This window comes from Camelina sativa, chromosome 2 (genome assembly GCF_000633955.1).
Source record: "Camelina sativa cultivar DH55 chromosome 2, Cs, whole genome shotgun sequence".
Classification (NCBI taxonomy): Eukaryota; Viridiplantae; Streptophyta; class Magnoliopsida; order Brassicales; family Brassicaceae; genus Camelina; species Camelina sativa.
In genome coordinates, this window is record NC_025686.1 from 2571846 (window position 1) to 2716024 (window position 144179).

A 144179-nucleotide genomic window follows, 5' to 3' on the forward strand; every position below is an offset into this window, starting at 1 on the left:
AAGATTGTCGTTAAGATTTTATTTTCAATTTCTCGGAGATGTGATCATCTTTCGCAGATTTTATTCATTTTTTATGCTTCACAGTATATTTTTATTTTCTCTAATAAGTTGGTTAACAATTTGGTCTAGCAATAAAATCTGCCGGAAATAAATTTGTAATATTGTGTTTATAGATCTTTGAAAACAATGTGCTGTAGCAATAAAAATTTTCGAAAATAAATATTTTCGGAAACAATTAAGGTTGTATCTCGTGCTTTGATCTTCTAATCATTAACTTGTAACCAATTAATATATCAATTATCAATTTGGAATATGTTATTTAAGATTCTCAGAAACAATCAAAATTGCACCCACTATTTAATTTGTAACCAACTTATTAAAATTAGTCTTCCCAATTAATTTATAACCTATTTGTAACCAACTTATTAAAATTATAAAATCTACAAAACAATGCTGTGTACTTCCGTTTTATTATAAAGCGATGGCTAGTCATTTTTGTTTTAATTTTTGGTTAAGAGTTGTTAAAAGTAAAAACGTTTTTATAAACAGATGGTTAAAATTGATAATGGTTTTAGTTCAGGATTCTATTTATTAAAAAATAATTGAAGGTTCTAAAATTGGATCAGACCGATGTTGATGGTTTCTTTTAAATTCCCAAATTAATCATAGGGATTAGATCATGTGAAATTACTTATTTAGAAATAAAAAAATGTGTAAATCTTAATTAAGGAAGAAAAATAAATGTACAACTAACATTATTTTAAATTTGGAAAATTAACATTATTTGGGATTAAAAATTAATGTTCCTATTTTGTTAAGGAAAACTATAATATAAATGCCCAAATTTTTGGGAATTGTTTTTTGTTTTCCTGAAACAAGATTTTGGGAATTTCACATTCGCAATTGGCTCGGAGGGATCTAGGGATTTACTCGATCAACATGCTTCTCAATCAATGCGGAGCGGAGACGACGATAGAAGATTCCATGGAAGGATCTTATTCAGTGTTTGTATATTCTTACCTGACAAAGCGTAAGGCCGAGTTCGACGCGGAGGAGTTAGAAGAAAGCGATGAAGGACTCGGAGATGAGAAAGTCAAAATTGACGAGCGTGAGGCTGATAAAGCGCTCTTAGAGGAGCATGAGTGGGATATGGACGGCTCCGACGGTTTAGAGTATCATTCCTCCACGAATTCGGACCACTCATCGGTGGATTTGAAAAGTAACGCGAGAAAGCGTAAGGCCGAGTTCGAGTTCGAGGAGGAGGAGGAGGAAGAGAGCGATGATGAAGAAGAAGGCGTTGATGATGGGAGAGGCAAGATAGAGGAGGAGCCTGAGGCTAGAATAGATTACTTGAAGGCGCCTGAATGGGATGTGGACAGCTTTGATGGTTTAGAGTATTATTCCTCTCCTGAGCCAATACTTTCCTCCGACGAGGAACTTTTCACCGAAGAAGAGATGGAACACTATCGCATCTTTAAACGCCAGATGATCGAGAGCAAGGTAAGTCTTGGTAAGAATTTGAGCCTAAATTTTTATGAAACTTTGTAAGAATTTAATAGATGATGATGATGATGATGATTTCTACTAATAACTGAACTGTTTGTGTGTGGTTTATTTTAGGGATTTTACGGGGATCGTGAGCTTAGGCCAAGTTTTCATTTCAAAGGAATAAGTCCAATGAAGTTGGAGCAGAGAGCCCTTCCCAATCAAAACTACCGCCAGTTCTGGCAAGAGATGGTTTATGTTTGTCTCCAAAAACTCAACCAAGACAAGGTCAATCATTATGGTTTATGCTTTGAGGATTCAGTCTCTTTTTTGGTTAGCAATTGTTAGGTTGACAGGATTTACAAGCTTCTTACATGTTGGGTGGATTTTTGGGAATTTTAAAGTGTTCTGCCCCCAAGCTTGGCATTAACATTTTTGTTTTTTTTTTGTTTATTGTGGTTCTCTAGCATTCGAATGTGGAGTTCGTTGAAGTTGTGAGAGGTTATTATCGCCCAGGACCTAGATCAAAGTCCTACATTACCTTTATGGCCAGGGAGAAGCCTGATGGACCTCTTGTGGAGTATCAAGCCAAGTGTATGGTTACTTTGGACAGAAAGAGGCATCCCATCCTTTGTAGACCGGCTCCTACGCCAATGCCTTGATACCAAAAGTTGTTCAATCAATCAAGGTATGGGCTTCTCTTAGCCAACTTTTGTTTTGCTCTGTCTAGACTCAAATCATGTTTAGAGAAGTATGTCATTCATAGATGCTTTTTTCCTTGGAAGCTATGCAATATCACACGGTGCTTGTCATGCATATATAGATGTATTACGATATGAAGAAGAAGGAAAAACAAAACAATATGTCTTGGCCAAGCATTCAGGTCATGCATGATTTCAGAATCATGAATTGGTTTTCTTTTTTTTTGTGCGTGACCTAGGATAGGATTGGGGGGGACTCAAAAGGATGGACTTGGCAAAGGGCGCTGTTATAACAAGTCAGATTATCTCGTTTCTAATGATCTAGTGGATGCAACATTTTAACTTGTGGTCTTAATAGTTTCGTCTGTTTTTGTTTTTCTTATGGTTAATAACAAGTGTAAATAAGATCATTATGCTTCCAGCTACTCATGTTTTATTCGGTTTGATCTGTTTTTTATTTGATCAAATTAAAACTTTAAAAAGTTTCAAAAAATATATTATAATATTTAAAATTGTTAAAAGTTTAAAATATTATAAATATTGAAACTTTTAAAAGTTCTTAGCATTAGAAAAGTTTCTAAATATTATAATTTTAAATTTTAAAATTTTAAAAGATTATAAATATTAAAACTTTTTAAAAGGTTCAAATATTAGATTTCAATACCTTTTGAAAGTTTAAAATATTATAACTATTGAAACTTCTAAAAGTATTAGCATTTAAAAGATTTCAAAATATTATAATTTTTGAATTTTAATAGTTTCTTAGCTTTTAAAAAGTTTTTAAAAATTATGATTTATAAATTTAAAGTGTAAATTTTAGAAATATTTAAACTTTAAAAAGGTTCCAATATTATAAATATTTAAACTTCATAGAATGTTTTAAAATATTACAATTACTTAACCTCCATAAAAATTTTAAAATATTATACTATACTAATAAAAAGTTGAAGCTATAAACTCCTAATGGTGTCCATATAGGATTTAAAACAACCAATAAGAATTAGTTATTTCACTAATTAATATTTTTGAATCTATAGTAGTAATCTATATTATGAAGATTTTTTAGAAAAAAGAAAAAGTTTAATCTATGGAAGTAACGTCCCACATCGGCTATAAATGTTTTAGGCAATGGGTTCAGAACTATTATAAATATGACTAATATGCTTCTAACTACTAATGAGCAGGAAAGTTTGATTTATTAAGCATCCAAATAAAAAAGTTTTATTCGGTTTAATCATATATTTTATTTAAAGTTAAAAATACTATAAATATTTGATTTAGAACAGCCAATAGTGATTAGAAATCTCACTAATTTACATTTTTAAAATTTCTAGAATCTTCTATATTAAGATTTTTAAAATGAGCAATCAAGATCATTATATATCTTATGAGTGGTAAAACATGTTTTTGTGTATGACTTTACATATGATTTGATATTCTTTCAGTAAATTTTTTATTTTTTAGTCTAAAAAAGAAGTATTGACGTCACAAGACCTTGATTTGATGTTATTTGAGTTTAAAGAAGAAGGATCGACGAAAAGCAAAAGTATTGTTTTAACTATACATGTGTTCATATTACATTTTTTTGCAAGGATTTTGGTTTGAGAAGTTTCAATATGTATGGATCTAAAACCGAATAAGTATATGGATGAAATTATTAATAATTAGGTGCATGTGTTGACTATGCTGGTCTTCATGAATTGCACAAATTTTATGAGAAAATAAATGATTGGAGTTTGATGGGTTAACAAGTTGTGTGGTAGTCTAAAAAAAAGTTTTTCAGTGAAAGAATGTGAAGAAGTTGACAAGGAAGAGGAAGAAGAAAAGTATAACAAAGAACTTGACGGTAAAAGTAACGATGACAATCACCATAAAATTTGACAATGAAAATGACAAGAAAAAATATAAAAAATAATAAAACATTGAAAAAAAACACAAAGACATAGGTGGTAATGATCAATTAAATATTAGAAAATAAGATAAATTTATTATTCTAAACATGTTTCGTTTTCTGGTGGTTAAAGAAATGGTTTAGAATATGCGAGGTAACCAGTTTGATCTGTCTGGCTTGGAGATAAGGTTAAATTCATGATTTTTTTGATCAGATTTGATTTTCTAACACAAATAATTTTTATATTTTAAAAAATTATATATCTGAAATTTAACTTTTGCCTTAATAGTAATTGAAATTTTTTGATAAGATAATATTTCATAACTAACATCAATCATATATAATTTTCATCAAAATATATTAAATAAACTCACGCGTAGCGTGATTCAAAACCTAGTAAATAAATAGAAGAATCCTGAACTAAAACCCGTTATCAGTTTTAAGTTAAAATTTATTAAAACATTTAGAGTCAAAAAAATAATTAATAAAAACTACGACCCGTGATGGGAATGGCGACAGTAAAGGCGATTTTACAGTTATTTTATCAGTTTTATTTTGCGACGGTTCTCGTCGATTTTGCCGGCGGAGTGGCAGCAGTTTTCTCCATTTCTCAGGCAGTTATCTCCACTTTGATTTCCCGCAATCATCGTGATGCCACTACGGCAGTTATTGAGTGGATTCCTCTATTTAATCGCAGACATGGAATTAGAAATTTTTCACTTACTGTCATCAAATTTGCATCCCAAACACTCTTTCCTTTTCGATACTACGAAGTTCTCGCAAAGATGGGTGACAACTTGAGAAGAGCAGTCCAGGATCTCAATCTCGGTGCAGACGACGCCCCAATTCCAATCCCAGAAGAGATAGTGGCCCAGGCAGCTGCGGAGAATCGCTTTATCATCATGGGTAGGCCAGTAATGCCACGACGTCAGAATCTTCGATCCATCATCGCTGCGATGCCTCGGGCTTGGGGTCAAGCGGGCCTTGTTCATGGAAGGATTGTTCCAGGGAACCAATTTCAATTCATTTTCCCTTCGGAAGAATCAATGGAGACGGTTATGAGACGCGGACCTTGGGCGTTTAATGACCGTATGCTGGTGTTACAACGGTGGAATGCTCTTGAAAATCCTCCGTTGCTCAATTTCATTTCGTTCTGGATTCAGATAAGAGGAATTCCACTCCAGTTCCTGAACCGTGAAGTCATTGCTCATGTTGGACGAAATTTGGGGAATCTAATGGAGGTGGACTATGACGCTGAAGCCGCTGCACGGATTGAATTTGTTCGTGTGCAAGTCAATTGGAATGTGGAGGATCCCTTAAGGTTTCAACGAAACTTTCAGTTTCAGAGGGGTGTTAACACGCTTCTACGTTTTCGTTTTGAGCGCCTGAGAGGGTTTTGTGAAGTGTGTGGAATGCTGACCCACGATACTGGTGCCTGTCTGGTTCAAAATGGTGGAGAAGAACAAGATCCTGATGAGGATGCGGATGATGAACCTCCCCAGAATCCTAATCCAGGAGTGATAATCCGTGAGATAGGTGACGACGAACCGAATGGAGTAGCAGACGCTGACATCCCTATGGTTGAAGAACCGGAACCCAATGAAGAGCTCGATGATATTGATCCGGAACACAATGCATTGGCAGATCAAGAAGTTTCAGAAGATGATAATGATCTCGAAGAATCAGGTGGTGAGTACAATATGTACCGGAGTGAGATGGATATGAATGAGCTCTACAACCCCATTCCGGTTTTCGACAATGCAATTGGTGACATACCAGGGAGTGTTCTATACCAAAGGTACTCTCCAAATTTTCAGCCAAACCCAATGGTCATGGAAGCTAATGCCAGGAGGATGGCAACTGAAGCAAATGAGAGGGGAAAACGTAAGAGAGAGGAAACAGAGCCGCAAGAATGTGAAGCAATACCGGTCAGTCCTTCAAAGGTAGTGATTCGAGAGAGTGGGGAGAGCAGCAGTTCCTCAAGGAACAACCAGTGTAGAGGCGCGGTGGGCCCTAAACCACCACAGCCACCATGAATACAGCCTGCTGGAACTGTCAAGGTCTTGGCATAGACCTTACAGTTCGACGCCTTAAGGAGATACAACGGATGTATCTCCCGGACATGTTATGCCTAATGGAAACAAAACAGCAGGATGCAAAGATCAATGAAGTCGCTTATGATTTGGGGTATTCTCAGTTTGTAACAGTTCCACCACAAGGTATAAGTGGTGGAATGGCTGTGCTTTGGAAAAATTCAGTTTCTGTTTCAGTTATTTCCCTTTCAGCTCATCTTGTAGATATGCAAATCAACTTCAATGGAATTTCATTTTATTTGTCGGTTGTTTACGGTTACCCAGATCAAAGTCGTCGACACATTCTCTGGAATCTACTAGAAACAATATCAGAAATGAGACAAGGACCATGGTTGATAATGGGAGATTTCAATGAGATAAAAGGAAATGGAGAGAAGAGAGGAGGTCCACGAAGATCAGAAACATCTTTTACTGATTTCAGAAACATGATCACCATATGCGGCTTCCATGATCTCAAGTCAATAGGAGATCATTTCTCTTGGACAGGGAAACGACATACTCACGATGTGTGGTGTTGTTTGGATAGAACAATGGCCAATTCTGAGTGGCTAGCCCTCTTTCCATCAGCTCAAACAGAATTTCTACCTTTTGAAGGATCAGATCATAAACCCCTTGTTACAAACTTCTGCTATACACCGGGACAGCGTAAAAATCACTTTCGTTATGACAGTCGTTTGATCAAGCGAGATGGATTCAAAGAAATGGTGATTACTGATTGGAAAAACCAAGACAATACTTATTCTCTCAATGACAGATTAAGAGGTATTCGGAGCTCGATTGCTAACTGGAAAAGAGATAATAGACTGAATGCAACTGTCAGGATCAGTATGTTGAAAAAAGAGTTAGACCGGGCTATGACCACTGGCACATATTCGACACAAGAAATCAGCAGAGTAAGACATCAGTTGGCTCAAGCCTATCGAGATGAAGAACAACATTGGAAACTAAAAAGCAGGAATACTTGGCTTACCCTAGGGGATCGAAACACAAAATATTTTCACGCTACAGCTAAAGAACGGGTTGCAAGAAACAGAATTTTGGCAATAGAGGATTCAGGGAGAGTTTACAGAGGTGATGATGAGATAGGAGATATCGCAGAAAGCTTTTTCACAAACCTCTACCAATCGACAAGAAATCAGAATCAAGATTACACAGAGGTGTTTCAGGGTATGGAGCCAAAGGTGACTACTGCAATGAATAATGATCTACAGCGCATGGTAACAGAGGAGGAGATAACAAAAGCTGTTTTCAGTATTGGAGCTGATAGAGCACCAGGCCCTGATGGAATCACGGCTGCTTTCTATCAACAACTTTGGCCAGAAATAAACGAAGAAGTCATTGCCGAAATCACGTATTTCTTCAGAGAAGGCAGAATGAAAGAAAACTTGAACCACACGAATATATGCCTCATCCCAAAAGTGGAAGTCTCAACAGCCATGAATGAGTTCCGGCCAATTGCCCTCTGCAATGTAAGCTACAAAATCATCTCAAAAATCTTAGTGGAACGACTGCAAGGCCATTTATCAGCTATAGTGTCAGAGAACCAAGCCGCGTTTATTAAAGGACGAAACATAATGGACAATGTTATCATAGCTCATGAGATGATCCACTCTCTGAAAAGAAGAAAACGTTGGGCAAACAGTTATATGACAGTGAAGACAGATATATCCAAAGCCTATGACAGATTAGAGTGGCAATTCCTAAGGGAGACAATGCAGCACATGGGTTTTGATACAGTTTGGATCAATTGGATAATGAATTGTGTTGAAACAGTTAGCTATTCAGTCCTGATAAATGGAACCCCACGAGGATATATCACACCTGAAAGAGGCATCAGACAAGGGGATCCTTTATCCCCTTATCTATTTATCTTATGTGCTGATGTTCTAAGTCATCTACTATCAAAAGCTGCAAGAGACGGTAAGCTAAAGGGTATGAAGATCAGCAATACAGGACCATCGATCAATCATTTATTGTTTGCAGATGATGCACTCTTCTTTTGTCACGCGCATCCAAAATCATGCAACACAGTTATGAAAATTTTGTCAACATATGAGAGGGTTTCTGGGCAGGCAGTCAATCCCAATAAATCAGCAATCACCTTTGGCTCAAGAGTGAGACCTCAGACTAAAACGAAGCTACGAAGGATACTTAATATCCATAATGACGGAGGCTGTGAAAAATATTTGGGTTTACCGGAGCAGGTTGGTCAAAAGAAAAAAGAAATCTTTAAATTTGTGGTGGATAAAGTACAGCAACGAACTAAGAGTTGGAAGAATCGATATCTGTCAGAGGCTGGTAAAGAAGTGCTAATAAAGACGGTGGCCTTGGCTACACCGATATACACAATGAACTGCTTTAAACTACCCAAAGGAACCTGTGATGAGATCAATAAAATGATGGCTAAATATTGGTGGGAGAAAGATCCACGGAAAAAACCAATGCATTGGGTATCTTGGAGGAGAATGAGCACACCAAAGAAAGAAGGAGGATTAGGTTTCAGAGATATAGAACAGTTTAACCTCAGTCTTCTTGGCAAACAAGTATGGCGTATCCTGCAAAACCCTGAAAGCTTGGTAGCTCGACTGTTGAAAGGCAGATATTTTCCGGATTCGAATATCTTTAACGCCGGAAATGGTTATAAGTCGTCTTTTATTTGGAAGTCCCTGCTGGAAGGACGAGATCTGTTGAGAAAAGGAATGAGACTTTTGATTGGCAATGGTCGGAATACACATGTTTGGGCTGATCCTTGGCTATTAACCCATCCACCAAGAGCTCCAAGGATAATTGAGGGTATTGAGGAGAACTTCAGAACAGTCAGTGAATTAATGAATGACACACAAACTGGCTGGAATTTAGAAACCCTACAAAGATATGTGATCCCAGAGGATATACATCTCATACAACAAATCAAGGTAATACCAACGGAACAACCAGATCTTTTGGGTTGGCATTACAATGATTCTGGGATTTATACGGTCAAATCGGGTTACTGGTTAGCAACTCACCTGGCAGACTATAGAAACCAAGATGATGTGCCTTTATTTCATCATGATTTGAAGACTACAATGTGGAAAACCAAGACTGCTCCGAAATTAAAACATTTTCTTTGGAGAATTCTAACAAATGCTTTGGCAGTGAGAGTTGAACTTAATCGTCGCAGGATAACAACTAACCCCATTTGTCCAAGATGTTTACAGGCTGAAGAAACTATCTCGCATCTTCTTTTTGAATGCCAACATGCACGAGACCTCTGGCAGACACAACAAGGCCTTTATACTGAGTTGTATGCACAAGATTACTCTTTGGCTGAGAGGATAAAGATTATTATCGACCGTCACAATAAGGAAGAGTATACAAAAGTGGAACGACAACTTCCACTTTGGTTGCTATGGAGATTATGGAAAAGTAGAAATATGTGGCTGTATCAACAAACAGCCTACAGTTGGCAGGAGGATTTTCAGTTTGCACTAAAAGAAGCAATGGATTGGGTGGACATATGGTCTCTAGAACAGACAACTCAAAGTTCAAGAGGACAGAATGCAAGATCACATTCCTCACAATGGCGAAAACCACAAGAAGGATTCATTAAATGCAATGTGGACTGCAAATTTGGTCAGAATGAAACTGCTTCACAAGCAGGCTGGATACTTCGTGATTCAGAAGGCTTTNGTTAGCAACTCACCTGGCAGACTATAGAAACCAAGATGATGTGCCTTTATTTCATCATGATTTGAAGACTANCCTGGCAGACTATAGAAACCAAGATGATGTGCCTTTACTTCATCATGATTTGAAGACTGCAATGTGGAAAACCAAGACTGCTCCGAAATTAAAACATTTTCTTTGGAGAATTCTAACAAATGCTTTGGCAGTGAGAGTTGAACTTAATCGTCGCAGGATAACAACTAACCCCATTTGTCCAAGATGTTTACAGGCTGAAGAAACTATCTCGCATCTTCTTTTTGAATGCCAACATGCACGAGACCTCTGGCAGACACAACAAGGCCTTTATACTGAGTTGTATGCACAAGATTACTCTTTGGCTGAGAGGATAAAGATTATTATCGACCGTCACAATAAGGAAGAGTATACAAAAGTGGAACGACAACTTCCACTTTGGTTGCTATGGAGATTATGGAAAAGTAGAAATATGTGGCTGTATCAACAAACAGCCTACAGTTGGCAGGAGGATTTTCAGTTTGCACTAAAAGAAGCAATGGATTGGGTGGACATATGGTCTCTAGAACAGACAACTCAAAGTTCAAGAGGACAGAATGCAAGATCACATTCCTCACAATGGCGAAAACCACAAGAAGGATTCATTAAATGCAATGTGGACTGCAAATTTGGTCAGAATGAAACTGCTTCACAAGCAGGCTGGATACTTCGTGATTCAGAAGGCTTTTATATTAATGCAGGATGCAGCATAGGATCGAGATGCCATGCACCAATAGAAGCAGAACTTCAAGCGCTTGTTATAGCAATAAAGGAGACATTGAGACAAGGATTCACACGGATAATTTTCGAAGGTGATAATCTCAAAGTTATGAGATTAATCAACGGCGAACAACACAGTTTTAGATGGCACACATGGATCAGAGAAATTAACCATCTCAAGCAGAATTTTGAAGAAGTCAAGTTTCAATGGACAAGGCGTAACAACAACAAAGCAGCAGATCTATTAGCCAAATCAATTTTTCAAAATCACTTGACTCATATTTCTCATTCCTATGTTCCAAGTTTTCTTGTAAACATCCTCCATGAGGATCACTGTCCAAATTAATCAATGCATGCAAGCAGCTGTTTAAAAAAAAAAAAAATTATTAAAACATTTATACTTTTAATAACTCTAGCCGAAACTAAAACAAAAATGATTAGGCATTTGTTTTTAAAATTTAAACACACGATCACAACATAATTCTTTTCGATTCTGGTCGTATTCTATTCCTAAAAGAATTCGAGTTACCTCAATACCAAAACCAAACCAATTGAAGTGCACATCTGCACTCTCGATCCGTCACTCGATTATGGTGACTCGATAAGTAAATGTCACCCTCGTTTCACCATGTCTTTTATCGCCTATTCGTTCAACATCTTGAGATTTATGAGGTTTTAGGTAATCATTATTTGAGAATTTTTTGTTTTCTACTCGACGTGGTTTATGGGAAACACGATTCTTAAACAAAAAAGTTTATTGTTTTCGTATTTAAAACTAACGCATAGTCGTTTTTTGTTTCAATTAAAACAAACAAAGTCAAAAAGGGCAGATTGAATATGCAAATTCCAAAATAATGTAGCTCGTTGTTTGGTTCAGTAAATAGGCAGATGGAAAGCTTCCAACGTATCATATGGTTTGCATTCGGTTAAGTCGAACAAAAACTGCCGGAAATTGAACACATCGCCCACAGATTCAAACACTACAGTTTATATTGAACAATTTCCTATAGAATCATCTCTTGTCTAAAGATGAGAATATAAAATCTTCAGATTCAAACACATTATGACATACATATATCTAATCACGTTTGAGCATGGACACAGCAAATCTGAACTGGCTAAGAGCAACCCCTACCTTAAACAAGTTTGGTGTCAAGGCTTTGGTGTAGGAGCCGGTCTACAGAGGATGGGATGCCTCTTTCTGTCCAAAGTAACCATACACTTGGCGTGATACTCCACAAGAGGTCCATCAGGCTTCTCCCTGGCCATAAATGTAATGTATGACTTCGATCTCGGTCCTGCGCGATAATAACCTCTCACAACTTCAACGAACTCCACATTCGAATCCTAGAACAACAATGGAAAAAACAAAAATGTTAGTGCTAAGAGAGTCAGACGTCTGAGAGAATGGAGATTTTCGTTTTCTTGATTCAGACTAAGCTATACCCCATCTAAACTAGTATGAAGGCTGAGTGAGAGAGAGAAGTAAGGTAACCTGGTCTTGGTTGAAGTTTAGGAGACAAAAATAGACCAACTCTTCAAAGAAGCCGCGAAAGTCTTTATCCGTAAGCGCTTCCCACTCCAAGCCCATTGGTTTAATTCCTCTGTAGTGATCAAAGGGCCTAAGCTGAGGATCCCCGTAAATTCCTAAACCACACACACACACACACGTTGTATTAGATATATTTTTTTTTTTTCTTTGTCAAACCGTTGTATTAGATATTTAATCCACAAAGTTTCAAGAATTTTAATTACCTCAAAAAAAGAAAAACGCAAAGCACTATATAGGAAGACGTACCTTGCTCTCAATCATCTGGCGTTTAAAGATGCGGTAGTGTTCTTTCGATTCTTCGGAGAAAGGTTCATCCTCGGAGGAAAATAACACCTCCGGCGACGAATAATACTCCAAACCATCGAAGCTGTCCACATCCCATTCCGGTGCCTCTAAGCAATCTATTATAGCCTTAGGCTCCTCCTCTGTTTTGCCTCTCCCATCATCAACGCCTTCTTCTTCTTCATCGCTCTCTTCCTCTTCCTCTTCCTCCTCCTCTCCCGGCTCGAAATCGGCCTTACGCTTTCTCGCGTTACTTTTGAAATCCACCGATGAGCGGTCCGAATTCGTCGCTTCCATGGAATCTTCTATCGTCGTCTCGGCTCCGCATTGATTGAGAAGCATGCTTGATCGAGTAAATCCCCAGATCCCTCTCTGCTCCGAGCCAATTGCGAATGTGAAATTCCCAAAATCTTAGGCACATTTATTTTTAACCTCAAATAATGTTAATTTTCCCAATTTATTAAACATTTTTTTATTCTAAATAAGTAATTTCATATGATGTACACGTGTCATTTTTTAAATTTCGGAATTTAATAGAAACCGTCAACTTGAAAGCTTCAGTTTGTATGATACATGAATACTTTATGAATAATAATAATAGCTTAGTGTTAAATATTATAATATTAGTAGTGTTGATAAATAATTAAATGATAATTTAACCCATGTTAATACAAATTTAATAATATTTTATTAATTTTAATATGTCCTTTTTATAATTCATCTATTATATAACCATATTATACAGTATTTTAAACTTTTTTAATTTTACATATTCGTAATAATTAAAAATTTTATTAAGTTTATATATGTTGATTATAATATTTAAATAAATGTCAATCGAAGTTTTCTTACGTTAAGAATCAAAACTCACAAAATTTGGAAAATAAAATGGGAATCAAATTGTTGTTTTTGTTTGTTTGTGAAGGATTCATATATAGAATATCTTCCAAACACAACAGAATGTGTGGTTAAATATATGATAGTTTATATTTTCATATTGATTGTTGTTATTTTTTTAGTTGGGATGAAAAGTAAAATATTTAGGAAACAAAATTTGGAGTAATGTTAGTTTTAGAAATTTTTTAGGGATTAATGTTGTAAATAACTTTTTAAATAAACAAAACTAAAAGAGCATAACACAAAATATACTTCAAAAATGTTAATATAGATTGAATTAAAAATGTTACTGAGTAACGGATCAAAATTTGAATATTTAAATTCAAATTTACAAAATTATGTCTTATAATGACATTCAAGTCATGATGTAGAATATATATTGTTAAAATAACTTCACATATATAACCTAATACAACATATTAAAATTTTATTTTAAAATATAAAATATACAAAATTTTGTATAAAATAAAATTTAACGGTAATTATTTAGAATCATTAACAATATAAAATTTACAAAATATGTGTCTTTTTCAAGCAATCATATTTAGCATATAATTTTATTGCATAATATTTTATCCAAAAAAACTTTTAAAAACAATCACATAAATTATATTTTATATAAAAATTACAATATAAATAAAATGAATTTTAACACGTGCTCTAGCACGGATATTAATCTAATCTAGTACCATATATAAAACGTGTTTACAGTGGTCGTAACAAGTGATAACGATGCGCTTCAACTTACAAAAGAGGGAATAAAAATATCCAATTATACTAGTCAGTGGCGGATCCAGAAAATAATTTTATCCGGGGCAATAATATTAAATTATTTTTTATTATTTTTTTAATAAAATTATATCAGTTAAAATATTTGATTAGTTTTGTCAAGTTAAAATAAGTAATAAAATTTTGTTTTATTAATAGAATATAGGCTTGTTAACATAGGAAATATAAACAAAATTAAGTTTTTGTATTGTATTTATATGATATTTTAATAGTATACACAACAGAAAGTATCTGTAACATCCGCGAACCAATTTTTAAGTTGGTGAAAAACGTAATTAAGTTAACATATATGAATGCTCCTCTGACTTTTTTGTTTGTTTTGGTTTCTTTTTTACTGTTCTTTTTCCCTAAATGATTCTTTGGTAATGCTTTATTTTGATTATTAAGGATAAGATTTAATCTTTCTAAGTCAAAACAAAGTTTTACTACATATTTAATGCGAAATCGTGATATAAAGCATGGATGTAATTTTCTAATTCAATGTGGGGGAATTCTGTTAGATTGTGGGCTTATGTAACATCCGCGAACTAATTTTTAAGGTTTTGGTGTGGGTGTCGATTGACACCCATGGTGTATCGATCGACACCATGTTTTCTGGTTTGGTCCGGTTCGTTTTAATTGCTGTTTGGTTCGGTTTGGTTCAAGGAAAATCCCTAAATCGTGTTATAAGTGGAGAAGCAACAAATTAAGGTTTTAGGGTGTCTTGTCGCCGTTTTCAGAGATAGAGAGAGAGGAGAGAGCCTATTGTGGTGTGAAGGAGATTAAAGGAGAAAGATCAGAATCGTTAGGGTTTGGGAGGAAACAGTTTCGGCATATCAAATCGTTCTCAAAGATAATGAAATTTGGTAGGTTTATTCCCAAGTCTTTCATCGTCATTCGCCTTTTTACAGAAGTAGATTTGGATTTAAACTCGATGAGTTATTGGCAGTTTCGTGAGACACGTTTTCTCAGACGCGAGTTGGGACCATCGGAGATTGTAACTGAGATCGTGGTCTCGTGTGGTGCCTGATCGTGCTGAAATTTTGTGGGAAGCTTCGTGACGTCTAGGGGTAGCTTTTCACCGGAGCGATTTGATAGTTAACGGTTGGTTTTTATTTTAGGGTTTCGTCTTTGAGACTGTTCTTTTCTGATGTTTCTGTCCAGTTTTGCTATAAGTCGTTTTTGGTTGTGTGGCTTGTTGTAGGGCGTTTCTGGGCTGTTTCAGACGTTAGGAGGGTCTCAACTGGTTGTATTGGTTGTTATAATCAGTTGATAAGGTGAGTGCATGACCATGGCTTATCTAAGCCTGAGAATCCTTTGTTGTTTTTGCTTGATTGGTGGTGCTTAGTGGTGTTGTTCTTGCTTGATTGGTTGTGTTAGTGGTGTTGTTCTTGCTTGTGGTGGTTGTGTTATGGTTCTTATAGGTTCCTGAAGGTTTTGGGTGAGGTTGGAACGGATTGGAGATGATTGGAAACGGAGGTTCGTCGTTCGGATTCGTGCAGTTCGCGTCTGCGAAGGGAGTGTCGATCGACACCAGTTAGGTGTCGGTCGACACCATGTTTGGTCAGTGTCGATCGACACCTCTCTGGTGTCGGTCGACACCAAGTTGCTTGTTTCGTGATTTTTCCTGGTTTGTTTGTGTTTGGTTGTCATTTGTTAAGCATTGGAATCTCAGTTGCTTGTGTGTATAGCCCAGTAGATGGGAGGATTGCCTCACTAAGTATTTGTGATAATACTTACGCATCTCAATTGTTGTTTGTGGTGTGCAGGTTTGTGACGTGGAATCATGGCAATGAGGAGGAGGATGATCTAGGGTCTCGTTTGTGTGTTATTGGATTGTTGGATATGTTGTTGGAACCTTGGATAGAGATATGCTAGGTTGATGGATAGAATACTTAGGATTGTTATTGTATTGATGTTGTAATGGTTTTGTATGGTTGGTATGTTTCCGCTGTGTGTAATGGTTGTTATTGGTTTAATGAGGAGTTGTGGTTTGGGTTGGTTTAATTTAGTAGTATAGGCTGCATAATTGTTTACATTGTTAAAAAAAAAAAAGGTCGGGTTGTTTCAGTATCTAAGAAGTAAATAAAGTAATGGGGCAATAAAAGATATTTTAACAGGGGCATACTTAAAAAATCATGTAAAATAACATTAATCTAAAAAAGTTTATATGTGGCAAGTGCCCCGGTTAACCGTAACGTACGTCCGCCCTTGATACTAGTGATTAGGCCTGGGCAAAAAAACCGGACCCGAAAACCCGAACCGGAACCGACCCGAAAATATGGACCCGAATCCGAACCCGGAACCGGTAGAATACCCTATTGGGTCCTAATCTCCTAAACCCGAAGAACCGGAACTGAACCCGGAACCGAACCGAAAACCGAATGGGTACCCGACATACCCGAAATAAAATCATATATAGAAAATATTAGTTATATATATATTTTTTATAACATAGTTATTCAAAGTTACAATTTAAAATTCAAAAATATTATTTTTTCCTAGAGCAAAATAATGAAAATACTCAAAATAACCAAAATTATATTGAAATTTTTAGCTATAATTTTTTAAAAATTAACCAATTTTAAAAAAAAAATTATTTTTAAAAATTTGTTTTAATATTTAACATTAAAATTTCCGGGTAATCAGGTAAAATTCAGGTTTTTTGGGTTAAATTTCGGGTAATCGGGTACAAAATACCCGAACCCGAATGATATCCGATTTTTTCGGGTATTTATAGGTTCTGAAATTTTAGACCCGAACCGACCCGAACCCGGTAAGACCCGAACCGAACCCGAACCAATATTTTCTGTTTACCCTAATGGGTCCTAAACTCCTCTACCCGAAAAACCCGAACCCGATCGGTTCCTACCCGAGTACCCGAATGCCCAGGGCTACTAGTGATGATCACTCGTTTCACAATCCACAAAACCGTAACACGTATATCGATCGTTCTATTATGAACCTTTCATAATATCTTTAAGACTTAAAACAACACATACACATTATATTGATTGTTCTTTTTTTAAAATTCTTCAAGTTGCCAATTACAGGATTTAGTATTTAGAAATAGATAAGTGTTGGTTATAGTTATAATGTACTAAGTAACATATGGTATTAAACATATTCACGCATTGTCTTTGTTTTGACATATGTACATACATAGTAGACTCTTCATGTCTGAAGAAGCATGGCTAGTTGGCTACCAGATTGTTATGTAAAGGATCAGAGACATGGTCAACAAGATTTTGTACAGAACCTTTTCCAGTAAAAGCAGCCTGTGAATAGAATCCAAGCCATGCGAACATAGCTAGTCTCCCGTTTTTAATCTCTTTAACCTTAAGATCTTCAAAAGCTACCGGGTCCTCAGAGAGGTTCAAGGGATCAAAAAGCGTCCCTCCGGGATAGTTTATGTCCCCTGGCAAGTATATTCCCAGTGGCTCTAACGCCTCGATGCCACAGTATCTTGCATATTCCGGACCTACCTGTATGCATAAAGGCTTTTTTGTTAAAGGAATGTATGAGATGGAGCAAATGTGTATTTGATGTCTCTCAAATGTATTACCATCAAGACTACTTGACAAATGGCGATTACAATGACACCTTGGCTTCCAGCTAAGTGCAGCCCTAGTCCAACGTTTCTCCCTGGTTAAAATCAAAGGCGTCCTCTTCTTGGTCATGCTACTGACTAGAAATTTGATACTAGATGACTAGATGGTGAAAGATGTTTGGAAAAAAGAGAGCTAAATTACGGAAAGAAACCTGAAGCTTCGAGTAACCGACTCGCCACCATACAGGTTCAGCAAAATGGAAAGTTCCCGTGAGATCAAATATTTCAGGGATTAGAGCACCCAACGCTGCAAGCATGGCCCAACGAGCATGAAGTATTTCAAAGCTGCAAAACAAGCGGTAGGATCACTTAACTACTATTTACCAAAAAACAATGGTCAACTTCAGTGAATTTTCAGAATGTTTCTGACATGATTTGTTGGGGACAGTCATAGTCGGCTAGAGTAATCATGATCTAGATGGCTAGCTTTTCTATAACTATAACAGAACCAGGTTAAAAATTATAAAAGAGAAGACTCACTTAAAGAACTTATCAAAAGTCAAACGATCCTTGCCAAGTCCAGCAATGTCAAATCCATAATCCCCTGGAAGTTCTCCTGTAAGGTATGGAGGGTAATCATATGGGATTGGACCAAACCAACGGGGACGTTCTTCTCCATACCACTTGCTGCACACTTACAAAGAACAAACCAATAAATTTTTAAGATGATGAGAATTAATATTGATCAGTCAAAATAATGGTTAGATAATCTATCCACACAAAATATTAATATATACCTGTCGGTTCTAGCCTTCTGAGCTTTAGCTTTGAATCTTGAAGAATTCTCAACGGCTTCTTTCTTTTTCTCTTCCAATCTCCGCCGAAGAGATTCTCCCAATGAGTTATTCGCGATTGCTTTAACCGCCGTGAAAGGTATCGCCGAGAAAACCAACACTCCGGCGAGCTAAAAAAGGCAGGAAAAGTTAAACTAAAAAAACAGAGGATGATAATAACAAATAAGAAGATAAAATTGAACCAGAAACCTCTTGCCACGAAGCTCTGCATATCGAACGGGACCTTGTCACGGAGACTCTGCTACTAAGATGCTTGGGAACGAGTATTTTCGGAAGAGAATGAAACGACGAATAACTTGAGGATTGTGACAGCTTTTCTTGAAACAGAGCCATGGGGTTCTTGAATCAACCAAACGAACCAACCAACACTAGTGATAAAGCGGTCTCACAATTTCCACGGTCAGTCCACGTGTCTTGATATTAGCCAGTTCTTTTACAAACCCGGTCTTGGTCGAATCCATATATAGGCCCAAGTATTTCAATTAAATAACAGGCCAAGTCGATAGATCCATGAACAAAAGTTTCAATGGAAGGAAGATTAATTGAGAATTTACTAATCAGAAACACCAAATACAGTAGTATATACCAAAGGTTAAGCTAAACCGGAAATCTATTCAAACGAGTTTCTCTTTCGTCGTAAAATCTATAAATATTTGTTGAATTTTTTAGTCAACATATCAATGATTTGTAATTTTGACACTGCCTTTGAACTGTAAAAAATAGAGTATTATGTTCAGTTTGGGGTTGTTATATTGTCTGCTGCATTTGATTGCTACCAGTTGAGAGAGATTAAAAATCAACAATGCTACAACGATGAACTCTGAGGCAAAAAATAACAACAGATTGCCACTCGCAAGCCCTCCTATTGAAGTTCTGAAACCTGTTTGTAAATTCTTCATAGTCTGTCTGCCTCCTCTGTTTGTTTTTAAAGAAGGATCTCACACATAAGCTGTAGAAAGACACAAACGGATAGGGGCAGCTACTACAGAAGACACATTCTCTTCTCTTAATATCAAGTACAAGGTAAGGGATACGAAACGAGTATCGTCTATATCTCAATATACATGTTTACTAGACTTCTGAAAGGCAGGACTATTGTTACCCAACGATCTACACGCAGGAATCTAAAACTGCGACTACAAGGAAGGAAAGCTGATCACATATCCCTTAAATATAGCGGTGACCAAAACAGAAGAAGTGAAGAAAAAAAAAACCACATCTATAAATACTAACTCAATCTTCGATGCCAAAAAATCAAAAAGGGAGTCTGGCTCCTTCACATACTCAACATACCTATTATGATGGGAAGCAATACATAAATAGATTAGCTACCATCACAAGCATGTAATTGAGATTAAAAAAAAAAACTAGTAATATATGTAGCACACCAAAATGGTTAAACAAGGAAGAAACCATGTAGTAACCTGAAATATCTATGAAAACGACTTAACAAAAGAATCAGGCATAAGCAGAAATGCGAATTGAACGAGGTAGATGAGGAACATTACACTTCAAAATGCAGGCAATATATATAAATCAACAGATAGAAGAAGGAATGAAAACCTGAAAACCTGAAAAACTTGAAGATGTTCATCCCTGTTGAGACAACTTGTAGATTTGAAAGGAATCTAGGCAAACAAGTCCAAATAGAAGTTCTACTTGCATCATATAAATTCATGTACGAAGATAATGAATTCACAAAGAAAGAGAAAACACCATCCCAAACAGAAGTGATTAGCATCTAAACCACCAACAAAAGCATATGAGAGTAGGATTAAACACTTCACATTAAAAAAATAAATAACCACAATCATAAGCATATAACATGACAAAATAATGTTGAAGACTTCCCAATGGCACTGTCCAAATCTTACTGTTAACCTGTGTAACAAGAATATGTCTAGCTTTTTGCATAAGATGAGCTCATACTAGAACAATCCTAAAAGACTCCAATATATTTAATACAAAAACCACGTTAGTAGACATACAAAAATCCAGCTGGAAGACACACAGAAGAGAAATAATAACAAAAATGAAACATACCAATTATAATCATTCCTTGCGGAAACCAATGAGGAAATCAAAGCTTAAAAATACCCTATAAACATATAACAATCAGAAGAAAATTACAGATGGACCCTAATAAGGAATCAGAGAGAAATAAGACACCGGCAAAGAGGTAACATGGAATGTCGAGAGATCAAAGATCAACTTAGACCGAATAAAACAGAGGTAATTGTTGATATAACAGGCAGTTGTGTTATTCGGGGAAAAAAACAAAAAAAGATGCAGCACAGAGAAATCAGAAGAAACCAAAAGATGATAGGCGAGAAGATACATTCAACTCAACATAGAAATCCCATTGCCTCCACGATATGTATCAACATACAAAAAAAAAAACAATCTACTTAGGAACTGAATTTGGGAGAAAGGACACCGGCAAAAGAGAAAACGTGTGACACAATCTCAATCAATCAAAGCCATCACCGATCAATATTTATAGCATCCTCCACAATCTTAATCAACACGAAAACAGACAAGTAAATAAGAAAAGACCACCCAAGCAATTTAGAAAAGTGAAAGTTCATTGTGGCAGACTGGCCGTTTTATGACTACAAGGTACAACAAGTAATCTACACACACCACAACATAAAAGCCACCTAACTGGTTGTTAACAACGGTCATGAGTCATGACTCATGAATCAACATGTCTAGCTTTCTGCACAAGATCTCAGACTAGAACAATCGTAAAAGACTCCAAGATATTCAATACAAAAACTACGTTAGTAGACATATTTATCTTAAAAAGGTAAAAAAAACAAGTACAAACCCATATAACAAAAGAACTTATGGTCATCTTTCATCTGACTGCTAGTAGAATGCAAAAGATTAGAGTCAAGTGATAGATGAAATAAATCAAGCTGGAAGACACACACATGGCAAATAATAACCAAAAAAAAAATGAAACATACCAATTGAGATCAGCAACTAATGAGGAAATCAAAGCTTAAAAATACACAGTAAGCATATAACAATCAGAAGAAAATAACAGACAGACAAAGGCGTCAAGACAAATAAACCCAAAAAGATGGAATCCCCAAGTTCAGTCAGCCCTGTTGAGACAACTTGTAGACTTGAAAGGAATCTAGGCAAACAAGTCTAAACAGAACATCTACTTGCCTGACTCAAATTCACATAGAAAGAGATACACCATCCCAAACAGAAGTGATTAGCATTTAAACGGTAGAAAAATGCAAATCATGAAATCAGTAAGAAAAAAAGAGAAAAGGGGAAGAAAAAATGACCATACCTCTAAAGAAAAGAGAAACACCACCAACGAGGTAACAGAGAATACTGTAGATGGAAAGTTAACAAAATGGAACTACCTCCACATTCTCGACATTCCACGACCTAACACAAGCAAAGAAAAACATTAGCTTATCACACTGTGAACAGTAAAAATATAGTCAATATTGAATAAAACAACTGATAGGCAAAAAGGTGTAAAGATGCGAGGCAACATGAAAGTTAAACTCAAAAATCAAACGCTCCCACACTGTAATCCAAGTTCCTCATGATCTGCATCAAAGAGAGACAAAGATGTTTTTTTCACTTTATATAGAAAGAAACAGAAAAAATCGGTTAAGTGGAAGAAGACTACCTGAAGATGTAGCGTAGAGAGGACAAATACAAGCCGTCAAAACTGTCACCAACCGATCAAAGCCTCCTCCTCCACAATCTAAAATTAACAGAGCCAAGTAGAGTTAAAAATCGCATGAACATAATAAAAAAGCCTTGAATGATCAATTTAGAAACCAAACTCTAGAAGAGCAACATAGTAAGAGAGTGACAACGATCAGTCAAAGCCATCACCGATCAATCGCAGGATCAACCTCCACAAACGTTAGGCCACGGGTGGTTCTTGACAAAACTCGCCACGGTCTGTAAACCTGTACTTGGTCAAACACCATCAATCCAATAGACTCAGTTTTAATCTGCTCAGACGTCCGCATCCCGGAGATAAGTCAGCATATTAGCTAATCTGCTCAGACGTCCGCATCCCGAAGATTATTGTTGAATGAACAAGAAGAAGATAAAAAAGAATTAGAATAGCCTCTCATGACCTCACTTAACAATCTCACAAAGAAAGATATAGAACCTGGCCTTGTTGTTGACCTCTGTGCTTTGGTAGGTAGGAGTAAATTGTTATTTCCTGAGCTTGCTTTGTTTGGTGTAGCTACTTGGTTCTAGCACGGATCTTTTATCCTGAAATAACATATAAGAATGGCTAAAAAAAGCAGTTGAACTTAACCATGATTGAAACAAAACGTGGAGTGGTTCTTCTTGGATGTTGCTCATGGTCTTGGTAGAGTTAGCTAGCAGCTAAGTTTGTGACACTCCTTTCCCTGCAATTAGTGAGACACTCGTCAATCAACACATGAATTTTTTTAGAAAAAAAACCATCTAGAATCAGTCAAATAAATAATAAGATGAGAGTAGTTAAAGAGAAATACGCTATGGAAAAACAAGGTCCTCCCATCCTCACTTGCACCATATCTGATTTCATCAAAAAGAAAGAATATAGAATTCAGTTGCATAACCTGGATTAAGCTCAATCAAACGTCAAAGTAACAACCATTAAAAAGCATAACCTGTGATCCCGACGCTTTGGCCAAAGATGCCGTAAACCCCCACACCAAGAACCGGATATCCTGAAACACCAGATAAAAAAGGAAGTTAGACCAAACCAACAAGCAACAACAACGATGGTGAAGAGAGGAAAGAGACCAAATTATATGCGAAGATGAATAAAAAAGCAAACCTCTGGTTTATAGAGGAGCTTAAGTAAGAGCCCGATTGAAGAATGCTAACAAGGGCCATCTCCTTGGACATTACTTGACTACAGTGTTCGGCTCGGAACCTGAGAGAGAGAGAAAGGACAAAATCATCAGATGATAGTCAATGGAGAGGAGAAGAAGATTTTGGCCATAAAATAGAAATAGAGGTCTGGGAACAAACCTCTTATCAATACCGAAAGCTCAGATCAGTCCTCACTCCTCCCTCTTCACTCCTCAGTCGTCACTCCTCAAGTCCTCCGCTCCGTTTTGTTTTCAGACAAGGGGATGGAATGGAAGGAGACGATACTCCAAAACGACAACGTCTCATCAACTAATGGACCCTAAAAGAAGAAATAAAGAATTATGATGGGCCAAATTAACCCCAGAGCCCAATTCCCAGAATTCTTAAACAGAGCCCTGTGTTAAGACTTATGAGTAAGAACAAAACCGCTGAAGACATCACGGAGAAGAAGCGTTTCCATCAAAGTCAATCACTGATGATCCCATAATAGCATCCTCCTAAATCCAAAACCTGAAATAAGTACAAAACAACAATGAAAAATCACATGAACATATTTATAAAGCAAGCAACCTATGCAATATTTACAAAAACAAAACCCCTAGAAAAACATTAGTAAAGATGAACATATATACCTCACCAACAATATCCATTACCCATTAGTATAAATGTGAAGTAACCAGAAAACTTGAAGTTATATACTCTCAAACCATCCTTCCCTCCGTAACCTCCACGATCTAACACAAGCAAAGAAAAACATTAGCTGAGCTTTGTGAAAAGTAAGAATATAACAAAGGGAAAGAGGAGACTGTCAAAGAGCCAACAGGGGGGAGCAACGACAGATCAAAGGCATCCTCCTTCAACATAAACTGAGACATAACAGAACAAAGGTTAGCTTGTGGTTGTAAAGAAGATGGATGATAATTAAAAGATGTAGCACAGAAGAAACCTTAAAGAGATGACAGACCAGAGGCTTAGATTTACCATATCAGTCCTCCCAGTTAAAAACATTCTCGTTAAAAACACATATTGAATACCAAAAAATAGTTAAAAAGGACAAAGTTTAAGAATAATTAAAAGAATCTGTGGATTATCGATCTCTCATCTGAATGCTGGTTCTCTGTTTAGGAATCTTGGATCCTCGTTATCTGCATCAAAGAGAGACATTAGCTGATCTAAAAACAACACTAAAATAAGATAAAAGGGAAAAAGGAGAGTGTCAAAGAGGTAACAGGAGCCGACGACGACGACAGATCAAAGGCATCCTAAGTTTTAAGATAAACTGAGACATAAAACAGAACAATGGTGGAATACTGAGAGATCAAAGATTATTTCTAGATTATATACTTAATATCCGAAGCGTTTCCGTTCAATCACGCATCCTCCTTCCTCCACAATCTAAAATATTAACAGACCCAAGAGGAGTTAACTAAAAGAGTATTGAACGATTCAATTTAGAAAATTAACAAACCCTAGAAGCCATCACCGATCAAAGCCTCACATGAACATATATATAACAACAATGAAAATCACATGAACATATATATAACAATAGTATAGATGTGAGGTAACCTGAAAGTTAAACTCAGAAATCAAACACACTTCCACTATGTTTTTTCTTTCTCTTCGAACCACCCACACAGTAATCCTGGTTCCTCATGATCTGTATCAAAGAGAGACATTAGCTGATCTAAGAACACTAAAATAAAATAAAAAGGAAAGAGGCTGCCGTCAAAGAGGCAACAAGAACCGACGACGACGACGACAGATCAAAAGGCATCATTCATGTTCAAAATAAACTGAGACATAACAGAACAAAGGTTAAGTTATGGTTGTTATAGTGAAGATTTATCAAATCAGAGTGTACCTTTGGGAAGACCTTCAAGGCAAACGTAAAGTTCCAACCAGCATAACCACGAGCACTGATGTCAGCCTGTGGATATGAAATCAAAACACACACATAAAGGTACGAAGTTTATCATATTAGTCCCGCTGTACCTCCATGATCTGCATCAAAGAGAGAGATATGTTCGTTAAAAAGACATTAAACAATAATAAAAAAGGGAAAAAGTTTAGGAGGAACAAACACATGTATGAAAGAATTTGTGAATCCATCTCTCATCTGAATGTGTGTACACAACAATAACATCATCTGGGGAACACAAGAAACAGAGGACCAAACAAGAGTAAATATTAAATAAAAACAACTGATAGGCAAAAACGTGTTATAGATAGGCCTGGGCATTCGGTTTCGGTTCGGTTGTATTCGGTTTCGGTTATTTTGGATATAGTAATATAGTAACCATTTGGATATTTTTGAAATTTCGGTTCGGTTCGGTTTCTTTCGGTTCGGTTTCGGTTTGGTTATTTAAATAAATAACCATAACTAACATAAATTATATTAACATTAACCAAATAAACCAAATATAACCAAAACTAACCGAATATAACCAAAATTAACCAAATATACAATAACAAAAATACAAAAAAGGGAAAAATATGGATTCAATTTTACAAAATAGTATTTAACTTTGTAAATTCAAAATAATAACATTTACATATATTGATTATTTAAAATATTTAATTGTTTTGAATCTAGAAATAATTTATATTTTAAGTTTATTTTATAGTTTTGCATAATATGCGACAATTAAATGGTTAACCGAAATATCCGAAGCGTTTCCGTTCAATCACGCATCATCCAAAACCTGATAAGGAAACAGAGAGAAATAAGAAACCGGCAAAGAGGTAACATGGAATACTGAGAGATCAAAGATTAACTGAGACCGAATATAACAGAGGTAAGTGTTGATATAACAGGCAGTTGTGTTATTCGGGGGAAAAACAAAAAAAAAAGATGCAGCACAGAGAAATCAGAAGAAACCAAAAGATAATAGGCGAGAAGATACAATCAACTCAAGATACTCAACATAGAAATCCCATTGCGTCCACGATCTGTATCAACTTACAGAAAAAAACAATCTACTTAGGAACTAAATTTGGGAGAAAGGACACCAGCAAAAGAGAAAACGTGTGACACAATCTCAATCAATCAAAGCTATCACCGATCAATATTTATAACATCTTCCAAAATCTTAATTAACAAGAAAACAGACAAGTAAATAAGAAAAGACCACCCAAGCAATTTAGAAAAGTGAAAGTTCATTGTGGCAGACTGGCCGTTTTATGACTACAAGGCGCAACAAGTAATCTACACCACAACATAAAAGTCACCTCACTGGTTATTAACAACGGTCATGAGTCATGACTCATGAATCAACATGTCTAGCTTTCTGCACTAGATGAGCTCAGACTAGAAAAGTCGTAAAAGACTCCAAGATATTCAATACAAAAAACTAGGCTAGTAGACATTTATCTTATAAAGGTAAAAAAAACAAGTACAAACCCATATAACAAAAGAACTTATGGTCAACTTTCATCTGACTGCTAGTAGACTGCAAAAGATTAGAGTCAAGTGATGGATGAAAGAAATCAAGCTGAAGAACACACACAAGACAATTAATAACCAAAAAAATGAAACATACCAATTGAAATCAGCAACTAAAGAGGAAATTAAAGCTTAAAAATACACAGTAAACATATAACAATCAGAAGAAAATAACAGACAGACAAAGGCGTCAAGACAAATAAACCGAAAAAGATGGAATCCCCAAGTTCAGTCATCCCTGTTGAGACAACTTGTAGACTTGAAAGGAATCTAGGCAAACAAGTCTAAACAGAACATCTACTTGCACCATTCAAATTCACATAAAAAGAGAAACACCATCCCAAACAGAAGTGATTAGCATTTAAACGGTAGAAAAATGCAAATCATGAAATCAGAAAGAGAAAAAGAGAAAAGGGGAAGAAAAAATGACCATACCTCCAAAGAATAGAGAAAAACCACCAATGGGGTAACAGAGAATACTGTAGATGGAAAGTTAACAAAATGGAACTACGTACCTCCTTCACATTCTCGACATTCCACGACCTAACACAAGCAAAGAAAAACATTAGCTTATCACACTGTGAACAGTAAAAATATAGCCAATATTGAATAAAACAACTGATAGGCAAAAAGGTGTAAAGATGCGAGGCAACCTGAAAGTTAAACTCATAAATCAAACGCTCCCACAATGTTTGTTTTTTCACTTTGAACCTCCCACACAGTAATCCAAATCCTCATGATCTGCATCAAAGAGAGACAGAGATGTTTTTTTCACTTAATATAGAAAGAAACAGAAAAAATCGGTTAAGTGGAAGAAGACTACCTGAAGATGTAGCGTAGAGTGGACAAATACAAGCCATCAAAACTGTCGCCAACCGATCAAAGCATCCTCCTCCACAATAAAAAAGCCTTGAATGATCAATTTAGACAAAGCCATCACCGATCAATCACAGGATCATCCTCCACAAATCTAAACCAGCAAAACAAAAACGACATTATGTAACTAGAAGATAAGACAAAACCACCGAACCAAAGTGACAATAAAGAAGCAAATAGAGATAAGTTTAGAGCAAGGAACCCATGAGAGCGGGTGAAGACAATAACATGGATTAGAAACGTGATAATTGGATCACGGCTTGCTTCCAAAAGACCTGCAAAACGAAGAAAGAAACGTAAGGAACAAACAAAACAAAAAAGAGAAGAAGTAAAAGACGTATTAAGAGGAAGAACAAAACCCTTTGAAGAAGTAACACAGAGAAGAAGCGTGTCCATCAAAGCCATCACTCTCATCGATAAAAGCATCATCCGAAACCTGAAACAACATAACAACAAGTAAATAACATGGACAAATATAAAGCTACCTATGCAATTTAGAAACCAAACACTAGAAAAAATCAGTTAAGAGGAAGAAGACTACCTGAAGATGTAGCGCAGAGAAGAAAAAAACGATCCATCAAAACCATCACCAGCCGATCAAAGCATCCTCCTCCACAAAAATAAAGGGTCTTGGGCTTAAAAGTAAAACATACATGCCAACTTCACTAGGAAGATAGGAAGATCAGCGACATTTCAATTACATAGCAAAATAATGTTGAAGACTCCCCATTGGACAGGAACCCGAAATAAGTAATACTAAAACAAATTGATTGCAACAAATTTGGGAGGGAAAACGGAATGAATACCTGAATTTGTCGAGCCTTTTGCATGGGAGGATAAGATAGAAGAACAAACTCGTTAGCAAGACATATCTTACATCTGCGAAGTGAAGTGATTTCTGGAAAACAAACACAAAGGTCAAGAAACAATAGCCATTAGTTAATTAAAAAAAAAGCAAGATATTGTGAAGTAACCAGAAACTCGAAGTTATACGCAAACCATCCTTCCCTCCAATAAGGCCTTGAACCTCCACGATCTAACACAAGCAAAGAAAAACATTAGCTTGTATGTGAACAGTATAATATAACAAAAGGGAAAGAAGAGACCGTGAAAGAGGTAACATGGAGCAACGACAGATAAAGTGAGACATAACAGAACAACGGTCAACTTGTGGTTGTAATGACGACAATGGTTATAAAAAGATGTAGCACCAAGAAACATAAAAATATAACAGACCAGAAGAAAGATTTGTCATATCAGTCCCCCCTGGTGCCTCCATGATCTGCAACAGAGAAGAGATGTTTTCGTTAAAAAGACATTAAATACAAAAAACAGTTACAAAAGACAAAGTCTAAGAACAAAATCGTGTAGGAAAGAATCTGTGGATCATCGATCTCTCATCTGAATGTGTGTACACAGCACGAACATCATCTGGGAAACACAAGAAAAAAAGGACCAACACTAGCCAATATTAAATAAAACAACTGATATGCTATAAAACAAAATGTGCATAGATGTGAGGTAACCTGAAAGTTAAACTCAGAACCGTAAGGAACAAAACAATACAAAAAACAAAGAAGTAAAAGACGTGTGAAGAGGAAGAAGAAAACCCATAAAGACGTAGCACATAGAAGAAGCGTGTCCATCAAAGCCATCACTCTCATTGATAAAAGTATCATCCAAAACCTGAACCAACATAACAACATGAACATATATAAAGCAACTGATGCAATGTAGAAACCAAACCCTAGGAAAATAAGTTAAGAGGAAGAAGAATACCTGAAGATGTAGCGCAGAGAAGACAAAAACGATCCGATCAAAGCATCCTCCTCATGATCTGAACAGGAACAACCAGCATCATTATCAATTCCATTTCGTCTCAGGTCCCTAAAACAATAAAACTCCCATTTAATCAAATTGCAAACTGTTTTCAAATTTAATATGAAGAAGCACTGATCATTAACAAATCTCAAAGCAACACAAGAAACAGATAACTAACCCGAGATACGTATGGAGTTAAATTTAACGACGACAGGCTCAGAATAAATCGCAATGGAGAAAGCCACCTTCATAGCACAAACACGAAGCAGCAAGTCAGTGAGCATTATTGAGCTATAAGGCAACACAAAAAGAAAACCAATTCGCCAAAATAACATGAAAATCAAGTGAATCCCCTGTATAAACTTAAAAGAAAAGCTGAAGCTCCATGCCTCTCCTCTCCAGATCAAAGCGCATCAGCAATCTGAACTTGTAAGATCTTGGGATCGAATGAATTCATTACCTGCATATGGAATCAATGCACTCCACAAGTCACCAAATCTCGACTTTAACAAGAATACAAGTAAGACCAATAGATAGTGAGACAAACAGACAGACCATCATAAATAAGGCTAAATCAGACATACCTATAGCAGTGTGGTGACACTAGGAGAACAGGAACAACCAGCACCATTATCAATTCCACTACGTATCATGCCCTACAACAATAAAATTCCCAATTAAGCAGATTGCAAATTGTTTTCAAAAGTTAATATGAAGAGAAACACTGATCATTAACAAATCTCAAAGCAACCCAATGAACAGATAATAACACAAAATCAGACATAAGTGATGGATAATTTGAAACAAAACCTGGAGGTGTTCTTCTTCTTCATCATCATGTTGGACGTTGGCTCATGGAATTAGTTGTACATGGTCTCTACCTTCCTTGAATGATGATCTCCTTGATCTGATTCACAAAATAGTTAGACCCTAAATTGTAATAGTAACCAAAAAAAAAGTAAACCAACAACAACAACAACTTTTAAAAAGAAAAGCAAATTCATCGAACAAATCAGTAGAACCAGTTTCTGTTGTTACCTTAAGCATGTTTGGTGACGATTGTGTTCTGAATCAACTCAATCATGTAAATCACCGGCACCTGTTTCATAGAATCAAAAAGAAACAAACCCATCAAAGACACAAAACTATATTCATACACACTGACTTAGTCAAAATCATAGAATTTATAAGAACACAAAAAGATACATACCTCTCAGAGACTTGTTTGCTCTCTCTTCGCCATTATAATGCTTCAAAGTATCTATGAAATATCAGCAATCTGATGCAAAAAAAAAAATCTCGCAGCAAAAAAATTCAGAACCTCTCACAGTAAAATCCTAGTGTGTCCACAATCTGCATCAAAGAGAGACAGAGATGTTTTTTTCTTTTTAGATAGGCAGAAAAAGAAAATAAATCGGTTAAGAGGAAGAAGACTATCTGAAGATGTAGCGCAGAGAGAACAAAAACAAGCCATCAAAACCATCACCAACCGATAAAAGCATCCTCCTTCACGATCTAAAATTAACAGAGCCAAGTAGAGTTAAAAATCGAAAGAACATAATAAAAAAAGCCTTGAATGATTCAATTTAGAAACCAAACTCTAGAAGAGCAACATGAGTAAGAGAGTGATGATTGGAGCAAGGAACCCATGAGGACAATAACATGGATTTATGATGACTGATCATGGTTTGCTTCCAAAAGACCTGCAAAACGAAGAAAGAACCGTAAGGAACAAAACAAAACAAAAGTAAAAGACGTGTGAAGAGGAATAAGAAAACCCTTAAGATGTAGCGCAGAGAAGACAAAAACGATCCATCACCAACCGGTCAAGGCATCCTCATGAGAGGAAAAGATAGAAGAGCAAACTCGTTTTGTAATGGTAAAACAAATCATAGAACTTTCATGTCAGACAAGAATATAAATCCAACTTAACCTGAACTCCATGAAAGATAATTTCCCAAAATTCCTGGTCCAAGAGAAGAAACAAACAAACCTTGGATCATGGCAGAATCTCCTTCAAGATAGGGGCCATTGCTTGGCTGCACTATCGGCTGGCTCGGAACCTGAGAGAGCGAACAAAATCATAACACACATTAAAAAAAAGTAGCTTATTGATTAAGATTTTGAGACATGTAGAGACAGAGAGAGCCAGAAAAAACCTGTGGACGCTGAGATAAAGCCTCATGAGGTTTTTCATCTGAGGACTACCATATCCCAGCATGTGTGAAAAATTTGAAGCATAACCCAAAGAATCATCTAATGGAATGATGCTACCATCCTTGTACATCCTGCAATGTTAATTCATGAAACTAGAGGTCACAAAAAACACAAAGCAGAGACATGAACTACAAACCTGGCACAGCCGCACGATGAGACAACTCTTTTTGACAGCGCTCAACGAGAGAGAGAGAGAGAGAGAGAATCAAATAAATCAATCAACGCCCACCTATTTCACAGAACAAAAACTTTAACTAAAGCGAAACATAGATAATTAAAAGAAGAAGAAGGAAAAAGGAAGAGGTACTACCTCTAATCAATACCAAAAAGCTCAGATCAGTCCCTCACTCCTCAGTCGTCACTCCTCCGTTCCGTTTTGTTTTCAGACAAGGAGGGGATGGAAGGAGACGATTCTGCAAAACGACAACGTCTCATCAACTAATGGACCCTAAAAGAAGAAAGAAATAAAGAATTATGGTGGGCCAATTAATAAACCAGAGCCCAATTCCCAGAATTCTTAAACAGAGCAAAACAGTGTTAAGACTTATGAGTAAGAGAACAAAACCGCTGAAGACGTCACAAAGAAGAAGCGTTTCCATCGAAGCCAAATCCCATAAAAGCATCCTCCTAAATCCAAAACCTGAAATAAGTACATAACGACAATGAAAGTCACATGAACATTTATATAAAGCAAGCAACTGATGGCAATGTATAAAAACCAAAGGCATCCTCCTTGATTATCGATCTCTGAGACATAAAACAGAACAAAGGTTAGCTTGTGGTTGTAAAGAAGACGGATGGATAATTAAAAGATGTAGCACAGAAGAAACCTTAAAGAGATGACAGACCAGAGGCTTAGATTTACCATATCTGTCTTCCCAGTGCCTTCACGATCTGCATCAAAGAGAAAGAAATACATTCTCGTTAAAAACACATATTGAATACCAAAAAATAGTTAAAAAGGACAAAGTTTAAGAATAATTAAAAGAATCTGTGGATTATCGATCTCTCATCTGAATGCTGGTTCTCTGTTTAGGAATCTTGGATCCTCGTTATCTGCATCAAAGAGAGACATTAGCTGATCTAAAAACAACACTAAAATAAGATAAAAGGGAAAAAGGAGAGCGTCAAAGAGGTAATAGGAGCCGACGACGACGACAGATCAAAGGCATCCTTCAAGTGTCAAGATAAACTGAGACATAAAACAGAACAATGGTGGAGTTATGGTTGTAATAAACCGAACCAAAAAGACAATACTGAATCAAATAGAGATGGATTTAGATCAAGGAACCTGCGAGAAAGTCATGGTCATATCATAACTGGCTTCCAAAATACCTGCAAAAAACGTAAGGAACATGAACAAAAAGAATAAGTAAAAGACGTGTGTGAAGAGGAAGAACTAAACTCTTTGAAGAAGTAGCACAGAGACGCAGCGTGTCCATCAAAGCCATCACTTTCATCATCCAAAACCTGGAACAACATAACAACATGTAAATAGCATGAACATATATAAAGCAAACCTATGCAATTTAGAAACCAAACCCTAGAAAATCCAATGTTCGATCGGTTCAAAACACAATAAACAGAGACTGAGTTTTATTAGAAGAAGAAGAAGAACAAAAACCCTGAAGACGGAGAAGAAGCGTTTCCCTTCAATCACGCATCATCCAAAACCTGAAACAACGACAACCGATGCGCAAAGCAACCGATATCAAATCATACTCCTTCCCCCACAATCTAAAATATTAACAGAGACAACAAGAAGAGTTAATTAAAAGAGCATTGAACGATTCAATTTAAAAAAATTAACAAACTCTAGAAGAATATCATGAATTAGAGTGACAACGATCAATCAAAGCATCACCGACATCAAATCTAAACCAACAAAACAAAAAAACGAAAACGCCATGATCATATCATAACTGGCTTCCAAAACACCTGCAAAAACCGTAAGGAACATGAACAAAAAGAAGAAGTAAATTAAAGACGTGTGTGAAGAGGAAGAAGAAACCCTTTGAAGAAGTAGCACAGAGAAGAAGCGTGTCCATCAACGCCATGATCACTCTCATCATCCAAAACCTGAAACAAGATGTAAATAGCATGAACATATATGTAAAGCAACCTATGCAATTTAGAAACCAGACCNACTGAATCAAATAGAGATGGATTTAGATCAAGGAACCTGCGAGAAAGTCATGGTCATATCATAACTGGCTTCCAAAATACCTGCAAAAAACGTAAGGAACATGAACAAAAAGAATAAGTAAAAGACGTGTGTGAAGAGGAAGAACTAAACTCTTTGAAGAAGTAGCACAGAGACGCAGCGTGTCCATCAAAGCCATCACTTTCATCATCCAAAACCTGGAACAACATAACAACATGTAAATAGCATGAACATATATAAAGCAAACCTATGCAATTTAGAAACCAAACCCTAGAAAATCCAATGTTCGATCGGTTCAAAACACAATAAACAGAGACTGAGTTTTATTAGAAGAAGAAGAAGAACAAAAACCCTGAAGACGGAGAAGAAGCGTTTCCCTTCAATCACGCATCATCCAAAACCTGAAACAACGACAACCGATGCGCAAAGCAACCGATATCAAATCATACTCCTTCCCCCACAATCTAAAATATTAACAGAGACAACAAGAAGAGTTAATTAAAAGAGCATTGAACGATTCAATTTAAAAAAATTAACAAACTCTAGAAGAATATCATGAATTAGAGTGACAACGATCAATCAAAGCATCACCGACATCAAATCTAAACCAACAAAACAAAAAAACGAAAACGCCATGATCATATCATAACTGGCTTCCAAAACACCTGCAAAAACCGTAAGGAACATGAACAAAAAGAAGAAGTAAATTAAAGACGTGTGTGAAGAGGAAGAAGAAACCCTTTGAAGAAGTAGCACAGAGAAGAAGCGTGTCCATCAACGCCATGATCACTCTCATCATCCAAAACCTGAAACAAGATGTAAATAGCATGAACATATATGTAAAGCAACCTATGCAATTTAGAAACCAGACCCTAGAAAATCCAATGATCGATCGGTTCAGAACAAAAAAGAAAAAATAGCGACTTGAGTTTTAGAAAGAAGAAGAACAAAACCCCTAAGACGTCGTTAAGAACGGAGAAGAAGCGTTTCCCTTCAATCACGCATCATCCAAAACCTGACATAACGACAAGTAATTAAATCACATGAACATCTATAAAGCAAAGCAACCCGATGCGCAATATTAAAAAACCAAACCCTAGAAAAGAATCAAGCGATTGAAATCCAATGATTGCGGTTGAGGAAAAAACAGAGTTTTAGAATCAGCACCACCACCGTAACGCTCGATCGGAGAGACAGTACAAGCTATATATGCTAGAAACCATCACCGTACGCTCGGAGACAGTACAAAGGTGAAAATCCAATGATCGATTAGAAAGAAAAAGAAACAGAGACCGAGTTTAGAGGAAGAACGTGACCGACCATCACCGTACGCTCGGAGTCGGAGTGACCGTTGTAGAGAAAGAGAGGAACTTTATGAAGAAAAATAAAAATAAGGAAAAATATGTGATGATGTGAGAAAAAAAGTGAGAGAGCCGTTTTATCAAAAAAAAAAAAGTGAGAGAGCCTTCTTTTCGGTTTAGCTATTTTTTTTTCTTAATCTCTCCATTTTTTTTTTTAATATGCTTATTAATATTTTTTCAAGTAGGCTCCGCTTCAATGTGTTGTAAATTGTAATATACTATAATTTTCTTTTTTTTCATATTTCCCTGTTTTCTTCTATTTTCCTTTTCCATTTTTTTTTTGTTTTTGCTAACGGCTATACTCGATTCTTCCCTTTGTTTTCGTTTCTTCCTTTCAATTGGTCAAACTAAACCAGAAACAAATTATATGTTAGCTAAAAAAAATCAACGCAAACCAAATTAAATCAAATCATCTTGAAACTATATTTTCTAAACCCTGCATCGATATTTATATATACCCTTACATACACTAAAGAATAAAGATTAAAGATAATAATATTAAATCTACCATCTTACCATTACTATGATTGAATCAATGAACAGTTTTCTTATTTCTTAATAGTAACAAATATTACAAAGTAAATTTATATCTCTTAATCTTAGTAGACTCGACACTCGTCCGTCTTGGATTCTCTTGGCAGAAACTCTCGAGAGGATCCTGGTTGAGTAGCTCCAGTTTGATGATCACATCTCGCGTCAAGCGTCAACGTCGAGTTTTAACTTTTAAAAAAATGCTGAACTAAAAACCGTTATCAATTTTAACCATCTGTTTATAAAAACGTTTATACTTTTAACAACTCTAGCCGAAAATTAAAACAAAAATGATTAGGCATTTGTTTTTAAAATTTAAACACGCGATCACAACACAGTTCTTTTCGATTCTGGTCTTTTATTCCTGAAAGAAAATATATTTTCTGCAAAACCCCTTATTCTAAAATCTAAACTATATTTACAACACCAAAACGAAAGAATTCGACTAACCTCAACATCTTACAAAAATCAAACCAATTGAAGTGCACATCTGCACTCTCGATCCGTCACTCGATTATGGCGACTTGACAAGTAAATGTCATTTGTCTTCGAATATAGTTCCGCCCCTCACCCTCGTTTCACCACGTCTTTATCGCCTATCAAGCCACTTCAGTTTCTGTTTCACTATTCGTTCTACATCTTGAGATTTATGAGGTCTTAGGGTTTCATGATTTGAGAAACACGATTTTTAAACAAAAAACTTTGTTGATTTTGTGTTTAAAACTAACGCCTAGTCGTTTTTTGTTTCAATTAAAACAAACTAAGTAAAAAAAGACAGATTGAATATGCAAATTCCAAAATAGCTCGTTGTTTGGTTCAGTAAATATAACACTACAAGAAAATCGTGTATTCTTAGCATAAAAACGCTATCGAACAATATCATAGCGTTTTAGTAAACACTCTATCATCGCCCGCGATAATAGGTCCGGGATATTAGATAGCGTTTTACGGTATGATATTGTGTCTTCATCAAATATAGCGTTTTTTTTTTCTATGCAGTAGTATATTCAATAATAGCAACTGCAATTTGCTGTTAATTGTTACACTAAATTTTTATTAAAATTACAATTGGGATTTTTTTTTGGTTTTTGGATAATTTGACAAATTAAATGAGAAACATACCATAATTTTTATTAATTTTATATGAAACAGGAATACAAAATATCTATATTACAAAGTAAAACTACATAATTAAAAATAAGTTCAAAGAACTCTTGTATTTTAAACTTGTGAAATTTCCACTCTTGAAACTTCTTTGATATTATCACTTAATCAGCTTCAACCTGCAAAAAAATAACACAACACATGAAGAACAAAGAAGCATTAATAATCTAAGTTTACAGAAAATGATATAGCAAAGTGATATGCTTTTAGAGAGCATGTTTTGAGTACCGCCGGTTAGTTGAGCCTTGAGTTCTTTAAGCCGCCTACTGCCCCAATAACCTTATGAACACATCAAAAATTAAAGAGTCTGAAGATACAAGAGACTAAGGCAAATATACACTAACACGTACCATTAACCAGCCTTACAATTCTCAACCACAATAGCTGACACTTCATCTAAGAAACCCACCAAAGAAAAAAAAACAATATTGCACATAAGAACTCAAGAATTCTCAAACGATGAAACAAAAAAAGAAACATAAAACATGGGAACCAAACACGGAATCGACAAAACTTAGATAATACTCTAATTCACGGATTTCATAAAAACATTAAACAAACACATGACATGAATAAAACCTATCAAAAACTGCAACAAATAAGAGAACACAATTCAATCACTACTCAACACGTCGTCTTAGTCCAAATCATCTTATGAGTTCTGAGAAGATGCAAACAAAAAATTCCAACATTCAGAAACTCTTAATTAAAGATTATAAGAGACTAGTAGTCAATGAGACGAAAGACTATTACTTCAAGACAAAGAATTATTGAACCCACTTAATTATACAACTCCACCATTGCAATTTCTGATGACTTTTAAGTGTCTCTAAGTCTTTAAAGGTCATCTCGAAATCAAGCTACCATATTGCTATTAAGAAACATAAAACACACAACAAATCCCCTTAATTATCGAATTACTGAGAGCTAATAAACAAGATTAGGGTTGAAATTAAACTTGCCTAGCTTCTCATCTGAAGATCAACTTTAGCCCCTTTTTATTCAGATCAGAATCTCCATCTTGAAATGTTCTACTCCTGTTTTCAAATCGAATTCAATAAACATTCATATTCATAGAAGCTACACTGGTTCAAGACTTCAAGTCCAGTTTACTTTTATCTGCAATTTGATAAACAAAAAAGGGAGAGTATAATTAGAAGTTCTGAATCAAAGAATCAATGGAGAAGCAAGCAGATAACATCCTTTTGCAACAAACAAATCAGATCTACAAGTCAAAACCTTTAATCACAACAGGAGCTGCAAAGACGACAACATAATCTCACTGAACCTAACCACAGAAAAACCCCTTTCTCAATGTACTTCTTGAAATCAATCCCACACTCGGAAGAAACAAGAGACTTGTACGGGGATCTCTAAATCTGCAAGCGAGACCTTCCGATATAATTTCAAAAGACCAAACTCATAGCTAAGAGATTAAAGTGAAACGAAGACATGCAAGTATGTAATTACCTCAGATTTAACCATACATAACGAACAGATCTAGCAGAGGCGAAGAGAGATCTATGCGATGGTGGCTAGGGTTTCGAATTCCAATCTCTCTTACTTCGACGGTGGCTTGGGATCAATTTCAAAAGGAAGAGTGAGAGGGAGAGAAACAACATGATAAAAATATGGATTTACTAAAGAAGGCGTAACTAGGGTTTTGTTATATGGAGAAGAAGAAGATGATTCATCTCGTAAGGATTTCATCGGATGAGAAGCCTGGTTCTAAATCTGGGGAATTGATAAGGAAAAAGTAAACGAGTGTGAGAAAAAGCTTGAGAATCTGGACAGAGATCTAAGAAAAAAGCTTGAGAAGTGAAACAATGGAGTGAGAGGGAGAATGAAAATTTGTTAGCCGTTCTATTTTTTCACCAAGTCCTTAGCGAAAAATTAGATTTATTTTTCCGCCTCTACTATGCATAGCGTTTTCAAAATACCAATGCTATGTATACTACAATTAAAAAAAAATATATATTCTTAAAACTAAAATATGACCAGTAAAACATAGCGTTTAGATTTTAGCAACCGCTATCTAAAACTAAGGGGTATATATCAAATATAGCAAAAAAGACATAAAACACTATATTGTAATGCTATCAAATTATCAATACTCTAATTTCTTGTAGTGATAGGCAGATGGAAAGCTTGCAACGTATAATACGGTTTGCATTTGGTTAAGTCGAACAAAAAATGCCGGAAATTGAACCCATCATCCACATATTCAAACAATATAGTTTACGTTGTACATTTTCCTATAGAATCATCTCTTGTCTGAAGATCAGAATATAAAATCTTCAGATTCAACCACATTATGACATACATATATCTAATCACGTTTGAGCATGGACACAGAAAATCTGAACTGGCTAAGACCTAAGAGCAACCCCTACTTTAAACAAGTTTGGTTTCAAGGCTTTGGTGTAGGAGCCGGTCTACATAGGATGGGATGCCTCTTTCTGTTCAAAGTAACCATACACTTAGCTTGATACTCCACAAGAGGTCCATCCGGCTTCTCCCTAGCCATAAACGTAATGTATGACTTTGATCTCGGTCCTCCGCGATAATTACCTCTCACAACTTCAACGAACTCCACATTACACACCTAGAACCACATACAAAAAAAAAAAACAATCATAAGGCTTAGCTACCCATCTAAAGCATTATAAACGGTGAATGACAAACATATTAAAACAAACCCAAAAGAAGAAGAGAGAAAAGGAACTAGCCTTGTCTTGGTTGTGTTTCTGGAGACAGACATGTACCATCTCTTCCCAGTAGTCACGAAAGGTTTTGCCCCAAAGTGCAATCCGGTCCAAACTTGTAGTACAGATGCTTTTGTACAGATGCCTACGGTCTGGATCCAAGTAAAATCCCTACATTGTACTAGAAATCAAAAATCACACCATCTCAATTTTCATATATAACTCATAATTCAAAAGAAAGATGAAGGGTACCTTGCTGTCGATCAGCTGGCGTTTGACGATGTTGTAGTTTTTCAAAGCCTCCAACTCGTCAGATGAAAGCTGCTCATTGGAGGCGGGATCCGAAGACGAATAATACTCTAAACCGTCGAAGCTGTCCACATCCCATTCAGGCGCCTTTAGGATGTCATTATCAGCTTTAGTATCGCGACGCTCCTCAATTTTGACTTTGCCATCACTGCCTTCTTCAATCCTCGAGTCTCCTTCTGTCTTCGTCGTCTCGAGTACGCATGGTTTGAGAACCATGGTGATGGTGATCGATAGCGTAAACCCTAGAAAACTCACAAGTTGAATTTGGGGAAGTGAAAACTAAAAATATCTTCGAGCAGGACTAATCGAGTCGATGATATTAGGCCGTCCTTCAATTTACCTTCAGGCCAGAAAATGTGTTATATTTACCCAAATGCCATTCCATTTTTTTTTTATTATGAACGATTTGAATTCCTCTTTTAATAAATTTTTGAATATTATATAATTCAAATTCACATTCACATTAACATTCCCTTACAAAAATTACTTTTAATGTATATAATGAGTTGGTGGTGGGATTTTTGAAGACAGGGATTGCTGACGCTCATCCTCTATCTTTCCTGGTACGTTTATGCCATGACTTCTTAACAAGAAACTGAATAGTCCATATCTCGCATATGTATAAAGAAGCGAACCATCTCGCGGATGGTTTAACTCGATATGCTTTTACTTTACCTGTAGGTTTTCAATTCTTGGAGTCGTATCCGCCAAGTTTAGAGTCTGTTGTAAACGATGATGGCCAAGGAACTATGGTTCCGAGGCTTATTCGTGTTTGAGTTTTTATTTTATTTAATAAATTACACCACTACCAAAAAAAAAATTGAATTTTACATTTGATTTTAAAATAAAATTAGTGAATTAAATATATATATTTTATGTTAAATATTAATAATTAATATTAACCTACAATAAAACTGTAAGACTAATTTTAAATATTTTTTTAGTTTTTATTTAAAATATAAACATCTCTTAAATTTATTTTACTATTCATACGATTTTCTAATAAAACATTAAGATTAATTTAACATGAATTATCAGAAAAATAAAAATTCTGTCAATACATTGTGAAAATATAAAAACTGTTATATTATAATATTTAAATATTATCAGCAAAATATTATTTTTTATTTATTTAAAATTTTTTTCTAAATATTTGTTCTTTTTTTCTTTGTTCCATTTTGTTCCTCGTTAGACAATGTAACAAAAATGGTTGAATGGAACAACTATTGTTTAACTAGATTTCTCAACAAGTATACCATCGTTGTCTATTGTATACTCAAATGGGTTAGTGTGATCATACATTTTTTTTTTTTGGTAAAGTGATCGTAGATTTATAACTCTACAAAGGTTGCCATTATAACTCTATAACTTTCATTCCAAAATTCCCGAGAAAAGGACATTTTTGCCAAGGTCATTCTTTTTTGTTTTTTCCTCACATCGTAATACATCTATATATTCTACATGACAAGCACCGTGCAATATTGCAAAGCTTCGACGGCAAAAAGAATCTATGAAGTTTCTCTAAACATGTTTGAGCCTAGACAGAGCAAAACAAAAGTTGGCTAAGAGAAACCTATAACCCATACCTTGAACAAGTTTGGTATCAAGGCAATGGAGTAGGAGTGGGTCTACAGAGGATGGGATGTCTCTTTCTGTCCAAAGTAACCATGCACTTGGCTTGATACTCCACAAGAGGTCCATCAGGCTTCTCCCTGGCCATAAATGTAATGTATGACTTTGATCTCGGTCCTGCGCGATAATAACCTCTCACAACTTCAACGAACTCCACATTCGAATCCTAGAACAACAATGAAAAATAAAAATGTTAGTGCCAAGCTTGGGCTTAACACTTTTCAGGGTTGAAAATTCCAAAACAGAACACTATTACTTCTAAGAAGCTTGTAACCATTGCCATTGTCAACACACCAAAAAGATAACCTAAAAGACTGAATCCTCAAGCTCAGAAAAAAATACCAATCTGAGATCTCTAAGAGAGTCAGACCTTTAGTTCGATCGTCTAAGAGAATGGAGATTTGTTTTCTTGATTCAGACTAAGCTATACCCCATCTAAACAAGTATGAAGGGTGAGTGAGAGAGAGAGAGAGAGATTAGTAACCTGGTCTTGGTTGAGTTTTAGGAGACAAAAATAGACCAACTCTTCAAAGAAGCCGCGAAAGTCTTTATCCGTAAGCGCTTCCCACTCCAAGCCCATTGGTTTTATTCCTCTGTAGTGATCAAAGGGCCTAAGCTTAGGATCCCCGTAAAATCCCTAAACCACCACACACACACGTTATCACCATCTATTTAATCCACAAAGTTTCAAGAATTTTAATTAGCTCAAAAAACAAAAACGCAAAGCACTATATAGGAAGACGTACTCTCAATCATCTGGCGTTTAAAGATGCGATAGTGTTCCATCTCTTTTTCGGTGAAAAGTTCCTCATCGGAGGAGGAAAGTATCGGCTCCGGAGAGGAATAATACTCTAAACCATCGAAGCTGTCCACATCCCATTCCTGTGCCTTCAAGTAATCTATTCTCGCCTTAGGCTCCTCTGTTTTGGCTTTCCCTTCTTCTTTCTCACCATCGCTCTCTTCATCCTCCTCTTCCGGGTCGAACTCAGCCTTAGGCTTTGTTAGGAAAGAAGTGACAACCATTGAAGTAGATGATGCGTCCATTGTATCTTCTATCGTCGTCTCGTCTGCGCATTGATAAAGAACCATGATGATCGAGTAAACAACCCTAATTCGTTCCCTCTCTGCTCCGAGCCAAAATATATTGTATCTTCTATCGTCGTCTCGTCTGCGTATTTATATTAGATTTTTATATCCGGCAATTACTTTCTGCCCTTTAGAAATTGTTATTTTCACGCAACTGCCATTCCAATCTGGTCAACGAAGGCTGTCTTTTTGTATTATGTTCGATTTTATTCCGGGGGTATTGAACAGTCGAATGTGACAGATTCTTAGATTTATTCAATACACCGTTTTACAGTTTCTTTAAAATTATGGTGTTACTGAATGATATATTTTTGGTAGGTCTGAATGATATATTTTTAAATCTTTCTTTTAGAATATTTTGAATCCTAGTGTTATTGTAATTATCAATTTCTTAATGCTATTAAAATCAAGAGTTTATTTATTTTACAAATCGAATTATGCATATAAATCCAGTTTGCAATACTACTTTTTTTTTAGTTTTAACTTTTAAATGTTTCTCGCATTATAATTCTCTAGAGCTCGTTCATGTTTATTTTTTTTCATTATGTTTTAATTGGTGTAATTGTGTTTCATGGTGTTGTAATTTACATAATCATTTAATAATCTATATTAACATTTTTTAAGTACATTTTGTTTTATGCCCTTTAAGTTTTACTTATTTAATTTTTTTTACAACATTAATCCCTAAAACAATTTCATAAATAACATTGCAGAGAAACTCAAATACTAAATTTTCTTAAATTGACCAACATTTGTTACATTTATTGCCATAAAATCTTAACAACATCTATACATTTCGATTTTTTTCCAAAAACAACTCTACCCATTAAAGTTCTAACCCATTAAATCTCCAAAACTATTTTTATGGATGCTAAAATCTCTCAAATTTTAATAATACACAACAGATTTTTTTTAAACACTTTTAGATGTGTAGCAGGGGATAAATATATTACTAGACTATACATATACCACACAGGTTAAAACCTTGAAAACACTACAAAAATCATATTATTTGAATACTTATATCAAATACTTGTAAAATTTTATATATTTAAAATTAATAAAACAATAATAAATACTCCCTCTATTTCATATTAAGTGTCATTTTAGGATTTCTCACACATATTAAGAAAATCATTGAATTTTCTATTTGACCCCTTATTAATATATTATACAATTTTTTCTGTTGGCCAATACATTGAATTATTAGAGATAAAATTGGAAAATTTACCAAACATCTACATTGGAAATACAAAGTGACACTTATTCTGAAACAAAATTTCCAGGCTAAAATGACACTTAATATGAAACAGAGGGAGTAACAAATAAATACAATATAAATTTTAAATTTTTTAAATTAAAAATATATTTAAAATTAATAAAACAATAATAAATACTCCCTCTATTTCGTATTAAGTGTCATTTTAGGATTTCTCACACATATTAAGAAAATCATTAAATTTTCTATTTGACCCCTTATTAATATATTATACAATTTTTCTGTTGGCCGGGTTAAATACTAGTAGAAATACAAATTATAAGCTTTTAAAATTGCTGGCAAAAAGAAAAAAAAGCTTTTAAAATTTGTAGATAATGGATTAATGGAAGCTTGATAAATTTATGGTATATATAAAAATGTTTGTTTGTCGATATTTAGATCAGATGCATTTGGTTATTAAATCCATAAGTAGAAATGTATTGGATTCAGACAATATACTATTTATTCTGCATGGTTCCAAATGAGTTAGTGAGCTTTTGTTGTGTGTGTAATGTTGAATTGTCAATCTCCTAGTCACAAGTGACAATATTAAAAATACGTTAAGATTGTTCTTTGATCAGCAAAGCTTCTGCTTTGGTTTTTAGCACAGATAACAACTCAAAGCAGACTCCAAGAAACTTGAACAATGGAGCCAAAGCTTACACCAAGTACTTCGACTCACTTTTGGAGTTTTGACCATCCATCAAAGGTGCAAGATTCTGAATCTCATTGCTTTCGTGGTGTTGCAGGTTCTGAATCTTTTCTAGCCCTTTCTCATCTTCAATCAGCACAGAGTGATAGTTCACGTCTCCTATGTTCCTCTCTGCCTCTCCGTCCTTCAAAATGATTTCCAGTTCATCCAGACATACTGAGATGATTACTGGATCTGGACATATTAGGAGATCACATAAAGGTCTTATGCAACCCTGCTCCACCAAGTATCTGAATCACACCACAGGATCGGACACTGTGACTTGATGATCAATAAGCATGTTACAAAGTGAAAAAAAAAGAGAGAAGATAAGAGATACGTACTTTATTTGATCATGAGAACAACCTGAGGTTGCATTCGAAATTGCACATACGACTTCTTCCTTTATGTCAATATTCAGCATTTTGAGCTATAATGACCAATGTTTGGATCAAATTTTCATCAATAAGTGACTGTTAATATATACATTAGGGGTAAAGGAAGACAGAGATAGAAAACAATTAGTTATAGCTACAGAAGGGGTAAATTTGCTTTTTTATGTTATCTGCAACATTCTTAAATAAACAAATTGTCACCTGAATATGTTCTTCGGTGCCTGCAGTGATGTTTGAAATCGTCCTGCAAGCGTCCTTCTTTATTTCTTTCCATATTAGAACATAGTTTAGAGTAAGCAGGTTGGTAAAAACACCACTCTCTCTATCACAACCTGAGAAAAATAAGTTCAAAGAGGTTTATCCAGAGCCTAGGCATTTTGTTCTTTGGTTACAAAATCTAATCATAACATTGTACACAAGCCATATATAACAATGCAAGCACTGCATCCTCTAAATTTATCAGTATATATAGTGATATATTTAATCATTCAATAGACATTATGATAACTCAACGGAAAGATGTGTTTTAAAAGGAAACATATATAGAGTATAAAAGTACATACTTCGGTCAGCTGATTGTCTCCGTCAGTTAGCTTCATAATGGTACCTAATGCCGGATCAATCATACATGGAGCACCGTATCTGCAAACGAAACAAAATGGTCAGCCTTCTTTATCAAAACATGTAGCGAAGGCTTTAAATTTTTTCTTCAGTACCCGAGAAGTTGAACTAGTCTTGGGACAAGACGAGCGTCGATAAAACACCTGGCAAAAGGGAGGCCGAGGCTGGCCAGAGCAGTAGTTTGACAAAGTGGGAGTGGCGATTTGAGAAAACACCATAGCAAAAAAAAACAAAAAAATTGGTTCGGAATTAAACCCTATAGGATAATGCCAAATAAAGGTACCGTATAAAGTAACAATGGAGCCAAAGATTAGTCTCCACCAAAGAACTTGACTCACTCTTTTAGTATGGTTCCATTCCAAGATTGTGTGGGGATCTCATATGTAGATAAATATTTTTCAACAGTTTGAAAGTTTTTTGTTTTTGTTTTTGGTGTACTACCATTTAATTATACATTTCAACTGAAGTTGAATCCGCTAGAAAGGATTTAGGACTTGGTTCTCTCACAACAGAGAGACCAGAGATCATCACCTTGGAGGTTGTTGTGTCTGCTCATCATCCTTCTGCCCAGTATGTCTCCAGAATCTGCATAGCCTTAATGTAGATCACATTGTTTCCGTGATGTCGTCGCAGGTTCTTAATCTTTTCTAGCCCTTCCGCATCTTCGATCTGCTGAGAGTAATAGTTCACGCCTCCTATGTTCCTCTCTGCCTCTCCGGCCATCAAAATGTATTCCAGTCCAAACAGACACTTAAAGATGACTATTGGTTCTGGACATACCAGGTGATCACATAAAGGCTTTATGCAACCCTGCTCCACCAAGTATCTAAAACACATCAATAGAAACTGTGACTTGTGATGATCAATAATAAGAGCATGTTAAAAAAGTGAAAGAAGAAGACATGGACGTACCTGATTTGATCATGAGAACCACCTAAGGCTGCATTTGAAATTGCCCTTACAGCTTTTTCCTTTATGTCAAATTCAGCATTTTGAGCCAAATTGACCAACTTTGGAATCAGGTTTGCATCAATAACTGCCTGTTATTAGGGTAAAGAGAGACACATAGAAAACAATTAAATTAGTGAGTGATAGCAACAAAAGGGTACGTAAATTTGTTTTTATGTTATCTGCAACATTCACAATCACAAGACTTTTCACCTGAATTTGTTCTTCAGTGCCTTCAGTGATGTTTGAAATCGCCCAGCAAGCGTCCCTCTTTATGTTATTCCAACTTATAGCATAGTCTTGAGTAAGCAGGTTGGCAAGAAGAGGTAAAACACCACACTCTATCACAACCTGAGAAAAAAATAAAATGTTCAAAGAGCCTTTTGGTTACAAAATCCAATCGTAACATTGTACACACACAGCAATATATAACAAATGCAAGCAGCCAAGCACTGCATCCTCTCAACTAATAATATCCGGTATATGTAGTAATATATTTGATCATTCAAGATACATTAAACGATAACTCAACAAGAAGAAGTGCTTTTAAAGGTAACATACTTTTTTCTGCTGATTAACTCCATTAGTTAGATAGATAATGGTACTTAATGCACAATCAATCACAGATAGAGAATCGTATCTGCAAAAGGAAAAAAAAAATTGTCAGCCTTTATTATCTTAACATAAGGCTTTAAATCTTTGTTTTGGGAGTAAGTACTAACCCGAGAAGTTGAACTAGTCTTGGGACAAGACCAGCATCGATAAAATTCTGGATATTTTCTTTTGGACCATGAAATAGAAAAAAAAGTGTCCAACAAGCAGCTGTCAGGAATTGTTCATCATTTATGTGAAGAACTCTCTGAAGTGCAGAGAGTGCAGGTTCCATCTGTTAATCATGTTTCCATGTGTGTTATTAATGTATACAAACTGAGGAAACAAAAGCCTGGAGAGAGAGAGAGAGAGAGAGAAGCTAGAAGACCTAGCAAAAGGGAGGCGGAGGCTGGCCAAAGCACAAGTCTGACAAAACATAAGAGGCGGTTCTAAGCATCCAAATGTCAGTATTCTCATGCAGCTGAGCCAAGAGAGGACTCAATGCACCACACCGTAGAACATAGTCACGGGATTCTACTGAAGCACGAGCAGCATTACCTAGTGCCAATGTAGCCTGCAGATTATGGTAAATAACATAAAAAATTTCAACTCATATCTCTCGCATTAATTTGTATCTAAAAGAAGTAAAATACCTCCATATGGAGAAGAAAGCTATCAGTAGCAGCATCATCACTAGCAAGAAGATGGACAAAGATTTGAATAGCACCGTGGTCAATTAGCACGTTGGCGTTCTCATCTTCAGAAATGATTCTTAGAACGGTAGCAGCATCCAACTAACGACGATCATCGAATATCAGAATTAGTGAACAAATTAAATAACCAAAAATCAATTGATGAGCAACTTTTATCTTCAAACCTGAAGCTCGATGTTATCGTCCTGCTTAAGAAACTCAACGAAACGAGGCACAACTCCAGACTCTATTATCTTATCAATTGGAGGGTTTTTCTCTGGGAATATATAAGAAGAAGAAGAAGAAACTTAAAAGAAACATTCAGATATGGAGATCAAGAAAAGTAAACAGATTTTGTACCATGTTCAAGAAACTTTCTGAACTTGGAAGCGTATTCAGACCGTATTGAAGGATCATCTGACAGAACACCATCAATCATCTCTTTGTCCACCTACAGGAATTATAACAATCAAAACCCAAACCAGAGATTGATTTGATCACTTGTGATACGAACCTGAGAAACCGGTTTGGGGTTTAGACGAACCTCTTCCTTAACTTCGGGGTTCAGCGACATGGCTTTCTCTCTTCTTTGACCTCTCTTCCAAGCGATACACAAGACTTGAAAGAGAAACCCTAGAAATCTCTCTTATCTTCTTTGACCACCTCTTTTTGATGATCGTTATGAGAAACCGGTCTGGTTTGATTTAGTTTCAATTAAGGGAACCCTTCAATTAATATAATTGAATACCGGTTTGGTTTTGGTTTGATTTAATTAATACAATAAAAGTAGAGGAGTTTGTGTTTGACACATCAGCTTGAACTTTCTGGTGTTGACACACCAATTAAAACAGTTAACCAATCAAAATATAATGATTAATACAAATCATCATGTACTACCAATAGAAATTGAATTAGCAATAGAGTCATGTACAGTAAAACCTCTATAAATTAACAAGATCGGGATCACAATATTTTGTTAATTTATAGATGTTTCAATTTATCAATAAATTAATAAAATAAGATATTAAAAATAAAAGATATTTATAAAAATATTAATTCATAATTATTAATTTATGAAAAGATTTTTTCATTTTCACAATTTTGAATATTCTATTAAAAATAAGATACTTTTGTTATAATTCATACTTTTATAGAATTTTCGTAATTTATAATTTCGGCTATCGTTATATAATGGTTATCAATAGTTTACTATATTATCCAACTGAATATGATAAATATTTAGAAGTTCAGAATTTTTAAAAATTGTTGTTATTATATATCTTTCATGATGAAGTCCAAGAAGATATTGCAGTATTTTTAAAACCAATCACACTTAAAAAAGCAACTATGGTGTAGGACGCTCCATAATTTTTGGATGCAATTTGAGAAAATAACACAAAATTTTTTTGATGCATTATGAAAGATTATTGATGAACTACGATAAGAATACAAATTCAAAAATAGACAAACAATAATCTATACTATTAATTGGGGAGTACAAAAAGAAAGAAAAAAAAAATCTATATCATATATCCATGTTGCCAAACAGATCCAATTGTCTGCATAATTACAAAAAAAAAAAAAACATCTATATCCCATATATTTAATACTTTCTAAAACAACTAAGTCAAAAGAATAAAGATAATATATCATATAAATTAAATCTATTAACAAATTTATTGACTTTTACCTAAATTCTATATATCATTAACTATAAAAATAATCGTACTTAATATATTTCCATAATAAAATCATGTACTTATAGGTGTGGAGAAATTAATTGAAACTGAAAAATTAATATAGTGCTTAAAAATCGTGATATTAGAAAACATTCAGCCATAATTTTAGGAAAATCATAATTAATCTAACTTAAGCGTAACAAGATAATAATGACTATAAAAGTAAAGTACTATTAGAACAACACACAATACTTCTTCACACAAAAAAAAAAACACACAATACTTCTTCCAAAGAAAAGCAGACCTAGATATAAAACTGAAAGTGCTGGAAAAAAGTCAATTTCAAGATTAAAATATTTTTCATACCTCCAAGTCATATACTGCAGTATTTGGAGTGAAACTGCAAATGTTTTGGGAATATAAACTGTAAGTTTTTCAAATAAACTTTTAAACAAATAGTATATTTGTAAACTTTTAAAAACAAATGTCTAGCATAATTCTTATTCATCTTTTCTTCTTACATACAGTATATATTTAGCGGCTTCTGTTTTTATTTATTTAGATTCAATATTATTAATGGAGAAGGTGTTCTCAAGTTTTATCTGACCGAATAAGTTTTAAGTTTAAACAAAGGTAAGCTTATTCTAACCTTATTAACATAATTTTTGTGGAGTGTAAATCAATATATCAAATTATATTAAGTCAGTGGAATGTCAGGTACTCAGAGATGAAGATATTATCAAGAGCAATTGATAAGTTTGTAATCAACATTCTCAAATCCAAGATCTCCAAAGGATCAACAAGTGGTAAGGATCACAATGGAACGAAACACAAATTACGTCCACCTTTCTATATTTTTGGTTGTCTCAAACGGATTTCAATAGTTTTTAACAGGTTTTATCCAGTTTGAAGTTCACAAAATTAATAGAAATCTTAGACCATTAATCCGGTTCGACCGCTGGATTGTTTTGAATTTTGAACACTGGTGAAAGCATTAATATTTCAAATATTTAAACATTAACAAATCAAAATGAAACAAAACTAAAAACTCAATTGTTATGAGTCCGGCTTATAAATACTACAAGGGGATAACCCGTGCTACAGCACGGGATTAAATTTTTTTTAACCTTTTTCTTATCTGAGTTAGGTAATCTATCTTATTATCGAAGTTAAAATAAAAACGTAATCGGTAATAAACTAATTCAGTCGCTTTATATAATCTCATACTTTGCATAATATAGCTGCTTACAAAATCAGACAGACAAAGAGTATATTGAATAGTAGATATGTTAGAGGGTATATATTGGACAATATCGGATAGTAGGTTCGTAATGGATTACGCAGAAAGCAATATCGGACTATAGTTTTGTTGGTTTGTGTTTTAAGATTCTAAACAATAATAATAATTTGTGTTTATGAATGTTTAATATCCAAAGTAAACAATAATAAAATAAAATAAAAATAATAGTAAGAGTAGAAATGACTCATATAGTCATGAAAGTACCATATTCCGTCATTAACCCATTCAACCATGTGTTGTATTTTCTCTGTAGGGCAAATTAGAATAAATATAGAGTTAGTAACATATATATTAATAAAACGAAATTATAATATACCTAGAATTTAGGGAGTAAGTACCATTCCATTTCCTAGTGAAGATTTTGGAAAACTTCTTTAAAAACAACATTGGTGGTCTTTGTTTGAGGTTTTCCCTCAGCATCTGTTATCAACATCTTCAATCCAGACTTTGATTTAACTCTTGACATTGCTACATATAACTGACCATGGGAGAAAACGGGTCTAGGCAAGTATATACCAACATTTTCCAGAGATTGACCTTGACTCTTATTGATAGTCATTGCAAAAGCAACTGACACTGGGAACTGTCTTCGGCGCATTTTGAAAGGCAACCTAGTATCTGATGGTGATATCAACATCCTAGGGATGAGAACTATCTTACCAACTCGCGTACCAGTTAAAATCCGAGCTTGCAAAACATGGTCCGCCATTTGGGTGATCTGCAGTCTTGTACCATTCATTAAACCACCATGCGGATCAATATTTCTCATTAACATAATTGGACAACCTATTTTCAAACGAAGCCTATGATAAGGTATACCCGAAACCTTAATGGTATTTAGAAAATCTGGTGAGTAAACTTTATTTTTCAGAGCACGTTTATCTTGAGGGTCAATTGAATCAGAACTTAGATAAATTCTTTCTTCAGCTGTAAAAATAAGAAAAAACAAAATCTAAATAAAATAATTTGATGAATTAAGTGTGTATGATTACTAACAATAACTAAAGGACGAATAAAGATGAACTAACCGTTTAGACTTGATAACATGACATCATTGATAGAATTGACATCTTCATTCGTAGGGCAAAGAATAGCTCGTTCTTGGAAAAATTTAGGATCTTTTTGAGTGGCAAAGTTCTTTCCGTAAACAGCTTCAATGATTGACTCTAACGGAGAGGAACCCTCTGGAATAAGTAACTCTTGTGGGATATCTATTTCACACACACCATCATTAGGCTCATTAATTTTTCCTTCTCCAACTGCGAGTATCCATTTAGAAAACTCTTCTATCTCGCTGGCCTCTTGTTTACCAATGTCTTGAAGCAACCTCATATTCTTTGTCAATCTTAAAACTTTGCACTGATTCCATAAGTATGAAGAGTTTAATGATGCATTGACAATCGCTTCCCTTCCTGCGCCAACAATAACGGGAAGAATTTGTCTGAAATCACCTCCAAAAAGGACAACTTTTCCTCCGAACAATTTGTCTTCTTTACTCCTCATAATATCTTTCAAGCTTCTGTCTAATGTCTCAAAGCAGTATTTACTCATCATTGGAGCTTCATCCCATATGATTAACTTTGCTTCTTTAACCAACGCACCAAGTTCTGAGCTCCTTGACATGTTGCAAGTAGAAGTTTCATTTGGATTTAAAGGAAGGGCAAACCTAGAGTGAGCTGTTCTTCCTCCTTCCAGTAGTAGAGAGGCAATACCGCTAGATGCCGAATTGAGAACAATATGACCGTTTGATCTTATTGCTGCAGACAATGCTTTCCACAAAAATGTTTTCCCTGTTCCTCCAAATCTATATAAAAAAAATACACCACATTTGTCATTGATTACAGCTTCCATTATCTCATCATAGATCTTCTTCTGTTCTTCTGTTAGCATCTTTTTCCAACCATCATGTTTCTTTGCTAAATCCTCACGGTTGTAGTTGAGTTCATCCAGTATCAACTGATTAGGCAATGTTACATCTTCAAGAGATATGTGTGGCATAAGCTTGTATTTTTGCAATGAACATCCATTTCTTTTCATTAGCTTCTGTAACTCTCTTAGTAGCAATTTCTTTTTTTCCGTGTCTGACAAACAAAAGTCTAACGAAAACAATATTTACTCATATGGTTAGAGAAATGAAAATAAGCTATCATATATTTAATAAATAATATATAGTCAAATTATTGGTGGATATAGAAGTAAAAATATACCTGGACGTTGTCTCCTCTGTTTTTCTTTTCTCTCAATATCTTCTGAAAGGATTTTCCATGTTTCTTCCCATACAGTTTTAGGAGAAGTTAAACTTTCAGATATAAGCATTATCACAAAAAGTCTACGACAAAACTTTGATGAACACCAAAAATTAGCTTCCTTTATGCCTTCAATATACTCTTTGTCATCATCTAGCAAACCTAGAGCGAAGCATGCCTCTTTATAGGTTTTATAAAGAACACCTTTGACAGTTTTAATGTCGTTGAAACTGGTAGGACCTTTTTTGCTGTTTATGAGAATTCGAAGATGGTATGAATCTTCTAAATTATGTGGCACATAATTGATTCGCCCAATAGAGAAACCAGTTCTACCTCTCGGACGAAACTCTTTCTCCTTTTTATCATAGATGTATTTATTTGGAATCTGTTCATATGTAAGCTTTCTTGCTTCCTCATCCCTTAGACACAACTCAAACCAAGCGGTAAACATCGTGTGATCAAGAGTTGGGCGATTTAATACGGTAGTTGGCTTGTCGCCATCTTTGTAGAAAACAGGTTGCTTTCCTTCCTCATGAAATGTAAGTTTGACAACAGGTGTTGTTCTATAGTGTATAGGATACTGATTCGTCCTCCAGAAAGCTTCACATGCGGAAACATATCTGCAAAATGGAAAAATTTCATATCATTCAATTCATTTGACGGGGTATCATCTTATAGAACTATTTAAACATGTTTTAGATAGATAAACCTGCAGTCAAAGAAATCTTGAACATCATCCTTTTTTTTGGATGAGTTAATATTGACACCGTCGGAGGTATACTCTGTTTCATCCTCTTCTTGACCTGCCTCAACAGATACAGTAACACGATCTTGACCTTTGTGCACATACTTAAATAAGTACTTGACCGATCCAGTTTGGTTACACCATTCCACGTTAATGTGAGCTCGGTACTTTAGAGAAAGTTTTCTGTTGTATGGGACGACATATGTATTGTCGCACTTGAAACCATTCTTCTCTATAAAACGACCATCATCCCTCCTCCTATAAATTGGATATCCATCTCTGTCTAAGTTTGTTGTATCAACAAACTCCTTAGGATAGAACTTTGAACATTTTCCTCCAACCATACACGGAGAGTTCATATTCGCACTTCCACAGGGACCATGAATCATACATTCTTTGACAACTTCGTAGAGTTCTGGATCTTCATCTTTATCTGGAATTTCAGCAGAAATTATCTTGTCAATATGATCGGCTGTTGGGAACTTATGTTTTTTATCCATCCAAACAATAATATGAGCATGAGGAAGACCTCTTTTCTGAAACTCAATCTGATAAATAGCTGCAAAACAGATTATGTTTATAAATTTAATCATTTTCAATTAAAAATGATTTAATATTTTAAAATTCAAGATTTTAGTGGAAGAGATTTACCTGAAACTGTTTTCCCCAATATATGTTTCTTAGTTAAATCATCCATAAACTTCTCTAGTTTCAGCTTAAAAATTCTGCAAATGATGTCCGGTCGATCATCAGCTTTCAAATTCCTCTGATTGACGAATCTTGTGATTTCTGGCCACTTAGCATTGCAAGTGAAGGTTATAAAAAGGTCTGGGAAACCGAAATGTTTACATGTAGCCATAGCATCCAAATAATTTTGCCTCATATAACTTGGTCCACCGGTGAAAGAAGGTGGAATAACAACTCTGTTACCACGATTTGTGAGATCATCTTCTCCTTCATCCGCTGCGAGCTGAATCTCCTCTATGTTTGAACTCCTTAATTTCTTCTGGTTTTTTTTTAGGTACCGGAGACGATTAGACTCAATCATAGTATACGTATCAACCAAGAACTGCTGAAATAAACGCTTAGACCGGAATAATATATGTTTCTCATCTTTCCTCTCGTGTAGCCTATACGCGTACCACTGCCTCATACTTATATCCTTTCGCTTCTTCTTCTTTGATCCTTTTTTAACCCTCTTTTTCAAACCCAATGTGTATCCATCTTCACCGAGTGGAAATAAAAGAGGATATTGCAAAGCAAGATAAGATATATGACACTCATGAATCCTTTTCAACTTACCAGATTGCATTTCAACCACTATATCACGCTTATTCATTTCGGTATGGAAATCTCCAGGTATCAATGCAGCAACTTCAGAAGCAGTAGGCAAATTATATTTGGTGCCATCTTTCTCACGTGTAGAGACGATTCGCATATGGAAATTTGCTTTTTCTTTTTCCAAAGCAAACCTATCTCTTGCATAACGAAAATGCTGTACGTAAGGATTTATTTCATTCAACATCTTCTGCAGTTTTTCAACAATTTCCTTTTTGAACTTTCTCTTTTCAGATGGATTCTCATCATCTTTACCTTTACTGAAAATAGAATTAGTATTAGAAAGGATCAAATATAGTAAATTAATTAAAAGAAAAACTATATTACCAATAATATTTTGGATATAGAATTACCTCATTATATTCATTCGGTTTGCTACTTCATTTTCAGTATCAACAATATATAACTGTTGAAACTTTGGATAGTCGCCAGGTTTTGGTTTCAAAGAACCCATTAGATGATAATTTTCGCCTTGCAGAGCAAACATAGAAGGACCTCGACCTTTCTTTACTGAACGATCAACTTTACCTCCTATAGAGGTAAATGAGAATATCATGTTATAAGCTCTGATATTTTCTCGGAAATGTTTGGCTAAGTCATCATCAGATGTTAATAACCACAAAAGCAAAGCTGGAGATTCTTTAAACGTAGGTAGTTGAATTTGTCCATGCATGCAGCATCCACTGTATATTGGTGTTTTTGTATTCTTCCTCCGATTTAATCTTTCACCATACCAGAAAATAGCACCACAATCCTTACATGTGTGGACAGGATCACCGTCATCTTCATAAGCTGAATTTATAAAAAAACAGTTTATTAATTATGTTTGAAAATCAGTATCCGATATATATATAAAAAAAAAAGAAAATTCTGATAACTATACCGTCTTTTGTGTTTTTCGTCTTCTGTTTCTCCTTCAAATTGATATTGTCCTTCACAGTTGAATTAGGTTTACCAAACACCTTTTGAATAGCCTCATCAAAAAGGTTTAGGAAATCATAACGACATTTAGCCTCTTTATGTTTATCTTCAATGGTTTGTGTAATCGGCTCTGAATCAGAGTCAGACTCAATAGCATCAGATGGGTCATGAGGTTCATCTTCTTGACTACTACAATCAAAGACTTGTTGTTCATATTCAGCTTCTGAATCATCTGTTATACAACATTAATTAGATATATATAATGAATTCAATAACTATTGAGTGAAAATTAGTAGAGACAATCCTGTACTATACCACTTTCAAAATCCTCAAGTTCCGAGTTCTCTTCTTGATCAGATGTGTTGTCTAAATCTCTGAATTTACTGATAGTATTGTTATCCACAGAAGGATAAGTTGAAGAAACAATTACTTTGCCTGCTTTTAAAAATAGGGGTTAGTAAAATAAACTCTTTTTCAAGATTTTGAGTAGAATAGATTACTATAATCACCCTAAATAATTTGTAAAAAAATTGTTTACCGAATCTAGTTTGTTGTTTTTTACTGATGTCGTGGCTTGGATCTATGATACTTGGTAGCAACGAATGAGTTGTATTTTGAGTATAGACATCCAAGGTAACTCCTTTATTCATATTGCCTGCTTGATTAGTATTTACAGAATCTCTGCTTGGAGTGTCAATGATTTCAGAGAAATTTGATCCATTTCCTGTATATATATTTTGCATAGGATAAGAATGTGTATTAGAACTAAATTATAAAGTATTCAGTGAATAACAAAAATATTATATGATTATACGTAAATATAACCTTTTGAATATGGACTAATCCTTGCTTCATTCGTAAGAGACGACAAACGCCGGATTGGAGAAATGCATACATTAGGTGTGCACGGGGTATCTACAAAATAAATATTGGTAGGAGGTGCATATCCAGAACCTTAGCAACATAAGAAATAATATGGATTAATGGAGTTAAATAATTATCTCTAATCTATAATTAAGAGGTACATACCTTGGAGGATTTTTCTTGAAGCCGATGGTGTTAGTTTATTGATTCTGATATCATTTTCATATGGTAACATCCTTTGTGATCGGTCTAAAGGAAAAGTAACACTTGTATTACTGTAACATTTTTTTGTTAAATCTTTAAACAGACGAACGTATACAGAACTGATAGGGACTGTATTATAAGATCCAATATTTTTAGGAGATGGATGAACAGGACCTGACAAACAATAAAAAAATGATTTGAATTTATGTTATTAGATTATTATGTACAATCTATATTATATATAGTAAAGAGTTACATACCATGGAGTTCTTTTCTTGAAGTGGATGATGTTAAAGGAATTTTTGTCCCATTTTTTTCATGTGCTGACCTTCTCTGTGGCTGTTGTGTAGATTTGCTAACACTTTTATTATTTTCAGTGGTATTTGTAATATCCTTCAACACTGCACGAAATGCAGATTTAATAGGGACTGTATTTTTAGATCCAATAAATGGTTGTGGTGGATTCTCCTTTTCAGAAGATGGAGTTATCCGAAATTTCTTCTCTAAGTTTGGAAATTGTGGAGATTTAGGAGTTTTGTTCTCACATTCATCTTTCCTGCGTTTCATAGTCACTGATTTAACAGTATGTTTAGAGAAACTGCGGATAGTTGAAACTATAATCAGCCCAAAAGTAAGAATGAGAGGAAGAAAGATAATTTTGTTAGTTGTTGTGATTGCGTTTAATTACAATAGTAATTAAAAAGATATTTATTCCTAATTTAGTTTCTTTGATATAATTCCCCTATAATTTGGTTCATTAGTTGATTTTATAATCAATAGTGGAAAGTAATAAGTATAATGCATATATGCGTTTCTCCAAAGGATCAACAAGTGGTAAGGATCACAATGGAACGAAACACAAATTACGTCCACCTTTCTATATTTTTGGTTGTCTCAAACGGATTTCAATAGTTTTTAACAGGTTTTATCCAGTTTGAAGTTCACAAAATTAATAGAAATCTTACAGACCATTAATCCGGTTCGACCGCTGGATTGTTTTGAATTTTGAACACTGGTGAAAGCATTAATATTTCAAATATTTAAACATTAACAAATCAAAATGAAACAAAACTAAAAACTCAATTGTTATGAGTCCGGCTTATAAATACTATATTAGATAAATTTGTATGAGTCCGGCTTATAATACCAAAATTTCTAAAATATTTGATATTATTGTATATCCAAATCAACAAAAACCAAATGAAACCGAACCAAAACAAAACATTTAAATGAATGCTCCAGCCTAATTTTGTCTACGTCACGGCGTTCAGATACTGTTAGAGTTCGGATAAGATATTTCGGATTTTTGGGTTTTTAGGTTTAGAGGTATAGGATCCGTTCGGGATTTTCTAGACTTTGGGTTTGGATCTGGTATATTTGGGTACCCATTTGGATTCCGGTTCAGATCGGGTTTGGATTCGAGTTTTCGTATTTAGAGATTTGGAAACCATTCGAATATTCTAAAATTTTAGATACAGGTTCGGATCAGATTTGTAGGATAGGATTTTCGGATCCAGGTATTTTCCCAGGCCTAATTTTGACTCTAAATTCGAGTATTTTGTTTTTTTAAAAGATAATCGTAACTAATCGAAAAGCGAGTTACGGTCCGAACAAAAATTGATATTATAATGATGTCTTTAATTCAAGTATGTGGAACTATTTACTCCCTGTAAATCTCGCGGAACAGGTTTTTATAGGGTCAAAAGATTTTAAACCCGAGCGGTATAACATGTTGGGGTTTATTCCTTTGATATCTCTATTTGGGTTATTTGGATTCACGATGTTTTAATTCATTTTCACGATTTTTTATCCTGTTTGATAGTTTATAAGTATGATAGAATGGTCAATCTGGTTCACAACTCATCCGGATTCATCATTATGTCAGTCCAAGTTCCATGTGAAATCAGTCTTATTTCAAACATTCACAAACTAGATTGAAATCAAACCAATACAAATTTGGATTATAAATACTATACTAAATTTAGTGTATGAAGCTACTACAAGAATCATGTGTTATAAATCAAAACACTTAAGTGCAGATCCAAAATCTTGAAAAAAAAATATTTAGAAAAATAATCTCGCACGTATGTGCGGGTCGATCCCTAGTAGAGCTATATTTCATTAAATTTTCTTAGATATATATATATATATATATATATATATATATATATATATATATATATATATATATATCTTATTATATAAAGTTTGATGATAAAATTACTAATTAACAAGATCGTGACATGTGTCAATTATATCATTCAGATGTTGACACATGTCAATTCGTTATTAAAATTTTAAAAAATAAAAATGTAATAATAAAAAACCTTACCTAAAAAGGTTTTGTATAAAAATAAATAGATAAAATAAGACCTAATTTTATTTAGAATCTAATTATAAGATAAAATATATAGATATATACCATAAAATTCAAAATTATAATATTGTTTACTTATTTTAACTTTTAGTTGCTATATTACAAGAAAAATATTACTTTTTATATAAGATAAAAAATGATTGTGAAAATTATACAATTAGTTACTGTTTCTAAAAAAATGTAAATACCCACCTTTACATAAAGAAAAAGATTGTTGAAGTAAAAAAAAAATTTAGATCGTCTCATATTTTTTTCACTAATCAAATAATTAATTCAAAAGACTGCTATTGTAATATATATGATAGGAATATGTAAAATTAAACGTATGCGTTTTTGTAACTATAAAAATGTTAAAGTGAAGAGACATATAATAGGTTATTTAATGTGTTCATAAAGGCAATTTGTTGGTAGTAATTAAGACTAAAGAGTATATTTTAACAATAAAATATATTTGGGTGAACAAATAAACTTTTAGTGGTAATGTAGACAGTACATTTGTAAATGGATAAACATTAGTGTATTATAGCAAAAAAAAACAATTATTTTCTATAACTAAAAGTTTATCTCTTTACTTTTATACATTGTTTTTACTTATAAAAAGTATTAAATATATATTCTTTGTTAACTTTAATTTAATTTAAATACTTTTGAACTCATCTACAACTATTTTCTTTAACTAAAAGTGTATCTATTTTTTTATTTCAACCAAACAATAAATTAAAAGGAATTTCCTCGGTTAGTTGCCCAAGCCAGAGGGAAGAGGTTTACAAAATAAACTTCAAAGATAAGATAATGCGAAGCACGAACAAAGACAATCCGCCTTCGAATTTGTCGCATGTGGGATCCAAGAGATGGAGAATAGTGGGATAGACTCCAGCAAATTAAACTCATCAAACAAGTTGGAGAAGGATGGTCAATATTCAGGGGAATGCACCAAAGTGAGTAACTCAGCATGTATCCGCTCCATGGCTCACAACAACGCTTCTAACTCTGAATGCAAGGGGAGGGGCTCCGTCTTAGACACTTGGCCCACAACAACAAGGTTCGCTCCTCACCAATGCAACACCACCAGCCCAATCCTGAATACACATTGGTTGCTTTCCAAGAACCATCAATCTGATAACAAGGTGAAGAAACCTAGACATCCGAGGACGGAGATGGAGCCGAGATGACTGTCGTAAAAGAGAGCGCCTCTTTCCAGGCTAGCTTATCGCCCAAAGCCTGAGCAATTATATCATTCGTCTCGATTTCTAAACCTTGAAAAACTTTTTTATTTATGGTCTTCCAGATTGCCCATAAAATTTATGGTCATTGATGAAGTTTATCAGGATCATCGATCATCCTGTTGAGAGACATCCCTCTAGAAAAGAAAATACAAATTCGAGTACACCGACTCATATGGAAAACCCTCTGATTAGACCGGAGTCAGTGATAAATCCTAAACTTCACACGAGTGAGGGCATTCAAAAAAAATATGATTAATAGTATCAACCGCAAAGCCGCACCTTTAACACCAAATATCACATTAGACACCTCAGTGTATCTATTTACTTTTATAGATAGTTTTTACTTATTAAAAATATTTACTTTATATTCTTTGTTAAATTTAATTTTATTTTAAAAACTCTAAATCCGTCTGATGGGCGGATCCTAATCTAGTGTCTTAAATATAAATAGTTATTAGTATCTTTTTGTTTGTTTGACATCTATCTTTTTGTTATGCAATGAATTTTTCTACTAGTAAATTACTTATCTTTTATCAAAATTACATATTGTATGAAATAGATTTTTTTAGTTATTTTAAGACCGAGGCCACATTGTTAAAATTTGCCATAAGTCTCTAAGTCCGTAGGCATGCAAATCAAACGGCTGTGGGAACTAACTACGTTTCCTTGGTATCCTTAACTGCGAGATTTACAAATTCAAATAGAGAAAGACGTTTCATGCACTCTGAATATATCCTCCATGTGAAATGCTCAGCGGAGACATTTTATTTAGATGGGTCCTTTTCTCATCTTTCTATCGTCCAAAATCCAAATGGTTAAATATCATACATTTTCGTCAAAACAACTTAATTCATAGCAGGAATAGGGGAATCGGTTGATTTTCCGAAAGAACAATTAATAAATTATCCCCTATATAATAAAACGGAAGTACACAACATTATTTTGTAGACAATCACATAAATTATATTTTATATAATTAAAACTTAATCTATAACCTACTACACAACATTACTTTTAAAAACAATCACATAAATTATATTTTATATAAAAATTACAATATAAATAAAATTAATTTCAACTCTTGTTCTAGCACGGATCTTAATCTAGTTATATGATATTTATAGTAACTTATCGGCTACGGAGAAGAATAATACTCTAAACCATCAAAATTGTCCACATCCCATTCTGGTGCCTTCAAGTAATCTATTCTAGCCTTAGGCTCCTCCTCTAATTTGGCTCTCCCATCATCAACGCCTTCTTCTTCTTCATCGCTCTCTTCCTCCTCCTCCTCCTCCTCCTCCTCGAACTCGGCCTTACGCTTTCTCGCGTCACTCTTGAACTCCACCGATGAATGGTCCAAATTCGTCGCTTCCATGGAATCTTCTATCGTCGTCTCGACTCCGCATTGATTGAGAATCATGTTGATCGAGTAAATCCCTAGATCCCTCTCTGCTCCCAGCCAATTGCGAATGTGAAATTCCCAAAATCTTTTTTCAAGAAAACAAAACAAAAATGTTCCCAAAGTTTAGGGAATTTATATTAGAGATCCTTTATATAGATATAGTTTTCCTCAACAAAATATGAACATTAATTTTTAATCCCAAATAATGTTAATTTTCCAAATTTATAGTAATGTTGGTTGTACATTTATTTTTCTTTCTTAATTAAGATTAAAAATATTTTTAATTCTAAACAAGTAATTTACAACACCAAAACGAAAGAATTCGACTTACCTCAACACCTTACAAAAATCAAACCAATTGAAGTGCACATCTGCACTCGTTAAAACATGTATTTTTATCAAACTATAAATTAAATTGGTTTTTAACAATTTTGTTAATAGTTGATATATCAAATATTAACTTCTAAATGATAACCTAAATATACATAATCTCACTATAAATACAATGGTTTCCTAACCATTGAAATATCTCACACTAAAATTTAACAAGCAACCTCTCCTCTTTTGACGACAAACCAAAATAAAGAAAAACTCATCCTCTTACAAAACTACTATCCAATATTGCGATGTGTTTATCCTCTTACAAAACTACTATCCGATATTGCGGAGTGTCTATTTTCTTACAAAACTACTATCCAACATTGCAGTGTGTCTGTTTTCGTGAAAAGCTACATTTTACAAACTTCTTACTCTATTAGGATTTCCAATTTACTGTATAACCCCAAATATACAAATAAATACTATATAAACAAAGAACATAAGTCAAAATAAAAAACTATATTACAAAAATACAAATTACAAAAAAAGTAACTAACAACATATATAATCTCGTGCTGTAGCACAAGGTATCACCTAGTTACTATTTCAAAATCGATACAAACACAAACAAAAAATACAAAAACAAAAAGTTAAAATTGAACAAGACACAAATCACATCCAATCCAAGCACTCACTCATGGGCCTAACAAAACTAAAATTACAGCTAATTTCAAAAAAGAATCGATTAATTAATTTGAGAATCAAAGGAACACAACACATTATAATTTTTAAAAATAGCACTCCAATTAATAGTTACGTTGAACGAAATCAACAGGGGAGAACCAATTACCCCCTAGGGATGCAAGGCAAAGACGAAATCACCCAAACACGCGAAAAAACTTGAAGTATTCTGCATCGACATAATGGATGATTGAAAACATAGTAGGAGCATCAAAATATGAGCTTCAAACCTCCTATTGTCCTGTAGATCGAAAGATTGGTTATCTACTATCCGTTCAAGAGGAGATCTACGACAAAGAAGAAGACACCCAGTTACAAGACAAGTGCTACTTTCAAACAAGACTAATCCATGACCCAATAGACCACCACAATTTAAGGGTTACTGGGAATATGGGGATGTAACACAAAATTAACACAATAAAATCCCAAATCTAAGTAATTTTTTTTTAAAAAATGTATGACTCACTAACTATGTAACACAATCACTAAAGCATTCAAAAACAATCCAACAAAAAGCATGACGAAAAAATAAAATTAGCACCAATTACAACTAGAGCCACACATCAACTTATACTATACAATCTAAACTTCTCAAATAAAAATAAAACTAAAACACAACCAATTTTGTAAACAAACACAACGGGATAAAAAAAATTAGAAAACAAAAAGTTCACTAGATTATACATAATGCAAAAACCAAAAAAGAACCACAAAATCAAAAATAAATAACAAAAAATACAAACCAATGAACCACAAAACCAGACGCAAAGAGAAATTTACATAACCAATAAATAATTTACAAAAAAATCCAAAACACATCCTAATTAAACTCCCGCACGTAGCGCATGCTAGTCTGTTTATAAAAACTTTTATACTTTTTAACAACTCTAACCAAAAATTAAAGCAAACATGACTAGATATCTGTTTTTAAAATTTACTATTCCAGAAAGAAAATATTAAAATTTACTCATATTTTCTGCAAAACCCCTTATTCTAAAATCTAAACCATATTTACAACACCAAAACGAAAGAATTCGACTTACCTCAACATCTTACAAAAATCAAACCAATTGAAGTGCACATCTGCACTCTCGATTCGTCACTCGATTATGGCGACTTGATAAGTAAATGTCATTTGTCTTGGAATATAGTTCCGCCCCTCACCCTCGTTTCACCATGTCTTTATCGTCCATCAAGCCTACTTCAGTTTCTGTTTCACTATTCGTTCAACATCTTGAGATTTATGAGGTTTTAGAATTTCATGACTTGAGAAACACGATTTTTATATTTCATGACTTGAGAAACACGATTTTTAAACAAAAAAGTTTGTTTTTTTTTTTGTGTTTAAAACTAACGCTTAGTCGTTTTTTGTTTCAATTAAAACAAACTAAGTAAAAAAAGGCAGATTGAATATGCAAATTCTAAAATAGCTCGTTGTTTGGTTCAGTAAATAGGCTGATGGAAAGCTTCCAACGTATCATACGGTTTGCATTTGGTTAAGTCGAACAAAAAAATGCCGGAAATTGAACCCACAGATTCAAACAATATAGTTTACATTGTACATTTTCCTATAGAATCATCTCTTGTCTAAAGATGAGAATATAAAATCTTCAGATTCAACCACACATTATGACATACATATACCTAATCACGTTTGAGCATGGACACAGCAAATCTGAACTGGCTAAGAGCAACCCCTACCTTAAACAAGTTTGGTTTCAAGGCTTTGGTGTAGTGGACGACGGTCTACAGAGGACGGGATGCCTCTTTCTGTCCAAAGTAACCATACACTTAGCTTGATACTCCACAAGAGGTCCATCCGGCTTCTCCCTAGCCATAAACGTAATGTATGACTTGGATCTTGCTCCTCCGCGATAATTACCTCTCACAACTTCAACGAACTCCACATTACACACCTAGACCCACATACAAAAAAAAATAACAATCATAAGGCTTAGCTACCCATCTAAAAACGGTGAATGACAGACATATTAAAACAAACCCACAAGAAGAGAAAAGGAACTAGCCTTGTCTTGGTTGTCTTGGTTGTGTTTTTGGAGACAGACATGTACCATCTCTTCCCAGTACTCACGAAAGGTTTTGCCCCAAAGTGCATTCCGGTCCAAACTTGTAGTAGAGATGTTTTTGTAGAAATATCTTAGCCTACGCTCTGGATCCATGTAAAATCCCTACATTGTACTATAAATCAAAATCACACCATCTCAATTTCATATATAACTCATAATTCAAAAGAAACAAGATGGGTACCTTGCTGTCGATCAGCTGGCGTTTAACGATGTTGTAGTTCTCTAAAGCCTCCAGCTCGTCAGATGAAAGCTGCTCATCAGAGGCGGGATCCGAAGATGAATAATACTCTAAACCATCGAAGCTGTCCACATCCCATTCGGGCGCCTTTAGGATATCATTATCAGCTCTAGTATCACGACGCTCCTCAATTTTGACTTTCCCATCACTGCGTCCTTCTTCAATCCTCGAGTCTCCTTCTCTCTTCGTCGTCTCGAGTACGCAGGGTTTGAGAACTATGGTGATGGTGATCGATCGAGCAAACCCTAGAAAACTCACAAGTTGAATTTGGGAAAGTGAAAACTAAAAATATCTTCGATGAGGACTAAAATCGATGATATAAAAACAAAATTAGGCCTTCAGTTTTACCATCAGGCCAGAAAAGTGTGTTATATTTACCCAACTGCCATTCCAATTTTATTTTATTTTTTAATTATGAACGATTTCAATTCCTACTAACGAGTGCAATTTCAAACTTTTGGTGAAGTTCGTCTGGACAATCAACAGGATTACATTGGGTGGCATGGGACAAACTCGGCAATGATAAGAGTGAGGGTGGTTTGGGTTTTCGGTGTTTGGATGATTTCAATACTGCTCTACTTGCCAAGCAGCTTTGGCGGTTGATTTCAGTCCCGGACTCGCTTTTTGCACGTGTGTTTAAAGGCCGATATTATAGGCATTCTGATCCTTTGGATCCAATTAAATCTTATTCGCCATCCTATGGGTGGCGTAGTATTATTTCTGCTCGCTCTCTGGTTAATAAAGGACTTATTAAACGGGTAGGTTCTGGTGCTTCCATTTCTGTATGGAATGATCTGTGGATACCTGCTCAATCCCCGAGACCAGCATTGAGCACAGGGTTGCCAGTTGATCCTTTGCTCTCCGTTCAAAATCTTATCGACAGGAACTCTAATTCCTGGGACATGGCCCAACTTACGGCTACTTTTGTACCGGAAGATGTTGCCATTATTTCCGCCATACCATTTCGCCAACCGGACAAACCGGATTCGCTAGGGTGGCATTTTACTAAGTCAGGTAAATATTCGGTGAAGTCTGGGTATCACACGTTACGGTCCCAGCCCCCGATTACGGTTGTGCCAAAGGTCCTTGGGCCGGACTTTGTTCCACTTCAGGCCTTTGTGTGGAAAATCCGGTGTCCCCCAAAACTACGCCACTTCATGTGGCAAGTGCTTTCGGGATGTGTTGCGGTTACAGCTAACTTACGGAAACGTGGTTTGAGCTGTGATCCGGTGTGTGGTCTTTGTGGTTATGAGGAGGAGACTATAAATCATACCCTCTTTGAGTGTGCACCAGCAAGACAAGTTTGGGCTTTGTCACAGTTTCCGACAGCCCCTGGCTTTTTTCCTTCTGCTTCTGTTTTGACCAATATGGACTTTCTCTTTTGGAGATTCAAGGATGTCCCCTCACAGGAAGATTTTCCTTGGATCTTATGGTACATTTGGAAAGCACGAAATGATAAATTATTTAGCAACCTAGATTCGGATCCGCGAGCAATTTTGCGTTTGGCAGGGGACAAGGCTAAAGACTGGTTCCTGGCTCAGACGGAGGCCACTGGGTCCTCATTGGATCCCACAACTGTGGGTGGAACTCATGGGTATGGAGGTTCTGGGATTCCTAGACCTTTGTCCAGTTATCATTGTTATGTGGATGGCTCATGGAAGGAGACAGATCGATTTGCTGGTAGAGGATGGTTTTGTGTTTCACCTAGGGGAGACGCGCCTACCATGGGAGCAGCTAATATGCGTCGCATCCTTTCACCTCTTCATGCTGAGTTAGAAGCTCTTATCTGGGCAATGCGCTGTATGATCGGGGCGGACAATCAATTTGTTGTTTTTCTTACCGACTGCTCTGACTTGGTGAAGATGGTGTCTTCGCCTTCTGAGTGGCCAGCTTTCACGCCGTATCTGGAGGATATTCAGGCGGATAAGGAGGAATTCATATCTTTTTCCTTAGTCTACGTTCTTCGCTCTGAGAATGGTAAAGCGGATAATTTAGCGCGACGTGTTCGTTCAGCTCCGCACCAAGTTACCTTTGTTAATAATTTACCTTCACATTGGTTTGTTTGAACCAATCTTGTATGCTGTTNAAAAAAAAAAAAAAAAAAAGAACGATTTCAATTCCTCTTTTAATATTTTTTTAAAAATTATATAATTCAAACTCACATTCACATTTGCATTAACATTCACTTACGAATATAAAAAAAAAATTAGGAGGAAGATTAAAACATAAAAGCATAAAAACATAAAAACAATTCAATCTATTATGATTGTTTGCGCAATAGATTACTCATTCATCTCTTAATAGTTTGATTTTTGTGATGACTTATTTTGGTTTTATTAGTTTCGGCTTCACAGTCTAGTTTTGATCAATCCAACTCCAGTCTAGTTTTGTATCTGCCTTCCACAATGATACTAGAAGTTCAAAACAATCCCGCTTTTATTTTTCTAATATCTGATGCGAATATTTACGACCTTCTCTTCAAGCGTCACAACACATTCCATAGCAATGTCAACTTGTTCTTCAAACTTCTCCACATACAAAAGATACTTTCATACTTGTGTAAAACCCCTTATAAATATCTTATAAAACATTATTAATATTTTAATCGAGTCTATGAATAAAAGTTAACATTCAGAAATCCTTTATAAATCTTTAAAGGTTGAATGATATATATATATATTTTTTAAATGAATACACAACACATTTTAAAAACTTCTATAAAAATGTGTGTATAGAAATTTAGTAAAAATGTGTGTATTACAAATTTTATTCAATTAAATTCATTTAAATCACATTTTAAAGTTTTCAATAAAAATGTGCTTATATAAATTAAAAATGTGTGTATTAGAAAGTAAAGTATGATTAAATTTAGATCAAATGAGGAAAGAAATTTAGTAGATTTTAATTATATTATTAGTTTTCAGTGTATTTTTTTTTTTGAAAAATTCTTGGGTTCACCCTTAGGGGTGAATAACTCTCATTCACCCACTCTTAATTAACCAATAAGAATACAACAATATGTCATGTCATATCATATTATAAAATAAATCAAAATTAAAATAAAAAGACAAAACAAATTATGTAAATTTTTTATTAAGGAAATTATGTCGGTTTGGTTTATAAAAGAATTGTTAGGATTTAGATTTTATAATTAAACAAAATTATATGTTGGTTTGGGTTTACAAAAGAGTGGTTAGAGTTTAGATTTTACAATGAAATGAAACTATATGTTGGTTTGAGTTTACAAAAGAATGTTTAGGGTTTAGATTTTACAATTAAACAAAATTATATGTCGGTCTGAGTTTATAAAAGAGTGTTTAGGGTTTAGATTTAATAATTAAACAAAATTATATGTCGGTTTGGGTTTAGATTTTACAATTAAACAAAATTATATGTTGGTTTGGGTTTATAAAAAATGGTTAGGGTTTAGATGTGATAATTAAAAACTGTAATATAATATTAGAATTAAAAAATTTAAATTAATTAAGCCACATAATTTGTTTCCTTAATTAAAATTGGTTTCCTTTATTTAAAGACTAGCATTTGGTCCGCGCTACGCGCGGGAGTTAGATTAGGGTGTTTTTTGGTTATTTTGGTATAATCTTTATTGGTTATGTCAATTTCTCCTTGCATCTAGTTTTGTTGTTCATTTGTTTTCTTTTGTTGTTTTGTTGATTAAATTTTTTTCCTCTAGGTTTTTGCAGCAAGTATAATGTAGTAAACTGTTTATTTTTTTAGAAATTTGAATATTCTTAGGTTTTTTTTTGTAATTAATAATGAGAAGTTAAGATTGTATAGTAAAAGTTGTTGTCTAGCTGTAGTAGTTAGTTGTGCTTTATTCAAATTATTTGTCATGTTCTGGTTGGATTGTTATTTACCTTTTTATATGTGGTTGTAGTATGTGAAAAAACCTGCAACATAAAAAAAACTGCAGCTTTTAACTGACTCGCTTTATATAAATTATAACAACTCGCTTCTTATATTATTTTATATACATCCCAATGTTTTTAAAATAATTTTCTAATGAAATCTTGTGCTGCATGATCATTAGGGTGTATCTCATTCTTCGCTCCTCAATGAAGCATTGCTTTGTTTGCTCAAACCGTCTGTGTTCTTCAGCAAGGTAAAGAACCATATTCTCATTCCTATTGTTTCAAGACAGAAGAGTTAACTTCTTTGGTTTACAAATGTACTTTTGTTGTCAATATGTCATTTGTTTTTTTTTATAGATTTTGGATGCGATGGTTTCTCTAACTCGATCATAGACGTTGCAGCTACTAACGCCACCGCTTCGAGTGGTTTCGAATTCACCGATTCCACCACCTCTCATCTCACGTGGTTTGGGTCCACCGTAACCACAACCAACACTGGATCCGGTGTTGATGTCACCGTCTCCGTCACCACCGCTTGTTCTTTTATCTTCTTCTCTTGCTCGGCTTTCGCTTGCATGTTCTTCACCGTCTCAAACATCTCATCAACTATTTTCTTCATCTCATCAATAGTGTTCTTTTGTATCTTCATCTCACAATCTGATACCAAATTGTTATAAACCTCTTTTATTGCTTGTGAATGAAGAATAGAAAGCTTAGCTCCCTCTTAATAATAAACAACGTTTATGATGAACATATCTCACCCTCAAAGCGTAGAGGATACATTCTACTAACAACTTTTATAGAAAAAAACAAAAAAAGACAACATTTGGTATCACCCCCTAATCCAACACAAACAAAGAGAATACTGTGCAATATTGTTTGAGAAAGATTTTACAAGATTTTATGAGAGATTTTACAAGATTAAGAAAAACAAATCAGCAAGATTTTAAAAAACTTTCTAAACAATCACCTAGAATCCTTCATTTTATACTTTCCATAATTTTAGTTTAAGTCATTAAAATTCTCTTAAAATCCCAAACCAATACCCCCTACTTGTCCTCAATATCAACGTCTAACCCCCTTTTATTCTTTCTTCGCCGTAGGGAAAACACATATCGATATGTTCCAGGCAAGATCAAGGTCAGGTTACAAAAATTTGATGAATAAATAATAGGATGACCGAGAGTTGGGACTTGAGCAAGAATATCAAATTCCTTTCCTGCATAGCGACAAGATGAGCAGCACTCTGATTCTGCTGTTAAGCATCTTGATAGCACTATGGATTCCAGTAAGATGAGCAGCCATTGCAATACATCGAGGAATCAACCTAAAACTCCATGCAATAAAAAGTCAAGATAACACTAAATATGCAGGGTTACAATGATTGCTTACATTGAGTTGCTGCTGAGCAGCCATCAGATGGCTTAAGATGAGCAACATGATCAACCGATATCCTTCAGCTTCAACTGTCTGCACGAATTTACAACCACCGCTATATTATCAAAAGTCCACTCTCGTATCACATCGATGAAATAAAAATCAAGTGGCTTAAACTCATACATCAATCGTATAGCTTGTATGCAGGAAAATCGACTGAGGAATCCCATCAATGACATGGAACTCTAGTTTTGGAGACAATCAATGATTATCATAGTCAATAAGATGATAATCTCTAAAACAAATAAGACAATCAATGATGGAAAAAAAAAACCAATTTACCGCTTTCGTAAATAGTCACTGGAAGATCCTTCTGTGAGTGATTGATAGCCGGATTTAGAAGAACATAAACAGGGGATTCATTAATGTCCATCAGCTGTAGATGACAAAAACCTCACACAATCAGTACTACAACAATAGAGAACCATATCAGAATAAAACAATGAAACTGCAACTCACAGCTCTGTGGATAAGCATATCAGATTCCGTAGCATCGCTTCCCGTAGAGTACCGTCCCAATATGTAGAACTTAGGGAACACCTTCTTATCTAAAATCCCCATAGACGTACAAATTATAACCAAAGCGAGAACGATATAAAGAGAGAGAGAGAGAGAGTGTATGTGAGAAAAACTTACAGAGTTCTTGCTTCTTCTCAAGGAAGGGTCTATTGAGAGTATCAGTAGTAGGATCAAACAAAAGCTCGAAAATGTTGAAGATCTCAACCATACGGCCGATCTGGAGACCGATCACGCATCCATAAACCCTAGGGTTTTGCAGTAACATCGCGTCGGCGTTGCTGGAGCCATTACCGGTTGCGCAAGAAGCGGCGGAAGGGTTAAGCTGATCGGATATGTTGAGCATCACCAGAGGATGCAGCTTGAACGTGAGAGCACTCAACGAAGAAGGGCAGGCCAGTGACGAAGCATTCTTCCGACGATGTGTTGGCGAAGAAGGCCAGCTTTGAGATTTGCGAATGACAGTGGAATCCATGTTAGTCAAGAGAAATTTCAGAGACAAAGAAAATTATAAGAAGGATGAAATTGGAGAAGATGACATTATATAGAACTTAAACTTACGCCAATTGAAGAAAGAATAGTGGGTCTTGAATTGAAAGAGGGAGCATTGAACGCTTGAATTACCGTTAAACAGGAAGACGTTACTATGGAGATGGAAGACAGAGAAGACAGTGAAAGGTTGTGGAAGAGTGCCCAACATTAATTTCAAATCTATCCATTAGGTGAACCGGGATGAAAGAGTGAAGACGCTTCAGGTCGCACAAGGGAGAACGGCAGAGTAGAGTCTCGTGGAGAGGGGTTTTATTTCGCCGGGAGTTGTTGGAATGGAGTTTCATGGACTTTTAAAGAGATATGGGCCAAACAAATAGGAACTGGTAATGTCGAAAATTTGGTCCGATTAAACAGAGTGAGTGCTGACATGGCAGCACCAGGAATGAGAAAAAGTTAACTTATATATATAGATGGTGAATAAGAGACGTTCATCCCTGTCGGTAAATTCAAGAATTGTTTCTTTCTTTTTTGGGGTCAAATAATGTCAAAGTTATGACTAAAATATTACAGTATCAATTTGGTGGGTGTATTACAGTAAAACATTGAAAAAGACAACTTTGTGTCACCTATCGCATATTCTCTCAACTAATGCAATAAACTAACATGTAGCGTTGGACCACGAGAAGATCGTAATCTTGAAAGATGGAGAAGAATCAATGTGATAATGATCGAACGGCTCTGATCTTTCTCGGAACAGGCTGCTCCGGTGCAGTTCCCGATTTCAGATGCTTACTCCAGCCATCGGATCCTCCTTGCCATGTCTGTTCTCAATCCCTCTCTTTACTTCCTCACCTAAACCCTAACTACAGGTAAATTTTGACATCACATTCTCTTTGGATTTTTGATCTTTTAAGCTGTGGAGATCGTGAAATTTAGAATCTTGTTTCTTTCCGTAAAAGACCCTTTTGAAATTGGGATTTGTGACTGAAAACAGAGAGAACTCTGTTTCGGAATTTACGTTTTAACCCTTTGTAGGTGGATAATGTAGAATCCGATTTCTAGTGTTCTTCTTGGGGGACATTCTTTAATCCAATCTTGAATTTTGATTTTTGGCAGATGCAACACATCGCTCTTGATTGACTATTGCTGCGAGGAAGAAGATGGTAGACACTATTACATAATTATTGATGTTGGGAAGAGTTTTAGAGAGCAAGTCCTTCGTTGGTTCACCTTCTATAAGATTCCCCGAATCCATTCTGTTAAGCCCTTTTATTTGCTATCATCTTCTTGAATTCTTGCAGTCTGAATTGAATTTCTATGCTGATTAATGAATTGTATGGTTTGTGTAGATAGTTCTAACTCATGAGCACGCAGATGCTGTTCATGGTTTAGATGATATTCGATCTCTTCAACCTCGCGGTTCAATTATTGACTCTGATCCACTTCCTGTGTTTCTATCTGAATTTACAATGGAAAGGTAACAATCTGTTTTCCCATCTTCGATTTTGTGGTCTCTATCTCAATTAGCATTTCTTTTAAGGCAGCAACATTGTGCATTTTCTTGCAGTATTGCTACAAGGTTTCCTTATTTGGTTGATAAGAAAGTTAAAGAAGTACCTAGAAGAGTTTCACAGCTTGACTGGAAAATCATTGAAGAGAATTGTGAAAAACCATTCACTGCCTCAGGCGTATCTTTCACGCCTCTTCCGGTTAGACTTTTTATGACTTTTGAGTAGATAAAACCAGTCTTGATTATTCTTTTGAGACCTTGAAGACTCAACAATGTTTTGCTAATTAGGTGATGCATGGAGAGGACTACATTGCTTTAGGTTTCCTTTTCGGTGATAAAAGTAAAGTGGCTTATATATCAGATGTATCACGCATTCCACCGAGTACCGAGTATGGTAAGAGGTCATTATGGTTCCGCCTTAATCATTATCACCATGTATTTCACTTCTACTAAGAGAAAGATTTGATCTTCTAATGAATATTTGACTATGCAGCTATTTCTAAAGCCGGGGCTGGACAGTTAGATCTTCTTATCTTGGATACAAATGTACCTCGCAAGGTTAAGTTCATTATGTAACTTTCTTTTACCGCTATTCGTTCATGAAATTTTGTTGTTGCTGACCATCATCTCGTTGATAATAGAGAGGACTAAATCCTACACACATCTGTTTTCCTGAGGTTTGTTTCAATGTTTTTCACTTTTTCTTCATTTTTCAAACAATGTTTCATTACTCTGAACATTTTTGAAAGTAAGTTTCATTATTCCTCTGTTCTTTAGGCTCTTGAGATCTTAAAGAGGCTCTGTCCAAAGAGAGCGCTATTAACCGGTATGACACATGATTTTGATCACCATGAATACAATGAGATACTTGCGGAATGGTCTCTAAGGTACGCAATGAAACATATGTTATAACATCTCTATGTATTAACATCGTTAAATGCTGAAAGACTATGTTGATTTCTAGGGAAGGAATCCAAGTGCAGCTTGCTCACGATGGATTAAGGGTTCCAATAGAGCTATGAGCAAATTGCTAAATCCAAATTTAAGTAAAGGAGAGGCATAACTCAGAATTCTTGTTACCTAGCACGAATCCAAGTGACAAAACTTCCAAAATTATATGATTAGAATCTATATATTGATACATAAATGGAATCTCTGTTTGTTTACTTCTTCTGTGAATGATTTGAAATCTTTAAACCAAGCCCTTGAAACAACTTTTCTAAATCTGAAATCTCATCCTCAATATTCACATCATCTTCTCTTGTGATCTTCTCATGCAACTTGTTTAGTCTCTGAGTCCCAACATTCATTCCTTCCCCATAATCTCTAAGGGCTCGTCTCATTGATCCATTCTCTTCTTGAACATCTTTGTATTTCCTTTTCAAAGATCGGTATCCGTCAATAGATTTGAGAAGCTGATCAGACAACTCTTTGTTTCTTCCCTGAAGAGACACATCGTTGCATCCTTGACCATCATCATCTTCTTTCTTCTCATTACTATGCTCTGCCGCGCAATTCTGCACTTTCTTGAGCAGTTTATCATTTTGAGCCCTAAGATCACTTATTAGCTCCTCCATTTCGTTCCGTTCGTGAGCTTTCCTCGCAAGCTCCAAAGCCATTATCTCTTTCTCTTTCCCTAGACTTGAACACATCATTTGAAGACTCTTTCTTGCAGCCATACTCGCGCTTAGCTCTTTTCTCAGCTTCTGAACATCGTCAGGATCGTTCTGTGGCGGCTTCATCGGATTCTTGTTTGGATCATGAGTCGGTTTTAGCTCTGTGTTGCATCGTCTAAGCTCTTTTTTCCCGGATGATGATGATGATTGTTGTTGAGCTTTCTGGATTCGTGTCTTTAGATCCTCGAGAATAGTCATCATCGTTTTGACTCTCTGTACCTTCCAGTCATCGTGCTGCCTTGAGGTTGCTTCGTTGTGATCTTGAACGAGTTTCAGCAGTAGCTTCACGTTTGTAGTGATCCCTTAAATACAGAAGCAATAACACGTTTAACAAAATTTCTTGCCATGCAAGCCACAAGATTGTTATCTTTGTTAACAACGTAGATAGAAAATCTGAATGGAAAATGATTATTTCGATGAATATGATAGGATTTACCTTCTAAACCAGAATCTTCATGAGATGGGTGCTCTCTGGTTCTTGTTGGTGATGATGTAATAGATCCAGAATCAGAAGGAACTAAATCCGGCGCAGAAAATGCTCGGAGACGGCTCATGTTTTCCGGTTTTAAAAACGTCGTTTAGAGGGAATCAATCAGCCAAAAGAAAAAATGATGAACAAAGGGAAGATGTTGTGAATTTGGACAATAACAGAAAGAGTTATGGTTGTTGTGTTTTTGCAACTTCCCCTGTTTTGTGAGGCGTAATTAGTGGACAATCATTTTGGCTTAGGCTTTTCTTTTCAACTAAATTTGTCTGTCTTACCTCATTTCACGCTCTATTTTCTTTTCTTTTTTTTCTATTTAAAATAATTTAACATTGAACGTTAACCATGTAAATAATGTGTGCTGCCAAAAGAAACACAAAATTATGGTCCTATGCACGATTCATATAATTAGAACATTAGGCTTATAGTTATGTACGGGTTATTCCGGCAGTGTATGATCGTGAAAGTTATGGGTCGTCACATCTCAGTGGAAGCGATGAATCGAAGGCTCAAGGAGTTGTGGAAACCGAGGGGTGGGATGTCGGTGTTGGATCTACCGAGACAGTTCTTCGTGGTGCGGTTTGATGTGGAGGAGGATTACTTGAGGGCAGTGTACAGGTGGTCCATGGCGTGTATTTGGTAGTATTCTAATGGTTAAAACGTGGTCACCGGACTTTGATCCCGTAAGAGACGAGATTAGAACTAGGCCAGTGTGGGTCAGGATCGCAAATCTGCCGGTGAACTTCTATCATAAGACTATTTTGATGGGGATCGCAGGAGGGTTAGGTAAACCGATCAAGGTGGACTTGACATCTTTGAGAGTGGAACGAGCAAGGTTTGCTCGTGTGTGTGTGGAAGTAGACTTAAAGCGGCAATTAAAAGGGACACTAATGGTGAACGGGGAGAGGTATTACGTTTCCTATGAAGGTCTATCATAATTGACTTTTGTTTTTGAGAAGTTGTTTTGTTTTAAGCCCACTTGTTTGCAATATTCTATTATTAAAAGTCCGGTGTACCGGAATATTGAGAACGAGAGCGAGAGAGCAAATCGGAGAAATAACACATCTTTATTAGCCTCAAATATAGTTTGTTACAAAGCTTAAACCATTAGCTTAAATACCGATTCTTAATCTGCAATATTAAACCATGCTTAGTTAACCAATGTTAACCAAAGAGGCAAAGATAAACGGAACCAAGCTTGGTTCTATGAACATAATAGATTTTTTTGGTAGATGTTTAGTTGTTTACTAATCCAAACGAATCCGAGTTGTCAATTAAGATACCATTTGATCATACCAGTGTACTCAATTTTATTTTCTTATACGCGCGTGTGAAGTCTGTTTAGCTGGTCTCTTGACAATACATGATCCGTCTCTTCGGTTTTTGTGACGCTTTTGAAAACGATTTGACTTTATTTATGGGCCAGGCCAAATATCTTTTTCGATTATTGAGCCTGAGCGTTTAATAATACTATGAGGACTTTAATTGTAGATTTGCGAAGGAGCCGAAAGGTCTGGAACTAGTATTTAAACTGATCACTTGACGACGTTTTAGATACTCAGAAAATGGCCTCTTCGCATACAAGGGACGACGACGACAAACCCATAAACTGGGTGGAGCTTCCGGAAGGACTGACGTCATTGATCCTGCACTATCTTGGCGCCACTGAGATACTGGAAAACGCTCAGAAAGTGTGCACCCCGTGGTGGCGCATCTGCAAAGACCCTTCAATGTGGCGTAAAATTGACATGCGAATCCCGAGAAACCTTAAATTCATTGAGTACGATATCGAGATGAATACTGAAGACCTCAGCGTCGATGTTCTCCGCACCTTCATCGCCAATAGGTTATGTTCTGTCTCTCTCTATATAACTTTGACTTTTGTTTTTGAGAATCTGAAACGCCTTTTGACTTTTGTTTTTGAGAAGTTGCGTTGTTTTATACCCATTCAAGGTTGTGCCGATTCTAGGGCTAAATTAAAATTGTTGTCCTTGTATGTCTTAGACCATGTTTTCAACTTAACATGCAACTATTTTTATTTTTAGATCAATTAAACTGGAACGCCTTGGACGTATGATGTGTCACGCCGTTGATCTTAGCCAAGGTGGCTTGGTAGAGATAATCATTGAACGTTTTGGCACTGATTCTCTCCTCACCTACATTGCTGATAGGTTGATCTCTCTTCTCCTAAAACTCGCATGCATATTTTTTTATTGAAATTTATGAAGTTGTACGTACATAGTGAGATTGATTTGATTACAGAAAGGATTTGCTAATTTCTAGGGTTGGATCTAATTCTCGGTAGTTTGAGCATTATCGGAAAATTTATGGCTTAACTCATTTTGACATCAACATTGAGTTCTTGCATCGCCTCTCTCCTTATAACTGGTTAAAGCCCACATATATTGGTTTATATCAATATACTTATTTTTGTATATTGATGTTATATACTTCTATCTCTAAGATCAATGTTTTTGTTAATACTTGCAGATCAAGTAATTTGAGACGCCTAGGACTTGTTAAGTGCGATCAAATAACAGGCATGGGACTTTTCTCAGCGGTCATGAAACTTCCATTGCTTGAAGAACTCGAGCTTTCATACTGCAAAATCAAAGGACTAAATTTGGAAGCTATAGGCTATGCTCGCCCGCATTTGAAGACATTGAAGCTAAACTGTCATGGCTACAGGCTGCTCGCTCGCTCTGAGCCTAATGCCGTAAACATTGCTAAAACAATGCTTGATACTGATTATCAGATCAGAGACATTGTTAAAAGAATGCATGAACTGCGACATCTCCAGCTCTTTGGGCACAGACTGACAGACATCGGCTTGAACGCCATTCTCGACGGCTGTCCTCACTTGGAACATCTCGATTTACGCCAGTGTTTCAACATCAACCTTGTAGGGGATCTCGAGAAGCGTTGTTTGGAGAAGGTCAAAGTTGTGAGACGCCCCAACGACTCAACAGCTGATTACCCATATGATACCAGTGTACTCGATTTGACTTTCTGATACGCATGTCATGAAGTCTGTTTAGCTGGTCAAACAATGATATCAGTCTCTTCGGTTGTTTTTTGTGAAAACTTTTGAAAACAAATGACTTTAATAATGGGCCTAGGCCCAATATGTTATTTGATTACTGAGCCTGTTAGTGCGACGAGGACTATATCGTAAATTTGAGCCGAAACGTAAAACAATCTTCTTCACTCCATTAATTTTCCCAAAATGGCTTCGTCCTCTTCGCCGCCGTCCGTGAACTGGGCGGACCTTCCACCGGAGTTAACATTTTCAATTTTACTCCGTCTTAGCACGGTTGAGATTCTGAAGAACGCTCAGCTAGTATGCAGATCGTGGCGACGTGTCTGTAAAGACCCATGGATGTTTCGCAAAATCGACATGAGAAACAACAGTATCTTCGACTACGATAGGATGTGTCGTCACGCCGTCGATCTCAGCGAAGGCGGTATGGTCGAAATCAACATGGAACACTTCGGCAACGATGCTCTCTTCTCCTACATCGTCGAAAAGTTTCTTTTTATCTCTATTGTGAGGATTAGGTCAAAAATTTAACAATGCTTATAAATTTAATTAAGTGGACTTGCTTCTGTGTCAAGTTAGAAGTCATTATTGGTTGAATCTGTGGTTTTGGTTAAGCAGTGCTCTATGAGATTTTGATAATTCTATCAGAATTTTTCATTTGCAGATCAAGTAATCTGAGATGCCTTAGGCTTGAAATGAGTCATCTACAAACAGCCGAGGGATTTGTCAATGCTTTCACGAAACTCCCATTCCTTGAAGACCTCGAGATTTTACATGGCTTTCTAGAATTTGATTTGAAAAGTATAGGCCAGTCTTGCCCACTCCTGACGACATTGAAGCTAAACAGCCCTTGTTTCAGCCGGCACATGAGTTTAGATGATGAGGCTCTAGCAATTGCTGAAACCATGCCCAAACTACGCCACCTAGAGCTTTTTGAGAACAGACTAACCGACTCAGGCTTGAACGCTATTCTTGACAACTGTCTTCACTTGGAACATCTTGATATACGCCGCTGCTTCAACATTAACTTTTTTGGGGATCTCGAGAAGCGATGTTCTGAGAGGATCAGAGATTTGAAACGCCCCGACGACTCAACCGCCGATTATCCATTTGATGTCATTTCTGATACTGATGCTGATTTATTTGAAGTAGACAGCCTTTTCTATTATGATAGTGATGGCAGCCCCTACTACTTCTAGGGGTGAAGTTAACGATCATTATATAAGGATATGCGGTCCGATCATTTAAGGATGCAATGACAATATCTGTGGCGACTGGTTATGAACTCGTTCATATCCTCTTTTTAAAAATTTCTTGGGGTATTTACTCTGTAGTTTCAGTTTACTTGTGTGCCCCTCTTTGCCTTTATAAAGTTTTTTTGAGAAGAACAGATTTGACATGTGTTGTCTTGCAATGCAAGTCACAAAGTTAAAGAAGTCAGAATTCTTGATTCTCCATATTTGTTGATATTGTGCCTATCTATATCTTTAGCTCAACATATAATAAATGCCAGTAAAATTACCACGTTCGTTAACAGATGTGAGTAAAATTATAGGCCTGAAGAGATCACTTTAGTGGGCTTAATATATATACTTAATGATCCGAACTGATTTTGTAAAATATATAACTCTGTATTTCAAGTCTTGAAACTATACTACTGTTTCACTCTCTCATTAGGGATTTCACAATTTGATCCTTAGGGTTCTTCTTCTTTGTTTTCCCGTTTTAATCGGTTTCTCATACTTGACCGTCTCTGGCAATGAAAGACAGCGAATATAGAAGCTGGGCGGATCTTCCGTCGGACTTGACGTCATCCATCCTGATCCGGCTTGGTGTGATTGACATACTTGAAAACGCTCAGAAAGTGTGCAGATCGTGGCGTCGCGTCTGCAAAGACCCTTCTATGTGGCGGAAGATCGACATGGGAAACCTCATACCCAAGATAATATACTGCAAGTGCGACGACCTCGGAATCATGTGTCGTCATGCAGTTGATCGTAGCCAAGGCGGCTTGGTTGAGATTGACATTAAGTACTTCTGTACTGATAAGCTCCTCAACTACATCGCCCATAGGTTCTGTCTTTTTTTTACTTTCTTCAAAAGAAATTTGATTTCTAATTCTAGGGTTAGTAGACATGAAAAAATAGATCTTAATCGTTCTTCTTCTGTGTCTTAGATAATGTTTTTGAATCCTTTTTTTGTTTACTCACAATTATTGTTTGCAGTTCAAGTAATCTGAGAAGCCTGAGACTTGTAGAATGCTATACAATAAAAAACGATGGATTTGTCGATGCAGTTGTGAAACATCCATTGCTTGAATATCTCGAGGTTACACACCTCCCATTGACAGGAGAGTCTCTGAAAATTGCAGGCCAGTCTTGTCCAAACCTGAAGACACTGAAGCTAAATGGCAGCACTTGGAAAAGGATATTAATCAACGGATTTGATAATAATGCATTGGCAATTGCAGAGAGCATGCCTAAACTAAGACACCTTGAGCTTTTAGGGAACTCGCTGACCAACACCGGCTTGAACGCCATTCTTGACAGTTGTCCTCACCTAGAACACCTTGATATAGGCATGTGTTTCAACATTCAATTTGACGAGGATCTTAAGAAGCGATGTTCGACGAGGATCAGAGTTGTGAAAGGCCCGGCTATATGAGCTTTTTTGTTTTTTTTTTTTGTTTTTTTTTTGTAGTGACAATATTAGTAACTGGTTCATGTCCTCTTTTCTTTACAGATCTTTTGTTTCAATATAGAGGTTTTCTAACTTTCTGATGGAAAATATAACAAAATCAAATCAAGTTCTAAAAACCATGATAGATTTCTGTTAGTCTTACAAATCGAAACAAATCTATTAATATAGGACATTATTATCGATGGAAGTCTTGTTTAGAGATTTGGCGCTGACTTGAGTGACAAGAAATCTGTTTGCTGCTTCTATCCTCGTGACAAAACAAAATTGTTGGTACAAAAAATGTTGAGCTTACAAAAATTCCTATCCCATATTCTTTTGCTTATCACCTGTTAAGCTAAATTTTATTCTGGACATTCAGTTACTCTTAGATGCAGATATATGAATGTTCTTAGTAGCAGAAGAAGATGAAAATACTCGTACACTGAATATTTTCGAGTATTTTCTGAAGTCACATGTGCAATATGTTCTCAGTTCTCACATTGTTAAGTACTTGTGTGTGTGTTTGTTGCAGATCATCATACTTATGTCATGGTTAATGAAAACAAGCAGTGGGTTAGTAGCAGAAGAAGATAAGTTGTTTGAATCATCATTAGAGTTTTGTCACATATGTATTAGAAAGTGAATATGTTTCTAATTGTCTCTAGAAAAACTTAGGCCATGATTGGTAGCCTACTTTTAAGACTTTAAAATTTTTTAAAGCCATAACAGTCAATTTTTTTGCCAATCAGGCTTTTTTGGCTTTTAATTTTTTTAAAGTTTTGAAAGTCACTATTTTTTTTTCTCTTCCTTGTTTTCCTTTTTTTTTAAAGTGTCAAATTCATGCTTTAAAACAAAACAATTTTTAAAGCATTCTTTTTTTTTTCACATTTTTATATTTAAAAGCTTTTCAAAAGTATATATAAATATTTTACATATTTTATTTTTATAAATTAATTATTCTCATTTTTTTCTCTTTCTTTTAAGACCCATTTCAATAATAAATTTTATTTTTTCATCATCATCACTAATAATACTATAATAGTGTTTATGAAATTCATCATTAATAAGATAATAACATTCAAACAATACATTAATATATGGAAGGTGTCCGTGATGAGATTGCTAATGCTATGTGGGCTAGTCGTCACTAGTTTTTTTTTTTTTTTGCATTATTTAAAATTTAATAAGTTAATAAATTGATGTCTACAACTTCAATTATTTATTTCTTATTCTTATAGTTGTTTGTTTTTAATTAGTTTTCAAACAATATTTCATATTTGATTGATTTATATTTGTAAAAATTTTAATCTATCATTAATAAAATTTATTTTGTCATTAAAATGTTAAATAAATTAATTTATGACATAATATATATTTATTATTAATACTTATAATAATAATAAAAATAACAGCTCTTTAAAAGTTGTTGATAAACAATCAGATTTTAACAGTTAAAATTTCTACAGTCAAAACATCTACAGCCAAATTCTCTGCAGCTAAAATTTTAAAGTCAAAGTCTTTACAGCCAAAAGTAACAGCCGTTACCAATCATGGTCTTAACATAGATTTGTTGGCTAAAAGAACTGTGGATATATATTGTATTATTGGTGGCAGGGAAGCCAAGCAATTTTTCTAATTATTTTTATTTGGGGTTATAAAATAAAATTAGAGTTTTCTTTAACCATCTCTATTGGTAAAAAATGGGAGGTATTTTTAAATATATATATATATAGACTATATATATTTATATATATAGATACCCATAGAACTTCCGATGTCATATATTTAGTGGATTTTAGTTGTTTTTCTTTCGATAATTAATTCTTTATTTCTCTTATATTAAAATACTACTTCCTAGCTCTGTTTTACAAAGAGTCATTTTCAAGAAAATTTTCATTTCAGTGTTACACAAAGAGTGTCATTATATATTTCCAATATGCTTTTAAATGCTAATTTTTTTGAATTTAAATCATTAATTACTTATTAAATATGGGTAAATATGTATAACTTAAATTTTTTTAAATTTTTGTGAAATGTGTCAAAATGACATTCTTTGTGAAATAAAATGAATAATATTTATTAGTTAGAAGTTCCTTTTATAATGGAGATGCTCTTAATTTTCTATCTAATATTTGTCACAAACATCCGTAACAATCAAAATTCAGTGTGTTCCTCAGGCTTCAAAACTATTTTCGCAGGTTATGATGCTTTGGTCATTTAGATTACTTAAGGCAATTTTTCAAACTTTCGGAAAGCATAGCTATCCTAAGAGCAGTAGGTAGGTACGGTTGTCAATCAAGCAATACACAACAAAGATAAACCTACAGTAGATGGCAAACGTAAACAAAAAAATCCGAATCTAAATACTCAATCCGAATCTAAATCCATATTTTCATGTAAAAGTAGCCGTAAACTTGTAATTATTAACTCTTAGAATGATAAAATTGGGAAGCATAGTAGTTTTGGAGAAAAATATTTAGCTTTCTAGATAATTGTGGATTATTTAAATAAATTCCATTTGCTGTAACTATGCAAAAATATCTAGTGATTTTATGACTACTTTAGGTTTTTCAACATAAATATACATTTTCTATATATGTTGATATTATTGTGAAACAAAAGTGTGATTAATCCATCACAAAACACATGTCATTACACTTGTTCATATAATGTTACATTTATTTTTTTATTGTGACATTTGGTACTATAACTTTTCATTTATCTTTACTAAAGCTAATGAGTGTGTAAGTCATATTTTGTTTACTTCATTATAAATAGGAAGATGTTAGTGCCTAGTTGTGTACGTAGGAGAGTCAGAGAGAAGCATAATAAACTCCATTATACACAATCCTCTCGTGTCTTCTATTTTCCTCTTTGTTTCTCTTGTCTTATATACTATAATATAGATACATATACAAATATTATATTATATACTAATTTCAAAACACGTTATCAACAATAGCGACTCCCAGTCCATTACAAATTTAAGCATAAGCCATTTTCGATCCTTCAAAATTTGAGAGAATGTCAAATTTTGAGATCAAGATGGAGATATATGTCTAACATGCAGTGCTTCAATACATTCAATACTTAAAAATAAAAAATACTTCTTCTCTCTCAAAATAAAAGATTTCGCCGAAAATGTGAGTAATATATGTGGTAATGCAAAGAATTATGGGCTATGGAATAGCCACTTTCTCAATGCCACGGGAACAAAATTTAAAATTGATGAATTATATTCTCTTAAGTCTTATAGAAACTTGATAAGTTTCAGAGATATCCGAAAAAATGAATATCATATAGAGACTATAAATAAGAATAACATTGAATATCTTTGCATAACATCTAAAAAGAAACATATATTAGAAGAATTACAAATGCTATCGTCTAGATTATATTGCACTAAAATAAATATATTTGCATCATATGTTACAATAACTCTAAGTTTACTAGTACATTTAAAATTTAGACATGTAAAAGTATTTTAAATTGTTAAGTTATTATGGTAGATGATGATATCAAAATTTATGAACATCTACGAGCTTGGTTTCGAAGAAAATATACAATCATTCTGTTTAGGTAGGCAGCTGATACAGAAAGATTATTTATATTATATTTTAAGAAATATATATTTGGGTTATTATTTAATGACTAATACTTAAGTAATGTCATCATAGTTAACTATTTTAAACAACATAACAAAACGAAAAGGAAAGTAAATAGGTTATGAAAACGATCAAATGTAACTGGAGAAGATTAGGTTTCAAGAAAACTTCAACAAAATAAAAATTTCTATTATATATCCCCTTGGTGCATGGATTTTGAAACATGACTTTATTAGAACTTCTCAGGTGCAAGAAGACTTTGGACTCAGACGTGCAAGGGATTCTGCAGAGACATGGAGATATTGAGATGCGGATATCTCAGACAATTTATTTGCATGATTTAATGCTCTTTTTCTATTTTCATTCTTAGTCTAGAAGTCAGGACTGGAGAGTGAGTGAATCAAGAGAAAGATTTGAAGATAGATATCAAAGAGGCCATGAAAAGGAGTTGGCATTATACAAGTATGCAATGGTATAGAATAGTAATAAGACATGACTTAGATGTTCTTAATTTAAATTACTCATCTCAGTCACTTATGATCATTAGGCCTTTTGATTAAACTCATTCTTTTTCTAGAGAAACAACCACTACAAGAAAATAAGTTTATTGAGATGTATTTTTGAGACAAAAAATTTCCGTCACAAATTTGTGACATTTTAAATACGATATTATGACTAAGTTTATTTGTAACAAATTAATAGTATTTTCGTCACTATATTATGACGAAAAAACTCAGTAACAAAAGTTTGTCACAATTAGTGACGAATATGCTACGAAAATATTAATCGTCACTCTTATGACTACATTGTGACCAATATGTTGTTGCAAATTAGTTATGAACTTATAAAAGATATGCAAGTCACAGTTTGTGACATAAAAATGAGTAAACATTACTCATAAAATAGTATAAATTGTTATGTCATTTATACAAAGTCCATTAAGTCAAGTCTCTAATCCTAATTTAACCAGACTTATCTAAGAGATGATTAAGGTTTTATTCTTTATAATTTCGTGCCTCCATAACCTAGCGAGAGAGAGAGAGTGAACCATTTGAGAGAAAGAGAACAAGGAGCCACAATTGAGATTAAGGACAGATCTTACATGCTCTAGGAGATGGTGGAAAATAAGGGGTAAACGGACTCTTTTATGGACGAATTTTGGTGAGCAATTTTCCAACCCATAGATGTAAGTTTTCCCCAAAGGATTTTGTAACCCCTTTTGTAGATTAAAAGTTATACATGTTTTCTCAAACCTATTCTGCGCAGATCCGCGAATTAACATCAGTCATCTTGTGAAATCGTTTCCCACTGCTACAAATTGAACCAGAAGCTGATCTACCAACCGTTGGAAAGATCTGAGTCTTACCTTTCCAGAAAGCCTGAAATCGTTTCCATAGGAGTTATAACATGGAAGTTATCATCGAATATGTTCATCTGGACGAATTTTTGTTTTTTTTTTTGTAAGAATAAAGATAGCTTATAATGTATATCTAATGTTTATGATTATAAAAAATTTGTATGATAATAAATTTAAAAAATAATATTGTTTTGAGATTGATTTTTTTGTTATAATTTTTATCATATGCAATGAATTTTTATTATTAACACCATTTGAAAATAACTTCTAATGATAAAATTGGACATTATGATAGTCACAAAATATCATGATTTTTGAGTATTTGTTAAAATTTTGCGACAAATTTCTAATTATCATTTGTGACCATTTGAGACTATAGTTTCGTAACAATAAGATACATAATTAAAACGTTATTTTAAACACGAATTGTGACGATTTAAAGACGTTTTGTTAGTCCGTAATTAAGATAGTTTTGTTACTTTTTGGTGTCGTAGTTATTGATGACAAAATGGTTACTAATATATTCGTTGCAACTCTTGTGACGTTTTTGTTACAAATAAAAATTTGTGACCATTGTATTGCAACCATTCAAAAATCGTCACAAATTCGTAACAATGTTTATATTGTGACTAAATACTTTGTATTGTGACTAAATATTTCGTCTTAATAAAATTATTTTCTTGTAGTGAACTGTTAGGTTATTTGAATGAACTGCGTCAAAGCTGAATAGATTTTTCAGAAACCGAGGGTAGAGAACACAGAGAGGAAAAGGAGAGAAGCTCAAGAGAATTTGCAACAATAGAGGTTTCAGGTAAGAAACTGGAACAATACCAAATTATATTTCTTTTCGGATGATGAACCAAAGTCTACAAAAAGAATAGAAGATAATAAACTATGTTAGTTTCTACTGTGACTTCTCATTTGATTTTATAGTTTCAATCTACATATTCTCAGGACAAGCCAGAGGATCACAACGTAGATGCTCAACATGATCTGTAGGATCAGAGAAAGAGAAACATTGAAAGGGAGAGAAGAGTTGCTCGCTTGAGACTTGATGAGGTTTTGTTTAGTTGAAGTATCAATAAATTTTTAAAATTTTATCTTTCTTTCAAAGATCAGTTACATGAAAAGATTCTCATGTGTTATTATTATATTTGTTGTTTTCTTTAGATGCAACCCACAATTACATTTGATGAATGGAGTCGAGCCAGAAATTTGATGATAGAAATGGGGTTCATTGATTCACTTTTTGATTTAGTAATCATGTTTCTGAAGTAAATCAGTAAATCCCATTGCTGTCATCAATTTTTTGGCTTGACTCTATTCGACAAATGCAACAGTGGATCACATCTGAAGAGAACAACAAAAAACAATAATAACTCACATGAAAATCTTTTATTATGTCATTGATATGTGAAAGAAAATAAAATTAACAAAATGTTGATATCTCAACTGAACAACACCTCATCAAATCTCAAGCGAGGTACTCTTCTCCCATTTTCAATGCTTATCTTTCTCTGTTATTGCATATATTTTATTGAGCATCTATGTTGTGATTTTGTGGCATGTCTTAAGAATAAGTTAATCGAAACCATAAAACGAAAGGAGAAGTCAAAAGTAGAAATCAATAGGCCGTACTTTATTCTTTTTACTTGTAGACTTTGTTTATAATCCACAAAGAAATAGAATTAGACATAATTTTAGTTTTTTTACCTGAAACCTTTGTTGTTGCAGATTATCTTGAGCTTTCTCTCCTCTGCCTCTCGGTTTCTTAAAAGTGTCTCCAGCTTTAATGCAGTTCATTCCAAAATCCTACCATATTTTTTGAATAAAAAATCGAGTTAAGTTAAAGAACTCAAGATCACAAGCTTTTGAGATCTGTAAATTAAATTAAGAACATCAAATTCAGGTCTTATAAATTTTCTACATCCTTGCACGCTTGTATAGTTTCAACTCTTTTTCATTGTGTCTTTGATATCTATCTTCAAATCTTTCTTGATCCACTTTCTCTCGAATCCTGACTTCTAGACTGAGAATCAAAATTAAAGAAAAAACATTAAACTCCAAAGTCTTTCTTAAACCTTAGAAATTCATATAAACTCATGTGTTTCAGAATTCATGGATGTTTTAAGGATCCATTAACACGATGTAGAAAAAAAAATTGTCGAAATTTTCTTAAAACCTAATATTTTCCAGTCACTTTTAATTATTTCATAACCCTATTTACATTTCTTTTGTTTGTGTTACATTGTTTTCTAAAGCCTACAGCCATGACACTAGTATAATGTCTCAATACATTTCGATCAACAAATTGAAAGAAGGAAAGAAACACACACACACACACATACACACACACACACACATATATATATATATATATATATATATATATATATATATATCACAATAAAGCCATGAGACTCAAAAAATATTTCATATTTAAATTTATCAATTTTGGGAGTCATAGCAAGATGCTTCAGATCAATTCAATAAATCATGCTAGATTATACATTTAATATGCAATTTTTGTTTCAGAAAACCAAAGAAATTATTGCGAAAAAATACAAAATAATCGAAGTTAACAAATCTTTAAATTTTCTGAGATCCCTAAATTTTGAAACCAATTCTCAGATTCAACCAAATTTAACAATGGGAATTAAATTTTCTGAGATCCCTAAATTTTGAAACCAATTCTCAGATTCAACCAAATTTAACAATGGGAAAACACATCAATCCAATGAACTACTTATATATGATTACGAAAAAGAAAAAGAAAAAGAAAAAACAAACCCTAATTCATGTACAAAATAATGGGAAAAAGACTATAAACTAATAAAATACTTTGATATAAATCATTTTTAATTTGAGAGTATTGATTGAGATTGAGAGAGGTTGAGAGAACTTACAGGATAAGTTTTCCTCTCCTATAAATACTAATTCAAAATAGATTTGGTCAAACTTGTTTTCTGAATAATCTGATGTGTTAGATATCTTTCTTACTCAAATAGGTTCTGGTCAAACTTGGTTTAATGAATCTATACTAGTATTATTGAATTCAAATTTGAAATAAATTTTTATTTTCAAAGCTATTACTTTTAACTATGTATTCAAAAGTTTTTATTAATTTTCTATTATTCATATAACCAAACACAATGAAAAGATTTTTTTAACATATAATTAAAATTAGAATTATCCATATATTATCCCATCACAATTAATAATATAAATATTTTGTTATGATTTGAAACTATTATTCTCTTGTCATTTTTGTTTTAGCTTGTTTTTTTTTAATTGTTTGGATTCACTATATAATACATAAATTATGAAAATATAACTCTTTTGGCATATATTGTGATTTGATTTTTTTCAATGGATATATAATACTCAGTTAATGAAAAAATTAGGGAGATTTACTCAATAAACTTTTTCACTTTACACACTTACCATCATTTCTACTGTTTCTTATTTTATGACAATTATACGCTTACTAAAACCAACAAAAAACTAACCATACCAAATATTTTTTGTCTCTTTCTCATTATTCTCTCTCTTTGTTGCTTGTTTTTCTCATTATTGTCTCTCTTCGTTGCTTGTTTCTTCTAGTTCTTCTCTCTCTTTGTGGCTTCTCCACCACCTTTACACCATTGTTGTTTCTTGTCTATGTATCTATCTTGGTGCTAATTAGATTCTTCCTAATTTATATATATGTCAGACAATTAAAGCATAAAATTCTTTCTTTTTTGTATGAATGTAAAAATATATTTCACAAAAAAAAAGACTGTTTTTACAACAAGTGCATCATAGGGTGTAGAGGTTTTGGAGCAGAATCAAAACAACTTAAACATTTGCAGTAGCTCGTGTAGAGAACCAATATCTTAATCCACCTTCATACGCTTGACTACCCGTTTGTATGATAGTGCTAAACCTGTTTCGGACATTTTTGTCAATTAGTTTTGTAAGCTTAGCAGCCAGACTGCATATTCTCCATGGCGGCGTCGATTGCACTCTCGCCACAAGCTATGGATCAGCACCTGGAAGACATACCGAAGTGCAAAAGTGTGCAGACATGGCTGGGAAGTGTCAAGTATAAGGGGAGTGATGGAGCTCCAGTTGGACGTGTATCTTAAATTCTTTCAATCTATGTATAAGGTTTTTTCGGAGTATTTGTGTTAGTAGAGAGTGTATATCTGACCAAGTGACCCTATCCACATAGATTCCAAAACTCCTGCCAAAATGAACCGTAAATCCTAGAAACTAAGCAAAAAATAGTAAATCAAAAACTCTAAAAATATGTGAACAACCGGTCCTATCCCATGGATTTCTAAAACAATAATCACTTAACACTATAACTTGCACATAAACCCTAGAACTTACACCTTAAACCCTAAACATATCTAAATGGATGGCTCTTTATGACGTAATATTTTGTTTACCATTTATGCCTCTAGCTTAAACTTAAATTACAAATAGCTTCCACATTATTTGTCCGTGTGAAACAAGTTTGTAGCAAATTGAGGTATAACATTATCCTATCTAGCAACACTTAAAGTATGATATCTTATCATTCGCTTAAACACAATTTTTGGGAAAAAAAAAGAATTGTCTGTCCAAGAAGTGCAGTCCATATGGTGGTTTTTTTGTAACCAATAGGTAACTTTAAGAAGAATCAAGCAGACAAATAAAAATAAAAAGTATTCTGAAATTTTATAGAGTTTTTGCTGTAAAACTAAGACAAAACCTAAACTTTATATCTAAAAGAACAAGCATCAAGCATAGATACAACTTTCTAAATCAAACGAGAGCTTCAAAGTTGATGAACAAAGGCTAACAGTGGTTATAATTATGGATGAGATCATGTGGCTATTTATCTATGGATACCAATGTACACAAAGCATAGATCTCTAGTTTAACCAAACAAATATAACACAATCACCCTAGTGATAGAATTCTGATTATATCCAAAATGAATAACAAATACATTCATATTCTCACATATTTCTACAAATCACAACCCATAAACATAGATCTTTTTGCCAAAAGAGAACCCGTCACATTAGAGAACTATTTAACCACTGACTCGTTGAACCCAAAAACATATATTTTTCGATGTTTTTTTTCTTTTTTAATCTTTCGATGTTTTGAACTTCTCTTTTCTTTGTCCACCTTGATTCATCTTTATCCAAGTAAAATATTGGTTTTTGGAGTGTGAAAAGAAATAAGAGACACAAAGAATGAAGGAGAGAGATCTAAAAAGTAGGCAGCGTCGGATTTCGGACGGCGGTACCGTGGTGTGTGAGAATGGCGTCACGACGGCGTGTGAGAACGACAATATGGTGGCGTGTGAGAATGGTGCTATGGGGGCGTGTAAGAATGGCGGTACGATGGCATTTGAGAACTACGACATCGTGGAAGATGAACTGGTATCCAGTACCCTTTCTTCTTTTTACTTTATGGTTATTATATTTTTTAAAGATCTATTGTGTAATAAAGTGTTGAGAAAGTAAAACAGAGGTAGGTTAGATTTTTGTTAAGGGTGTATATGTCAATTTACTACAAGAAAATATCTCATGGTCAAGAAATATGTCACGGTGATATTAAATGTATAGAAAGTGTATTAGAGTGTTATTTATCCAAAAAATTAAGTGTTTAACGTCTCACATCGGCTAAAATATTTTATAAGATTCATAGTTATGATATAAGATCAGCTAACTTAAGAGGCATACAAATTTTAAAGTTTGTATACAATTTAATTCGAGATTTTTATTTTAAATGTTTATTTTACTATATATAGTAAATTTTAAAATTTTAAAATTTTAAGAAAATAAAATCTTATAACTGATATTTTAAAACTAATAAAATTTTAAAATATTATAAATTTGTAAACATATTAAAAGTTTCAAATAACATGGATGAATTATATTGTCGTATATCGTTATACTTGCAAACATTTATAGTATATTTTATTGCATAAATAGTTGTTGAATTTGAAAGAAGTATAAGTGTTTGTATTTTTATCAAGTATAAATAATTTTTATTAAGTGTGTATATAATATTTGATTTAAACTGAAAAATACACCACAACGAATATAACTATTAGAAGTCTGGCGTTTGATAGTAATGTTATGAGTTATTTTTGCTTTGTGGATGGATCTTGAAAAGCAACAGATCAATATGCTGATCATGGATGATATTGTACCTCTCAAGTGGGGGAGGCTCCTACTATTGGGGCAGCCAATCTCCGACGCAGTCTCATGCAGAGATCGAAACCCTAGTCTGGGCGATGCGGTGTATGATTGGAGCGGATAATCAGGATATCGTCTTTTTTACCGACTGCTTCGATTTGGTGAAGATGGTGTCTTCGCCCTCAGAGTGGCCAGCTTTCAAGCTGTATTTGAAGGAGATTCAAGTTGATAAAGAGAAATTCAGTTCCTTGTTTTTAGCCTTAATTCTCCGCTCACATAATGGTAAAACAGATAATCTGACACGACGTATTCGTTCAGTTTCACATGAAGTTATATATGTAAACAATGTTTCTTCCTATTGGCTCGTTTGAGCTAATCTAATAATATGTTGTTAAAAAAAACCACCATACAAGTGATGAAACCAAGAACATTTACACTTTTACCCATTTTGTTGTACTTTGTGTTTCTTCTCCTTTCTTTTGATGGAATGCTTATGACACAATCATCAATTGTTGTATATAAATAATTAATTTTTCTAAAAATAGAAGAAAAGAAAAGAAAATGTAGTTTATAAATATTCCTATAAATGAGTAACTGAAACAAATTAGAAAATTGCTAGACCACATATTTTCCCCTCTTGTAATTCCTATCTTTATCTTTAGTTAATTTTAATTTGTATTTCTCTAAACTTTAACATATACAATATCAAAATATTAATTGATACATTTGGACTTGGAATTATAATTTTCGGTAATTAGATTATATCAAACTTAAATATATATTATTAATATTTTGGATATTTAATTATATGTTCGGCTTTGAGAGATATCTATATGGGTATCAGGTAATAGCTGAATCTGAACCCAAACCACGGATTTTGATAATATAAAACTCAATAGAATATTTTGGTTATAACCATATCCTACTCAAACCGTTTTTTTTTTGTTCGGTCCCGGCGTTGGGTTTTCTGCCCAGGCCCAGTCATCAGCATGTAGGTAGGTGAACGAGGTAGTGAATTGTGTTTAGTCTCTAGACATGGTACGGGATAAAAATTCAATTGTAATGTGGTCATCTTCCATGGGAGAGATGATGATGAATGCAGCCACAATGTTCCTAGGGCATAGAATTAATAATGTTTATTTTTTTTTTGAAAAAGTAGAATTAATAATGTTCCAAAGCGATTTTTTAATACAGATGACTGATTAACTAAACATTCTGGTTTCGTTTCATCTCTAATGAGAACAATTATTTTTCTAGGGCATAGAATTAAATTAATAATGATAGAAAGCAGTTTATAATACAAAAGACTGATTTAAAAACCATAACCAAACGCTAGTTTTTGTTTGCCATGAAACAACCAAAAAAAGAAGCACTAATTTTTAAACCTGGGAGAATAAAAGTCTGGTATCGTTTCATCTCCCTAATGAGAACAATGATAAGCAGAATTCGAAATGTCTGATCCTTTTCACCTGTGCTTGTTGCGTTTTGATGGTGGCATGTTCTTCATACTCCTACTGCCGCCTCCACCGCTAGTTCCAGGCCGCGATTTCCCAAACGCTTTCATCTTCCTTCTCTTCCTCTCTTCCTCACTATCAGACTTAGCTCCATGCTCTCTGTCTGCACTAGTAGCTTCTCTCTCCAGTTCACCCCAAGTCTTACCTTTTCTCTTCCTCTTCCTCTGACTCTTGCTCTGAGTCCTCTTCTTCTTCATCCTCTGACTCCACCAATGACTCACTCTCCGAGGCCTCATCCTCTGACTCAGACTCAACCTCCACATCTGATGGTTCATATCCTTCGTCTGACTCCTCAGAGCCCCCAGATTCTGAATCACTTCCGTCCAGATTCAAAAACTCCCATCCTCCATCATCTATGAAGCTCTGCGGATCATCCGTGATCGTCTTCAGGATCTGTTTCCAGTTCAGATTCAGTTTGCTCTCGTAGTACTTTATATCTGTAGTGTCGAGTCACTCCTTTATCCCCTCCAGAGAACTTGTGGGAACTGAGTCAACCCTGAGAACATCTTTTTTGAAGTCCTTGAAGATGATGGCCATGTCAAAGTTCTTCTGCCCAAACCCAACTCTCTCAAGATTCACAATCTCAATCTCACTCAGACTGTCACACCCCTCTCCCAAAAATACACCAAAAGAAAGTACCAACTTGCGTAGCTAATCACATTTCTCTCCTGACCTGAAGGAAAGAGAAAAGAGGGGTGAGTAAAACAAGTTTTACTCAGTGAGAGCGATCCCGCCTGTCCACAGGACCGTCAACACAAAACTAAGCACACCAGCAAGCGCATACACAAAGTCTAAGAATAAGCTATCAATAAACCTCCTAATATCTCCAACAATCAAACATGCTTCCTCAACAACATATAACCTATATATTTCACTAAACACAACTCATATTTAAAACATTAAATCATGCCACCACACAATATCATATAATAACTCGTAACATATGCAGGCACCATTGACCATACATCCCTTACTCATGTTGACACAAATGGTCATACATCCACTTTACTCATGCAGACACTAATGGTCATACATCTTTTTTCCTCATGCAGACACTAATGATCATACATCCACATATCATTATCAAACACTCACGTAACACATATCTGTCCTTAGTAGACATATCATCACTAATCAACCTATATCATACAAACAATCAAACAACTTATCCCTAAACCAAGCATAACACGATTACGGTCAAAATAGATTAGTGTTCAAAGTCCACAGATCACGCCCTCACCTTAATTATGGCTAGAAATAGGACTGGAAGGAAGAAGGCTGGAGCAGCTAGCAACAATCTGAAACTTGCAGCAGAAGAAAAACAGTTCAACATTCTCAATCCCGTTTTTAATTATTTCCTAATAATTTTCTCACCACAAAGACTAAAGTACGACGTAAAACATTAACAAGCCACATGCATCTCACGTCCTCATATTACCATGCAGCAACCTTTACGACTTAAAACACTAATAATCTACATGCATCTCACGTAACCATATAACCATGTAACAAGCATTGAAACATTTAAGTATTACTACTCTAACCACCTAGCAACCAACAATCAATAGTGTCTAACTTTAAACTAACGCTTATCCGATGCACAAAAGTGTAAATGAGGTGTTATGAATCCGCAATTCGCTTCCCCACCTGATTGAAGACGACGACACTAGGAATGGAGAAGTTGAAAGCGGTTAGCCTGAAACGCCCAAGGAACCAAACGACCTCGCTTGCAGACGGGGAAACAGAAACAACAGCAGACGACCTAACTTGCAGATGAAGAAGCCAACGACCCAAACAAACCACCGGTGATGGATCTGGACTCCGGTGAGAGAAGTTAACGACGGAGACAAACGATGACTCAAGCGGTGGTGACTACGGCTCGACGTAACGTGGAACTTGATCTCAGCGAGAAAGGTGATGGTGACTTGAGATTCAGATTTACGGAGACAAGGGAGTGATCGAAGTTGAAACGAAAACTTTGTAAGCGGCCATAACGAAGAAAACAATACGTACACCCATATATACACACTCACTTAGGGTTTTTGTTTAACAAAGAGGCTGGGTCCTTAGTGGGCTGGGTTTCTTTTCAACAAAAATAGGGGTTGGTCCAACAATGGTGGATTGGGGTGTTATAATTCTCCCCCACTTAATTAGAATTCGTCTCCGAATTCATCATTCTTTGCTGTACTTTGTTTTCAATCTTAATGAGTTGAGATTTGAACACATAATTCTTGAAAACAATTATATTGTCCATTAAAGAATCGAGTAACAGATAATGTCTCAAACTCACTAATTATAAAAAAAAAAAAAAAAAATCAGCCTCTTAGAATCCAATAAATGAGCTGGAAAACCGAAAGAAAGCAATTTTTTGTTTTATCCGATATGCTTCAACATTTTACGGCCTTAACCCCTCATTTGTTCTTCTTCCATGCCATTAGTGGGTTTTTCGCCCTCTTGATTCCCCATAACAAATACACGAGCCCCTTGTGCTTGCCTCTTTGGTAATGGTAACAGTTCCTCTCCATCTCGATTATTTTGTTTTTGTCCCACCCATGACGTTCTACAGTTCCTTGCAACATGACCAGGACGTCCACATCGATGACAAGTATCTCGTCCTTCCGGACAGTCGGGCCTAATATGTCCGGGTTTTCCACACGTGAAACACACTCCCATGTGTGCCAAGCACGCTCCAGAATGTGTCTTTCCACATGTGTCACACAATGGGGCTTGATTCCACATTCTCTCATCCTTTTGGTTGTTCAAAACTCGCTTTTGTGACTCCCTTCCCTTAGTTTCCCTCAGCTGAGTATTCCTTAGGTCATTAGCTTCCTCCTCAAGTCCCCTCTCCACTGTAGCGGCCTGCTCAACAAGCTCAACCATGCTAGTACAACCTCGAACAGAGCAACGGTTACGAATATCAGCCCTCAATCCCCTCATAAATCTGCGAATCAATTCCTGCTCACTATACTCTCTCCCAATAAACCTCCTTAGACGAGTGAACTCAGCATCATACCCTCTAACAGTCATCATACCCTGACGAAGCTCCAGAAAATCACATTCCAACTGGTCCATAGCTTCCTGAGGAAAATACTTTTTATTAAACTCCTCCAAGAAATCCTCCCAAGTAGGCACATAACCAACAGGTAAGCTCCTCTCAACATTCCTCCACCAATTGTCTGCATCTCCATGCAAGTAATGCACTGCAAGATCCGTCCTAAACTCCACCGGACATCTAGCTGACCTGAGATTCTTCTCCAACATCTGCCTCCAATCATCAGCCCTAACCTGATCATTTCCACCAGTGAAATACTCTGTGTTCATATTACCCATGAGCTTCATTGTCTCAAAATAAGAAAACTGAAATCCTGCTGGTGGCTGAGGTGGAGCAACCGGGGGTGCAGGTGGTGGCTGGCGAGGTGCGGGTGCTGGGGGAGCATAAACTGGTCGATCCAAAATTTCTCGCATCATGTTCCGGAGCTCTTGCATCTCTACACGAGTTGCAGCAATCTCTTCTGCATTAGCGGCAACGGAATCCTCTTCTGCTGGTGGTTGACCTTGCTCATTAGCTGGTGCATCACCAACTTGGTTTTCTCTGGGGTTTGCAGGACACCTTCCTCTTCTGTTTGGTGCCATTCTCTGTTTGCATAAGATCAAAATTCAGAACCACTACGCAAACTAAAACTTTACTCAAACAATTCTCAACGCAAGTCTACTTCTTTTGGTGTTTTTTTTTTTTTTGAAAAGTCTCAGTCCCCTTTTTCAAAATGCTACAATAAAAAGTTAGCCTTCCGGGTCAGAACCGGCTTGACTTTAACCTGGCTCTGATACCAATTGTCACACCCCTCTCCCAAAAATACACCAAAAGAAAGTACCAACTTGCGTAGCTAATCACATTTCTCTCCTGACCTGAAGGAAAGAGAAAAGAGGGGTGAGTAAAACAAGTTTTACTCAGTGAGAGCGATCCCGCCTGTCCACAGGACCGTCAACACAAAACTAAGCACACCAGCAAGCGCATACACTAAGTCTAAGAATAAGCTATCAATAAACCTCCTAATATCTCCAACAATCAAACATGCTTCCTCAACAACATATAACCTATATATTTCACTAAACACAACTCATATTTAAAACATTAAATCATGCCACCACACAATATCATATAATAACTCGTAACATATGCAGGCACCATTGACCATACATCCCTTACTCATGTTGACACAAATGGTCATACATCCACTTTACTCATGCAGACACTAATGGTCATACATCCTTTTTCCTCATGCAGACACTAATGGTCATACATCCACATATCATTATCAAACACTCACGTAACACATATCTGTCCTTAGTATACATATCATCACTAATCAACCTATATCATACAAACAATCAAACAACTTATCCCTAAACCAAGCATAACACGATTACGGTCAAAATAGCTTAGTGTTCAAAGTCCACAGATCACGCCCTCACCTTAATTATGGCTAGAAATAGGACTGGAAGGAAGAAGGCTGGAGCAGCTAGCAACAATCTGAAACTTGCAGCAGAAGAAAAACAGTTCAACATTCTCAATCCCGTTTTTAATTATTTCCTAATAATTTTCTCACCACAAAGACTAAAGTACGACGTAAAACATTAACAAGCCACATGCATCTCACGTCCTCATATTACCATGCAGCAAACTTTACGACTTAAAACACTAATAATCTACATGCATCTCACGTAACCATATAACCATGCAACAAGCATTAAAACATTTAAGTATTACTACTCTAACCACCTAGCAACCAACAATCAATAGTGTCTAACTTTAAACTAACGCTTATCCCATGCACAAAAGTGTAAATGAGGTGTTATGAATCCGCAAATCGCTTCCCCACCTGATTGAAGACGACGACACTAGGAATGGAGAAGTTGAAAGCGGTTAGCCTGAAACGCCCAAGGAACCAAACGACCTCGCTTGCAGACGGGGAAACAGAAACAACAGCAGACGACCTAACTTGCAGATGAAGAAGCCAACGACCCAAACAAACCACCGGTGATGGATCTGGACTCCGGTGAGAGAAGTTAACGACGGAGACAAACGATGACTCAAGCGGTGGTGACTACGGCTCGACGTAACGTGGAACTTGATCTCAACGAGAAAGGTGATGGTGACTTGAGATTCAGATTTACGGAGACAAGGGAGTGATCGAAGTTGAAACGAAAACTTTGTAAGCGGCCATGACGAAGAAAACAATACGTACACCCATATATACACACTCGCTTAGGGTTTTTGTTTAACAAAGGGGCTGGGTCCTTAGTGGGCTGGGTTTCTTTTCAACAAAAATAGGGGTTGGTCCAACAATGGTGGATTGGGGTGTTATACAGACTGACCACGAGGAACGGGTATTCTATGAGCTCAACTAAGCAGCTGGGGGTCGGTATAATGAATACAGATGTCTTGTGCGGAACACCATGGAAACCAAGCTCTCTCAGAGGTTGATCAAACTCAAGGTCCAGACTTGCAAACTGGGGTTGTTTCCACATATCATTGACCCGTTTTGCAAAGTGATTGAAATCCATGTTGATCTTGTTTTTCCTATCACGCTCCCGCTCTTCTTCATCAATCTCATCTGGATCATACGCTGATGATCTCTTCCCACTACCTAAAGACTGCACAGCATCCATTACCTCCACATAAAACTGAACGTCCTTTGTTTTTTTGGTTCCTACCATGATGTGGTTGTGCAAATGAAAATGAAGGAGGGTGATCATCTCCTTCTCAGCCGGCTGAAAAAACGCGTGCTTTATGTTTGCAAACAGGACATCCACACGCTCGTCAGGCATGGTCGTTGAATACCTGAAACCATTGGTATGAGCTTCGAGTGTTCCCCCAGGAATCTTCTTCTTGCGGCCACTAAACGGCGGACGGATCCGCAGCTTGGACAACCTGAGGGGTTTGAACTTGTTCCCTGCAAGTTGAAGTTTCTCTGACTCCCCAGCCATATTATGAAACTAGAACTTTTGAGAAGTTTATTGATCGGGATAATGATGAACTTGCTCCCGTGACCTACATATTTATAAGCTCCTAGTCCTAAGTCCTAATATAAAAAGGAAATTGTGCATATTCCATAATATAAAAGAATAATTTACTATTTTAATAAGGGAAAAAATCTCATTAAAATCTTAAAATAGGTACCCTTAAAATTTAACCTTAAATTTTCGGCTTAATTACATTAACATACCATTATATTTTCTAAAAAAAAAACAATTAACTGAATAATAATTTGATATGTCATCATTTCTCACACAAATATAAATATCACATATTAAAACTAATTAAATAATTACATAGTATTTTAAGGCAAAATTTCACTAAAATTTACTTACAAATATACAAGTCAAAGTTATATTGATATTAAGAAAGCAATACACATATTGATTTCTTAAAATCAATTTAAGTAAAATATTCTAGAAAGACTATAAAAACATATCAATTAATATAAAGTTAATAAAAATAAAGAACATATAACTTATTAAACATATAACTTATTAACAAAATCATATTAAAACAAAATATTATTTTATGTTAGTATTATTCCTATAATAATTTAAATAACAAGCTTTCAATAGTTATTATAATTGATTATAAAAAGAAGTATATTACCCCTGAATTATCTCCAACTCATTAAAAGAAACTGAATTCTAAATAAATATAGATTTATATATATTCATAAATAAATATAAAAATGACAACAAATAGGGGATATCATGATGTATGATTATTTATATATACCTAAGTATGTAAACTAATTAATCTCAACATTTAGAGTGATTATTCATTAAAAAATATAAATATTGATAACCGAATAGGAATATACGTTCTAATTGTACATTCATCTATGTGCTATTAAAAAGGAATGAGACAATAACCTTTATCATTATAAATAAACTTAGAACCCAAAAAAATTATAATATATTTAAAATGAGTGATTATTACATTATGCAAAATTGTTATAGTTACTCGATTAACCATAAATATAAATTTGATTTTTAAAGCACACAAATATATATTGCCATAAATTGAAATATTTTATAAATATTTTCTTTACCACGTTTTCATATATTTCACGCGTGAAATATATTCTTATATGAATACGTTGATTTTGGAATTTTATTAATTTTTTTATAATGTTTTTTTTGGTAATAATCTATCATTTATAGAAAATATTAACAACTCGACTAACTCAAAAGATTTATATAGCCTAATTAAAAATACTAAATCAATAAATTAGATTATCTTCAGAAAATCTATTTTAGAATCTGATTATTACTAACATATAATAAAATTAAATAATTAAACTACCAAATAATTTAGTATATGTTGTTATGGTTACATAAGAAACATGCAAAATTATTATGATTAAAAAATAAAACATAAGAGATATGAATTTTATTTTTAAACCGCACAAAAGATATGTTGCAATAAATAGTAAAATTTTATCAATATTTTTTCTACCATAAAACCTCTTACACATTTAAAGATTTCACGGGTGAAACGTATTTTTTACACGAAAAAATAAAGTTTTGAATAAAGAAATAAAAAACTTTAGTTACATATTATGTTTGACAGAAACATATATTTTTATAGGATAATAAAATGGCTTCCGCCTCTTCGTTGTCGTCAACTTGCGTGCCTTCACTGATGAAAGATGAAAAGTGGAGAAACTGGGCGGATCTTCCGCCGAAGGTGACGTCTTCGATTCTGCTTCGTCTNTATGTAAACTAATTAATCTCAACATTTAGAGTGATTATTCATTAAAAAATATAAATATTGATAACCGAATAGGAATATACGTTCTAATTGTACATTCATCTATGTGCTATTAAAAAGGAATGAGACAATAACCTTTATCATTATAAATAAACTTAGAACCCAAAAAAATTATAATATATTTAAAATGAGTGATTATTACATTATGCAAAATTGTTATAGTTACTCGATTAACCATAAATATAAATTTGATTTTTAAAGCACACAAATATATATTGCCATAAATTGAAATATTTTATAAATATTTTCTTTACCACGTTTTCATATATTTCACGCGTGAAATATATTCTTATATGAATACGTTGATTTTGGAATTTTATTAATTTTTTTATAATGTTTTTTTTGGTAATAATCTATCATTTATAGAAAATATTAACAACTCGACTAACTCAAAAGATTTATATAGCCTAATTAAAAATACTAAATCAATAAATTAGATTATCTTCAGAAAATCTATTTTAGAATCTGATTATTACTAACATATAATAAAATTAAATAATTAAACTACCAAATAATTTAGTATATGTTGTTATGGTTACATAAGAAACATGCAAAATTATTATGATTAAAAAATAAAACATAAGAGATATGAATTTTATTTTTAAACCGCACAAAAGATATGTTGCAATAAATAGTAAAATTTTATCAATATTTTTTCTACCATAAAACCTCTTACACATTTAAAGATTTCACGGGTGAAACGTATTTTTTACACGAAAAAATAAAGTTTTGAATAAAGAAATAAAAAACTTTAGTTACATATTATGTTTGACAGAAACATATATTTTTATAGGATAATAAAATGGCTTCCGCCTCTTCGTTGTCGTCAACTTGCGTGCCTTCACTGATGAAAGATGAAAAGTGGAGAAACTGGGCGGATCTTCCGCCGAAGGTGACGTCTTCGATTCTGCTTCGTCTTGGAGCGATTGAGATACTTCAAAACGCTCAAAAAGTGTGCAAACCGTGGCATCGCGTCTGTAAAGACCCTTCGATGTGGCGTAAGATTGACATAGACAACCGCGATGACAGGGCATGTTTCAAGTACAAACTCGATTCCATGTGCCGTCACGCAGTTGATCGCAGCCAAGGAGGGTTGGTTGAGATCGAGATTTGGTACTACGGTACTAATGATCTCATCAAGTACATCACTGATAGGTTCTCTCCTCCCTCCCTCTATCTCTATCTTCGTGTTACTCAAACGCACGCTAATTTTGGTTGATGCTAATTCTAGGGTTAGAGTGATTGGTGGATTTTGTGTCACGAAACTAGATCTAGTCTCTATGCCCCTCTATTTTTGTGTCACGGAACTAGATCTAGTCTCTATGACTCTAGTACTCTATCCTTTTACTGAATCTCTTATGAATGCACTTTCGGACATTGAGTTGCTTGAATCAGTCGTTTTGTCAACCAAGTGTTCTCAATAGGGTTTTTATGTTTTGTTTTCTTCTACAAGGCAAAGTTTATGTTTCACGTTTGTGACTGGTTTATTTAGTTTATCCCCTTTTTCTTACCACTTTTGAGTAGAAAACATCCACTTGTTCATTCTCAGATTGTTATGCTTTTGACGTCTAAAATGGTATGAAATAAAAGAAGAATTAAGAAGATCTTTTTTTTTTAACTAATTTACTCACAATTATTTGCAGGTCAAGTAACCTAAAAAGCCTTGGACTCGTAAGGTGCATGCGGTTAACAGATGAGGGAGTTGCTACAGCAGTTTCGAAAGTTCCATTGCTTGAAGAGCTTGAGGTTTCATACTGCTTATTTACAGGAGAGTCTCTGAGAGCTATAGGCCAGTCTTGTCCGAATCTGAAGACGTTGAAGTTAAACCGCAACCCTGAAATCATGTTTTCAAATTGTGGGTTAGATGACAATGCCAAAGCAATCGCAGGAAGCATGCCTGAACTACGCCACCTCCAGATTCTAGGGAACGGACTAACCAACAAAGGCTTGAAGGCCATTCTTGATGGTTGTCCTCACCTGGAACACCTCGATATACGCGAGTGTTACAACATCAACTTTGTTGGTGATCTCTTGAAGCGATGTTCTGAGAGGATCAAAGATTTGAGACTCCCCGGTGACTCAACGGATAATGATTCAGATGGTGGTGAGTACTTCTATTAAGGCGGCGATCCCATGAGGCCTACTATGATTTCTCACATCCTCTCTTGAACAATGCGGAGTAAGATTTGCTTTGTTGTTGTTGTGACTGATGAACAATTTCAGTTTCCTTTGTTTAAACTCTCTATTTTGGTAGTTCCACTGTCTTTATTTCCTTTGAACTTATAAGTTATTGTCGCTTTTTTTATTATACAGATTATAATCATAGAAAACCGTTTACAAAATGATGCAATTATGCAATTATAAACATGAGTTATAATTATAATAAAATAAAATTTTATTAACACTGATTTAATAATAATTTGATAATTAATTTGTTAACGAATGAAATCTCAATACAACACAATGAGCGCCAATGAGGCAATGACATAAAATTCGATTATTTTCATATATAATATTCATTGCAGCTTTGGTTCATTATCATAATTCTACTACCACAACTACAACTAATATGAAACTGTTACCATTTTGGCTACTATGACATCTTTGGAAAAGTAGGAACTGCTTTATTTTTGAAGGGATACAGGATAAACCGAATACCATCCTTCTCCGTGCTCAATCAAACAATCGAGAATGGAACTCGATGCACAATAACAACCATCACAGAAGCTTTCAGGATGAGATGCAGACAAAACGAACATGGACCAAACCTCCGGCGCCTTACATTAAATGCAATTACGATGCCAGTTTCGACTACAACGTTAATCAAGCTAAATGTGGATGGATATTCAGAGATCAAGATGGTGCTTCCCAAGGATGAGGGCTTTAATATTAAGTTATGCATCATCACCTTTACAAGCTGAAGCAAAGGCATTATTAGCGGCGACACAACAAAGTTGGATTAAAGGTTTAACAAATGTTATGTTTGAAGAAGACAATGAAACCCTCACTGCAATGATCAACGAAAAACAGGTTGATATATCAGTGGATAACATCACTCAAGATATCAAGGCATGGTCATCTAAATTTGTTTTTACTCCTAAAGCCTGTAATAATACTGCTCACTATTTAGCTAAATTTGGTTGTATCTCGAATACTTTTTATTCAGGGTATTTTTCACCTCCTCTCTGGCTCTCAAACCAATTGTATAATGATTATTCCCATTCATTAATATAAATATTTTTGCTGAATTTTTTTTATATTAATTTGATTAAATAATGGGCCTAAGCCCAAGATAGTGAAGGTTTCTGTCGGCTTGGCTGCGTAAACATGTTTATACCGTGAGGACCTAATTGTAAAATTAGATAACGAAATTAAATTAGAATGGCTTCTTCTTCTTCTTCCTCATCGCCGGCGGCGAAGAGGAACGGAGGGTACAGAAACTGGGCGGAACTTCCGCCCGAACTGACTTCATCTATCTTGATCCGTATCAGCCCGATCGAGATACTGCAGAACGCTCAGAAAGTGTGCCGATCGTGGCGACGCGTCTGCATAGACCCATCGATGTGGCGTAAAATCGACCTGAGAAACCTGGATGGCTTGGTTTACGATCTCGAGACCATGTGCCGTCACGCCGTTGATCTCAGCCAGGGCGGTTTGCTTGAGATCAATATTGATGATTACACCACCACTTCTCTCCTCACCTACATCGCCGACAGGTTCTTTCTCTATCCCTAAAACTCCCAATACACGCTAATTTTTTTATGAATTGTCATACGAATTGTGCTATTACTTGTGATTATATATCTAAAGTGGTTAGTTAATTTGTTGAACACTGCATTATATTTAGATTATTATTATAATTATCTATATTGTAACACTCTTTTGCAGATCAAGTGATCTGAGAAGCCTTGGATTTGTTGAATGTGGTCCGGTAATGAGCAGAGGAGTCATTGAAGCAGTCATGAAGCTCTCAATGCTTGAAGAACTCCAGATTTCATACGAGTCTATCAGAGAACAAGATTTGAAACTTGTAGGCCAGTCTTGTCCGAATCTGAGGACGTTAAAGCTATATTGTATGGATAATTCTGAGTACTGTTGTGATAAGGTTGCTCTAGCAATCGCTGAGACAATGCCTGGTCTTCGCCACCTATGGCTTTTCAGGAACGGGTTATCGGACACGGGCTTGAACGCTATTCTTGAGTGTTGCCCTAACCTGAATGTCCTCGATTTACACAAGTGTTCAAACATTACTCTTGTTGGAAATATGGGGAACTGATTTTTTTTTTTTTAAAGGATTAAAGATTTTTGAGACGCCCCCAACCTAATGACTCAACTGCTGATTACCCATTTGGTGACTTACCTTCCGTGTCATGAAAGATGCTTCCTAGATTCTATTCGTTTGTTAGTGATTCTTATTTAGATTATTGTATTTCACTGATCCATACAATTCATGTTGGAATCTCCGCGAACCTATCATATATCAGAATGTCGCTATTATTATAATGTATAAATGAATTTTCCTTATGAGAAACTGAGTACTACATCGTCTAAACGTACAAAATAGAGAAAACCGTAAATGAAGGTACTTCACTTCTTATTTTATTGATTTGAGGTTTTAATCCTTCAGAAAATGATTTGTTCGGTTCTTCTTCCTCGTCGTTTTGAGGTCATGTTGCAATAACTAGTCCCTTGATCTCAAATTACCGAGTCTTGTTTTGCTTCACATTGCCACTCTCATAACACATCCTTTTGCCATGGTTAGTGAAAAGAAGTAGTAGGTTATTACTTATTAGCAGAAGAAGATCATCGACTTGATACTTGTAGAACCCTTATTATGAGCTAGTTAACAATTTAACAAATGCATTAGTAAAATCAAATTCTTAAGTTGTTATCTGCTTCTAATATCTGTACTGTGTCAACTAGAGCGGCTTTTAAAAAGGTTCAAGAAGAGCAAATGAAACGGACCCAAAACAATTTTGCAAAATTACTTTACAATTTAGAGTATTTTAAGATAATTTAGGGCATTTTTCAAAAAGTAATCCTTACTATAAGCTAAAGATATATACTACTTCCTTTAGTTTTTAATATTCCAATTTCTTGGATTTTTTTTTTCTTTCAAAAAGATAGATTTGTTTCTATGCAATATTTATTTGTTGTTATTGATGAATACTGTTGAGTTAGAGTTATATAGAAAATTGTAGATCATAAAAGTAATGCATGCACAACTTTATTATGTGTATATATTTTCTTGTTAAAATGAATTACTAAGAAACAGCTGTATATATAATATATTAGTACATATGCTAAGGTGTTAATATTCTGATGAGCCGGATCTCTCGACAATGAAAAATTCTTTTGAAGTTATTTTGAACATGTTTGAATGCATGTTGACTTGAGTGTCTGTTTAATTTTGGTCATGTTGCAATAGCAGCCTAACAGGTATTTCGCATATGAATTCATTCAACTTTAATTAATCATTCATCTAATTAACCACATTTATTCATTATTTTCTAATAAATTGTCATAGCCGTTTCTCTCTGACGCAACCACCAAGGTTTAGTTTTTCGGCTTAACGTCACAATGTATGGTTTGATGATTTTGTGTCGAAGAATTTTTTTTTCATGGGCATGTTTGTAATAGTTTCTACACTTCTCATGGTGCCTTATGGAGATTTTTCAAGTTTGTGTCTCTATGTCCGTTTATGCTTATTCTTCATGTAACTTTAATTTCTAAGTTGAATCAAAATGTTGGTGCACAAAAATAAAAATTCTATCAAACTTGACATATGTAAGATATATATAAGATACATTTGATTATAAAGCATTTTCAAAATCTAACTGAAATATATTTTTACTTAAATAGAAATGAGTCTATTCACGTTTTTTCATTTCTACTAATATCAAATAGAGTTCAAAATATATTGTCCATGACAATATCAACTCCAAGGCATTTGAATATTCGGTTTTTGGATATTTCGGATATTGGATTTATTATCCATTCGGTTTTTTTTTTTGAATTCTCTATTGGTTTTGCTTTGGTTTTTCTATTTATGTTTTGGTTTTAGTTCCGCAATTTGAATTTTTCATTAATTTTATTTTATTTTTTTTTTTTGGGTAGTTTTGGATATTTTTGGTTGCTTATTTGGAGAATTAATTGGTAATTTTGGTTTGGTTTTGGTTTGGCTAGATTTCGGTTTGGTACATTAGGATTGGTTGTTTTCCCTAAATTAACAATATCTTTGGTATGTTGGCAAGTGTATTTTGCCAAAGCCTGCCTAATTAGAAAATCTAGGGCACATAAATAGCGCGTGACTATTATTTGCTATATGTGCGTGTGGCCTTGCTTGAGTTTTCCTTCAGCTATAAGTATTGAGTCTAATTATTATACGTGGCATGAATTGCACCGCATACACATAATACTACGTAGACCTAGTTTGGAATAAGAGTAGGAAGCCGTATAGAGGTCCGAACACACTTCACTTCACTTCTTATCCTCAAAGATGTCTGCCTCCGTCCCTGTGTCACTGGCTACTTTCGTGCCTCCGCTGACGGAGCTTCCGTCGGACTTGAAAGTCAAAGAGGAGCCAATAAACTTGGCGGAGCTTCCGTCGGACTTGACAGCTTCGATCCTAGTCCGACTTGGTGCAGTTGAGATACTTGAAAACGCTAAGAAGGTGTGCACATCGTGGCGACGCATCTGTAAAGACCCTTCGATGTGGCAAAAAATCGACTTGCGAGAGCTGGGAAGCCGCGGATTGGACGATTTGGCTTTGGATAGATTGTGCCGTCACGCTGTTGATCTCAGCCAGGGCGGCTTGCTTGAGATCGACATTGAGCACTTTGCGACCGATTCTCTCCTCACCTACATCGCCGAGAGGTTCTCTTATCTCTATAATCCCTTACACTTTCAAGTATGCCTTAACTTTTAACGGCTTTTATTTGGACTGATAATCAAATATCTCAAATGTGTTTGTCTCCTTATTTTTCTGGTGAGGATTAGGGCAAAATCTTGTTTACAGTCATCTCAAACGCTTTGCTCGTACAACACGTCATTCCTTGCTCTTCTTAGTTGATTAGTACTTTGAGAATTTCTAAATCACTATATTGTTCTGCTTAGTTAATGCTTTAATCGACACGCAATGATTTGCAGATCAAGTAATCTGAAAAGTCTTGGACTTCGAGTATACCAGGGATATGTGACGAACAAAGTACTTGTGGACGCAATCGCAAAATTTCCATTGCTTGAAACCTTCGAGGTCTCACACTCATCGCTTAAACTGAATCTGAAAGCTATAGGACAGGCTTGCCCGCAGCTAAAGACATTGAAGCTAAACTCCTCAGGGTCAGGGTTTTGTGGGTTAGATGAGTTAGGTTACAGGTCCGTTCGCGTCAAGTGTGATGATGAGTATGCCCTAGCAATCGCTGAAAGCATGCCCAAACTACGCCACCTCCAGCTTCTTGGGGACAGGTTAACTGACACTGGCTTGAACGCCATTCTTGACGGCTGTCCTAACCTGGAACACCTCGATTTACGCAAGTGTTTCAACATTAAACTTGCCGGAAATCTTGAGAAGAAGTGTTTGGAGAGGATCAAAGAGTTCAGAAGCCCGAATGACCCAACTGTTGATTACCCATTCGATATCGTTTTTGTCAATTCTGATTCAGATGAAGACTATTCAGATGAGGAGGGGAACATTGACGCCTACTACGACTTAGCAGGCACCTATATAGGTATTGAATCTCTCTGAAAACAAGTTGCTTTTGTTGGCCTTGTCAACTTATGAACTCGTTCATGTCTCCTCTTTTCTCTATGTTCGTACTATGCTTTGGTTGTTTAAAATTATTTCCTTTGAACTTTTAATTGTTGAGAGTGTGACTGTATAGCTCGACGAAAACGATGCGATGGTTTTTTATTTCTCAATGATCTGCTGATTTAAATTTACAAATCTAGTGGTGCTCAGGAGCTCTAGGTCTTAATAACACTCATGGCCATAGTTGAATATCAAAGTTATAGGTGATGATCTTGTCCACGGCTAAAGACATTGAAGCTAAATATATTGCTTATGTTATTCTCTCTTAAAAGTTAATGATGATCATGATTCATGCACTAGTTTTGGTGAAACCATGCTTGAAATACGCTACCTCCAGCTTCTTGAGAATAAGAAGACTAAGGGAAAGTGGCTTAAAAACACCATTCTTGATAACAATCCTGACCTGGAACACTTTAATTTACGCAAGTGTTTCAACATTAACCTTGTTGGAAATTGATATATCATGGTTTTTATGGTTTTTAACCATGATATAAGGAGTCTTTTAGAGTCTTTGATGTGTTTTCTATGATGTTTTGGAGTCTTTGCAGGTTTTCTAGGATTTTAGCACGGATGGAGCGAAATGGAGCAATTTGGATTGTTTTGGAGCAGAAATCTCGGATCAAAACAAGGGCATCGATCGACACCAAGATTTGGAGCATCGATCGACACCCTCTTCAGCCGATGAAGAATCACAAAATTGGAAGTTTTACAATTCTACCCCAAAGTCTTCCAAAATTGCAACATAAGTCCCTGACGTGTTTTAGGACATATATATATATATAGTTTTTAGGTTTTTAAAACCCTTAAGTTTTATTCTATCAAGTTTTATTTTCCTGCAACCCTGTGAAATTTTGAGAGCTTTGGAGAGAGAGATCTGCTTTGTAGAGAAGAATTTCTTGAACTCCCTTTACTCTTTTAATCTCTATTTGCTTATTATTCAGAATTATGTTTTGTTCTTCATTGATTAATGTCTGAGTAGTTTGCTTGTTAGGTTCAGGGTTTTTTATAGAGTTTTTATGAATTATTAGATCTGATTATTTAGGATTCATTATCTATCTAGATCTCCATCTTATGTTGTTCTTCATATTAATCCTTTATTGGCCATCTAGAATTAATAATCTACGAAAATAAATTGATATGAGAAGATAATTGATTTTCCTGATAAAACCTTTTGATGAGCAAAATTATTTCTTGCAAAGATATTTGATTTGATAATTTTGTGAACAATCTAAACCTGATTTTATTGCTGATTTTTAACTTAGAATTTTGCAAAGAGATTTGGATTTTCTGGTTTTAAATTTAGATATTATTTGCAGTGACAACTGATTTAATTTACAAAAATGTTTAGAGTTCTAAATCTGTTCTTAATTGCTTGAATCCTATTTATTTCTTGATTTAATATTTCATAATTTCCTGAGAAATTCCCTAGACCTAGCTTTTTGATCCATTGAATTTACAACAATTTTATTTAATATTTTTGCATTGCTTATCTTTATTTAAATCAATTTGTTTAGCATAATTATAAAACTCTATAATTTATTGTGTAAACTTGAGTCCTTGTGGAATTCGATCCCTAAGTACTGCAGTGATCTCTTAATTTGAGAGAGTAGTTCTAGGGTAAATTTGAGCATATCATAAATCTAGAGAAGTGATATTGAGAAAATATTTTAAACGCCCCAATGAGTCAACTGCTGATTACCCGATACCCATTTTGTCTATTTTGATTTAGATGAGATGACTTGGGCATGTAACTTATATGGTGGTGGTGACATGGAGGTCGACTATGATTTCTAAGGTGCCAGTAACATAGATTTCAGATTAGATATTAAATCTCTATATGCAGAAAACCTGTTGTTTATGCTGATCTCCAACTTATGAACTCGTTCATGTCTCTTTTTTCTCTACGTTCGTAATTGCAGTGTGTCCTTATTTTGATCTTTTCTAATTTTGTGTCCGTTTAGAAGACATGCATGTGCAATTAAAACTATTCATCATGAGAAATTAAACATGAATAAAAAATTAAAACCCATGGAAGGCCTGACTCCTTAGCTAACATGTGCAATCACGCCGTTGATCATAGGTTACATAATGATAGTCATCAACAATATACTAATGGTAAATATATATATATATATATATATATATATACTAGATAAGAACCTGTCCGATGTGCAGTTTTAAAATTTTGTAAATAAAATAAAATTTAATAAAATTTAATAAAATTTAATAAAATTTAATAAAATTTAATAAAATTTAATAAAATTTAATAAAAATATATTAATATTTGTTATGCGTTATTTATTAGTTTTATTTTTGCTATAATATACTAATTTATATTCATTTACCAATCTTTTATGTAAAACATATTTTTTATACTTATAAATATTATATGTTACAAATATGTTTTTTACCACCATCTAGAAAATATCTGTATGAATATATTAAGCCAATTATTATATGTCTTTTTATTTTTACTTTTGTATAGTTTTTTAAATTATTAAAATTATTGGCTCAAAAAAATATTTTAAAGAAAAAATATACTCCCTCCGTTACAAAATATATGATGTTTTAAGCAAAACACGCAGATTAAGAAGTTTTTACTTTTAACAAGTTCAACCAATCAGAAATAATACTGCATAATATAAAATACTAAACTAATCTAAAAGTTGCATTGAAATTTGAAAACATCCTATATTATGAAACAACAAACTTCTCCAAAATATTCTATATTCTGAAACGGAGGGAGTATTATATAGTATACGAATCAATAATGTCTCATCACAATAGAATATGACCAACCATGGAGAAAACTTTGGCTCCACACTCCTCTTTTATGGAGAGAACCTTGCGTCCAACCTCCTCCACCATTTAGAGAACTTTGGCTTCACCTTCTTCCCTTGGGGAGATAACATTGCGTCCAACCTCCTCCACCTTTCTTCCTTAAAGAGATAAAATTGCGTCCAACCTCCTCCACCATAAAGAGAACCTCGGCTCTGCCCTCCTCATGTGTGAAGAGAACATGTTCACGTCTTTTAGCTATCTCAAAATGGCTTCTCCGACAACCAATGAAACTAAAGATCATTTTCTAAAATCACAAAATCTTTTGATAGTAACTAATGTTAAACTTTTCAATGTATTTGTGGAAGTGTATTTGACACACCATGATGTAGCCTTTGTCTCTGGAACGCCCCGACTGCCACCTTTCTTAGTGAGCCCCATGTCCACTGTCAGTTCATGGGCCTACCTTTCTCAGTGGGTCCCACATCTACTCTTGGCCCATCCATATCCGACGGCCGGTTTGTTACGTCTAGGAAATTTTAAATACTTGTTTATCGATCCTCAAATCACCATATGCTCTTTCCTTGTGTTTTATCCTCACTTGCGTAGTTCCGACAATCACTACCCGAAAGATCACCCATCATGAAACTACTCCAGTTCAAACAAGCTTAACTCTGAAGTTCTCTCAGGACCCTTGATCGAAAAGATAATTGCACTTTGGTGACAAGGTGACCAAATTAATTCTTTTAAACTTATCTGCAAACCAGGGTGTCACAATCTCCGAACTCCCATGAATCTATCAAAAACAGTTTTTGTTTTTCCAATCTATCTATCTATGGTTGTTGTAATCTTGTGTTTGATTAGCCTATTTTATTTAACCATTAGGTTGATGAACTTCTACTCTTTATCTCCCTTTGGGATTAAATGAATGGTAACAATTATATTTGCACAAAAAAAAAGGTCTATGACCAACCAATCAAGGTTGAGAAATTAGAAAAAAATTAATTTGGCATAAATAAAAAATAATAGAAAATTATAAGCACGATAATATATGAATCCCAAATAATTCAAAGGTGAAAAGATAAATTAAATAAAATAATCTAAAAATACTAAATTAAATTTTAAAATACAGTATTAGAAAAAGAAAAACATATATTATTTTTTTTGGGTCAACATATTAATCTTACCTATTCCAAACTGAAAAGGAAAAAGTAGGAGAAAATTTTGGTTTAAAAAAATAAGAAAAATTTACCTTTCCATTAACAAAGTTTTACCAATAGAACAAAATTGGAAGCAATATTTTTGAATAACTTATTTTGTTAGAAGAAAAATATGAGACGATCTATGTTTATATAGAAGTGAATGTTTACAAATTTTAGAATTAATAATTAACTATATATTTTCTGTAATCCCATTTTTTTTTTTTGTAGAATTAATAACTTCAAATTAAATATAAGTAAATAATGTTATAATTTTGAATTTTATGATATATATATATATATATAATATTCTTATAAATATTTATAAAAAAACTTTTAGTTTTTGTAACTTTTTGATAATTATATTTTTTAATTATTAATTTGTTCAAAACAAAATATTGTAATCTCGAATCCTTCCTATTAAATATTAACTTTTACATATGTCAAAATCTCAGATTGATATAAACTTGACACATGCTAAAATCATGTTAGTGGCTATTTTTCAAAACCCAACTTTATATGATAAGATATACATATATATATAATATACTTAGTGATAGTCATCAACAATATTACTTAAATGGTTACCAAAAACATCTTTGACTGAGTGTATGCCACACATGACAATCTGTAACTATATTTTAGATTTTGTCTACCACCACAATAATGTTATCAGCATAATGTGGAAGATTCACTTTTGACCAAAAATAAAAATGAAATTAAATAACTAGGTTGACTAGAGAGTTATATAAAATAGAGCTTTTTGTAAGGATTTAGAGAAGCACATACTTAATCTTTTATTTTCTTAGAAACAGAAAAGTAATTAACAGTAAGAACAAAAATAATGAGTTTCACAAAAACTTATGTTATTTTATTTCTTGTAGTGATCTTGACAAATTCGTTGTCCAACTCTGGCGTCTTGGCTTCATCAGGTATGTTGTTATTATTCAAATATTATTTGTTATTTTAACTGTAACTATTGAATATAAATTTTACTTTTTGGAAAGAAAAAAATATGTAAAACCGTTTTTTTACTTTTTCTTTTAACATAAATCCTACATGTGTTATAGTGAATGAAGCACCAAAATCTGATACGTGCACTAGACCATGTACAAAAGAGTATGGAAACGATGAATGCCAGTATGACTGTACCTTCATGAATTACAAGGATGGACAGTGTGTTGCTGGACGATGTTGTTGCAAACATTGGTAGATAATCATCCAGCAATTTGAGCGGTTGAATTATATATATATATATATATATATATATATATTTTTATATATATGTATTATCAATTTATGTATGCTCTTTAATAAAATAAAACATATATATTATCGTTTCTGTGATTCTACTTATTTGTCTTGATGTGTGTGTTTATAGAACAACTTGTATTAAGTTTGTGCGTGCAAATAACAAAAATGACCATTTGCTAGATTAAACTTAATCAAAAAAAATATTAAGAAAGTATTTTTTTGATAGTTACATATCCTTTTATTAATATCAGATTTATGCATACAATTTATTTTGATAAAAACTAGTTTTAATCTAAGGTACATGTTGTTCTTATACATTGGACATGAAGATTGCAATTTACACTTGTCTGATTTACTTTAGATTATCTCCATGAGCGACAAATAGTGAAACAGTTTATGTTTCGCCTAAAATTGATACAGTTACAAGAAAGTGAGATATTAAAAGATATATTAAACATGTTCCTTTTAAAACCATTAATTTCTTCTCCAAAATCTCCACCCTTGGTATTTATTTGAAAATGAACTATCTTCGGAAAAACCTGAAGAAAAAATCTAACAATAAATAAATGACTAATTATTTATTTAAGTATTTATCTCAGGAACTTTGACCGAAAAGATAATTGCAGTTTAATGACGTAGATGGCCAAATCAATATTTTATACATCTTCACAAACCAGGATGTCACAATTCATCGCCACTAATACATCACAACGTTTTTGTTGCACACCAAAATTGTCACCCCTGAAAATGTGATCCCTATTGACTTTACACTCGTCCTGGTTCAGCTCTGATACCACTTGAAAATAAATTCTAAATTTCATAAAAAATTTGAAATCTATACTATATTTTTTTTGGTATTTGAGATACCCTATATTGTCTTTAAAATGACATTTTCTTAATTAATATTTAATTTTCAGAAAATAATAATTTAACTAATATGTTTTACATATATTAGTATAAACTAAAATTAACAATTTAAATTAAAATATTCAGAAATTTTTTTAGTTTTTTTTTTGAAAAATTAGTAATAAAGGACCTTTCTAATTTTTTTTGTCTATATTTAATTTTATTTGTAAGTTGTTAATTATGATTAAACTACCATTACTAAAAGATAAAATCAAGTTTTAAGCAGTTTAATAGAGAAACAAAAAAATCATCTTAATAGATAACTTCAAAGAAGATTTGAAGAAGAAACTTTGCGGTTTTGTTGAAAATAATTAGTTTTTAATATATATCCATGACTTTTGTTCTATAACGTTTAATATTTATTTTTTCTTTCAATTCTAAAAAGTTTAGATTATGAATTAGACCATTTTTACATGTTTTACAAATTTAAATGAAATATGTTCTAAAATTTTGGAATATGGAATTTTAGAGGTTCCAATTTTATATGATTAACAAAATTTAGAGTACATATTCTACGAAAGTTAGTCTTTGTATTTATTTAAAATTAAATATATATATATATATATATATATATATATATGTATTTTAAATGTCTTCATCACATTTTCCTAAAAATCAAATAAAGAATGGTAAATACTGTTTTCATATTACAAAAAAAAAAAAAAAAAATCAATTGAAAACTTACATTCAAAAAATTATATGTTTGATGGGAAATTTATTTAGATTACTGCTGATTGAATAATCTAAATAGAAAGCACATAAAAAGAGATTAATTTGACACACTTAGTAGACCACTTATTTTTTTTGGGGATTATTAATTTTACTAAAGCGTTTTAATTAAGGCTCAATTGATTAATTTCATAATTAAAGGTATAATAGGTTTTTAATTATTGTAAAGCCTATTTCACCACCAAATATAGATGAACAAACTTTTCTTAACAAACATCTTTTTATTTTCAGTTTCCTCATTTTCCATTTTATAATTCTATTAAATTACAAAATCAAACCGAATTACAGGTTTTATTAAAATAGAAACGATTCTATTCCACATTTTGTTTGATATTTCCTACTAAAATCGGAGGGAATCCAATATATACTATTCATGACTATTGACAATATCAGTGGTGTGGTGGGAAATGTAATTTGCCTAATGAGAAAATCAGAGGAAATATAATAAGCGCGTGAGTGTTATTCGCTATATGCTTGATCTTCCTTTAGCTATCGAGTGTTGAGTCTAATTATTAGACGTGGCATGAATTGTACCACAAACACAAAATACTACGTAAACCTAGTTTTGAATTAGAGACGGGGGGAGCCATAAAAAGGTCCGAACACACTACACTTTCACTTCTTATCCTCAAAAAAATGTCTGCCTCCTCCTCTACATTGGTGCCTCCGCTGATGATGAGAGAGGAAGAAGAGCCGAGAAACTGGACGGAGCTTCCGTCGGAGGTTACGTCTTTGATCCTGCTCCGACTTGGTGCAGTTGAGATACTTGAAAACGCTCAGAAGGTGTGCAAACCGTGGCGACACATCTCTAAGGACCCTTCTATGTGGCGAAAAATCGACATGCGAGACCTGGGAAACCGAAGATTGAAGGATTTGGATTTCGATACCTTGTGCCGTCACGCTGTTGATCTCAGCCAGGGCGGCTTGCTCGAGATCAACCTTGACTTCTTCTCGTCCGATTCTCTCCTTGCTTGCCCACATCTAAAGACATTGAAGCTAAACTCCCCAGGATGGTCACGCTACATATCGTTTCGCACCAAATGTGATGATGATGATTATCCCCTAGCAATCAGCATGCAACTGTTTCGACATCAACCGTGTCGGCATTCTTAAGAAGCACTGTTTGGAGAGGATCAAAGAGTTCAGAAGCCCGGACAACTCAACCGATGGTATCACTTTTGTCAATTCTGATTCTGACTCAGATGATGACGACTCAGATCATGAAGGTCTACAACAACTTAGGAGGTACTGGGGACTATTATAGGGACTAGGTATTAAACGTCTCTAAAAAAAATTTGCTTTTGTTGGTCTTGTCAACTTATGAAGTCGTTCATGTCTCCTAGCTCTTTTCTTTATGTTGGTACTTAGTAGTTTCAAAGACCTTATTTCCTTTAAACTTTTAAGCTTTGAGTGTGTGACTGTAAGTTGCGATAACGATCAGATGATTTTTATTATGAGATTCTATTATATAATATATATATACTTAAAATATGGCCCGAACAAATAGTATAAACATGCTTCTAAGTTTCATTTGTCTAATCAAGTAATGTAAAACTTATAGGTCATTAATTTTTGTCCACGGCTAAATACATTGAAGTTAAATTTCTTGGTTAGTGGTTACAAGCGTTCTCACTTGAAAGTTAAAGATGATATATCATACACTAGTTTTTGTGAAAGCGTGCTTGAAATACGTCACCTCCAAGACTAACGAAAAGTGGCTTAAACGCCATTCTGGATAACAATCATGACATAAACACTTTGAATTACGCAAGTGTTTCAACGTTAACCTTGTCGGGGATAAAACGATGTTTCAAGATAATCAAAGATTCTTAACGCCCCAAAATGACTCAACCACTGGTGACCCATATGATACCAGTTTTGTCAATTTTGATTCAGATTATGGCTTGTGAAATTTATGGTGGTGATGACATATTGAGGTTGACTATAATTTTAAGGTGCCACAGCCACTAACTATATTTCGGACTACCTATTGAATACTATGAAAAATGCAGAAAAGATGTGTATATGCTGGTCTTGCCAATGCCACTTATGAACTTTTTCATGTTTCCTTTTTTTTCTCTACGTTCATATAGTTGCGGTGTCCTTATTTTGAACTTGTTTGAGCGTTTCTTGACTTCAGTGTCCGTTTCGAAGCCATGTGCAATAAAACATAGTATCATATCATTCATTGAAAGTATCCATTCATTTATGGGCATCTCAATCCTACTCTACTTTTTCTTTAAAATTTAATATATTCTTAATCCGCTCTTACTCTATATCTCATTCTAAATTAGAGTCGAAGATAAAATTAGTCTATATTTATTAGTTTTGGTGAAAGCATGCTTGAGAATAAGAAGACTAAGGAAAAGTGGCTCAAAAACACCATTCCTGATAACGATCATGACCTGGAACACTTTAATTTACGCAAGTGTTTCAACATTAACCTTGTTGGAAATCTAGAGAAGTGATATTGAGAAAATATTGTAAACGCCCCAACGAGTCAACTGCTGATTACCCGATACCCATTTTGTCTATTTTGATTTAGATGAGATGACTTGGGCATGCAACTTATATGGTGGTGGTGACATGGAGGTCGACTATCATTTCTAAGGTGCCAGTAACATAGATTTCGGATTAGATATATTAAATCTCTATGCAGAAAACATGTTGTTATGCTGATCTCCAACTTATGAACTCGTTCATGTCTCTTTTTTTCTCTACGTTCGTAATTGCAGTGTGTCCTTATTTTGATCTTTTCTAATTTTGTGTCCGTTTAGAAGACATGCATGTGCAATTAAAACTATTCATCATGAGAAATTAAACATGAATAAAATATTAAAAACCATGGAAGGCCTGACTCCTTAGCTAACATGTGCAATCACGCCGTTGATCATAGGTTACATAATGATAGTCATCAACAATATACTAATGGTAAATATATATATATATATATATACTAGATAAGAACCAGTACGATGTGCGGTTTTAAAGTTTTGTAAATAAAATAAAATTTAATAAAAATATATTAATATTTGTTATACGTTATTTATAAGTTTTATTTTTGCTATAATATACTAATTTATTTTTATTTACAAATCTTTTATGTAAAACATATTTTTTATACTTATAAATATTGTATGTTACAAATATATTTTTTACTACCATCTAGAAAATATTTGTATGAATATATTAAGCCAATTATTATATATCTTTTTATTTTTACTTTTGTATAGTCTTTAAATTACTAAAATTATTGGCTCAAAAAATATTTTGAAGAAAAAATATATTATATAGTATATTAATCAATGATGTATCATCACAATAGTATATGATCAACCATAGAGATAACTATGACAACCCGTCCCGCGGACTCCACTAGCCCCCGCTAGCTGCCCCAACGGACCGTCCGTGGACCCTGCTAGCCCCCTATTAACAATTGGTGACAGCTTGTCATGTGTAAAGGTTGTAAAAAGGTGGGGACGAGGGTTCAAGGAACGCCTGGCGCACCAATAACCTACTGGTGGATTTGGACATCCACAGTGAAAGGTTAGGATCGATGCCCTGCAGGGCCAGCTTGGGGTCCGTTGGGACGGCTAGCGGGGGGCTAGCAGGTTCCACGGACGGTCCATTGGGGCAGCTAGCGGGGGGCTAGTGGGGTCTGCGGGACGGGTTGTCACAATAACTTTGGCTCCGCACTCCTCCCTTATGGAGAGAACCTTGCGTCCAACCTCTTCCACTATTTAGAGAACCTTGGCTTCACCTTCCTCCCTTGGGGAGATAACCTTGCGTCCAACCTCCTCCACCATGTAGAGAACCTTGGCTTCACCTTCCTCCCTTGGGAAGATAACCTTGCGTCCAACCTCCTCCACCTTTCTTCCTTTAGAGAGATAAAATTGCGTCCAACCTCCTCCACTATAAAGAGAACCTCGGCTCTGCCCTCCTCATGTGTGAAGAGAACATGTTCACGTCTTTTAGCTATCTCAAAATGGCTTGCTCCGACAACCAATGAAACTAAAGATCATTTTCTAACATCACAAAATCTTTTGATAGTAACTAATGTTAAACTTTTCAATGTATTCGTGGAAGTGTATTTGACACACCATGATGTAGCCTTTGTCTCTGGAACGCCCCAACTGCCACCTATCTTAGTGAGTCTCATGTCCACTTTCAGTTCATGGGTCTACCTTCCTCAGTGAGTCCCACATCTACTCTTGGCCCATCCATATCCGACGGCCGGTTTGTTACGTCTCGGAGGCTTTAAATACTTGTTTATCGATCCTACAAATCACCATATGCTCTTTCCTTGTGTTTTATCCTCACTCGCGTAGTTCCGACAATCACTACCCGAAAGATCATCCATCCTGAAACTACTCCAGCTCAAGCAAGCTTAACTCTGAAGTTTTCTTAGGACCCTTGATCGAAAATGTAATTGCACTTTGGTGACATAGGTCACCAAATCAATTCTTTTAAACTTATCCGCAAACCAGGGTGTCACAATCTCTGAACTCCTATGAATCTATCAAAAACAGTTTTTGTTTTTCCAATCTATCTATCTATGGTTGTTGTAATCTTGTGTTGGATTAGCCTATTTTATCTAACCATTAGGTTGATGAACTTCTACTCCTTATCTTCCTTTGGGATTAAATGAATGGTAACAATTATATTTGCACAAAAAAAAAGGTCTATGACCAACCAATCAAGGTTGAGAAATTAGAAAAAAATTAATTTGGCATTAAAAAAAAATATTAGAAAATTATAAGCACGATAATATATGAATCCCAAGTAATTCAAAGGTGAAAAGATAAATTAAATAAAACAATCTAAAAATACTACATTAAATTTTAAAATACAGTATTAGAAAAAGAAACACATATATTTTTTTTTGGGTCAACATATTAATCTTACCTATTCCAAACTGAAAAAAGGAAAAAGTAGGAGAAAATTTTGGTTTAAAAAAATAAGAAAAATTTACCTTTCCATTAACAAAGTTTTACCAATAGAACAAAATTGGAAGCAATATTTTTGAATAACTTATTTTGTTAGAAGAAAAATATGAGACGATCTATGTTTATATAGAAGTGAGTGTTTACAAATTTTAGAATTAATAATTAACTATATATTTTCTGTAATCCCATTTTTTTTTTTTTTTGTAGAATTAATAACTTCAAATTAAATATAAGTAAATAATGTTATAATTTTGAATTTTATGATATATATATATATAATCTTCTTATAAATATTTATAAAAAAACTTTTAGTTTTTGTAACTTTTTGATAATTATATTTTTAAATTATTAATTTTGTTCAAAACAAAATATTGTAATCTTGAATCCTTCCTACTAAATATTAACTTTTACATATGTCAAAATCTCAGATTGATATAAACTTGACACATGCTAAAATCATGTTAGTGGCTATTTTTCAAAACCCAACTTTATATGATAAGATATACATATATATATAATATACTTAGTGATAGTCATCAACAATATTACTTAAATGGTTACCAAAAACATCTTTGACTGAGTGTATGCCACACATGACAATCTGTAACTATATTTTAGATTTTGTCTACCACCACAATAATGTTATCAGCATAATGTGGAAGATTCACTTTTGACCAAAAATAAAAATGAAATTAAATAACTAGGTTGACTAGAGAGTTATATAAAATAGAGCTTTTTGTATGGATTTAGAGAAGCACATACTTAATCTTTTCTTTTCTTAGAAACAGAAAAATAATTAACAGTAAGAACAAAAATAATGAGTTTCACAAAAACTTATGTTATTTTATTTCTTGTAGTGATCTTGACAAATTCGTTGTCCAACTCCAGCGTCTTGGCTTCATCGGGTATGTTATTATTATTCAAATATTATTTGTTATTTTAAATGTAACTATTGAATATAAAATTTACTTTTTGGAAAGAAAAAAATCTATAAAACCGTTTTTTTTTTTTACTTTTTCTTTTAACATAAATCCTACATGTGTTATAGTGAGTGAAGCACCAAAATCTGATTNTTATTTGTAGTTTGGACTTTAGTAACTATAGGCCCACAAAGCAAAAACAAAAAATTCCTACATTTCCTTTTAATATAAATATTTTCAGCAAAATATATATATATATATATATATATATATATATTTCAGATTTATGTATGCTCTTTAATAAAATAAAACATATATATTATCGTTTCTGTGACTCTACTTATTTGTCTCGATGTGTGTGTTTATAGAACAACTAATATTAAGTTTGTGCGTGCAAATAGCAAAAATGACCATTTACTAGATTAAACTTAATCAAAAAAATTATTTAGAAAGTACTTTTTGATAGTTATATATCCTTTTATTAATATCAGATTTATGCATACAATTTATTTCGATGAAAAACTAGTTTTAATCTAAGGTATTTGTTGTTCTTATACATTGGACATGAAGATTACAATTTATACTTGTTTGATTTACTTTAGATTATCTCCATGAGCGACAAATAGTGAAACAGTTTATGTTTCGCCTAAAATTGATACAGTTACAAGAAAGTGAGATATTAAAAAATATATTAAACATGTTCCTTTTAAACCATTAATTTCTTCTCCAAAATCTCCATCCTTGGTATTTATTTGAAAACGAACTATCTTCGGAAAAACTCGAAGGAAAAATCTAACAATAAATAAATAACTAATTATTTATTTAATTATTTATCTCAGGAACTTTGACCAAAAAGATAATTGCAGTTTAATGACGTAGATGGCCAAATCAATTATTTTATACATCTTCACAAACCAGGATATCACAATTCATCGCCACTAATATATCACAACGTTTTTGTTGCACACCAAAATTGTCACCCCCGAAAATGTGAGCCCTATTGACTTTACACTCGTCCTGGTTCAGCTCTGATACCACTTGAAAATAAATTCTAAATTTCATAAAAAATTTGAAATCTATACTATAATTTTTTTGGTATTTGAGATACCCTATATTGTCTTTAAAATGACATTTTCTTAATTAATATTTAATTTTCGGAAAATAATAATTTAACTAATATGTTTTACATATATTAGTTTAAACTAAAATTAACAATTTAAATTAAAATATTCAGAAATTTTTTTAGTTTTTTTTTGAAAAATTAGTAATAAAGGACCTTTCTAATTTTTTTGTCTATATTTAATTTTATTTGTAAGTTGTTAATTATGATTAAACTACCATTACTAAAAGATAAAATCAAGTTTTAAGCAGTTTAATAGAGAAACAAAAAAACAAAAAAAATCATCTTAATAAATAACTTCAAAGAAGATTTGAAGAAGAAACTTTGTGGTTTTGTTGAAAATAATTAGTTGTTTATATATATCCATGACTTTTGTTCTATAACGTTTAATATTTATTTTTTCTTTAAATTCTAAAAAGTTTAGATTATGAATTAGACCATTTTTACATGTTTTACAAATTTAATTGAAATATGTTCTAAAATTTTGGAATATGGAATTTTAGAGGTTCCAATTTTATATGATTAACAAAATTTAGAGTACATATTCTACGAAAGTTAGTCTTTGTATTTATTTAAAATTAAATATATATATATATATATATATATATATATATGTATTTTAAATGTCTTCATCACATTTTCCTAAAAATCAAATAAAGAATGGTAAATACTGTTTTCATATTACAAAAAAAAAAAAAAAAAATCAATTGAAAACTTACATTCAAAAAATTATATGTTTGATGGGAAATTTATTTAGATTACTGCTGATTGAATAATCTAAATAGAAAGCACATAAAAAGAGATTAATTTGACACACTTAGTAGACCACTTATTTTTTTTGGGGATTATTAATTTTACTAAAGCGTTTTAATTAAGGCTCAATTGATTAATTTCATAATTAAAGGTATAATAGGTTTTTAATTATTGTAAAGCCTATTTCACCACCAAATATAGATGAACAAACTTTTCTTAACAAACATCTTTTTATTTTCAGTTTCCTCATTTTCCATTTTATAATTCTATTAAATTACAAAATCAAACCGAATTACAGGTTTTATTAAAATAGAAACGATTCTATTCCACATTTTGTTTGATATTTCCTACTAAAATCGGAGGGAATCCAATATATACTATTCATGACTATTGACAATATCAGTGGTGTGGTGGGAAATGTAATTTGCCTAATGAGAAAATCAGAGGAAATATAATAAGCGCGTGAGTGTTATTCGCTATATGCTTGATCTTCCTTTAGCTATCGAGTGTTGAGTCTAATTATTAGACGTGGCATGAATTGTACCACAAACACAAAATACTACGTAAACCTAGTTTTGAATTAGAGACGGGGGGAGCCATAAAAAGGTCCGAACACACTACACTTTCACTTCTTATCCTCAAAAAAATGTCTGCCTCCTCCTCTACATTGGTGCCTCCGCTGATGATGAGAGAGGAAGAAGAGCCGAGAAACTGGACGGAGCTTCCGTCGGAGGTTACGTCTTTGATCCTGCTCCGACTTGGTGCAGTTGAGATACTTGAAAACGCTCAGAAGGTGTGCAAACCGTGGCGACACATCTCTAAGGACCCTTCTATGTGGCGAAAAATCGACATGCGAGACCTGGGAAACCGAAGATTGAAGGATTTGGATTTCGATACCTTGTGCCGTCACGCTGTTGATCTCAGCCAGGGCGGCTTGCTCGAGATCAACCTTGACTTCTTCTCGTCCGATTCTCTCCTTGCTTACATCGCCGATAGGTTCTCTTTTGTTTTATGGCTTTTATTTGATTTCATTGTCTGGGAATAGTTAGTTAGACACAAAATGTCCGAGTGTCTCTGAATTGTGTTTGTTCCTTTTTTCTCTCTCGTGTGGATAAGGGCAAGAATATATGTTTAACTTGGAATTGTTAAGTTTTTGTTGTTTTGTTTATCCTTTTACTGGATCTGGCGATCTGCTAGTAATGGCTTTGGATAGTCATTTACTTAATTTAACTCAAGAATGTGTACTTGGCAACTTAAAGTTTTCCTTTATGTACTCTACGTTTGGGATTAGATGCACAGATATATTTGAAGGATATATAGTTTATAGTCCTTAGTTCTCATATAGTTTCACTCCGTTACTCGTTATTAGCATATATGAGAATATCATCAGCTTATTTTACATGCTTCTAAGTTGATTAGTACTTTGAGAATTTCTAATCCCTATTGTTCTTAGTTTATGATTTAACTCTACACACAATTATTTTCAGATCAAGGAATCTGAGAAGTCTTGGAATTCAAATGTTCTTCACAGCTATGACGAACGGAGGACTTGTAAACGCAATCGCAAGACTTCCATTGCTTGAAACCCTCGAGGTCTCACACACATGTTTAAGACTGGACCTGAAAGCTATAGGCCACGCTTGCCCACAGCTAAAGACATTGAAGCTAAACTCCTCAGGGTCAGTGTATGATGGGTTAGATGAGTTAGGTTATACCTTTCTCCTCAAATATGATGATGATTATGCCCTAGCAATCGCTGAAAGCATGCCTGAACTACGCCACCTCCAGCTTCTTGGTGACAGATTAACTGACACTGGCTTGAACGCCATTCTTGACGGTTGTCCTCACCTGGAACACCTTGATTTACGCAAGTGTTACAACATTAACCTTGTCGGAAATCTTGAGAAACAATGTTTGGAGAGGATGAAAGAGTTCAAAGGCCCGGACGACTCAACCGCTGATTACCCATATGATATCACTTTTGTCAATTCTGACACTGACTCATATTATGACTACTACTATGAGAGTGGTAGCGACATCGAGGTCAACTACGACGGAGCAGGTACTTGGGACTAGGTATTGAATCTCTCTAAAAACAATTTGCTTTTGTTGGTCTTGTCAACTTATGAAGTCGTTCATGTCTCCTCTTTTCTCTATGTTGGTACTTGGTAATTTCAAAGACCTTATTTCCTTTAAACTTCTAAGCTTTGAGTGCGTGACTGTAAGTTGCAACAACGATTGGATGGTTTTTTTTTAAGTGGATATCAGATGATTAATTTTTATTATGAGATTCTATTATTTACTTTATATGTGGCCCGAACAAATATCATAAACATGCTTCTAAGTTTCATTTGTCTAATCAAGTAATGTAAAAACTTATAGGTCATTAATTTTGTCCACGGCTAAATACATTGAAGCTAAATTGCTTGGTTACAAGCGTTCTCACTTAAAAGTTAATGATGATATATCATACACTAGTTTTTGTGAAAGCATGCTTGAAATACGCAACGAAAAGTGGCTTAAACGCCATTCTGGATAACAATCCTGAGCTACACACTTTGAATTACGCAAGTGTTTCAACGTTAACCTTGTTGGGGATAAAACGATGTTTCAAGATAATCAAAGACTAGGTTCGGACCCGCACATACGTGCGGGGTTATTTTTGCATAATTTTTTAAAAAGTTAGAAAATTTTCATATAAACCTCTACTCAAACTTGCATAAATGATCTATAAAAAAAATTACGATATAATTTAGATACGTGATATTAGGTGTATATTATTCTAAATGTAATCCAAACATTTCCAACTGTTTGTTTAAGGATGTTAGATCAAATTTGGATTCGGTTTCAGTTTCATTTATTTCACGTATTTAACCTCGATGTATATATTTTAGAATGAGATACTCTTCTTATTCTGTATACGTCATGCTAAATATATTAAAATTGAATTTAACTGAAACCGTCTTGTTAAAACCATTAAATGTTGTTACTACTGAGATACTCGTCTTGTTCTGTATATGAGATACTCGTCTTGTTTTGTATTTAACTATAACCAATAGTTAATAAACCTTAATCGTACCCATGTTCATGTCTAGTTGTCTATACCCATCCTGTTGCATATCATAGAATTTCCAGATGACCTAAATATAATTTTCAAGCGATCAAACCCATCTAATATGTCTGATTTCAACATTTAATATTTTTTTACCTGAAAAAACTCATTCATCGTAATTTACATAAGTAAATAGTAAATAGTATGTCCGCATATGTTATGCTTGAATTCTTATTCCCAAATTCTCGTCCCGTATTTTTCCATACATGAATATATCCACACAAAATTCTCATAACATGATTATTATATAACTAATTTGAACGATTTCCTAAAGTATAATAAATCTGTTGTTTAATCTTCTTCTTAATATGTAAATTGGGTCCTTTTGGCAGCATGAATATTTTATATGACTTTTTTTAACCCTTAAGTGTATTCCCCAATTAATAGTATAGATTTCCTTCAATTATTAAATGAAATATTCCTTAGTTATACTAATAACAATTTAATGTAAATTCTCTATATTTAATGATCTTCGATTATTTCACCATTAGAGCTTCATAAAGTTATTAAAAAGTTAACATTATTTATATTTTTGAAGATATGATTTTAAATATATATTTTTACATCTCATAATATAGTTATATTATTATATTGCTATACATAATAAAACTAATTTAATTTCGAAAATATGTAAAGAATAATATTTATTAATTTTTGAATAATATTTACTAATTTATAGGAACAAAATAATGTGTATATAAATAAATTGAATATATTTATTTATATCAGTGGCAGTTGACAAAAGAAATATATATAACAGTGGTAGTTTTATGGAATACTAAGGGTGAACAATAAATTAGCTACGAAGCTCTCTGGCGACGACACGTCAGCTTTTCTCCAAAATGTTTTTCTTTTAATATATAGGGGATTCTTAACGCCCCAAAATGACTCAACCTGACGTGTCATTTTAGGGTGAAAAATAGTGGTTGAGTCATTTTGGGGTGAAAAATAGTGGTTGAGTCATTTGAAAGTAGACTCCATATGAAGAGAAAGGAAACGTCCAGAAGCGAACGGAGAACAACTTCTATGTAACATGAAAACACAATGAAACAAGTTGATGGTATCATCCGTAACCCCGTGTCAACTGTTTCGAAACAGAGCAATGGTAAAAAGGCAAAATCTTTGGGCAAGTGGTTTTGCAAAGAGACACTTTAAGCATCTGGGTTACAAAAATTAATTCAAGAATAATCTACTCCCTCTTTCAAGATTATGGTTTAAATGTCTAAGAACAAGGCTGCATATAATGTAAACAAGGTTTCTTTTTTTTTTTGGTGAATAAAATTTATGTATTCACACAAAAAAATCAACACAAAAAGATAATGGTACACAACTGATTAACAAAATCAAACCAAATTGATTTCTAAACGAGTCTATTCCACGTTTTCTCGATTTCATACTAAAATCGAATGGAGTCGAAGATACGCTGTGTTCATGACAATATCAGTGATGTGGTGAAAATGTATTTTGCCTAATTCGAAAATCGAGGAAACATAATTAGCGCGTGAGTGTTATTCGCGACATGTGCGTCTAGCCTTGCTCTGTCGAGCTTGAGCCTAATTATTATATGTGGCATGAATTGTACCACATAATACTACGTAACCTAAATTTTGAGATATAGACGGGAGCCGTAAAGGTCCGAACACACTACACTTCACTTCTCCTCAAAAAAATGTCTGCCCCTTCCTCTACTTTGGTGCCTCCGCTGATGAGAAAGACGAAGAAGAGTCAAGAAACTGGGCGGAGCTTCCGTCGGATTTGACGTCTTCAATCCTGCTTCGACTTGGTGCAGTTGAGATACTTGAAAACGCTCAGAAGGTGTGCACATCGTGGCGACGCATCTGTAAAGACCCTACTATGTGGCGAAAAATCGACATGCGAGATCTGGGGAACCGCAGAGTGGGCGACTTGGATTTCGAAATCTTGTGCCGTCACGCTGTTGATCTCAGCCAGGGCGGCTTGCTGGAGATCGACCTTGATGTTTTCGCGACCAATGAACTCATCAGCTACGTACATCGTCGAAAGGTTCTCTTCTCTCTATCCCTTAAACGGCTTTTATCTGATTCAATGGACTGGATAGTCATATTTTACTTTTACTCAAGAATGTATGCCTTGCAACTTAAAGTTTTCTTAGTTCTCACATTGTTCGAGTCTTGTTTTGTTACACTCCGTTAATTACTCTCATCATTTTTCATGGTTAATGAAAACAAGTAGTTAGATTATTAGCATATATAAGAACAATATCATCAGCTTTTAGAACTCTTACCATGTACTTGCTTAAGCATCACTAGAGTCCCAAACGCATTGCTTGTAACACTCCATTATTTGCTCTTCTTATTTTACATGCTCCTGAGTTGATTAGTACTTTGAAAATTTCTCTTTATTGTTGTTGTTCTTAGTTTATGATTTAACTCGACCACACGAAATTATTTGCAGATCAAGGAATCTGATAAGACTTCAAATATTTCATCAAAGGATGACGAACGAAGGACTTGTGAACGCAATCGCAAAATTTCCATTTCTTGAAACCCTCGAGGTCTCACACTTAGGGTTAAGACTGGATTTAAAAGCTATAGGCCGTGCTTGCCCACATCTAAAGACATTGAAGCTAAACTCCCCAGGATGGTCACATTGAAGCCCATATCAATTCGCACCAAATGTGATGATGATGATGATGATTATCCCCTAGCAATCAGCATGCAACTGTTTCAACATCAACCGTGTCGGCATTCTTAAGAAGCAATGTTTGGAGAGGATCAAAGAATTTAGAAGCCCGGACAACTCAACCGATGGTATCGCTTTTGTCAATTCTGATTCTGACTCAGATGATGACGACTCAGATCATGAAGGTCTACTACAACTTAGCAGGTACCGGGGACTATTATAGGGACTAGGTATTAAACCTCTCTATGAAGTCGTTCATGTCTCCTAGCTCTTTTCTCTATGTTGGTACTTCATAGTTCAAAGACCTTATTTCCTTTAAACTTTTAAGCTTTGAGTGCGTGACTGACTGACTGTAAGTTGCGGCAACGATTGGATGGTTTTTTCTTAAGTGGGTATATTTATGATTATCGGCTGATTTTTATTTTGAGATTCTATTATTATACTTCTAAGTTTTATTTATCAGTCGAACTATAAAGAATCTTGTTTTCCATCTTGCCCGAGAGGCCAACAAGCATTTCCTTCCAGTTAGCTAGAGCTGAGATCTGAGCAGAGTCAGCGGCCATGGAGTCTTCTTGGCTTTCGAGATTTGAGGTCTCGATTCACTCGCTGCAAGGCTTACAGATCTTGCCGACTTAGAACCAGCCTTGACGGGGTCCTTGGAGGAGGCGGAGGGGGGAGCTGAGGCTTTCATCGCCGCAGAGGGGGCAGGAGGACTCTCGTCCGCTATCTTAGGGGAAACCAGATCTGGGGACGAGGGATGAGAGGAAGTGGGGGCGGGAACTGAAGAGGCTGAGGAGGAGGATTTAAGGGGGGAAGAGTGCTTTTTCTTAGGCTTAGTCATCGGAGGAGGGTTGCCGGTGCCGAGATCGGCAACGGCGGCTTCGAAGGGAAGGGGGTAAGGAAATCGCCTTTTCTAGAGAGAAAAGGTTTTTTTTTTAATGGAGAAGAAAGGTACCGCTATCACCTTAGAATCTGGTGAACTGTGTGTCAAAATCCCTAACGCGGTGATTCAAAAGAACCAAAGCCGTTGGAAGGATTTTATCATTGGACAATTTCATGGAAATCTTCCCTCAAAAGGAGCTCTCTATGCCATCCTTAATGGAATCTGGAGTCGCAAGAAACGAGACATCACTATCTCCAAGCAAGGTCCTAAGTCTGTTCTTATCCGTATACCTTGTGAGAAAACTCGCAGACGGGTTCTCGCCCAGAGGGTGTGGCACATTGAGGGACAATCCATGTTTGTTGCAGACTGGGAACCTGGACTCACCCCGGTGATGCCTGAGCTAACAGAAGGTCCGGTCTGGCTTGAATTTAGAGGTGTTCCTCCGCAGTTCTTCTCACAAGAATCTTTGGAGCACATAGCAGGTCTTGTGGGCCATCCGGTCTTCTGTCACCCTGCCACTATCAACCTCACAGACTTGGAAGTTGCAAAAGTTTTTACCATTGTGAATATCACCAAGCCGCTTCCAGAAGCAGTTAACGCTCAGTTTGAGTCGGGTGAAATTTACAGAATAGAGGTCTCTAGTTTGTGGCTTCCTCCTATCTGTGCCCACTGTCAAGGAGTAGGTCACTCCATCAAGCGATGCCCCACGGCTCCGATTCTCTGCAACTTTAGTAAGTCAACCACTCACACTAGGGAGGACTGCACTCGTGGCAAGAGCATCTCAAAATCTTTACCTGTTGACCCAGTGGTGCAAAAAAGGAAAAACCCTCAGAGAAGATGTAAGGAGCAAACAAAAAGAAACACTCTAGCCCTAGAGAAAACTTCCTCAGTTAACCCTCATCAGGAAGGATCCCTGGAACTGGATATTGGTCTCAACACTGCCTCTAACCCTCGTAAAAAAGGGAAGACTAAATCCTCCTCCAAGCGCGTCCAATCCTCGTCTTCCTCCTCTTCAGACTATGACTCTCCAGAGGAATCATCTTCTTCCGACCCCCCATCCGAAGAAGATCATAATCCAGACGATAATGAGAAATTTATGAAGGTTCTATAAAGAAGGAACAAAGAAAAGAGAGGCGTTTTGAGCAGACATCCTCAGGGAAGGGGACACTAACGAAATCTTCTCATTAATGGTAAAGGTAGACATTTTTTGTTGGAGCGTTAGAGGTTTTAATCATAGTGTAAAGCAGAAAAGCTTCAGGAAATGGCTACGGCAGCATAAACCGGTTTTTGGCAGCCTTATAGAGACTCGTGTCAAACAACACAAATCTCTGAAATATCTGCAGTCTACTTTTGCGGATTGGAATTTTGCAGCCAACTATGAGTTTGCAGAGCTAGGAAGGATTTGGATTGTCTGGCATCAGTCAGTGAAGCTTACTATTCATTCGAAGTCTAAGCAGATGGTAACTTGTATCGTCCACTTACCAAAGGAGGATAGTGAGTTTGTTGTGTCTTTTGTGTATGCTGTCAACTGTAGAATTAGGAGACAATTACTGTGGGAGGAGTTGTGCAATCTGTCTCGAGATTCTGCTGTGTACTCTCGACCTTGGGTAGTTATGGGAGACTTCAATCAAACTCTAAACCCTGCTGAAAACTCTTGTGGAGGCACCCGTATAAAGAAAGGGATGGAGGAATTTAGAGATTGTCTGTCTTATGCCAATCTTCAGGACCTTACCTTAAGGGGGAACCATTTCACTTGGTGGAACAATCAGGAGCTTAATCTGATTGCCAAAAAGTTGGATAGAGTTCTGATCAATGATGAATGGATGGTCATATATCCTTTATCTTTCTCAATGTTTGCGGAGCCTGATTTATCTGATCACTGTCCTGCTGTCGTGGACTTAGGTAATCGGCAACAGGGTCAAAGGCACTTTATGATATCCCATTTCCTCCTCCAAGATGAAGAGTTCATCCCTCGACTCCTCAACTATTGGCATAATGCAGATTTCAATGGCACTGCACAGTACACACTGGTCAGGACACTAAAAGAGCTAAAAGGTATTTTTCGGGACCTAAACAAGGAAAAGTACTCGGGGGTTGGAGAACCGTACAAGGGAAGCTCAGGATATTCTTCACCAATGTCAAGCTTTGTTACTGAATGACCCCTCAAGAATCTCAGCAGCTCAGGAGAAACAGGCTCACTAGAAATGGATGACTCTTGCCCTCGCTGAGGAAAAATTCATTTACCAGAGATCCATATTTAAGTGGTTTGAGTGTGGGGATCTTAATACTGTGTTTTTCCATAGGGTCATGGCGACCCGCAGAGCACAGAACCAGATACATTAACTCATCAATGATCAAGGTCAGAGGCTAACTAGTCCTGAGGAGGTGAAATCCCATTGTGTGTCCTACTACCAGGACCTGATTGGAGGGCACCCTATTCCACTTTCCAATCCTGAAATTGAGCGAGTCAGGGATCTCATCCCTTTCAGACTGGAGGAAAACTTCCAGAGGTCCCTAGTTGCTGAGATCACGGATGCAGAAATAAAGAGAGAATTCTTCTCTATGCCAACAAATAAAACCCCGGGACCAGACGGTTTTACTGGAGAGTTCTTCAAAGCTTCTTGGGACATCATCGGGAATGACCTAATAGCGGTAGTCAAGGAATTCTTTCGGACTGGTAACCTTCTCAAACAAGTCAATGCCACTGCCCTCATTCTAATCCCTAAGGTGATAGGAGCAGATAAGATATCAAACTTCAGGCCCATCTCGTGTTGTAATGTCCTTTATAAGGTCATTTCCAAAATCTTAGCTCGCCGAATGGAGGACCTCCTCCCCATGATGATCTCCAACTCTCAGTCTGCTTTTGTCAAAGGTCGACTCCTAGTGGAGAACGTCTTGCTCGCCTCAGAAATGGTGCAAGGTTTTGGCAGGAATAATGTCACATCAAGGGTGCTGTTAAAGGTAGATTTGAGGAAGGCCTTTGATTGTGTGAGATGGGATTTTGTTCTGAAAATCCTGGAGATTGCTCAGTTTCCTCCCCGTTTCATTAACTGGGTGAAGCAGTGTGTTACTACCACATCTTTCTCCATCAACATCAATGGAGAGCTCTGCGGCTATTTCAAAGGAGGAAGGGGTCTTAGACAGGGAGACCCTCTCTCCCCTACCCTCTTTGTAATCGCCATGGAAGCTCTATCCAACCTTCTTAGCCAACGGTTTAAAACTGGCTCCATAGCTTATCATCCCCTGGGAAGAACCCTATCATCTCGCACCTGGCGTTTGCGGATGATTTAATGATATTCTTTGATGGAAGGAATGCAATTCTCGTTCCTTCACGTTCTGGGTGGCCAATCTTAATAGACTACCGGTCAAAGCGAGAACTGCAAACTGGGGAAGGGCTACGGATACAAACTGTCTTCTGTGCTCTGCTGGACTCGAGACCAGGGAGCATTTGTTCCTGCATTGTGCATATGCTCAACATATGTGGGGTCTAGTGTTCTCTAGACTAGGTCTCCCGAACCTCATATTTGCATCTTGGCAAACCTTGATCAGTTGGCTCCTAGGTAATTCGGCAGGATTACCCTCCACGCTCAAGAAATTGGTCTCCCAGGCCACAATCTATCTCCTCTGGAAGGAACGCAATTCTCGTTCTCATGGTGGTCCATCTGACTCACCTGACTCGTTGTTCAGACTTCTTGACAGAAAAATCCGGGACATCCTCTTAGCTTATCAACATAGCAAACAAGGTAAAAGGCTACTTCTCAAATGGCTAGCACACCTCTACTAAGGATAGTCGGGTATTGTAATCGAACATTTCCTTTCGGAAGCTTATTTCTCCTGTAAACTACAGCTTTTTAATATATTTTTTTGGGCTGTAGTTATTTTCTTTAACATTTGTAAACCTCAAGTTCCTTTTGGTAATATAATTAACAGTTATCAAAAAAAAAAAAGAATCTTGTTTTCCTAGTTTAAGGTATAGCTAATTATTTGTCTAATATATAATCAAGTAATCTAAGAAGCCTTGGAATTCCAATGTGCTATCCAATGGTGCTAAAATAACTTGTGAATGCAGCACCAAAACTCCGTTAATTACTCTCATCATACTTTAATTACTTATCCTTTTTCATGGTTAATGAAAACAAGTAGTTAGGTTATTAGCATGCACAAGAACAATATCATCAGCTTATAGATTTCTTACCATATACAATATACTTGCTTAAGCATCACTAGAGTTTCAGTTTTGAGCCTTGTAATAGTCGTCCCAAACGCATTGCTCGTAACACTCCATTATTTGCTTATTTTATTTTACATGCTCATCGTTAATTAGTACTTAAAAAAAAATTCTCTTTAATTATTGTTGTTGTTCTTAGTTTATGATTTAACTCGACGACACGCAATTATTTGCAGATCAAGGAATCTGATAAGTCTTGGACTTCAGATATTCCATCAAAGGATGACGAGCGAAGGACTTGTGAACGCAATCGCAAAACTTCCATTCCTTAAAACCCTCGAGGTCTCACACTCAGCGTTTACACAGGATTTACAAGCTATAGGCCACGCTTTCCCACATCTAAAGACATTGAAGCTAGATTCCCCACAGTTGACACGCTACATATGTTATCGCAACAAATGTGATGATGATTATCCCCTAGAAATCTCTGAAAGCATATGCCCGAACTACGCCACCTCCAGCTTGTTGGGGGGAAGCTTAACTAACACTGGCTTGAACGCCATTGTTGAAGGTTGTCCCCACCTGGAACACCTTGATCTACGCCAGTGTTACAACACCAACGGTCGGAATTCTTGAGAAGCAATGTTTGGAGAGGATCAAAGAGTTCAGACTCCCTGATGACTCATATGATGAAGACTACTACTAAAAAGATAACGGTAACGACATTGAGGTCTACTACGACTGAGGGACCGTTGACAGATCTATTATCGGACTAGGTATTGTATCTCTTTAAAAACAATTTGCTTTTGTTGGTCTTGTCAACTTATGAAGTCGTTCATGTCTCCTCTTTTCTCTATGTTGGTACTTGGTACTTGGTTGGTAGTTTCAAAGACCTTATTTCCTTTAAAACTTTTAAGCTTTGAGTGCGTGACTGTAACTTGCGACAACGATTGGATGATTTTTTCTTAAGTAGGTATACATTAATGATCGGCTGACTTTTATTATGAGATTATTTCTATTATTATACTTTATGGATCAAATATCGATTCATAAATCAGTCGTACTGTGAAGAATTTTGTTTTCCTAGTTTATGGTTTAGCTAATTATTTGTCTAATCATCAAGTAATCTAATTAAGAAGTCTTGGACTTTCAGTTTGCTAAAAAAAACGTGTGAATGCCGTCGCAAAACTACGGGTGCTCAAGAGCTCTAGTAATAAGACTGAGCGTATCTTATTCATTAGGGAATGTACAATATATATAGTCTCATACAATAGGGTTTCCATAAGCACTAATTACATTTGTATCCTTCTCTCCTTTATACACCCCCTCAAGATGGAGACAGGGACTTGACTCCAATCTTGTAAGCTAGTTCTTGAAAACGTGGCCGAGGTAGAGGTTTTGTCAAAGCGTCGGCCAACTGATCATGTGTCGAGATATGGGAGACACGCAAGGCACCAGATTGAATATAGCCACGGACGAAGTGATAATCAATTGCTATATGCTTCATTCTTGAGTGGANGGTACCGCTATCACCTTAGAATCTGGTGAACTGTGTGTCAAAATCCCTAACGCGGTGATTCAAAAGAACCAAAGCCGTTGGAAGGATTTTATCATTGGACAATTTCATGGAAATCTTCCCTCAAAAGGAGCTCTCTATGCCATCCTTAATGGAATCTGGAGTCGCAAGAAACGAGACATCACTATCTCCAAGCAAGGTCCTAAGTCTGTTCTTATCCGTATACCTTGTGAGAAAACTCGCAGACGGGTTCTCGCCCAGAGGGTGTGGCACATTGAGGGACAATCCATGTTTGTTGCAGACTGGGAACCTGGACTCACCCCGGTGATGCCTGAGCTAACAGAAGGTCCGGTCTGGCTTGAATTTAGAGGTGTTCCTCCGCAGTTCTTCTCACAAGAATCTTTGGAGCACATAGCAGGTCTTGTGGGCCATCCGGTCTTCTGTCACCCTGCCACTATCAACCTCACAGACTTGGAAGTTGCAAAAGTTTTTACCATTGTGAATATCACCAAGCCGCTTCCAGAAGCAGTTAACGCTCAGTTTGAGTCGGGTGAAATTTACAGAATAGAGGTCTCTAGTTTGTGGCTTCCTCCTATCTGTGCCCACTGTCAAGGAGTAGGTCACTCCATCAAGCGATGCCCCACGGCTCCGATTCTCTGCAACTTTAGTAAGTCAACCACTCACACTAGGGAGGACTGCACTCGTGGCAAGAGCATCTCAAAATCTTTACCTGTTGACCCAGTGGTGCAAAAAAGGAAAAACCCTCAGAGAAGATGTAAGGAGCAAACAAAAAGAAACACTCTAGCCCTAGAGAAAACTTCCTCAGTTAACCCTCATCAGGAAGGATCCCTGGAACTGGATATTGGTCTCAACACTGCCTCTAACCCTCGTAAAAAAGGGAAGACTAAATCCTCCTCCAAGCGCGTCCAATCCTCGTCTTCCTCCTCTTCAGACTATGACTCTCCAGAGGAATCATCTTCTTCCGACCCCCCATCCGAAGAAGATCATAATCCAGACGATAATGAGAAATTTATGAAGGTTCTATAAAGAAGGAACAAAGAAAAGAGAGGCGTTTTGAGCAGACATCCTCAGGGAAGGGGACACTAACGAAATCTTCTCATTAATGGTAAAGGTAGACATTTTTTGTTGGAGCGTTAGAGGTTTTAATCATAGTGTAAAGCAGAAAAGCTTCAGGAAATGGCTACGGCAGCATAAACCGGTTTTTGGCAGCCTTATAGAGACTCGTGTCAAACAACACAAATCTCTGAAATATCTGCAGTCTACTTTTGCGGATTGGAATTTTGCAGCCAACTATGAGTTTGCAGAGCTAGGAAGGATTTGGATTGTCTGGCATCAGTCAGTGAAGCTTACTATTCATTCGAAGTCTAAGCAGATGGTAACTTGTATCGTCCACTTACCAAAGGAGGATAGTGAGTTTGTTGTGTCTTTTGTGTATGCTGTCAACTGTAGAATTAGGAGACAATTACTGTGGGAGGAGTTGTGCAATCTGTCTCGAGATTCTGCTGTGTACTCTCGACCTTGGGTAGTTATGGGAGACTTCAATCAAACTCTAAACCCTGCTGAAAACTCTTGTGGAGGCACCCGTATAAAGAAAGGGATGGAGGAATTTAGAGATTGTCTGTCTTATGCCAATCTTCAGGACCTTACCTTAAGGGGGAACCATTTCACTTGGTGGAACAATCAGGAGCTTAATCTGATTGCCAAAAAGTTGGATAGAGTTCTGATCAATGATGAATGGATGGTCATATATCCTTTATCTTTCTCAATGTTTGCGGAGCCTGATTTATCTGATCACTGTCCTGCTGTCGTGGACTTAGGTAATCGGCAACAGGGTCAAAGGCACTTTATGATATCCCATTTCCTCCTCCAAGATGAAGAGTTCATCCCTCGACTCCTCAACTATTGGCATAATGCAGATTTCAATGGCACTGCACAGTACACACTGGTCAGGACACTAAAAGAGCTAAAAGGTATTTTTCGGGACCTAAACAAGGAAAAGTACTCGGGGGTTGGAGAACCGTACAAGGGAAGCTCAGGATATTCTTCACCAATGTCAAGCTTTGTTACTGAATGACCCCTCAAGAATCTCAGCAGCTCAGGAGAAACAGGCTCACTAGAAATGGATGACTCTTGCCCTCGCTGAGGAAAAATTCATTTACCAGAGATCCATATTTAAGTGGTTTGAGTGTGGGGATCTTAATACTGTGTTTTTCCATAGGGTCATGGCGACCCGCAGAGCACAGAACCAGATACATTAACTCATCAATGATCAAGGTCAGAGGCTAACTAGTCCTGAGGAGGTGAAATCCTATTGTGTGTCCTACTACCAGGACCTGATTGGAGGGCACCCTATTCCACTTTCCAATCCTGAAATTGAGCGAGTCAGGGATCTCATCCCTTTCAGACTGGAGGAAAACTTCCAGAGGTCCCTAGTTGCTGAGATCACGGATGCAGAAATAAAGAGAGAATTCTTCTCTATGCCAACAAATAAAACCCCGGGACCAGACGGTTTTACTGGAGAGTTCTTCAAAGCTTCTTGGGACATCATCGGGAATGACCTAATAGCGGTAGTCAAGGAATTCTTTCGGACTGGTAACCTTCTCAAACAAGTCAATGCCACTGCCCTCATTCTAATCCCTAAGGTGATAGGAGCAGATAAGATATCAAACTTCAGGCCCATCTCGTGTTGTAATGTCCTTTATAAGGTCATTTCCAAAATCTTAGCTCGCCGAATGGAGGACCTCCTCCCCATGATGATCTCCAACTCTCAGTCTGCTTTTGTCAAAGGTCGACTCCTAGTGGAGAACGTCTTGCTCGCCTCAGAAATGGTGCAAGGTTTTGGCAGGAATAATGTCACATCAAGGGTGCTGTTAAAGGTAGATTTGAGGAAGGCCTTTGATTGTGTGAGATGGGATTTTGTTCTGAAAATCCTGGAGATTGCTCAGTTTCCTCCCCGTTTCATTAACTGGGTGAAGCAGTGTGTTACTACCACATCTTTCTCCATCAACATCAATGGAGAGCTCTGCGGCTATTTCAAAGGAGGAAGGGGTCTTAGACAGGGAGACCCTCTCTCCCCTACCCTCTTTGTAATCGCCATGGAAGCTCTATCCAACCTTCTTAGCCAACGGTTTAAAACTGGCTCCATAGCTTATCATCCCCTGGGAAGAACCCTATCATCTCGCACCTGGCGTTTGCGGATGATTTAATGATATTCTTTGATGGAAGGAATGCAATTCTCGTTCCTTCACGTTCTGGGTGGCCAATCTTAATAGACTACCGGTCAAAGCGAGAACTGCAAACTGGGGAAGGGCTACGGATACAAACTGTCTTCTGTGCTCTGCTGGACTCGAGACCAGGGAGCATTTGTTCCTGCATTGTGCATATGCTCAACATATGTGGGGTCTAGTGTTCTCTAGACTAGGTCTCCCGAACCTCATATTTGCATCTTGGCAAACCTTGATCAGTTGGCTCCTAGGTAATTCGGCAGGATTACCCTCCACGCTCAAGAAATTGGTCTCCCAGGCCACAATCTATCTCCTCTGGAAGGAACGCAATTCTCGTTCTCATGGTGGTCCATCTGACTCACCTGACTCGTTGTTCAGACTTCTTGACAGAAAAATCCGGGACATCCTCTTAGCTTATCAACATAGCAAACAAGGTAAAAGGCTACTTCTCAAATGGCTAGCACACCTCTACTAAGGATAGTCGGGTATTGTAATCGAACATTTCCTTTCGGAAGCTTATTTCTCCTGTAAACTACAGCTTTTTAATATATTTTTTTGGGCTGTAGTTATTTTCTTTAACATTTGTAAACCTCAAGTTCCTTTTGGTAATATAATTAACAGTTATCAAAAAAAAAAAAGAATCTTGTTTTCCTAGTTTAAGGTATAGCTAATTATTTGTCTAATATATAATCAAGTAATCTAAGAAGCCTTGGAATTCCAATGTGCTATCCAATGGTGCTAAAATAACTTGTGAATGCAGCACCAAAACTCCGTTAATTACTCTCATCATACTTTAATTACTTATCCTTTTTCATGGTTAATGAAAACAAGTAGTTAGGTTATTAGCATGCACAAGAACAATATCATCAGCTTATAGATTTCTTACCATATACAATATACTTGCTTAAGCATCACTAGAGTTTCAGTTTTGAGCCTTGTAATAGTCGTCCCAAACGCATTGCTCGTAACACTCCATTATTTGCTTATTTTATTTTACATGCTCATCGTTAATTAGTACTTAAAAAAAAATTCTCTTTAATTATTGTTGTTGTTCTTAGTTTATGATTTAACTCGACGACACGCAATTATTTGCAGATCAAGGAATCTGATAAGTCTTGGACTTCAGATATTCCATCAAAGGATGACGAGCGAAGGACTTGTGAACGCAATCGCAAAACTTCCATTCCTTAAAACCCTCGAGGTCTCACACTCAGCGTTTACACAGGATTTACAAGCTATAGGCCACGCTTTCCCACATCTAAAGACATTGAAGCTAGATTCCCCACAGTTGACACGCTACATATGTTATCGCAACAAATGTGATGATGATTATCCCCTAGAAATCTCTGAAAGCATATGCCCGAACTACGCCACCTCCAGCTTGTTGGGGGGAAGCTTAACTAACACTGGCTTGAACGCCATTGTTGAAGGTTGTCCCCACCTGGAACACCTTGATCTACGCCAGTGTTACAACACCAACGGTCGGAATTCTTGAGAAGCAATGTTTGGAGAGGATCAAAGAGTTCAGACTCCCTGATGACTCATATGATGAAGACTACTACTAAAAAGATAACGGTAACGACATTGAGGTCTACTACGACTGAGGGACCGTTGACAGATCTATTATCGGACTAGGTATTGTATCTCTTTTAAAACAATTTGCTTTTGTTGGTCTTGTCAACTTATGAAGTCGTTCATGTCTCCTCTTTTCTCTATGTTGGTACTTGGTACTTGGTTGGTAGTTTCAAAGACCTTATTTCCTTTAAAACTTTTAAGCTTTGAGTGCGTGACTGTAACTTGCGACAACGATTGGATGATTTTTTCTTAAGTAGGTATACATTAATGATCGGCTGACTTTTATTATGAGATTATTTCTATTATTATACTTTATGGATCAAATATCGATTCATAAATCAGTCGTACTGTGAAGAATTTTGTTTTCCTAGTTTATGGTTTAGCTAATTATTTGTCTAATCATCAAGTAATCTAATTAAGAAGTCTTGGACTTTCAGTTTGCTAAAAAAAACGTGTGAATGCCGTCGCAAAACTACGGGTGCTCAAGAGCTCTAGTAATAAGACTGAGCGTATCTTATTCATTAGGGAATGTACAATATATATAGTCTCATACAATAGGGTTTCCATAAGCACTAATTACATTTGTATCCTTCTCTCCTTTATACACCCCCTCAAGATGGAGACAGGGACTTGACTCCAATCTTGTAAGCTAGTTCTTGAAAACGTGGCCGAGGTAGAGGTTTTGTCAAAGCGTCGGCCAACTGATCATGTGTCGAGATATGGGAGACACGCAAGGCACCAGATTGAATATAGCCACGGACGAAGTGATAATCAATTGCTATATGCTTCATTCTTGAGTGGAAAACAGGATTTGAACAAAGATAGGTAGCTCCCATATTATCACAGTATATAACCGGTGCTGCTGATAAGGTGATGCCCAATTCTGAAAGAAGTGAGCATATCCACTGAAGTTCCGAGGCTGTGTTTGCAACCGCACGGTACTCCGCCTCGGTGGAGGAACGAGCGACACTCCTCTGTTTCTTGGAGGACCACGAAATCGGACTTCCCCCAAAGTAGACAATATACGCATTTGTGGAGATGCAATCACTTTTATCACCACCCCAGTCAGCGTCTGAAAAAGCATGGACAGTAAGAGGACAGTCCGAGCGAATAAAAATACCATGAGAAGCTGTACCACCGAGATAACGTAAAATCCTCTTAGCAGCCTGCCAATGATCCGTGGTTGGTTGGTGCATATATTGAGAGAGACGGTTTACCGCAAAGGCAATGTCTGGACGGGTAAACGCCAAGTACTGTAAACTCCCAATAACCATGCGGTATGTTTTAGCATCAGCAAGAGGTGTCCCGGAGTGTAACGTGAGCGGTGACTGGGACATCGGTGTCGCCACTGGCTTCGCACCAAGCATGTTCGTGCGTGCTAACAAATCGGTGATATACTTTCGCTGCATCAGGTGTAACCCCTGCTTCGTTCTGATTGCTTCAATGCCAAGAAAATAGCTTAGAGGACCAAGATCTTTGAGTGCAAAACGAGACGCAAGAGAGGCATTGAACGGTTTAACCAGAGACGATGGACCAGCAATGATGATGTCGTCTACGTAGACCATGACATAAAGAAATTCCCGATTGTGTTTGTATGTGAACAACGACGTATCCGAGAGTGAGTTTATGAAACCGAGTTGAATCAAAAAATTACGCAGTTCTTGATACCAAGCTCGAGGAGCTTGTTTCAAACCATAGAGAGCTTTCCGGAGTCTACATACATGGTGAGGGCGATCATGATCCACAAATCCTGGCGGCTGCGAGACATAAACTGTTTCATTGAGTGTACCTTGGAGGAACGCATTATTGATGTCAACCTGATGAATGCTCCACTCTCGTTTAACCGCAATCTCAAGTACCAGCCGCACAGTAGTCGATTTTATGACCGGACTAAAGGTTTCCGAATAGTCTAGTCCTTGCTGCTGATTGAAGCCGCGAGCAACGAGCCTCGCCTTGTACCTTTCAATGGACCCGTCAGTACGATATTTGAGAGTAAAAATCCACTTACAAGGTATAACATGCTGCGACGGATCAGGCGCTTCCAGATCCCATGTGCGGTGTCGCATCTGTGCGTCGATCTCCTCTGTCATAGCCTTACGAAAATTAGGATCTTTAAGCGCTTGAGCCACAGTCGTGGGTATCACCGGAGATTTCGCAGCCAAAAGATTAAGCCTTTGTTTTGGTTTGGTAATGTTGTTTTTGGCTCTTGTTCGCATAGGATGTATATTTTGAGGATGTGATGGTGGTTGGATTATATGAGGTTGTGGTGATGGGGATTGAGGGTCTGGTGTGGATTGTTGATGAGAGGCAATGGAGGATGTGTTTGGCGACGGTGGATGCGAGGAAGAAGATGACGATAGGGAAGCAGATTGACCAGATTGTAATGGGCTTGGACTTTTCGAAATTGGGCCTGAATGTGAGGGAGAGGTCGAATTTAGTGGGGTTGATGGTTGTAAAGTATTTGGGCCTATTGTTGTTGGGCTTAGGATTGGGTTTGAGTGGGAAATGTTTGGTGCATTATCGGACAAGGATGGCTGCAGCTCAAGCGATAAAGAGTTATGAGATCGTACCTGTGACGGTGATTCAGACGAAGACCGAGGAGACACGACTGGAGGAAGCGGTGGCGAGGTGGGTGGCACTGGGTGAGGATCCGAGCACGACGGCGAGGGGGAATGAGTGAGTGGCGAGGGCACATAACTGACGGGGGCATGCGGTGGTGATGACGTAGCCGAGTCAGTCGACGGTGGCGGTTGTGTCAACAAGCGAAACGGAAAACTCGTCTCAATGAACTGAACGTGACGAGATGTATACACTCTACCAGTTGTGAGCTCCATGCACAAATAAGCGCTTTGGGTGAG

The 144179-nt window shown here is 35.2% G+C and overlaps 16 protein-coding genes and 4 pseudogenes across 18 annotated transcripts; 11 read left to right on the forward strand and 9 right to left on the reverse strand.

Annotated features, from left to right (window-relative positions):
* LOC104715488 lies at positions 861-2628 on the forward strand. Of its 3 annotated transcripts, none has more exons than XM_010432892.2 (4): positions 861-1500; positions 1621-1773; positions 1953-2173; positions 2426-2628. In XM_010432892.2, the coding sequence occupies exons 1-3, from the start codon at positions 940-942 to the stop codon at positions 2145-2147; spliced, it is 909 nt and encodes a 302-aa protein (XP_010431194.1). In that variant the 5' UTR covers positions 861-939; the 3' UTR covers positions 2148-2173; positions 2426-2628. The 3 variants fall into 3 exon arrangements, with proteins under 3 accessions (XP_010431194.1, XP_010431200.1, XP_010431205.1); XM_010432898.2 differs by having other exon boundaries at positions 2431-2628; XM_010432903.2 differs by lacking the exon at positions 2426-2628 and adding an exon at positions 2271-2408.
* On the reverse strand, positions 11580-12879 carry LOC104715507 (glutamic acid-rich protein-like). The gene is made up of 3 exons (XM_010432907.2): positions 12409-12879; positions 12106-12257; positions 11580-11957 (listed from the first exon to the last, which is right to left on the reverse strand). The coding sequence occupies exons 1-2, from the start codon at positions 12784-12786 to the stop codon at positions 12123-12125; spliced, it is 513 nt and encodes a 170-aa protein (XP_010431209.1). The 5' UTR covers positions 12787-12879; the 3' UTR covers positions 11580-11957; positions 12106-12122.
* LOC104715517 lies at positions 17206-32138 on the reverse strand (annotated as a pseudogene).
* On the reverse strand, positions 39267-40182 carry LOC104747524. The gene is made up of 3 exons (XM_019229636.1): positions 39910-40182; positions 39682-39828; positions 39267-39557 (listed from the first exon to the last, which is right to left on the reverse strand). The coding sequence occupies exons 1-3, from the start codon at positions 40180-40182 to the stop codon at positions 39363-39365; spliced, it is 615 nt and encodes a 204-aa protein (XP_019085181.1). The 3' UTR covers positions 39267-39362.
* On the reverse strand, positions 44602-47156 carry LOC109126285 (annotated as a pseudogene).
* LOC109126286 lies at positions 51209-57744 on the reverse strand. Its single transcript, XM_019229639.1, has 10 exons — positions 57438-57744; positions 56425-56544; positions 56072-56341; positions 55918-55980; positions 55542-55719; positions 54502-55448; positions 53815-54409; positions 53067-53725; positions 51888-52940; positions 51209-51786 (listed from the first exon to the last, which is right to left on the reverse strand). Exons 1-10 carry the CDS (start codon positions 57742-57744, stop codon positions 51209-51211), a joined length of 4770 nt encoding a protein of 1589 aa, XP_019085184.1.
* Positions 64756-66394, reverse strand: LOC104747532. The gene is made up of 4 exons (XM_010469181.1): positions 66371-66394; positions 65510-65848; positions 65269-65430; positions 64756-65157 (listed from the first exon to the last, which is right to left on the reverse strand). Exons 1-4 carry the CDS (start codon positions 66392-66394, stop codon positions 64960-64962), a joined length of 723 nt encoding a protein of 240 aa, XP_010467483.1. The 3' UTR covers positions 64756-64959.
* Positions 69893-71866, reverse strand: LOC104747541 (annotated as a pseudogene).
* Positions 72486-74559, forward strand: LOC104715549 (putative hydrolase C777.06c). The gene is made up of 9 exons (XM_010432945.2): positions 72486-72752; positions 73000-73141; positions 73233-73360; positions 73451-73592; positions 73682-73787; positions 73887-73951; positions 74035-74070; positions 74171-74280; positions 74358-74559. Exons 1-9 carry the CDS (start codon positions 72586-72588, stop codon positions 74413-74415), a joined length of 954 nt encoding a protein of 317 aa, XP_010431247.1. The 5' UTR covers positions 72486-72585; the 3' UTR covers positions 74416-74559.
* LOC104715541 lies at positions 74534-75757 on the reverse strand. Its single transcript, XM_010432938.2, has 2 exons — positions 75506-75757; positions 74534-75371 (listed from the first exon to the last, which is right to left on the reverse strand). Exons 1-2 carry the CDS (start codon positions 75621-75623, stop codon positions 74557-74559), a joined length of 933 nt encoding a protein of 310 aa, XP_010431240.1. The 5' UTR covers positions 75624-75757; the 3' UTR covers positions 74534-74556.
* Positions 77347-78566, forward strand: LOC104747548 (putative F-box/LRR-repeat protein 23). The gene is made up of 3 exons (XM_010469203.2): positions 77347-77399; positions 77599-77724; positions 78044-78566. The coding sequence occupies exons 1-3, from the start codon at positions 77347-77349 to the stop codon at positions 78564-78566; spliced, it is 702 nt and encodes a 233-aa protein (XP_010467505.2).
* On the forward strand, positions 78780-79792 carry LOC104747560 (putative F-box protein At4g05475). Its single transcript, XM_010469214.1, has 2 exons — positions 78780-79081; positions 79258-79792. Exons 1-2 carry the CDS (start codon positions 78780-78782, stop codon positions 79790-79792), a joined length of 837 nt encoding a protein of 278 aa, XP_010467516.1.
* Positions 80353-81257, forward strand: LOC104747570 (putative F-box/LRR-repeat protein 23). Its single transcript, XM_010469224.1, has 2 exons — positions 80353-80666; positions 80819-81257. Exons 1-2 carry the CDS (start codon positions 80353-80355, stop codon positions 81255-81257), a joined length of 753 nt encoding a protein of 250 aa, XP_010467526.1.
* On the reverse strand, positions 93882-99918 carry LOC104747581 (annotated as a pseudogene).
* On the forward strand, positions 102544-104022 carry LOC104715557 (putative F-box/LRR-repeat protein 23). Its single transcript, XM_010432954.2, has 2 exons — positions 102544-102901; positions 103390-104022. The coding sequence occupies exons 1-2, from the start codon at positions 102549-102551 to the stop codon at positions 103865-103867; spliced, it is 831 nt and encodes a 276-aa protein (XP_010431256.1). The 5' UTR covers positions 102544-102548; the 3' UTR covers positions 103868-104022.
* On the forward strand, positions 105128-106031 carry LOC104715565 (putative F-box/LRR-repeat protein 9). The gene is made up of 2 exons (XM_010432962.2): positions 105128-105462; positions 105635-106031. Exons 1-2 carry the CDS (start codon positions 105128-105130, stop codon positions 106020-106022), a joined length of 723 nt encoding a protein of 240 aa, XP_010431264.1. The 3' UTR covers positions 106023-106031.
* Positions 108374-109493, forward strand: LOC104747588 (putative F-box protein At4g05475). Its single transcript, XM_010469243.2, has 2 exons — positions 108374-108622; positions 108896-109493. Exons 1-2 carry the CDS (start codon positions 108459-108461, stop codon positions 109491-109493), a joined length of 762 nt encoding a protein of 253 aa, XP_010467545.2. The 5' UTR covers positions 108374-108458.
* Positions 117044-117623, forward strand: LOC104747595 (F-box protein SKIP19-like). The gene has a single exon (XM_010469257.2). The coding sequence runs from the start codon at positions 117059-117061 to the stop codon at positions 117533-117535; it is 477 nt and encodes a 158-aa protein (XP_010467559.1). The 5' UTR covers positions 117044-117058; the 3' UTR covers positions 117536-117623.
* On the forward strand, positions 124778-126423 carry LOC104715574 (putative F-box/LRR-repeat protein 21). The gene is made up of 2 exons (XM_010432970.2): positions 124778-125157; positions 125649-126423. The coding sequence occupies exons 1-2, from the start codon at positions 124808-124810 to the stop codon at positions 126235-126237; spliced, it is 939 nt and encodes a 312-aa protein (XP_010431272.1). The 5' UTR covers positions 124778-124807; the 3' UTR covers positions 126238-126423.
* Positions 140888-141241, forward strand: LOC104747601 (putative F-box/LRR-repeat protein 23). Its single transcript, XM_010469264.1, has one exon. It carries the CDS (start codon positions 140888-140890, stop codon positions 141239-141241), a length of 354 nt encoding a protein of 117 aa, XP_010467566.1.

Bases quoted from the DNA above. Each gene is read 5' to 3' on its own strand.
- LOC104715488 (XM_010432892.2), top strand. From the start codon at position 940: ATGCTTCTCAATCAATGCGGAGCGGAGACGACGATAGAAGATTCCATG. The intron at 1,501-1,620 runs GTAAGTCTTGGT...GGTTTATTTTAG, and splicing joins GCCAGATGATCGAGAGCAAG to GGATTTTACGGGGATCGTGA. The intron at 1,774-1,952 runs GTCAATCATTAT...GTGGTTCTCTAG, and splicing joins AAAAACTCAACCAAGACAAG to CATTCGAATGTGGAGTTCGT.
- LOC104715507 (XM_010432907.2), bottom strand. From the start codon at position 12,786: ATGCTTCTCAATCAATGCGGAGCCGAGACGACGATAGAAGATTCCATG. The intron at 12,258-12,408 runs GTACGTCTTCCT...TGTGTGGTTTAG, and splicing joins GCCAGATGATTGAGAGCAAG to GAATTTACGGGGATCCTCAG.
- LOC104747524 (XM_019229636.1), bottom strand. From the start codon at position 40,182: ATGGTTCTCAAACCATGCGTACTCGAGACGACGAAGACAGAAGGAGAC. The intron at 39,829-39,909 runs GTACCCTTCATC...AGTACAATGTAG, and splicing joins GCCAGCTGATCGACAGCAAG to GGATTTTACTTGGATCCAGA. The intron at 39,558-39,681 runs GCTAGTTCCTTT...ATGTGGTTCTAG, and splicing joins AGAAACACAACCAAGACAAG to GTGTGTAATGTGGAGTTCGT.
- LOC109126286 (XM_019229639.1), bottom strand. From the start codon at position 57,744: ATGAAACGCAGGAAAGATGAATGTGAGAACAAAACTCCTAAATCTCCA. The intron at 53,726-53,814 runs GTTTATCTATCT...TCCATTTTGCAG, and splicing joins CAAGATTTCTTTGACTGCAG to ATATGTTTCCGCATGTGAAG. The intron at 52,941-53,066 runs GTATATTTTTAC...TTTGTTTGTCAG, and splicing joins ACAGAGGAGACAACGTCCAG to ACACGGAAAAAAAGAAATTG.
- LOC104747532 (XM_010469181.1), bottom strand. From the start codon at position 66,394: ATGCTGGTCTCGGGGATTGAGCAG. The intron at 65,849-66,370 runs GTATCCACAGAT...AGATATTTTTAG, and splicing joins TGGTCTCGGGGATTGAGCAG to TTTTCACTTTCCCAAATTCA. The intron at 65,431-65,509 runs GTACCCATCTTG...AGTACAATGTAG, and splicing joins GCCAGCTGATCGACAGCAAG to GGATTTTACATGGATCCAGA.
- LOC104715549 (XM_010432945.2), top strand. From the start codon at position 72,586: ATGGAGAAGAATCAATGTGATAATGATCGAACGGCTCTGATCTTTCTC. The intron at 73,142-73,232 runs GTTAAGCCCTTT...TGGTTTGTGTAG, and splicing joins AGATTCCCCGAATCCATTCT to ATAGTTCTAACTCATGAGCA. The intron at 74,071-74,170 runs GTTTGTTTCAAT...TCTGTTCTTTAG, and splicing joins CACACATCTGTTTTCCTGAG to GCTCTTGAGATCTTAAAGAG.
- LOC104715541 (XM_010432938.2), bottom strand. From the start codon at position 75,623: ATGAGCCGTCTCCGAGCATTTTCTGCGCCGGATTTAGTTCCTTCTGAT. The intron at 75,372-75,505 runs GTAAATCCTATC...TCTGTATTTAAG, and splicing joins TGAAGATTCTGGTTTAGAAG to GGATCACTACAAACGTGAAG.
- LOC104747548 (XM_010469203.2), top strand. From the start codon at position 77,347: ATGAATACTGAAGACCTCAGCGTCGATGTTCTCCGCACCTTCATCGCC. The intron at 77,400-77,598 runs GTTATGTTCTGT...TTTTATTTTTAG, and splicing joins CGCACCTTCATCGCCAATAG to ATCAATTAAACTGGAACGCC. The intron at 77,725-78,043 runs GTTGATCTCTCT...TAATACTTGCAG, and splicing joins CTCACCTACATTGCTGATAG to ATCAAGTAATTTGAGACGCC.
- LOC104747560 (XM_010469214.1), top strand. From the start codon at position 78,780: ATGGCTTCGTCCTCTTCGCCGCCGTCCGTGAACTGGGCGGACCTTCCA. The intron at 79,082-79,257 runs GTTTCTTTTTAT...TTTCATTTGCAG, and splicing joins TTCTCCTACATCGTCGAAAA to ATCAAGTAATCTGAGATGCC.
- LOC104747570 (XM_010469224.1), top strand. From the start codon at position 80,353: ATGAAAGACAGCGAATATAGAAGCTGGGCGGATCTTCCGTCGGACTTG. The intron at 80,667-80,818 runs GTTCTGTCTTTT...TATTGTTTGCAG, and splicing joins CTCAACTACATCGCCCATAG to TTCAAGTAATCTGAGAAGCC.
- LOC104715557 (XM_010432954.2), top strand. From the start codon at position 102,549: ATGGCTTCCGCCTCTTCGTTGTCGTCAACTTGCGTGCCTTCACTGATG. The intron at 102,902-103,389 runs GTTCTCTCCTCC...AATTATTTGCAG, and splicing joins ATCAAGTACATCACTGATAG to GTCAAGTAACCTAAAAAGCC.
- LOC104715565 (XM_010432962.2), top strand. From the start codon at position 105,128: ATGGCTTCTTCTTCTTCTTCCTCATCGCCGGCGGCGAAGAGGAACGGA. The intron at 105,463-105,634 runs GTTCTTTCTCTA...ACTCTTTTGCAG, and splicing joins CTCACCTACATCGCCGACAG to ATCAAGTGATCTGAGAAGCC.
- LOC104747588 (XM_010469243.2), top strand. From the start codon at position 108,459: ATGTGGCAAAAAATCGACTTGCGAGAGCTGGGAAGCCGCGGATTGGAC. The intron at 108,623-108,895 runs GTTCTCTTATCT...AATGATTTGCAG, and splicing joins CTCACCTACATCGCCGAGAG to ATCAAGTAATCTGAAAAGTC.
- LOC104747595 (XM_010469257.2), top strand. From the start codon at position 117,059: ATGTCTGCCTCCTCCTCTACATTGGTGCCTCCGCTGATGATGAGAGAG.
- LOC104715574 (XM_010432970.2), top strand. From the start codon at position 124,808: ATGTCTGCCTCCTCCTCTACATTGGTGCCTCCGCTGATGATGAGAGAG. The intron at 125,158-125,648 runs GTTCTCTTTTGT...AATTATTTTCAG, and splicing joins CTTGCTTACATCGCCGATAG to ATCAAGGAATCTGAGAAGTC.
- LOC104747601 (XM_010469264.1), top strand. From the start codon at position 140,888: ATGACGAGCGAAGGACTTGTGAACGCAATCGCAAAACTTCCATTCCTT.